At 37.7% G+C, this 116,143-nt stretch overlaps 1 protein-coding gene and 1 long non-coding RNA gene across 2 annotated transcripts; one reads left to right on the top strand and one right to left on the bottom strand.

Moving 5' to 3' along the window:
• Positions 1-12,060: 12,060 nt before the first annotated feature.
• LOC149798935 (uncharacterized) lies at positions 12,061-53,471 on the bottom strand. The gene is made up of 3 exons (XR_016421043.1): positions 53,337-53,471; positions 15,300-15,506; positions 12,061-12,452 (listed from the first exon to the last, which is right to left on the bottom strand). It is a non-coding gene; the product is annotated as an uncharacterized LOC149798935 (long non-coding RNA).
• LOC149798934 (uncharacterized) lies at positions 48,613-81,157 on the top strand. Its single transcript, XM_089957847.1, has 4 exons — positions 48,613-48,798; positions 74,405-74,532; positions 75,974-76,023; positions 76,952-81,157. Exons 1-4 carry the CDS (start codon positions 48,719-48,721, stop codon positions 77,093-77,095), a joined length of 402 nt encoding a protein of 133 aa, XP_089813973.1. The 5' UTR covers positions 48,613-48,718; the 3' UTR covers positions 77,096-81,157.
• Positions 81,158-116,143: the final 34,986 nt, after the last annotated feature.

Here is a 116,143-nt window from a genome sequence, read left to right as displayed (position 1 = left end):
AAAGAACAACCCTGACGGAGGAAAATAAATCACACATGAATTCCGAAATTGGGATGACGGGCGATACATAAATCACAAACCATGATCTTTAGAAACGAAAAACAGGGCGACACCTCCAACTCTTTACCAGCATCTGCTGGAACGGAGTCATAGGGTGCCAACATAACTAAAACGAAAGTTGCATTTAAAATGGATTACTCTAAGAACAATGATTTTATCCAGAGTTTACAAAGCAAATATACAAAAGAAATTTAAAACGTTTACAGCCACTCCCAGTTACTTTTCTCTGTCACCAGACACATCTAAATTAGCCAAATAATATGGGATGCCTCTGAACCGAAGACTTCATGATTAGGTCATTCATGAAAAAAAAAAACTGTCGATTACGGTTAAGACAAAGATGGCCATATTAACAATAGTGTTTTCTTCTTATAGCACATTCCGAGATTTCATTGGCACACTCATTGGCTGTATAATTCAAATTATCTATGTGTGCGTGCGTGTATGTAGTACACTCGGAGATCTCATATCTCATCTTTTTCAACACTTGGTTTAGGTGTGAACTGGGTAATAAATCTTAAAAATGGCTCAAGCCCATGGACGCCTTAGGGTCGCACCTTGTCCATTTGTCTGAAAAACATAATACAATAATAACCAACAGCTGCAGTTCCTATTAGCTTAAGTTGATTGGAAGAATATTTTTTTTTTGGTATCTTTTTGATGACGGTCCTCCAGTGGACTGCACATACTGCTTAATATTATCTCTTGAAAGAAGGCCAAACGAATCAAAATAGTTGTCATTGTAAAGTGCTACCCAATGTGTACCTGAACCATCATTAAAGTTTTAAATATTAAAAACACAACTTATAGGATTGGATGTTTTATATCCCATGTCTTCATCGGACACGCTAGCTCATCTGTAGAATAAAAACTCGAATAAATCCATTTAGTCAGTTCAACCGATCGGCAATCTCAAAGTTACTAAGAGGCAGCATCAGACTGCTCGCGGTCTGGCGAGATGCTGGTAGCGTTTTGTCCTTGGAAGCATCATCCTTCTTCCCTGGGACACTCGTATCCCTCTTGTTCCTGGAAGTTGCAGACTTCCAGCTACTCCTGCTGGCAGTGATCCTTTGAATCAACCCTGTTTCTCGTGTCAAGTCGATTTCGACTTTGGTGATCTCTTTTGTGTGCGTGTGTGTTGGGGGGTCTTTGAAAAAAACAAAAAAAAAACAACAACTAACCAGTAGCTTTCTTTTATGGTATTATAGATAAAATTACGTTGCTTGTTTGATACCACCACCCACCGCTTTCTTTGTCGCACCTGAAACAGTACCGGATGATGCAGCAAGACCCAGTGTTCCAAGTACCGGAAGTATCTTTGGTACTAATGTTCTTGCGACAGTTGCTAGTGGAGGTCCTAGAAATTCACCACAGATCGCTTGCGATCTGGACATCGCAGTAACTTATGCTGCTGATAAATTTAACATGAAAAAGTTTGCCTTTTGACAATTTGTTAATCTGAGTTTGCGTAATGTTGATGAGATACACGTATTTCGCGATGCCCCAAAATCAATCTTAATTGAAACTGCTCGTCGTTTAAAAACAGCTTGCGCAAGCTTCTTAACCTGTCCTTGTCATAAACTTAATTCATTTTAAATATACTTCATTCTTTATCTTGTTTCGTTAGACAAAATTTGTGACTCCACTGACACTTAAATGCTCATTCTACCTTGTACAGCATCACGTGTTACAAATCTATCAGATGTTATTAGTGCATACACATCATATCGTTGGTTGTCACCAACGCCCGGAGCTGCTTCTAATAGCCATGTGACTTCTATATCAGCTGTTGACTAAATAGCTCGTTCGGAATGTTTTGATACATCAAAGTGAAAGATTGAATAGAGTGTTCTAAACTCTTCGACTGAAATCTCAGATCCATTATCAGCGTCTTGGTACTTTTGCATTGCCTCCATCAGCATCATATACCCACGAGATATGTCCTGATTGGGGCCAACTGTATAATTGCATTCAATAGCTCGTCCTGGACACTGTTAAAAATTTATTCCAATGAATATTCGCCTGACGCCCAGGTTATCAAAGACAGCATTATTTTGCAGTTGATTATTTTGTCTGTTCTGTCGCTGAAACACAATAAATATGTGATATGGTAGCTGTTCGCTTGGCACTGTTTTTACTCACCAAGTGTTTTCGATTGAATTCAGAACTGTAGTCTGATAAATGTTATTTAGTTTGAAGTATATTTTTGGATTGTAAGCTGCATAGATTGTTTCGAGTGCAACTGATTTAGTAACCGACACTACAACTCGTGGTATCCACAATGCAATCCGTGAAATTACAAACTGTTCATCAGCAACACCAGCAGCTCTCATCAGACAATCGTTCTGATCTGCTCGGTCAAGAATAACAATGTGTTTGATACCACGAAATACCTTATTATAGTCTCTACAAAATCTAAATATTGTACTTAACGGAAACATCATTGTAACTTGGTTTGAACTATTTGTAAAAGATCGTCGTTTAGCGTAACCTTCGTTGTATGATCGAGTGCTGATTATTGGAACAATAGACTGAGCGCTTGTGGGCATAGTATCTGTGTCAGCTGCAGCACCTGGTGGGGTAATTCCAATCGCATTACGAAGAGCTATTGGCACTTCCTTCTGCAGTATCAGCTGAGGAAACTGTTCCATAATGAGCACGAAGAGATGCTAAAAATGCATTAATATTAGCACGAGTTGCGCCAGTGTCAGCACCATCAGCTTGTACTGTAGCAATTCTGTAAATAGTTTAGGGCAACCCAGTTACACCAAAAAAGATTTACAGCACATGAATTGCGGGAGCGTTCCAATATGCATATTTGTCGAGTAGAAACGAGGCTGAATTAATGTGACGTCACATGATCTTTTGCAGTTATCGTCCATTGCTCAGCATCCTGTTGATTCATTGTGCTTGAGAGTAGGCGGCTTATTAATGCTTGCATTCGAGTTTCTTTTCCAAGAATTCCCAAAATGCCCCACTGTATGGATGCAACAATAACTCGATACATTTTTTTCCGATTTCCGAAAGACAAAATCCGACGAAAGGCTTGGATCCATTACTGTCTCTGTGAGAACTTTGAGCCGGCAACTAATTTACTTTGCAGCCTGCATTTTTCAAGTGAATAGTATGAAGCTGATCCAGAAACGCGTGAAGAATTTGGATATTTAAATGCCAGGGCAAGACTAAAGCTGACAGCAGTACCAGACATTCTTCTACCTCTCGGCCTGGGGGAAGATCTACCGATAGATCAGAGTGCCAGTAGCACCACCATTGTCAAACGACAACGAGTAAGAGGAGCCTTTCAAATATGGTGGAATGAAGAGATAAATAAATATGTTGTATACACTCTAATTTCCACCAATGTAGTGTCCATAATGTAACTGAGGTATTTAAACAATAATATCTGCATAAAATAGAGCTTGGTTCAACACAGATTCTCATGCATCTCCAGTAATCACCACACCCCCACCCTACGTACTGCGGAGATTGAATTGTTGTGTACACTGTATATTCCTGGAACATATTTATCCCGGAAAGTGTTGTTTATGATGCTAACATTAGAGTAACAGTATTATATATTTAAAATAGAGTGGAATGCATAATTTCAAGTGTTTTTCACTATCACCTGAGAAATATGAGCTTTTGGCTACGACACGTGATAAACATCCTTGTGTCCCCCCCCCATGTCCTTTTCCCCTTATGAGTGGCCATAAATGTAATAAATCAGTTGTTGCCATGTGACTGCTCAACTGTTTCAAAGATGCTACATAGATATTACAAATGCTTTTTTCTTGTCAGTAATACTCTTTTTTTTTCTTCTTCAAGTTTTGCATCAAGCAATGCAAAGTTACAGTGCAAATTATGTGCTTAATACATCTGCAAGTGCATGTGATGTGGTAGAGGTATATGATGAGGAACTCAGCATACCAGTTTTCGCACCAGTCCTCAGGCCCAACCACAAGAAATAAACCGGGGCGTGCAAGTTCAGGCTAAATTAGACCCCACAAGGAGGACTCGCAGAATTCAGGTTCGAGTTGCAACAAGATCAACAGCAATTCAATGTGAGCTTGTAAAACCAACAGAGGGTTCAGATAATGAAACTGAACCAAACAACGAGGACCCTGATACATATCATGATTCAGAATATGAACCACATTCAGATAATGATGATGAAGAGGATTTTGATGATAACAGTGACTTTGAAGATAGGCACATGACCTAAAAGCTTGATAAAGATGCAAAACCAGAAGATCATCAACACTTTCTGGTGTCTGAGTCTGCTTTGGCACAATTAATGAGTGTATGTAGGTCATGTTGTTTGCCCTCCCAGACTTTTGTGAAATTTTCTCGAGGAACAATGGTAAAAACAAATTGAGTTTGTGTCAATGGGCACGTTTCAGAATGGAAAAGTCATCCCTGTTTATGGAAGAATGCCATGGAGTAATATGTTTACAGCAGGAGCAATATTAATCTCGGGTATCAATTGTGCAAAAGCTTTGCTCCTATTTGAGGGAATGAATCTGCAAAATTTCAGCAAACGTACAGTTACAATATTACAAACATCTTATATTGTACCTGCAGTTGAAGTGGTATGGGAGAAACAACAAGCTTTCATAATTCAAGAGCGCACTGGAAAGCAAATAATATGTGGAGGGGATGCTCGTTGCGATTCACCTGGGTTTTCAGCCAACTATGGGGCTTATACTTTGATGGATTTGGAGGCCAAGAAAGTACTTGGCATCCAGCTAGTACAATATATGGTAGTCGTTAGAGCGTATATGGATGTAATGTATACAACTTTTAAATTGGCACATGAAAGAGGGAGGCAGAAAGACAGCATTCAACTTTGAGTAGATTTTCTGAATTGTCAAGGTCATTTTAACACTGGTTACTTAAGTAGCATACGAAATTTCAATTGTGTATAGATAGCACAAAATGTGGATTGGGGTTGGTGGGTAATGTTTTACCAGTATATTATACTTTTGTATTATAGTCTGTACTTTGATAACATAGCTGTATCCCATTTTATCAAGTTGAAAAACTACCTCAAGATGATGCATTAGATCAATTAAATGTTAGCACAAGTGATTGTTGGTTGGCATCCGTTAGTCTCGAGAGACGATAGAAGTGCGCCCATGAGAGATGTCCCATTTGGTGGTTGTTCAGCAGCTGATGTGGCCATGTAGCCCAACACGGAAGTGGCAATCCTTGCTGCATTTTCTACACTTGAAGACTGAGTTTTGTATGGGTTTGAGATGCCTCTTCTTCCTCTGCAATTGCTTATCATCAGCTAGCAAATATAGCTTGTCCTCGCCAGCTTTCAGACCAGTGACCAGAGCATGTCGCCAGCTGAACCAGTACAGAGCTAGCTCTTCCCAGATGTTGACATCAATGTCAAGGGATTTCATGTCTTACTTGCAGACATCCAGCGAAGAAGATGCCAAAAAGCGTGGGGGTGGGGGGTGGGGGCAAGGACTCAGCCTAGTTTCACTCCGCTGCGGATGTCAAATGGGTCGGACGTTGAGCCGTCGTACTGCACTGTGCCCTTCAAGTCATCGTGGAAGGACTGGATCATGCTTAGCAGCTTTAGAGGGCATCCAATCTTCGCCAGGATTGTGAAGAGTCTGCTGACCAGATCGAACACCTTGGTAAGGTCTATAAAGGAAGAGGGGTCTTTGTTGTTCTCTACATTTCTCCTGCAGATGCATGACGGCGAAGATCATGTCAATTGTGGACTTCTCTGCGTGGAACCCGCACTGCGACTCTGGAAACACTCTGTCAGCAAGTGTCTGCAGTCTGTTCAGGATGACGCGTGCGAAGAATTTACCCTTGATGCTTAGAAGTGATATGCCCCTGTAGTTGTTGCAGTCGCTTCTGTTGCCCTTGTTCTTGTACAGGATTATGATGTTGGTGTCTTTCATGTCCTGAGGCACTGCACCCTCATCCCAGCAATGGCAAAATAGGTCGCTCAGGTGTGTGAGCAACACGCTTCAGCCGCACGTGATGACTTCTGCTGCGATGCCATCCTTCCCTGGCGCTTTAATTAAGGACAGGTTCTCTAAGGCTATCTTTAAATCGGCTACAGTAGGTTTCTCGCCCGGTTCTGCCATGAGAGGGAGATTTTCAATGGAGTTGACGGCATCGTTGGTCACGTGGTTCGCTCTGGAGTACACTTTAGATTTGTACTCCACCCAATGCTCCGTTTGCTTGCCTGCGATAGACTTCAATGGTTATATAATTTTCTTCGTGGGACGCATTGCTTTCTTTATGCTATCGTACATGCCTCAGATGTTTCCGATATCTGCTGCTGACTGGGTGCTCTGACAGAGCTGAAGCCACTATTCACTGGCGCACTGCCGTGATAACCTCTGCACTTCGCTTCTGGTAGACCTGTATGCCTGTAGTGTCTTCTGGCAAGGGGATCATTTGTATTCTAGATGAGCACTGCTGGGCTCTTCTATGGCTGGCATGAGTGTGACGGATTTAGCCTCAAACCAGTCGTTGTTCTTTGACTGCTTCTTACCAAAGATCCGCGTGGCATTGCTGTACACAGTCTACCTGATATGATCCCATCTCTCTTTGACACTGCCGTTGGGAGGTTCTGAATCAAACGTCTTGGAGAGGGCATAGGCGAATTCTTCAGCTTTGTCTGGATAAGACATTTTTCTCACATCAATGCGTGGTTTACCCTCTTGCTTAGAGAGGTGGAATTTCTTTGGCTGAAGCTTTATTTTTCAGCACACCAGCAAGTGGTTGGTGTCTTAGTCAGCGCTGTGGAAGGTACGGGTAAGAAGCACACCCTTCATGCCAGTGTTTTGACTGGGGATGCCTCCAAGACACTGTGTGATGTGTCTTTGTCTGAAAAAATGAATTGGTGATGCTGAGGTCGTGGATTGAGCACATCCCTAGGAGACGCTCACCGTTCTCATTCATCTTCTCAACGCCAAACTTGCCAAGACAGGAAGGCCAAGAGTAATGGTCGGCACCCACTCTAGCATTGAAGTCGCCCAGTAATATCAAGTTCTCTTCCTTGGGAAGTGTGTCAATGAGCGAGTCTAACTTGTCGTAGAACTCATCCTTGGTATCTGCAGTGGCGTTTAGTGTGGGAGCGCAAATGCTGATCAGGTTGACATACCTGGTTGTGGTGTGGAGGCTGAGGGGTAGGAGTCTTCCGTTTCCTTGTTGGCAGGGTTCTATCATCCCCAGCTGAGTATTCCTGATGGCGAATCCAACACCAGACTCTCTGGCTTTGTCTGCCCTCTTTCCTTGCCAGAAGAACATGTAGTTCTTTTCTCTGATGCCGGAATCTTATAGCCGTGTGTCCTGTAGTGAGGCGATGTCAACCTAGAGTCTTGCAAGTTTGTCGTTTATGAATGAAGTCTTTAAAACATCGCTGATTGTCTGGATATCATCTGAGAGCCCAGTCAGCATGGTTCGGACATTCCAGGTACCTAGCGTGAGGATTGAAGGTTTTCTTGTTGGTTTTCTTTTGTTATTTGTTGGTGCAGTAGCTGAAGTCCGCTTGTCAGATACTCGCGTACCTTAAGCCTTACGTACCCAGGAAGGTAGGTGAATTGTGGCAGGATGGCACCTTATTGTCTGGTGGCTGCCCAGCTTGAGGCAGGCGCTAGCTGTCCAGTGAGATATGTTGGTCTCTCCCACCTTCAGAAGCAACCTCTGGCGATTTTCTGTTAGGGTTTACTCCCTTAGCCTTTCCCATGAGAGGGTATAGTCGCAAGGCAGCGAAGGTTTGACATCGGAGTTTGCCTACTCATAGATGGCCGACCACCCAAGGTTAACGAACCCCATCTGCCCGAAGCATCTGGTTCTAAGGCACCAGAAACTCGCCTGTCATCCCTTCTCCAGTAAGTTTTAACAGGTTCCGCCGCTCGTAAAGGCCTGGAGCTGGATTTGGTTGTCAGAGACTCTATCAGACGCAAGCCATTGTGGGATTTCCAAGAGAAGTAGGTGCTTATCTTCCACATCCGCCCTCGGCGATAACAACCCTTGGAACCCAAGTGATTGTTAGGTTACTGAGAACTAGTCTTGTTGTTTTGAAATTGTCGGCGATAGATATTTAGACTGCTCAGCAAATTTTAATACCTGAAACGGCTAGCCAATGCCACCTGCCTTTTGTGTCCTTGAAAGTGCTGTTAAAACAATTAATCAACTATGCAACTTGTGTATTTTCTTTCCATTTAATGATCATGGTTTGACCATTAAAGCCCTAGTTACAGATCAGCATAGAATGGTGCAGAAATACGAGAGAGGAGCGAGAGGAAATGAAACACTATTTTGATGTATGGCACTTGGCGTAAGGTACACATATAGATATTTGTTGTAAAAATAAAAATGAATTTAATTGAAAACATTGTCATTTTCTTATGGATGTTATTCTCATGTAATATTATGCCTTTATTTGAACGCATGCTTTTTCATTTTTCAGGCATCTCCATTAAGCTGGAGGAAGCTGCAAAAAAGAAGGATGGTGAGTTGATCCGGCCGTGGATCAAGTATACAGTGAACCATGCCTACTAGGTTGGAGCTTCTTGCGAGGACCATTATACCATCTTCTGCAACCGTGAACATGGTCCCATTTTGGAAGAAAGACAGTGGTTGAAGGAGCGTATGTTTACAACTAGAATGTGTATTGAAAGGTTTACATATGCTTACATTGCTCTATTTCAATATCCAGTAACTGATACTAGCTGTGTATGCACACGTGAGATTTATAACCTAACAGAGAACGAGATTTGGCCATAATTTTATCAAGTTAAGATTTTTTCTAATCAGTACGCTTTTGATTTAACCAGACATGTTCCTCTTCTCTAACCACAGACTGAAACACTTGATCATTTCTCTTTATTAGACTCCAGGGCAAACAAACTTATGGATAAAGTCATTTGCAGTCCTAACATACTCCGAGACATCCAGAAGCTATCACCTATACATCAAACTTATGGCTTAGAAGTCTTCCACAATGTTGTGAATCACTATGTACCAAACAGCACACACTTCATTTATGGATCCATGCTTGCAAGGTAACTAAAATGCAATTAGTTTAGGCAAAAATGCGAACATGATTCCGGTTGGCTAGTCCTAGCATTTTATTCTGCCATAAAAGGTGTAGGAGCATTTCTGATGTGAAATCATGGATGACATGTAACAACAGATGAATGATGATAAAACAGGCATTCTGATCACAACACAAATACTTTTTGATTCGCATCCTTTACTTCAAACAATAAATATCAGCAACACCAACATTAAATTCACACAGTACGACACCTAGGTGTTACTCTGGACAGTACTCTCACATTGCACCATGTCATGAACATATGCAAGGCTGCATATCTTGAGCTGAGACGCATCAGCTCCATTCGCAAATATCTTTCAGTTGATGCCACTAAAACACGTGTGTTCATTAGTACTTTCAAGACTACTGTAACTCAGTTCTGTCTGGTTCATCTCAATATCTGCTCCAGAAACTTCAAAATGTTCAAAACACAGCTGCTCGGATCATATTTAGAGTACCACGATCAGAGCACACCTCCCCGCTGCTCTGTACCCTACACTGGCTGTCCATTCGATCCAGAATCAAACACAAAATTTGTTCTCTGTGCTACGTTTCACTGACCGACTCTAGTCCAACATACCTATCTGACTTCACCCATGTATATATACCGGCAAGATACTTGCGCTCTTCTTCTGACAATCGTATACTCATTATTCCCACTATGAAAACAAAGTCATATGGACAACGTTCTTTTGCATACCAGCAATGTGGAATGAATTGCCCACTGAACTTAGACACAAAGCCACAGTAATCCCATTAAAGAGTGCTCTTAAAACTCACCTATTTCGACTGCAAGAACAAGCTTAGAGACCTAAAAATGTTTCTTACCATAATATTTTCAGCATGTTTTTATGTTTTCTAGTTTCATGGTGTTTGATTTTGGTAATCATATCATTATATATCTTTTTATGTTATATGTGTTGTCTAATGTAAAGCGCTTAGAGCTTCTAAAGATTAGGCGCTATACAAAGTCCTCATTATTATCAATATTATTATTATTATTATTATTATTATTATTATTATTCCCCCATGGTGAAACAAATATTTTTGCAGAAATTGATTATTGCATGAAATTGAGTCATTTTTACCCAGTACTTCGAAAAGCTTAATATAATGGATATTACTCATTCTATTCTATAAACAGTATAACGCATAAAAAATCAACTGAAAAAAAATCCTACCTGCCTACCCTAATTGTAAAACCATCTCAGTAAGTAGCAAAAATCACTGACCATTTTATTCTGATTGTTTTTTGGTTTTATTTCTTCAGGTTGCATCTAGCTGCCCTGCACTATAATGAAAATTCAAACAATGCACATGCAGTGACCCAGACTGGCCAAGAGCGATGGAGAGTTGTTTATCCAAAATGCATACAAAGGATGGAGGCTGTTGTAAAGCCCTGCAAAGTAGACCCAACCTTTGGTAAGATTTTGACTTGTTACGTGTTTAGGCTTTATTAAACAGTAACAAGAAAAGTGTGAAGACAACAATCTTTGTAAAATTTAACAAATAATTTATTTCACTAGAAAAACAAGGTAAAAATGAAGAAAAGAAAAAAACAACTTACAATTTTAAGAATCAAATCCAAAAATAATCCAATAATCCAAGAATTATAAATTATTAGTCCTGCTAATAAAATGTTCTAATGAATTTGAGTTCGAGTCCCGACGAAAATCCGAAATGGAAGGCGATGACATATGCTATAGCTAGTGTCGTACTGATGTGTCTACAGTTCTTTGTTGTACCACGGAAAATAATATTCCGGAGATTATATTCCGAATAAAATTCCAATAGCTGCCTTTGTCCAAGAATTCTGTATGAGCACTCAAATATTTCCAGGAGAAAGAATGAATAATTCCATAAAATAGGATTTTAAATCAAACTGGTCAAAACAAAACACCTTTCAGTGTCAAAGGTAAAATGCCTAACTGACTAAATTCTCTAAAGACAAAGGTTATACATTAACTTGAGATGCAAAACAGATTCCCGGATGAAGATCAACCCTCCAGTAAAACCAGAATTTCTAGAACATCGTAGAAGCTATTTATGTCTAAAGTGACTTAGTCCCAGTCAGCCTTGATTCCACCCTATAAATCACACATTAAGGTTAAAAAAGAAGTTGTTTACTCGAACTGTTACTAATTTTGAATCAAGGTCAGGAACTAGGTCAGCATTAGGTGTTTACAAATAAACGGTCAGGTCAAACTAATTTCTGGAAAATGTCGAATTCCAGCAAGGCAAGCAAAATTACATCACTTTAACATGTAATGAAATAAATACAAAATTTAAAACTTACAAATAGATAAGTAATATAAAATAAATATCATTTAAGTCATATATACATAACAGACCAAATATGTTGGTGGCATATCCTTTATGTGCTTTATCCTATTTTTCTACAGCAAAGTCATTGTGTATAAGCTGCTGTCAAAATTTCTCGGGGATGATTTATTATGTCAATTGTAGATCGACAATAGCCATTTTTAATGTATTAATGTAATGTCCAATGTAAACAAGTAATCATTGCTGAATTAAGGCCTTGTAGGGCTATATGCAGTGAAAATATTATGGTACCCCCCACCTACAAAATGTGAAACTAAACAACACTATTAAAAGCTAAAAAGAAAAATAAATTAAAATACACGCAGATCGAAATGGTCATATATAATTCATTAATTTCATCATCAACACTTAATTTGAATTTTTTCTGGTGCCCCTATTAGGCTGGTGACTTAAGCATGTACTTAGTGTGCTTAATGGGTAATCCGGCCCTGCAAGTAATTAGAAGAAATAAAGTAATCTATAGTAAAATCTGAAATATAAATAAAATAAGTACAGTTATAGTTTACGGAATAAATTTTATTAAAGTTCATGATGTTGGGACACAGGATACTCTATTATTATGAAAATGTAATAGTTCAATATTAAAAAGGTTTATTGATTTCATATCTTGGTGCATTTTTATTCTTTAAGGTTACATTGTACCCCTGAAGCAGGCATTGCTGGATTTGAGGCAGAACTTGCCTACATGCACAGAAGCATCCATGTTCATGAAAGGGGCATCTCAGTATCCACCACCACTCACAGCATCATATAAAGTTTTCAAAAGATGACCTCATCAAAAAGTGCAAATAACGTTTTTTGAAATCCTAGAATTTTGATGGTGTAGCATATTCGAAGCCAACATATTCCTCTGTGGGAAACGATTCACTGATTTTTGAAACCATAAGGGATGGAAGAACTTTGCGGCTGTGTCTGCCTAGACGATGCCAAATCCGTGTGACAAAAACGCCGATATGCTATATGTCTGTATGTTCTGAAAATAAGTATAGAATGCATGTAAGTGTAAATCCATACAAGAGTTAGATAGTTCTTCTTTGGTAAATCTTGCTAAATTGTACTTTTAGTACTTAGGGTGAATTACTTTTGATATTTTTTATTTTTATAAAATTATTAATCTTCATTTAATACATATAGATTTGATACAAGGCATACATGTGAAATAACCCGTATCATTATAAAATTGTTCTAATTATTTCAGGTACATGTACATTGTGTTTGTGAAGACTCATTAAAGCTAGTTGATAAGCAAAACACGTTTTTTGGGGTCATGATTGCAACTTCATAGTAATCATTACAATTTATGACAAACCTGGTATTCCTTTCTCAAAATTATATTGTAAGGTGTCAAGAGTCAAAGTCAGATAAAATGGAATAGATGGACAGCTCACGCCTTTTTCAGTTACTAGATCTCTCCAGTGTATTGTAGTGTCAAGAAATGGTGTGTTCACCACTAAAGGTCTTATTTAGATCATAAAAGCACAAAACAAAACAAATATAAATAGTCAACACAGTTTATTGTATGACTAACAGGCTTATATGTGTTTTCTCAAAAAAATTAGTGCTCAAAGTGGTGAAATATGACATTTGCAAATATGCAGAACAGATGCTTGATAAAGCATGTTGAAATAGCAACAATAGTTGCAGTGGTAAATTGCATGTGAATATCAGCATAAATGTTCCATTTGTTCTAATTCAAATAATCTCTAACTCAGATAATCCCAATTTCCAAACTAATCTTGCACAGAAAAATAAGTTAATAGTTCTCAAAATTTGTTCATATGACGTACCGAAGTGGTAACAATTTTGTGCATCCAATCAAGTTTCGGAACCAGACCCGGGTTTGTGTTTTATTGTCCAAAGGTGAATATGGTAGAGTGTCAGGACTCAGGTCACAATTAGTACTTCCAGTTCAGTACCCACGAATGTAGTTCTAGTTTATTTTTAGAACATTTGTTCCTCTCTCATTTTGATGGTGATAGAAGAGTTATATTTATGCATCTTTTGTAGGGATTTAAAGGTAATTGTTTATTCTTGAGAATATGAGCTCAGGGTGTGGTTTTCCATATGTGTTTCGGCGACAGTGAACAGTGAATAATAAGGCCTTGGTGATGATAGGGAAGTGAAATCTGTGTTCTTTACATGTTGCTCTGTTGACAATTCAGCCTCTCAAAATAATGCAGGTCAATCTTTGACAAGAACTTCACCGTGAAGTCATCTTTGAAGGTAATTTAGATTAACATATGATTTGTATTGATTGCCACACAGTGGAAAGGTCAGTATTGAGAAACAAATGTCGAGAACATATAGTAAAAATAATTGTGTTATATGTCCGTTTGTTGGCTGAGACTCAGTTCGTCGTTTTGAGCGACACAGTCTTGAACTGGATGTCAATAGTGTGTCGCTCGAGTTGAATGCGACACTATGTGTCGTTTTGTAACAGTAAAGTGTGTCGTTGTGTCGGGTATATTATTTCGACATCTAAATGACACAACCGCTACAAAATGGATGGAAATTTGTGATTTCAAAATGATACATGAAATTGTGTAGGAAATTCGATAATGCCAATACTAAATTTCCAATTGATAGCAGACGGCTATGTTGATGACGACACAGTGACATTGTCGTCAGCTAAATACCTATGTGGGAAATTGTATGTGATATAACGAGGAAATAAACGTTGAAACAATTTCAGAGAAACATTATAGTAGTCATTATGAGTACTAAATTTAATATGTCGGTAGTAACTAGTCTACCTTGCTTGAAATTATCTGCTGTAATGACTAGAGGCTTTTGTTCTGTTTGCTTGGTCTTGAGACCTTTACAGGAGTCCAGTAGAACCACAACTGCCAAAACGGCGGCTCACACCCCTATTTATAGGTTAAGGGAACACAATCGGGAAATTCATAACAAAGTATGGAAGAATTCGGAAAGATTAATACGAGCGCCTCCTAGTGGAAAGTCGAGCGCCCAATACACACAGTAGTAAAAATGGCTCTCGATTTCAAACGACAAAAATAGCAATTATTAATCAATAAATTATATAAAGATTTAACACTGATGATGAACAGTTTCATCACACTGGTGACAAAAAATTATGAACTTACCTGAGTATCATCTTAATACTGGAGAACAATGAATACAATTGCCTATTTCTCTCTCAAAATAGGTGAGTGATAACAATTTACAATCCTATCATGTACACACTGGGCTTCAAAAATCTTTGTCCAGATGATAAATATTTAAACAAATCATTTTTATATGATTTACATATTATATCAAATTACTTTTCCTTTGTGCAAGGGTCATATATCAAAAACAGTTACTATTATTTGCATTGGAAACAGAGGTACATCTTTCCAACATGAAGATAATATTAACAATGAAAGAAGATTATAAATTATCTCAGACAATAGTGATATGTGTAAATTCACTTTATAAGAATATAAGTTGATAGGTAGTCAGGATTGTTTCAATATATATATGGCACATGAGCACAATCCAGGCTATATAGTGTAAAATAAGTTTAGATATCAACCCAAAGAAAAGACAAGAAAGGTAAAGTGTTTAAAAGAGAAAGCTAAATTTTGTTCTTAACAACTGCATTCTTTTCATAAGTTCAAGACCATCACAGCTTGAACATCATAATGGAATGCATTCCTCTGCAATAAATGTTGCCTCCATGAGTTGTAAGCTGACAACACTGAAGTATGAAAATCTTGCATATAGTTTGTTTTGTAAAATGTGTCCCAAACATCACCACAAGTGCAGGAAAAATCTGACTAATATCAACAGGAATTTTCATTAGAAACAAAATAATTACTTCTGTATTGGCTCATCATCATCCATGGGTCCATGATGTTCCAGGTTTTCATACAGGGATAATTGTCTGTTTAAACAGTTTGCAATGAAACTTTCATGGAGGGTTATACATGTCAGGTCACCCTTCTTTTTCTCAATTACCTCCACCTCTTCACAGCCTAAGCACTCAACTGCCGAGTTCATCATTTGGCAATATCCACAATCACACCTGTACAGAAAATGCGCAACATAATTTGTACGATACATGAATGTTTAAAAATCACGTTTAACATTTGTTATGCATTGAAAAGGAAAGATGGGGATTAGAAATAGCATGTTGATTCTGCAAATGAAATAAAGTTTGACAAAATAACATTAGTTCTCAGTATGTTGCCTTTCTTAGTTTAGAGTAAGCATTATCCAGTCAATGTGATATTTTGAGTAGAATTGTATTTAATAGGTTAATATTCCGTGGAACTTACGATAACGTTTGACCTGTGATTTTTGCCTTTATAAATTACAGGAGTTAATCTTTGGTGTGCACTTTCATTCATTATCATAGTCTTTTATTCTTAGTGGGCTTTTATTCTTTATTTGAAAAAGAAAACATATACTTCACTGTGTAAAGGAGTAAATGTAGTTGAATTTTAAAATAATGAACAACAATATTTGTGATGACAGTGTACATAATATCATTATTTCCACTAGGATCAGTGCTCTGAAACAATGCAGCAATTTTAAATTTACAAAATGTGCATGTGGCTTTCATTGCTTTTAAAAATTATGAAAACTTTGCTACTTAATATCGAAAATGTTTTATTTAGCAAGATATAAACGCTAGAATAGAGCTTTACAAACACCTACTTTGATAACGCTCACTATCAGTATATTTTAAAAGTTTCAGGCAATTATCGAAATTTGGATCCACCAAAACTTGCAGATTATACACAGGAGTTGACAAAGTTCCAGTTTCTTTTAATGAAATGCAACATGCGTGTTGCTCATTTTTTATATGAATGCATACTATAAATTGATACAAACCATTGTGTGTTCTTAAGTCATTCTTCTTCATTCAGGTCTCACTGGATAGTTTCATATTTTGACACCTCCCTAATTTTTAAGGTAGAAGGCACGAACCTAATTATGATAAGCCTAGCATTTATAAATTTACACAGAAGCTAAAATCTGTAACGTGGTTTAAATTTACTTTGAGTTAGGCTTGAAAATGGGTTGGCTTGTTTGTTGACTGCCTGTCAAAGTTAAACTAGCACTGGAGATCAAATGCGTAACCTGGGCTGCAAAAGAACCGCCGACTTGGCGTACGTATTTACATATGTCTGATACAGATGTAAATATCTAAAAATCGAGATGGTTAAGGGCTGATGAAAAGTATGCTAATTTGTGGTAGTACTAGTGAAGGTTATTCAAGCATAAGGCACATACTGATTCTTTTAGCTGCCTTGTCACAGGAAAATATTCAAAATAGCTCTTTGCTGTCACAAATGAATGTAAAAATAGAGGGGATGAGAGCAGTATAAAAGCCAACAGTTGTATAAAGAATTGTTGTTGTTGTTGTTGGGTTTGACGCCATTTTTCAGCACACGATAGGCTATGCATGGCGGCCAGTATTAATGATGGAGGAAGAACCCGGGAAAACCATGGGAAGAACCACCGACCCACGAGAAGCTACTGGCAAGCTTTCTCACATACCCACATTGACCGAATCCTAGACTCGAACCCACGCAGACAGAGGTGAGATGACAGTGATCCGTAACGAGAGCGCTTTAGACCACTCGGCGTATAAGGAATTAACCTGATTGCCGAGGTCAAACTCCCACACGAATGCTTTATACAAAAATCATTAATTTGTTTTTATTTGTATCTTCAGTGTAAAAATATTCTCATCGTCATTGCTGGATGAAAATTCAACATATAAAATGTCCAGTGAGACCTTAAGGACCGTTGTCATTTTTTTTTCATTCTTGTCAAATGCGATTCACTGTGCCATACATCATTTCCTTATTACCTCCATGTCTTGAATCTGACATAGTTAGGTATTCCAAACATACACTTCCTATAGATTTGATAGCACTTAATCATAGTAGAAAAAGGGAGTTAACTCAACACTGTTTGAGTTACCAGGTATTGCTTATGATCCATTCTGCTAATGCACAACAACAGCCTTATAAGTTTCATGCAAGGTGATTTAACTGAAGTATTTCACATACTTATTCAGTTTATCAATATTTTTAGTACATACTTAGTATATTTTCCTAATTGAATAATGAGTGCCTTAATTTAATGCTTTTACATGCATATCTACTCTTGATGTAATGTTTCAATACATATATTTAATCTTATTTACATAAATTTACGTCATATTGACCTATATAAGAAGCTAAAGGTTTTATTTTCTTGTAAGACTGAATGTATGGGAGCACACCTACCGAAGTGATATGGCTAGCCAGGACAACATCAAAGATTTCCTTGAGAGTCAGCTGCACCATTTGTGCATCTTTCACAGGAACAGATGTATATATATCAGCTTCATTGGAGTTTATGTGCTGGCCAGTGTGAAAGTGACGCAAAGGTGACCTTCTTAGTGTTCGTAAAATACATTATCCATACATACTGTTTTATCAACAGACGGGATGAATCTGGGCATAGAATTTCATTGTTTAAGTTTCCCAAGTGATGTGGTTCAGTTTACAAAGATTGGTCCATGGATACATTTTATGTTACCTGATGAGTTGCCTCCCTTACAGTCTACAGTGTACTTCAGATTTCTGTTCTAGTATAGAATTGGCCTTCTTCATGAAATCAGTGAGAGAGTTCTGGTCAGTTTATGTATGTTGTGCATCGTTCATATTTTGTTACGTACTAATAATCATGCACATTTTGCAGTTATTTTACAAGAAAATCAGCTTGGATTCTTTTACATCTTTTTTTCACTACATTTTTTGATTTCATAAATAGTATTGTTTGTTGCTGTGAGATATCACTGATATCACCAGTCACTAACATAACATGATATATTAGCTATGAAAAATGATGACATTGACTTGTTATAAGGAAATTGTATGTTTAAGTGTGGAAAGTAAAATGAAAGTATGAAGGGCATGGTTCCCACACTTTTATAAATATAAATTTCCAGGTCTTTTCCATGTTTTTTCCAGGATGAAAATAATTTTTTCAAGGTTAACATATCAGCATTACTGAATGGAATTAAAGAACATTTTGGATTATAAAACATGCATTTTCCAAATCTGAAGATGTTTCTTTTTCAAGACTCCAAAACATATATTTCAGAAAAGATGATCATGTACAAGACCACAAAATGAGACACACGAAACAAATCTGGCTATATTCCTATAAATTACTATTTAATGCCATTTCAACGTACAGAATACAAATTCTAACTTTGCTTTGCTGACCTGCATTATGTTGCTATGTGGAAACAACATAATGAGCATAAATTATTTTGTTTCCTTTCAAACCTTTGATTCTAACGAATTCTAGAGCAATATGTGTGCATGTTATACAAAGTAAATATTTCCTATCACGGTATGAACCCAGCCCCAATAAATGCAAAGTATTAGAATCTTATCTTGTTACGAAAAAAGTTTATCCCTGAATTTATGTGTTCCAGTAAAATCTCAAACAAGATTTTTCAATCAACCGAAACTCCTTAGGTCGATTTGGTTAAAACTTCCATCATTTAAAGACATTTACAAAACAAAAAAGTTGATTTAAATTTTGACAAAAGACTTTCAAAATTATATATTGTTATATAAACAAGGACTGAATTTTCTGTAAAATCAACCTGTCTTCTTGTAGTTCAATACACCAATCCCGAAACCTGTACTGATACATGGGCTCTTATCATTTCTTAATATATAATAATTGGGATGACAACTTCCCATTTCTCCTGCATTCTATTTAAGATCTGAAACCAATACTTCAAGCCACATGTGACTGAGTAATAATTTCGCACCTAAATTAATCTCAGAGATTCAAAAAATTTCTAATCAGGGTTTCCTCCGAATATTCGAATCCCATTTTTCACATCTGGACATTTAGGATGGAGTGTGGGTTCAGAGCAATTACATATAAAAACATTAGAATCTGACGCCACTGTAAGATAGCTTATCAGCGGGCCTAGCACATTTTAACTATGTTATATAGACTTATACCTGCATGAAATCGATAGGAACATTATTTATTTTCTCAAACATGGAAAGCATCATAATCGTTATATTTTTAATCTGCTGACAGACTAGACGAAACTCTGCATAGATGAAGCCTGACCCGATACTCGCCATTTGCGTTAATAGTCACATGACTTCACAAATCTCAAACAATGACATCAGAAGTTCAATAGTCACATGATACCAACAACAAACTCCGTTTTAATGTTGTTGTATAAAATTTCAATTATATTAAGTGGAAGTCTGATACCTCTTGTAAAAACCAGAAAGAACATAATTCTCAACATATTTATTTCGAGAACAACTACAAGAAATTTGGCCAGTCTGATTCATCAAGCAGAGTAGTCTGGTTTCTTCGCCATGTTATATATAGTTCTGGTGATACTTGCCAGATCTTTTTTCCTCCAGTATTTGATGTAGATGAATATGTTGTATTGTTGTTGTCATCTGCTGTATGTTTATATATCTGTTTTGACTGGCCTCTATAGGTCAAATTTCCCCAATTTTGCAAAGAATGGTCCTTAAAGACTTTAGTACTTGGTAAAGGGGAACACATGTAAAGCGAGGTGAAGGTGAAGCTTACTGGTTTACGACCGATATAGTTGGGCTGTCTCCCAGACCACCAGCTTCCCTAATGGGATGATTTTCACCTCCATCCGTATCGCAGAGGTCGTCCACCACTTCCCTCAAAGCATTTGAGCAAGGTCTGTTTTATCATGTGTTTTATTTGTAGAAATTCTATGTTTGCGTGGTATATGAGAGATAAAGTGTATATTTTTGTTTTGTTTGGTATGCATGTGTATCGTGCATATCATTTAGGATTTCTCTCAGTTGTTAGTGTTGTGCATCTGTTTCATCCCTTTGTGCTCATGTTTTGTTTTGCTCTTGCGAGTTATAATCTCACACACACACACACACACACACACACATATATATATATATATATATATATATATATATATATATATATATATATATATATATATATATATATATATATATATATATATATATATATATCTGTTTCGGCTATATTTGAACAGTCGATGAGTTGAGCCAAGGGCCCTTTCATCTTCTGTTGTTTATCGAAATATACTTCTGTTTGTTTTTCCCCTCTATTGTAAAAGTTGGGTTGCTATTGAAATTGGAACTTCAAACAAAACAAATGCGGTAATGTAAGCATTAATTGTGAAACTCTGTTGAAATGCTGAACAGTAGATCCTCGATCACAAATACAAAACGTAAGATGCACATCGTATCAAAAGTGCAAAACTATAAAATGACAAATGGAAAAAAAAATTGGAAAAAGAAACAAATGAAACTTGTTTTATCGTTAATTGAAAGGAAAAATATTGAATAACATTTTTTTACCTCCTTTAGCACGGTATAGTTGAGACAGAGGGGGTCATGGGCGGGGTTGTGGTAGTCATAATGAAACTAGGTAGACTATACATATTATTTGCTTGTTAATATTATAAGCAGTTTAATGTTTAAACAAATTTATAACGGTTACAGAGTACCAAATTTTACTGCAAACTAGTAGACTAATAATGAGGGATTTACAAACTAGAGCTAGTTTTCTCCATTTCCTTTGAAATAAGGTGTTTGAAGTTTCCTGTGATTTTCATGTCAGTGCTCATTGTTGATTAAACTTTTTTTCTTTTCAGTTTTTGGTTGTAAATCCAAAAGATTCCAAAGGTATAGTCACTACGACTTTGCTATTTGCCTATAAAGCCCCAATTTTTGTTTTGCTCCAGATAAGTTGCAATACGTTTGCGACCAGTATATGTATTTTTCGATAAATTTGTAAGTGTAACAAAAACCTGTGCTATCGTCCGCGAACAAGGAGATTTTAGAGGTATCTGCTGAACCTGGAGTTTGTATGCCTATTATTTTCCGTTCCTGTGCGTATTTATTCCTGCGAATGGTTCCTATATATAGACACATATGGACTAATTTCTTGACGCAACCCGCCTCCCCATTACAATTGGGAAGGATTTTGATATAAAATTGTTCATTAAGTCCGTGGAGGGTATATCGGTAAATAGGTATAAAAAAAAGAAATTCATTTTACTCTTTATGAAGGGTCATCTCGTCTATATAATCACATATATTTGTGATTAAATGGACATTGTTGTGCGTGCATGTACTCCACAAATCTAATCGTTATGTATGACCTTTAATACGACTTTGCTTAACCGATTTTATAATGGTTTTAGACAATATTTTGTAATCTAAATTTAGTACTGAGATGGGTCGCTAATTTTTTCATGTTTTTCGAATCGTGAAAATATTTTTGTCAAAGCGTGATATACGAAAATGTAAATTAGTAAATCAAGCTATATAGTTTATTTAGTGATTCGCCGAATTCTTTGGTAAGTCCGACTGATCCCGGGGACTTGTTATGTTGTTATTTCGTATTTGGGCCAATTAGTAGTTTATTGTCTTCATCAGATAATCGAGGTGGGTCTTTTAAAAAGGTGCCCATTACCTTTTCGTCAATTGGGGCACTCGTATCAGCTCTGAATAAAACCTTTTGAAACATTCTAAAGTTTCAGTGCTTGACCGAAGCGATGTGGATAGAGAGGAATCAGGTGAAGGTGAAGGAAATGAGAGTTAACACGAAGGCAAAATCTTCTTAGTTCCAAAAGGAGACACTTCCTGACCAAGAGGAGTAACTGGATAGAATTATTAATGGTAGCAAGACTTATTTCCCTTGAAGAACAACTACCGCGTCCTCCGATGACGACAATTACGTTCACAAAGTTTCTCGCAGGGAACAAATCATGTTCCCTACGGAAAAGTTTGTGATCGAAGTCAATATCCACTCAAGCATATGGATATAGTCATTCCAAAATTCACGTGTTAAGTACAGTGAAAGATATTACATAGATGGCATGGCCAAACACCCTCGAGACAGTTAGACAGACTACATGATCATTAAGTAATATATCTCAAATAGATTCGATATGTAACTATTAGTGCATTATCTGTTGGGGGGGGGGGGGGCGCGTGAGATACTTGAGAACTGTGAATCTGCATTCTATAAATGCAGTTCTCTACATTAAGCTTTGACATAATAAGCAAATAATATGTATAGTTTACCTAGTTTCATTATGACTTCCACAACCCAGCCCATGACCCCCAAGTTTCGTTTCTTTTTGCAATTATTTTCCATTTGTCATTTTATAGTTTTCCACTTTTGATACTTTGCGCATTTTATTTTTGGTATTTTTGATCAGTGATCTACTGTTCAGCATTTCAATAGAGTTTCACCATTAATGCTTGCATTACCGCATTAGTTTTGTTGAAGTTCCAATTTCAACTTTTAAAATAGAGGAGAAAAAAAAAACAAACAGAAGATGAAAGGGTCCTTGGCTCAACTCATCGACTGTTCCAAAAAATATCGCCGAAACATATATATATATATATCTCAGATGATAACTCGCAAGAGCATAACAAAACATGAACGCAAATGGATGAAACAGATGCACAACACTAACAATGGCGAGAAATCCTAAATGATACGCACAATACACATGCATACCAAACAAAACAAAAAATATACACTTTATCTCTCATACACCACGCAAACATTGAAATTTCTATAAATAAAACGCAAGGTAAAACAGATCTTGCTCAAATGCTTTGAGGGAAGTGGTGGACGAACTGTGCGATACGGATGGAGGTGAAAATCATCCCATTAGGGAAGCTGGTGGTCTGGGAGACAGCCCAACTATATCGGTATACCAATAAGCTTCACCTTCACCTCGCTTTACATTTGTTCGCCTTTATCAAGTACTAAAGTCTTTAAGGACCATTCTTTGCAAAATTGGGGAAATTTGACCTATAGAGGCCAGTCAAAACAGATACATAAACATACAGCAGACGACAAAAACAATGCAACATATTCATCTATATCAAACACTGGAGGAAAAAAGATTTGGCAAGTATCACCAAAACTATATATAACATGGCGAAGAAACCAGTCTAAAGGTAAAACACCTTGAGTAATTAAGTGCAAGCCATAATACATAAAATCTTTAGGACCTGATGCAGAATAAATAAAACCATTAGGACCTGAGGCAGAATAAATAAAACCTATAGGACATGAGGCAGAATAAATAAAACCTTTCGAACTTGAGGCAGAATAAATAAAACATTTCGGACCTGAGGCAGAATAAAAACGGGAACACGAATAACTATGCCTCTATTAAAAGGAAATAAGAATAACCTAATCTAAATTACTACATACTTTCTTTCTTCAAAATTTACAAATACCCAAAGCAAAAGACTATGACTAAAAACGTACAGATTAAAAAATCCTTTAAAATGTTGGGCACTAAATGGGGTCACCACAATGGCCACTAGCTTTCATAGCTAGAGAACGGAGTGTCCACAAATAAGGCGCTGTGTTAAATAGTAGAAGCAAAATAATACCACAACCACTTTCTTTATATTGAGCATATGTGATCTTTATCAGGTCATTTATCATACAGAAATATAGTTGTAGTGAAAGGTCCAGAACTATAAGTATCATTACAACATGAACAGATAAGGAATGGGATGTAATATAACTGATATTGGAACAGTTAAAGAGAAACTAAATACATAATTAATTAAATTATTTAACAGAAAACATAATCTTATCAATTCGATCTCTTCTTTACATTTATTGCGCAACTAAAGGTTTGGTTTTTACTACGATAAATGATACCCGACTCCCTCCATCAATACCTATATATTCAATGTATCATGCCTTAAACCTTCGTCGTTCATTATTGATCATATTTAATGTGTTTTCTCCAAGTTCTTGCTAAGGGACAGAATAATAAATTCAAATCAATCTATCAAATACAGACAGTACTTTTATATCTTGCAAAGCTACCTTATCATAGTGACTGGTATTTACAGCAACACGCTGCATCACAATATTGATTTCGCACGGAATTGCCTGAGAAAACATCATCGGTGTCCTCAATAAGTGCATGATTTAATGTCCCCTGGTCCATGAAGTTGTTGGTATGCAACCACTGACAAATCGATGCGGCCACATTAATAATTTCTTGTGCGTTGTTGCCCGTGCGAACCAGTCCCACGAGCATTTCCAACCTGTCAACTAGTTCATTGCTTGCTTTGACGCAATTAACAATTAACAATTGGCAAACGGATACCTCCAATAGCTTATTCTCCTTCCGATTGTTATTCCTCAAAGGATTCTACCAAATATCACCGACTTTGGCGTCCTTTATATTCTCTATCATTATCTGAAGACTCCTTCCATTCATAGTCTAATGCCTCATTCTTTGCAAACTTTTCCCGAGATACCCAAGGATCCCACATTGCGGATGCAACCCTCTTGGAGCGTTTCTTATATGATTCGTTTACTTTATCTTTCCAGTCACTATGGAAAGAAGCGGTAGGCTCTACTTCATCCGCCTCCGTTTCTTTGTGGTCTAGCTCGTTAAGTATATCAGGCCGTGGTAACCGTAACTTGCGCTTGGGTAGCGTTGTTGCATCGGCTTTTTCTGGGCATACAGGGCACGCAGACAACTGCTCAGTATCTTAGGCTGTCCTGGCAACCAGACACACTAATGTCACGGTGGTTTCTACGTCTATCTTTACTTGCGCCTCGGATTCACGTTTGGGTTTAATAAGCGGTGCAAATATTTGTCCAAAGGCCTCCGTGAGATCTTCTAATGGAGTTTGCCACGACTATCATATCTTTGACACGGTTGCGACCGGACAAAACGTTATGCATCATTTCCATGTGTACGCAGACAGCTTTACTGCGTCTCTCCCTAAACTCTGCTATGGTATCACTGGCAGGTTTTAGCATTATATTTATCATAATTGCTTCAATAACAACGTCCAGACCAGTGCTATACTAGCGTGTCGCACCAGTGAAGTCAATAGTAAAGAAACCATACGTTTCCTTGGTGACCTCCTCAAACATATTCCGAAACTCATCAATCTATAAATACATTGGCGCAGTCACTCTTGCCTACTGAGCAACGGGTGGTACGTTATCAAAGATAAAGTAGAGACGAAAGTGATAGGACAGTCAAAAGAGTAATGATAGGAAATACAGAAATAAGTACAAGAGTCAGTGTACGTTTTCGTCCCTTCGTACTCGGACCAATCCGGCTGCCGTAGCGGCGATGAGATAATGAACCTCAACCGACATATCCCCGAGAATCACCATGTCTTACTTGTAGCTGATGAACACCAGGAATAAGATGGGACCCAAAACACAGCCCGTGAGGTACCATACTAAGACCTGGGTCTGGTTCTGATATTGCTCCATCTACTTTTACTCTTTGCGATCTGTCTGTCAGGAAATCTCTTATCCATTTCTGGGTATTACCGCTGATGCCATAGTGGTCCAACTTACAGAGGAGTCTTTCATTGGGGACACGATCGAAAGCCTTATTTAAGTCAAGGACAGCAAGGTTGTACTGCTTCCCTCTGTCTAAGGATTTGGCCAGCTCATCCACTAGGGTCATGAGCTGTGTTTCCACAGCTTCTTCTGGCAAGGAAACCATGCTCGCAGTCTTTTAGAATGTTGCAGTGATCTAGATGTTGCACCATGTTGCTGACTATCACATGTTCAATCATTTTTCAGCAGATACATGTAAGGGAGACATGACTATAATTGCTGGCCTTGAATCTTTCTCAATTTTTGAAGATAGCTGTAACGTTTGCTGTTTTCCACACATCAGGGACATAACCTGTTGAGAGGCACTTCTGTTAAATATAACTCAAGTATGGTGCACACTCTTCTGCTAGATCTTTCAGGATCCTTGCTGGAATCATGTCTGGTTCAGTGACCTTCTGTGGGTTAATTTTCCGCAACAAGCTGGTACACCTTCTTCAGTAAATTGGTGGGTAACAATTTCCATGTAGGCTTGGTAGATAACTTTTATCCTCTTTTGTGAGGACTCACTGGTATTGACGATTCAGTAAGTCATCCCATGAATCGTCGGCGGCACACCAAGTCCAATGAATGTTTGCACGTCAATGTTACGAAATATCATCAGCATATTACATTTGTCTCGGATAACTTTAGGCACGTGTACGCATCGTTGCATGACATAGGTCACGTCTGTGTTTTTGTGTTAGCCTCAGGAAAATATTCTCTGGGTATTGTCTTGGTGTTCAAGCATCACATCATCGTATACAACAAAATTATCACCACTCGTTATCAACGTCGTCTATGGCATGAGCTTCATCGGCTATGGAAAAGCAATCATTGGTGGAAGATATGCTTCTTATCTATTACTGAAGCACTACCATAAAATTATCGAGTACGTCATAACAAGATTGATAGTCCGATCACGGCGCAATTATTTTCAGCCGAGTGCACTTTAAACCACCTCAAAATCAGATTTAACAACAATTAGGTTTCCAGTTATCCACCTGAATCATGATTCAAACGGGAACTGATTTTAGAAACATGTCACCGTGCTTGGGGATTTTAGTCATTGCTTGCGCAAGAAAGTCAGAGACGGTAAAAACGGAACAGTTTATGTTTTCATGTCGTATGCGATGCCGCACAAAAAAGCATGTACTGCAAATCCAACGTGGGTTCAAGCACGCACAGATAGAGCTTCGAAAATCACAACATGCGCTCGATGTGGAACAAGAAGTTCAGGTTTGTGGGCGGACGGCCCAGGTGGACAAAGAAACACGAACACAGTTTTAAATAAAACTTGGCGGCGGTAATGTCACTGATGCGTTAAGAAAGCTACCAGGAACATCGTGGAGCAAATGCCCTGCTGAAAAGCACTTTGTAGATACAATTAATATGGACCACGTACAGGACTGAATATACGACTTGATTCTAGCAGCCAACGAAATTGTGTCGTGGCAACATTTTGACAACATGATCTAGCGTACCACACATCAAGGGATGTCCGTGCACGTCAATGTTCTGACATAGGTCTCATGCAGAACTTGATTGCCATCAATCCTACAGTCGGAGTAAAAATTGCCAGGTGAATCATCAAAGGATGTATAAAGGCGAAGACTGCACTCTGAAGTAAAGAATAATAATACAATACACATGGATAAGATCTACTATGTTTCTTGAGATTATTGGAAAGGTGAATATGCTGTGAAACGATAGCGCGTGTGGCAGTCAACTACTGTGTTTTTCGAGCATGGTTGACTAGACAAGCGTTGTGGAAAGTTTATTTAACAGCATCAAGAATGATCTCATGTGGAAGGTTTTATGCGATGACACCTAACAAAATTCATCAGTGTGATCTTTTGTTTTATTCAGATACAAAAAGCGTGGTCTTTGACGTCTTACGATGCATTAAGTATCGCTGGCACGCATAAACGTATTTACATACGTTTACTGCTAACATGACCTTGGCTGTTACAGGTGGATCAGAGCAAAGGATTTCTAGGAGCCGCGTTGTTAACAAAACATAATGTGCTAGTTCGAGTTGGATATGCTAAAATACACTTTCACCAGGCTATGAATTAAAGCTACACTTGTGGAACGATTATTCAGTACGCGCAGGAATTTTCGATGAGGCCTAAGGTAACACGACTTCCATCAGTCATACAAGCACTAAATTGTGAAAACACACGAACAATTAGGTTAAAATATGATGAGGCGATTAGACAGAAGGCAGACACCATTATACACAAAAAAAGAAATTTGTTTTTGTTTGGTGTCTGTATGCATTGGAGAATTATAAGGCGGGAAGTGTCGTGCTACTGATCCGGTAAGGTCCATTGATTTATTTACAGTCTCGAACAGGATTGCTACTCATATGCAACAGATATGTTACCATTTAGTACTATGACAACCAAAGCCTCGTAGAAGAGCATTTGTACGAGAGAACTGCAAGTCGTTTTGCGGACCCTGAACTACCGCCAAGGTTAATTTTGGAACCTGCTTGTGCTCGTACGCGTTAATAGTGATGCCGTCTGGAAATATCTAATGTTTGATGTGAAGCAGGGGCAAACTTACTTTAGTGCAACAATGCACATCCATCCTATGTTTTTTCTTGCTGACAGAACCAGATTTGATGTGATTGCTAATTCACATCGTTGCTACGAGCATTCCACGTGCTTCTTGTACCGAAGATTTTCTGCACAAGCACGCGTGAAACTCCTATCACCTTCATGATGCTTTTGCCGGATCCAACCATATTTGAGAAATTTTGGGGTGCACTCCCTTTATTTCTCGATAGGTTTACCTGAGAACTGTCCTTTCGATTTACGAACAAATGTCGTACGTTCGTTAATTGACAGTGGATGATTCTTAGGATACTGGCTGGTGTCAAACTCATTTATCAGCGATACGTTTACCCAAATCTGCGTCCACATCTTTGTTAGTAATATGCATCAACGGCGAGTCTGTGTCAGTGTACGGCATCGTAATGTTGTCACCGTACCACGGTTTGATTGTATCGTAAAAAATACTCGTTCATGAGCACTTTGGATAAGTCCAACACAGACGCGCCAACGCAGATAGGCTTCGTCAGCTTCACTTTCGACTTTTTACTGTGTATGGCAATGAGTCCACCATCAAAGATCTTCCGATGCTAAAACACAGGATCAGTAATAGGTCTGCGAAGTATGTCTTTTTCACTATCTTAGGAAATGTCGACAATGATCCGTTTCTGAGGTATCTCCTTAGTCATGCCGAAAACAGCATTGTTCTTGAGTCTGAAAATATCTTTCTCAAACTCGTTTCTTGCTGCGGTACGCGGGTTTGTATTTTTTTTTTTTTGAATGTACGTGGTCATTTATGCCCTCTAGTAAGATTTGAGCATTTGATGGATCTGTGACAGTCGCATACCCAATCGCAGACATAATTCCAAATTAGTTATGTGAACTACGCAGTTGTTTTTAGTTCACATGTTAGGTATCATGTTAGGACATTATGCATAATTACGTCCATAATCATTTATAACTTCGCACATGATGGGTTGCATCATTACAGACCAATACAGTTTTTTTTGCTTAATGATACAGTTTGGAATGGTGGGCTGATATCGGTTCATACTTGAGTTCCTGGCGCGCGCGTATTGGCTCCTCGAAATGGGGATACCGAAATGGATTATACGCTCAATAAACAAATTCTAATGAAGAACATTGAGAAGCTCGAGTTCTACTTTTGTCTACGATCGACGTGCACACCAAGCCACACCAGACGACGAAAAGTACTTCGCGCAGTCGAGCTTGTATGCACGTATCGCTGCATCATGAAACGTTTCAAATGCATCCACGAGCAGAAGCACGTCTGTTTACAAATACAGACCATGGATGTCACCTAGGTTATGACAACCAAACTTGGTCAAGACTTTTGAGTGTTTGTTGTCGAGAGACAACGGTGTATGGAATGCCTCTGTTGGTGGCAATTCAGTGTCGGTAAACTTGTCCCAGTCGCTAATGTACTTGTAGAGATATACTCCTATACGGATGGGTAAACCAATGTTCCAGATTGCATGCAGTGTGTCCTGCTCGCTATACATACCAGTAATGTGACAGTATCGTGTACATATTGGCATCAGTGGGGCTCAATGTTCTTTCTCAAATCTTGCAATGAGTGATCACAGAAAACTCGCGAATGTTATCATTAGTTATAATCATACCTGCGGGGAAGAGAACTGTTTTGGGACCCATTTCGCTGTAACAACAAATGATTTAAGAAGCAGCTCAGCTGAGTCCTGACACTGATATATCATTGGTAGCAAAGTCAGCCCATCACACTACAGTGTAACAAAACCCGCACATGAGGCTTGTTTAGCGAATTGTGTTGTATTTTGCTGAACATCTGGGTACGACCTGGGAATGTTCAAGTATTCCAAATTTGCATACATATATACAGTACTTTTATTTTTCGTTGCACCGAAATAAATTCCAAAATGTGTTTGCCAGGCTCTAACAGGATAGTGCGCTGAGACTATTCACTGATTCCACCGCAGTATAGGTTATGCAAGTCAAGTAGCTCTTGGGCAGAGGTAGGCAAACTTTCCAGTGCAAGTGCCGCATACACAAATTTACACCTTGTCGAGGGCCGCATAGTTCATTAAGTAAAATAATTAATATTTGAAATAGCAAAAACAAAAGGTTTTTCTAAATAACATCTAATTAATTTTCAGTTGTTAATATGTTGTTAATATTTGAAAACTTAAACTTCAAAAGAAGCACATTTATTTGATAAACAGAGTAACATAAACAGAGTCAGTGCGAATGATGACTTGTTCCTAGGCCGCATGAAAGCCCTCGGCGGGCCGCATGCGGCACGCGGGCCGTAGTTTGCCCACCCCTGCTCTTGGGTGCTATATACATGCATGCAACGTCTAAATGGAAATTTCTCACCTTCGTCCTTACTTTGTCCGTATATTATTCGTGAAAGACTTTTGAACCACGAGTAATGGTATAGATGTGTATATAATCTGCCTGCATGCATATATTAATCGCCGAATTGGCTGCTTTCCTTTATCAAACAAATATGTTAAATGTGATGTTAAGATTTTGTCCTTCACACCTACTGATGTTAGTAACTTTTACTGGAATTAAATGTTAATAAACTTAAGTTTACCCAGGAATTGTATTTTTGGATGCTAGTCTGTATATTCGCTCTCGGGATGCTGCGCGGATGAGAGCGCCCATTAAAAATTACAATTGCTATCAACATTTTTATTAAGTGATATAATAAATTACTCATGGAGAGTAAGTTCCATCTTATTTGCAGAGGTACACGTATGCTGTAAAGTCGATACGATTCCTGGACGCATCTTTGAAAGAAGGTTTACTACATCTTTACCTGTCTCTAATTCGACTGTGCTAATTGCCCAATTATCTACTAACTCCAAACTGGGGATTTTTAACTGTCGTACTTTTGCGGCATCTTCAGCAGAAATGGTAGGAGCGATACAGTGATGACGCTATTGTTCATCACCAATTACATGTACTAGTTCAGCCCCATTGTCTCCTGTATGAATCTTGATATAACACTGCGATTCCATTGCATGAGGTCCATTCGCAGTCAAAATGGCGCCTCTGGAGAAAGTTCTAATGGACATAGGACACAATTAATTTTTCTATATGTTATCTACATTGGTTTCTCAGTACTGACCTTTCCACTGTGTGACAATCAATACAAATCATATGCTAATCTAAACTACCTTCAAAGATGACTTCACGGTGAAGTTCTCGTCAAAGGTTGACCTGCTCTTTTTTTAGATGCTGAACTGTCAACACATCACCATGTAAACAGAACACAGATTTCACTTCCGGAGCATCACCAAGGCCTTATTACTCACTGTGCACTGTCGCCGAAATACACACATACAACAACACCCTGAGCTCATATTATGAAGAATAAACAGTTACCTTTAAATCCCTACCAAAAATGCATAAATAAAACTCTTCTATCACCACCAAAATGAGAGAGGAAAAAATGTTCTAAAAATAGACTAGAACTACATTCGTGGGTACTGAACTGGAAGTATTAATTGTGAACTGATTCCTGACAGGGTAGACAATTTCACCTCCATGGATAAAACTTCCATCCATGATCAAATCAATGTCTCTTAAATGCTGCTGCAAAGTTTTAAGGACTTTCATCCATGAATAGGACAGATACAGGCTTTTAGCTGACACCACTGTAACACAGACACAACTCAATTCCAAATGGCCGAATTTCAAAAATGCACAAAACTTAAAGTTTAATTGTGATTTTGCTAATCAAGATAAACACTTCAAATAAACTGTAATTAGTTTTTAGTTCTAACACCAATCTGGAAATTACTAGAAATTAAACTAGACTGTTTAACTTTCTTAGAAAATTCAATTTTAAAAAATCATACATATTTTGATATGAAAATTTAAATTTAACTTAAATTTTAATGAAATTTTAAAACCTGAAGTTGACAAATTTTGTTCTATGGCAAAGTCTCTCCAATCCTTTGTCATAAACATCAATGGTTTTCCTTATCAGGTGTGAAGCAATTAAACCAAAGCTTGTCAATGAAAGGTAACACCTGAAATCTGGTAGCATCTAAATACGCAAGCTAGGTCTAACCAAGTACATGACATCATTTTCACCCATGAAGGGGAGGAGTCTTCAGATGTCAGGCTTCCAGTAGTATTGAAGAGTTGGTGAAGTTCTCTGAAACCAAGCTAGCATGCCTTCTCCTAACTATATAAGTGAGAGAGAGAGGATGATTCTTGTATTTTACATGCAGTTATCGTAACTGAAACCATGAAAGGGTACAAGAAGAGGAAGACAACTTTTTTTAAACCTGGATATATTCCACATAACAAAGGAGTCACATATCTGACTGATAATACTCTACCAAGTTCCAGTGCTGCATCTGTTCCAGTGACAAGAAGAATGGATGCAGACAAGTTCTCTGTCACAGCAGTGACAAAGCCGACAAATGGGGGTCTCAAGTCAGTTCAGGCACCAGACTGTAATGGCACACCTGGGACTGCAAACATTCTACAACCATCATCCAAAGCAAAACTGGACCTGAAAGAGACAAATTTGAATGAGCATGATGGGACACGTATGATCTGTATGAAAAAAAATGTTGAAATGTGGAATGATATCATTCATCGCCATGGCAATCAAGTCAACATATGTGGTAGACCAGAGTTCCAAATTGCTAATGAAATAAAATGGGGACTTGCTTGGAAGCATACTATGATGTGTAAAAACTGCAGCTTTAAGTCACCAGAGTATAAGTTGTATGATGAGATAAAAACAAATAAACCTGGGCCAAATCCTGCTGCTGTAAATATGATGTTTCAAGCTGGATTACAAGATACACCAATGGGCAACACCAGGGCTAGATACTTGCTTGCAGCCACTGACATTCCGCCACCTAGCAGAACATCTATGCAAAGGGCCTCCAACCTTGTAGGCAAAGCAACTGTGGAGATGAATGAAATGGACATGACAGAGAAGCTGAAACTAGTCAGACAAGTTAATGTTATGCGTGGTGTTCAGCATCCTGAGCAAATAAATGTTGCTTTTGATGCGAGATACAATGCCATTAGCTTTGGACATGAAAAGAAACCTGGTCAAAGTTCATCACAAGCTGTTGGAATTGCCTGCGAAACTGTTACAGAGAAGCGATACATTGTGGGAACTACAATAGAAAACAAGCTGTGTTGGACTGGAGCATGGCTGAAGGGAAAAGGTTTTGATGTGAAATGTCCAGGAGGCCATGTTGACTGCACAGCAAATCTGTCACCAGTTGCACCACATTCAGAGTATGAAATGGCAAGAGAAATGGGACAAAAATTTGTTCTGCAAGAGATTCTCATCAGACATGCAACAACAGATGGAGATGCACAGGCTGCTGCTGGCTTCCAAAATGCTTATACCATTCTGCATCCAATGTGGAAAGTAGAAAGACTGTCGGATCCCATCCATTTGGGTCGTTTACAGTTCAAACGGTGTAATTCTGCAATATTTAGTGAAAACATGTTTCCAGGAATAAGAACAAGAGAAGGAAAAAGGCTCAAACAGAAAATTTTCAGCTAAGACATTAAAGCACGTTGCGGTTTAATCTTCAAACAAATGATGGAGGACAATAGTGGTGATGTTAAAAAAATTAAATGTCAACTTCCCCAAGTATTGGATGCCACTCTGCGCTGTTATTCAGGGGACTGCTCCAAATGCCGGCAGTATTCAAAGGTCTGTGGGGGAGGAAGTACTAACAGCTGGTGGATGCGATCAGCATACCTGGGCCCTCATCAAATGACTCATCTCAACATGACAGAAAATGATAAGAACATCCTGCTAGAAGTTCTGAAAATGAAACTCTCCTGTGATGTTGTAGAAAGATTGCGACTGAACACAAACACACAGAAATGTGAGGCAGTGAACAGATCAATCAGTGTTTCATTACCTAAGAATGTGAACTATTCCACAAACTTTGAAGCAAGAGTGCATTCAACAATACACAGACTCAATAACAGCCTGGGATCATCACTGAAAAAAAAAGTAACACACTTGGGAGGTAAACTTTCAACAAGGACTCTGAGATCACTGGAGACAATGGATAAAGACTGCACTTACCATCAGTTGTATCAAAAGCATCCCAAAACCAGGAAACGTATTCTAGCAAGACGAGGAAATATGATACAGGCCCATCTGAGGTACAGGACACAGCAAGGCAATAGGAAGTCTGACTACTGCAAAGGACTGCTAGATACCAAGGGCGATCACTCCTATGCAAAGGTTTAGCAGGAGCCAATGGACACTGCAGACAGAAAAAGTTATCTTAATTCCATGTGCAAAATGAAAGCGCTCAAATACACCATGAATAACACATTGTACAGAAGGGAAAACTGTAGTGGGGAAATCCGTAGGTAACACAACGCATGTTATGTGCAGTTGTGTTACTTACTACCACCTGATGAGACCTATGGAGAGGTCGAAACAGTTTTCTCTGAATATGAAGACACAAATAAAGAAATTAAAAAGCAAAATAAATAAAGATTAAAAAAATCAAAATTAAAATAACATGACATGACAAGACATGACTTACTAGACTAGCTGAATGAATGAATGAATGAATGAATGAATGAATAAAAGGAAGGAAAGAAGGAAGGAAGGAAGGAATGTATTTAAGAAAGCACTGTCATACCAGCATGGTCTACTAAAATAAAGACCACACTCTTTCCTTTCTCCTTGTTACTCAACACATACATACATCCATCCATTCATCCATCCTTCCTTCCTTCCTTCCATGCCAGACATACATTGATATGGATGTGGGTGGGTGTAAAGGATATATCATGATACCTGAATTTATTCCATATTACAATTTCAACTTCAACATGCAGTCAGGATAGTCACCATGGCCAATGCAATGACCATAACCTTTGCAATACTGTCTATTATTATTAATGGAATGACACTCTAGAACCAGATGATCCACATTCACACACAGACTTTTATGGCATAAATGGGATGCATCTAGCTCCTTTGGTATAGTCAGACTTCTCAACTTCACCATCAGTGCCAGTCTGTGAACATGTTTTTTCTTCCACGTGTTTGTTGTGGGATCCTTATATGACAATAGGCCATATAATCCATTGGCTGTTACATTTCCTGTCCATATTTTACAAACACTATTATGTGCTATTACAGAATTCAATGAAATTTTTGCTGACAGGCTTTCAAAAAAATCCTCCATTGCAACTTCAATATGGTGTAGGAATACATTGCTGCTAATAATAATGAGTGTCATCTCCAACAGATACCATTTCTTTGAATTTATAGGGAATTTTTTTTTTCTTAATTTTTAAATTTTTTAAAATTAACTTTAAAAAAAAATTAATTAATTTTTTAAAATTTTAATTATATTTTCGGATTGCTACAGTCAATATACACAAGGTGTGAAAATCTCATGTGTCTATCATTAATAATAAAAATATTATAGCAATTTAAAGTTGAATCAATGCTTCCCTGACAGGACATAGGACACAATTAATTTTACTATATGTTATCTACATTGGTTTCTCAGTACTGACCTTTCCACTGTGTGACAATCAATACAAATCATATGCTAATCTAAACTACCTTCAAAGATGACTTCACGGTGAAGTTCTCGTCAAAGGTTGACCTGCTCTTTTTTTAGATGCTGAACTGTCAACACATCACCATGTAAGCAGAACACAGATTTCACTTCCGGAGCATCACCAAGGCCTTATTACTCACTGTGCACTGTCGCCGAAATACACACATACAACAACACCCTGAGCTCATATTATGAAGAATAAACAGTTACCTTTAAATCCCTACCAAAAATGCATAAATAAAACTCTTCTATCACCACCAAAATGAGAGAGGAAAAAATGTTCTAAAAATAGACTAGAACTACATTCGTGGGTACTGAACTGGAAGTATTAATTGTGAACTGATTCCTAATAGTACAAGTATGTCAGCTTTTTTTATACCGCATATTCGTATCCCATGCTCTCGCACGAGTTGCCCTATTTGAATCACATTTGGCTTGCTTATATGTAAGGAAATCATTGTCTAATTTAGAACTTTCTGTATTATTGCTTTTCCTTTACCAGGGATATAAACCGTAATCGCGTCAATCCTGGCTATTATTTCATTGACGTCTGTATAATGTTCAACGGCGTTCACTTCGTCAGGTCTTTCTACAATCATAGGTTCGGTGAGCCTTTGCGAACAGGTTTAGAAGGCCGACCTAAATTGATTACGTGACTTCACACTAATACAACATCTTAGACTTTGCAGAGCACCCAGACCAACACGTAGATGTGCAGATGTGATTTACAGTATTAGTAAAGGCATGTTCTGCCACATAGTTTCCGTTAACACAGGCATACATCTTTACAGTGATGCTTTCTGATGTCATTGAACTTTTTACGCATATGCAAAGGTTTACCTAGTTGGGCAAATACATAGGACCGTGTTTTCATTTATCGTGACCTGAAAGACTGCAATATGATCTTGTAAATAAACAGGCACGCAGTCTGAATAGTCAGTAACAAACACATAAACTCACGAAAAATGTGCCTGAAGTCAGTGTCGGCTCAGCCTACGTGCGTAGTCATTATCAGTTATGGAGGTTTAAATTTTCAACCCCATATGGGCCCCTAGCGTGCCAAATAACAAACTAGAAGACTTAGAGGTTCTTTGAAACCAACATTCAGATTGTTTTTCATATTTCACTTCCAACAACTCTAAACTTCGATGTTTCCTCGTTTATGAGGAAAATACTTTTGCGCGAGTCAAACCTGCAATGCCCCGATGAGCAGTGAATGACGTTAACTGATTAGATGACCGAAACGGTTTAACAAGTAAAAGATAGAACTTATACTTGAAGTTAAGAGGCTAATGGAGAAATATGCGTACGCACCAAGATCAATGTGGAAAACTACGCCATTTTAATTTACTATTCCATGGTTTATTATATACATATATCCATACACGGCTCCGTGTAATGGTAAGCATACATTGTTTTGATTTAATAATTCTAGGTCTCTCAAAGTATAGCTAGCACATCGACCAAGTGATTAGTTTTCACATTGATGATGATCAATTCTACTGACTTTTTTTATAAAGACATACATTGTATTTTACGCTTTGAGATAACAGGCTTGCCAAAATAATGCATTTTTTTTATTAAGTCTATTTTCCTTTTGAGATCTGAACGGACAGTGGACCTGTCTTATCTTAATTGAAAGTATTCTTATACAAGAGCCTTCACTAAGTCTGTATGCACGGCTGCAATGATAACTGAAGGCTACACTCATATTCAAAGATTGTCCGTAATACAATTCCAGTATTTATATTTGTATGGAGGACTACACTTACGTGCAAAGGTTGTGTCTGTAAGTAACATGAAAACAGCGTTTGTGTTGGTTATTGATTTACTTTCCTCTTGCGTGTGCGTTTGCTGGTAGCTTTCCGGCGTGGACGTGTGCGCGTAATTTGGGGAAAATGGCATGGAGGTGAAAGATCAGTAGCAAAAATCTAAAACTGCTATTATCATTATATTCATGAGAAAATGGGGCAAAATATGTGTATTTTACTTTGTGACGTAATTAGCATTCCTTTACAACAATGTGATGTCATTCAAATTAAGCAAGACCATAACATGTTACACAATTAACAAGATGAAACAACTGTTTAATAATTTAGTATAACATAATTGTTTCAAATTTTACTCAAATTTAAACTTCATAATCCTATTACTAGGAATGAGTGATGACGTCCTCTATACATACGAATATATTTTAATTCCATTTATCCAAGTGTAATTGTAGGTAAAGAAAGGTATTCCATTTATCGCACCACTTGATAATGTTTATGAAAAAAATGTTTTATTTATCAAGACGTAGCTTGCAACAACTTAATAAACTTCTGAAAGGTTAAGACTCTCAGTTTCATTGGTTATGGTTATTGTTAATGAAATCACAGAACACCTTGGTTAGTGTGTCCCCAAATAAAAACAAGGACACGAGTTATATTCACCCCATAGCAGGAATATCAATGCTATCGAATACGGTTTGCAATAACCTGACTGTTCTATTTTCTAACTTATAAATATCTCTTTAGTGCTTGGTGGGAAAAATATTACGAGAAAAAGTACACGCTTTTCATTTGCATTGTCAAAACAAAACAAAAGCTAGGCAAAACTTACTTTATCACATATTTGGTACACTTTAGATACAGCATCTGCTTTTTAATATTTCTGATTTGTAAACACGGCAATATATCCCTTTATGTAAGCCTGATTGGTCCAAAATAACGCCACGAAATTCCTGCACAGTATATACATTACTGTTTGCGCCTATATTTGGACTATTCCTTGCCCCGATTTCTGGACTATTGAGCACTTTGTAATTCCAGTGAATAATAATTTCAATAAATAATTTCAACCAAATTGAAAACTTAACATTACGATAAGACTTCTGATATTAAGGCAAGAATGAATAATCCTAATGTAAGCAAGATGATATACTCCTCAACTTGACCTAGGTCACAATTACCATTCTCTGGAAATACTCTGTCAACTTAGTGGGAAATTTTCCTTTATCGAAGTTTCTAAGGTCAAAATCAAGACTATCTTTAATTACAATTAATAATGATCTTAATATGTAATCTATATTCACAGAGAAACATTTAGGTATGTATTATGTTGTTTACAAAATGAGTGTTACTGATCAGGAACATTTACTTGATTCTGGTCAAAGGTCAACTACACAATTATAGATATACATACCATATACTCATCGGGGGAAACCAAGAAACAATACAAATTAAATATTCATAACTATATATATATATATATATATATATATATATATATATATATATATATATATATATATATATATATATATATATATATATATATATATATATATATTTTTTGGACTGGATCAACAGGACAAGAAAGTAGCTTTGCTATCATTTCCATGTATGTTTATGTCAAGGAGTGGACTTACATGATAACTGAGGAGCTTTGCATTCATATCCATGCTAAAGAGTGGTTTGCTTTAAATGATAAGTGATTAGCATTGCAATCACTTCTATGCATGCCTGTGCTGAGGAGTGGATTTCAGTGATAAGCGAGTAACTTTGCAATTATGTCCAAGAATGCCTTTGGAGTTTATTTAAATGATTAGCAGATAACTTTGCAATCATTTCTATGTATTTCTGTATTAAAGATTTACCTGACAAGCGAGTAACTTGGCAATCATTTCTATGTATTTCTATATTAAAGATTTACCTGACAAGCTAGTAACTTGGCAATCATTTCTATGTATTTCTATATTAAAGATTTACCTGACAAGCGAGTAGCTTGGCAATCATTTCTATGTATTTCTATATTAAAGATTTACCTGACAAGCTAGTAACTTGGCAATCATTTATATGTATTTCTATATTAAAGATTTACCTGACAAGCGCGTAACTTGGCAATCATTTCTATGTATTTCTGTATTAAAGATTTACCTGACAAGCTAGTAACTTGGCAATCATTTCTATGTATTTTTATATTAAAGATTTACCTGACAAGCTAGTAACTTGGCAATCATTTATATGTATTTCTATATTAAAGATTTACCTGACAAGCGCGTAACTTGGCAATCATTTCTATGTATTTCTGTATTAAAGATTTACCTGACAAGCTAGTAACTTGGCAATCATTTCTATGTATTTTTATATTAAAGATTTACCTGACAAGCTAGTAACTTGGCAATCATTTCTATGTATTTCTATATTAAAGATTTACCTGACAAGCGAGTAACTTGGCAATCATTTCTATGTATTCCTGTATTAAAGATTTACCTGACAAGCTAGTAACCTGGCAATCATTTCTATGTATTTCTATATTAAAGATTTACCTGACAAGCTAGTAGCTTATAAACATTTTAGAGATATATGTTTTCGCAATGTTTTATTTTGTCCATGTTTAAATTATTGTATGCCATCAATGTTATCCATGCGATTGGCAATCAGAATTCGGCATTAGCCCATTTGAAGGTGTAGTTGATTCAGTACTCATTGCAGTGATCTCTCGAATCTATATAGTAATTGTAATCTTATAGGGAGACTTTTTTTTTGGGGGGGGGGAGAATTTATTGTCATAATAAAATCCCGATTTTAGCTGCATCTAGCCACAAACACAACACTGACGCAACATATCAACCGATATGTTGACATATCGCCTATCACGTGATGTCAGATCAAGCAAACGAACAGAAATTATAAAATAATGTACAATTAGTATGTGTTTTATAAATAATTCGATATGTTTTACGTTCTGCTACCGGTCTATATCCAGTGTGTTATTTCCATAACATAACAGAATGGATGATATGCGTGTCATTAAGTATATAATAAAAAGGTTACTGAGTGAGCATTAAAAAGTAATGGGTCCCTGGGACATTCGGCTCTTTGGCCCAGTATTTTTTTCAATACTGATTACCCTACACTTAACAAGCCTTTTGTTGAAGCGAATATGAAGCTTAATGTACCAGTAAACACTGTAATGGCCGATACGAAAAGGAGGTCAATATTTTAGGTTGACTTGTTTATTTTAATCTAATCTTTATGAGAATAAAGATATATAAAAAATCTTCAAAACTGTGTAAAATACCATTGCAAATGCATGACATTAATAACTTAATGTTATGATTCTATGTAATCTTTGACATCACGGCCATGCGACATGAAGAAATATCACGCGATTTACCCATTCAATGAAAATCCATTTCATACGGGAATCATGCACTAAAATAGAAAATAGTTCGGACACTCCATCTTTCCACATAGGGTACTAGAATTCATCCATATCGACCAATTTTCCACATACCTAGTTTTAGTTTTTACCATTATTAAGCAAACAGTACGCTATAATGAAGAAATCAAATAACCGTGTCGGGGCCCTGTAGAGGCAATGAAAAAAATCAAATAACCTTGTCGTGGCCCTGTAGAGGCAATGCAACATACATGACATTTTACTCAGTTTCATTGTACCCAAGTTACTAAGAATAGAAGAATTAAACTGGACATATTCAAGATCAGAATTTAACTTCTTCATATGAAAACTTGAGAATAGTCTATTCAATGCATTAACATTGCTAATTTCCGGATTAAACATCGCTAAAAGCGGAACTTTAACTCTGTGGCGTATATAAGGATTCTGCCACAAAGTTTATAACACGTTTACTGAAACTCTGATGCGATGTGCGTGGTGTTTTGTTGACTGCAAGTTCAGATGGAATGATCCCCGAATAGAATATATGAAAGAGCTAAGCGGCTACTTAGTGCCTCCATAGCATGGCGCTGTTTGGCTTATCAAATTTAATTTAATAGCATTGCACTTTTAAAATTTTTATTGCTGGATGACCTACTCTCGAGAGCCTGATTACAGCTTTGGTCAGAAATCTATAAGAAACAAACGATTTTATTCAGACTTTGATATTTCCAACAAAACTGAAACCGACTACTAGTACACTTTTGTGAACTTCGCACATTACTACTAGTACACTTTTGTGAGCTTCGCACATTACTACTAATACACTTTTGTGAACTTCGCACATTACTACTAGTACACTTTTGTGAACTTCGCACATTACTAGTACACTTTTGTGAACTTCGCACTTTTCTTGTTAATCTCTGTATGAAGAAAACAGTCATAATGGATACCGAGCATCGCAAAGTGTATAAGTTTATTATGTGTGTCTCTGTGTGTGTGTGTGTGTGTGTGTGTGTGTGTGTACAGTGCATAACCATGAATATTTATCGTATCCAAGAAAAGTGATAATATTTTAATTAGAATAGGGACTCTGTATCATCCTACTGGTAAAAACCAAACGATAACAGTCAATGTCATTTTTTGAACGAATAAGTCTGATAGCGTTTTTCTTTTATTTTTTGCAGTCAAAAGTCGATATTAAATAATGTATTGTTTAATTAGATGATTTTCGATCATGTCCTGTTAGAGCATTCGTATGACTAAAGTGAATACATCCGATGCTACAAATCCAAATTAAGATTGTGTTTCTTTTCTGACAAAAGATAATTGTCTTGTATATTTTATAATATTGCAATCACAACGGTTCTGGACGCATTAACTGAAAACATTTGCAAAACAACCGATCGATAGGAAATGCATTAGCTGTTTGCGATAAGCGGCAGAGTAAATTCAACAGGTTGAGTATCATTAATAAAGATTTCACAACTGTGGGTCGAAAAAAAAATACGTGTAAAGAACAAGTAATCACTATCGAAAAATCATTATCAAAGTAGAAATCCATACTACAGTGTTTCAGGAAACAGGTTTACTAAAATGCCAGTTGCATTACCACTTGTGTTGTAAAAGATCAAAGTCGCAAACGTGCACAATTTTTTACTCCCTTTTTTGTCTCTCTATACTATCTCCATAGTGTTATTGGGCCTATATATCATGGTGAGGTCAACGTTTACAGCCTACCATGTGCACATCCGTATGCATAAAGTTTTCTGCTTCGATGCATGAAATGTGTTTCTAAATACACACGTGTTTGAGTTGAATACCTCTAAATACACACGCGTTTGAGTCGAATACCTCTAAATACACACGTGTTTGAGTCGATTGCCTCTAAATACACACGTGTTTGAGTCGATGACCTCTAAATACACACGTGTTTGAGTCGATGACCTCTAAATACACACGTGTTTGAGTCGATTACCTCTAAATACACACGTGTTTGAGTCGAATACCTCTAAATACACATGTATTTGAGTCTAATACCTCTAAATACACACGTGTTTGAGTCGATTACCTCTAAATACACACGTGTTTGAGTCGAATACCTCTAAATACACACATGTTTCAGTCGATTACCTCTAAATACACAAGTGTTTCAGTCGAATACCTCTAAATACGCACGTGTTTGAGTCGATTAACTCTAAATACACACGTGTTTGAGTTGATTACCTCACTCAGCCTTGCTTATATGAAGCTAGAATAAATATGACTGTTAGTAGAAAATGTTTTAAAACCTACATACACCTAAATGAAAAAAGACGAACACTTCGTCTGATTTTTTACTTCGTTGCATCATGGTCGAAATGTAGGTCAACCAAACAAAACAAAACTAAACCCTACCAAACAAAACAAAACTAAACCCTATCAAACAAGCAAGCAGATAAAGGATTATCGTAAGACACGGACAAAAACAAGTTTGGGATTTTTTTAAAGATGGCTTTCGGCGACAAGATTTCTTCGATTTTCATGAATATAGATAAACAAAACATACGTCATCAACGAGCCAGTGAAGTAACCTCTTTTGCATGAACGGATGCGACGTCTTACTTACCACAATTTGCTGGAAGAAAAAATCAGATAAGCTCACTTATTCTATATGAAATGTCATGCTGGATGAACTTTCCGACCAAATTTTACTTGTAGTTCAATGATTTCTTCATAAGAAAAGAGGAAATCTGGTCGCAAGCAAACTATGGGTGAGAAGAGTGTTTTGTTTCGACGGTTATGAAACAAAAGCAAAGAAGTGTACAGCTAGGCATACAAAATGATTCACAACTGCATTCCTGTAAAAGAACTAAGATAATGTCACGACTAGTGCCCTCTCAATGAAGAAAATAGACAAGCAAACAGATAAAGCAATCAGGCAAGCATTATGAAAAATACAGCTTTAAGTCTGCATTGCGAAAAGAAAGGGTTAAATAATGAAACTACACATATTTGTGCTTTCCAGAATTATTAAGAACAATTTTGCATAAATGTTAACCAGATTCCAGACTTTAATTATGCTGGTGTAATCATTCAAACAAAAAGGTCAGTGAGTGTGGTACGTGCAAAATGAATTCATCCACTCATACTTAACACAAGGGTTGCCATAACAAAGTGTAAAGAATCCGATCTCACTGCCCCAGAGGACTGCCAAAATAAATGTAAATAACAAGCTCTCACAATCCCAGAGGACTGCCAAAATAAATGTAAAGAACCTGCTCTCACTATCCCAGAGGATTGCCAAAATAAATGCAAATTACATGCTCTCACTGTCACAGGGTCTGCAATAACAACATGTAAAGAACATGTTTGCACTGTCCCAGGGTCTGCAATTACAACATGTAAAGAACATGTTTGTACTGTCCCAGAGTCTGCAAGAACAACATGTAAAGAACATGTTTGCACTTTCCCAGGGTCTGCAAGAACAACACGTAAAGAACATGCTCTTACTGCCACAGAAAGCTGCCAAATCAAAATGTCAATCACATGCTATCACTGTCGCAGAGTGTTGATAAGCAGAGAACTTGCGCCCAACCTAAAACCTGTCCTACCTCTTTTTTAACATACGGTAACATGAAATAAACGATGAAGATTTTTTTAACTTGTAATCAGTTTCTACTATCCGAGCGTTTTTGTTTAAAGTAGTAAATCAGTACTGTCCAAGTTAGCGCCGGACTTCATTCTCAGATTTACTTCTTTATGAATAAAAGAGTGAATTCCAGTAAAGAATAGTCTTAGGATACAATCAGGAGCGGATTAAGGCTCACTGGTGCCCTAAGCACTGACCAATCTTGGTGCCCCACCCCCCTCCTTTCCACGTACACCTGGGAAGATAACCCTAGGGTGCACCATGATCAAGAAACAGAACATTATGATCAATTTGCACTAGTTTTATCAATTTTTTTTTACAAATCTTCATTCGTTTTTTTTTTCTTTTCACCCTTTTCTCAACTTTGTGGTGCCCCTTTGGCCCTGGTGCCCTAAGCACGTGCTTAGTCTGCTTAATGGTTAATACGCCCCTGAATACAATGTAATAAGTATGTATGTTGATATTGCTTGAATTATATTTGGCTTAACGTCTAAACAAATCATGAAAATGGAGTTGCGTGGATTCTCTGTGATAAAATCAGATCATCACTTAGGTGTGTGTGTGATTTGGATTTTTAAGTAGCTTTAACAATTTTTTAGTCATATCGCTACGATGTCTGCAGTGTGGTAGTTCATGGTGATGTCTACCACTGGGATAGAACCCACGACCTCCTGCATCCGAGGCGGACTCTCTAACTACTAGGCCACCGAAGCGGTTCGTCACTTATGGGATCATTAAATTATTTATTGTGCTGATTGCATGGATAAATAACCATTGCCCCTGAAAATGTGGAAATATTCCAAGTGATTATTGATGGAATTCCATTTATTCCCTTTGCCTGTCTATCCTGACTGATTTTCTGTTCAATATATATATTCAAAGCTAAAGTGATGAATAAGCACAATTAATAGCGACTTTAATATTTATCCTACTTCTATGGATTTCGTACTTGATTTCCATTATATGTAGATTTCAAAATGCGGCTAAAAGTAAGGACTTTTGTTTCTGAAATTGAAAATATTTTCTCCTATAATGAGTCTCTCTCTCTCTGTCTCTCTGTCTCTCTCTCTCTGTTTGGAAAGCTGGAGGTAAATTGAACAGGGCTTGATCGTACGCTTTTGAGCCAAGACAAAGCAAAGGTCGGCACGAGCTTCATATTGTAGAATAAGCACGTGTCAATACTCAAATAAACACATAATTTTATTACATTGCTTTATTAAGGAAATAGTTTTTAAACAATTTTTTAAGTTTGCAAAACATTTTTAAGGCATGTTTATATGCCAAAATTTAATCAGATCGTCATGGATAACAAATTTTAGTTTTTTGTTACCCCACTGTTGAGAACAAAAATAGTTTTGATGACAGTTCATGAATTGAATTTTTTTTAAAACTCTAACGTACCTATTGTCTCGAAAATTAACTTTTTTAAAATCTATTTGAGGACTTTTCAAGCGTTGGGAATTCTTAATGTTCACCTTCTAAGAGGATGATCATTTATTTTGTTATTAAGTCTGACCGTAATAAGAATCTAAAAGTGGAGGCGAATTGCAAGATGGGGATAACTCGCATGATATACTTCCCGGTATCCGACCAAATAAGAATTTGGCATAATAAAAAAATATTGCTATCTGAAAAGGTCAATATTCGGAAGTATCTCACCTCAAGAAAATGCATTTTGGGGGAGACATTTCTGAATGTACATCATCTTCTAAGAAAGCTGTTGGAGGGCCTTGCAAGATTATCAGAATTCGTCTTCGATGAGCATATTGATATTAAAAAAACAAACGCTTCAAAATAAAATTTATTGGAGTGCATTCCGTTGCTTCTTTTTCCCTTTGGAATAAAACGAAAACAAAAGCGATATGCAAATTGATATCTCGACTTCCTTTATTTTTCGCGGTCGATATTGGGTATTGGTATTGAAAAATCGACCGTCTTAACCAAATTACATATGTTGCTTTTACCTCAACATATTTCTTTCACAGTGACAAAATCTGTTTGCGAAATTTCCTAATCAAATTTATTTACTTTTGCCACGAATAAATTTCTCCCGGAAGAAGGTTAAGAAGAAGAAAGATAAACGTGTCTTATTTCAGCCATGGTAAATACCAATGGCGATATGGAATAGCCGTGCAGCAAAAAGAAACAAGCGAACCAAAATAAAATGATCGTTATACAACTTTTCTCGAACATGACTTGTTAACCCAATTACACGTACTGGAAACTTACCTGTATCACTGCAACTGTAATCACTAAACACAACGGTAGAAGTCATTTTCCCTTATCTCTTTGCATCAGCTATAAATAATTTCACTAGAATTATTGTGTTTTGCACGCTCATTGGGGCATAAAAATCAAATGCTTTTAAAACCAATTCCAGTATCGGAAACTCTTAAAGATACACAATTTCTAGTCCATTAGTGAATGAGTGAGTGACTGGGTGGGTGGTATAGTTTAATGAATGGTTTGGTTAATGGTATATTTGAATGAATGGGTGGGTGGATGGTATAGTAGAATAATTTGATTACGAACATGTAACAGTTAAAGGGAAATGAACGAAAAATTAAGAAGTTACAGTTTCCAAGCAACTGGTTTTCTTGTACTATATGCGCTTCTCTCTCTCTCTCTCTCTCTCTCTCTCTCTCTCTCTCTATATATATATATATATATATATATATATATATATATATATATATATATATATATATAGAGAGAGAGAGAGAGAGAGAGAGAGAGATCAATTGCTAGCTTATAAAAATGTTAAAGTGTTTTAAGATATCCTGTATGTAATTCCTAGATATGAAAAGCAATTACGATTTAGACATTAGTATTAGTATTCTTCTGCTTAGCTCCAAAGATGTCGGTCATACTCACGGCTTGTCTGCTTAGCTCCAAAGATGTCGGTCATACTCACGGCTTGTCGGAATTCTAAACAACGGGCAATAGAGAAAGCTCTCTGAAGAAGCGAGCAGAGAAAGTGTCAGTAATACTGTGTGCACAAATATTTCCCCAAAATTGATATGTATTTACCTTTCACTATTAGTATTTTTGCTTGAAGGGGAGATTCTCAATTAATTTATATTTCTTTACCTTATAATATTTATATGGCTAGCAGCTTTGTATAATTCATATATAGCTTTGGGAGTCCAATCTACTATATATATATATATATATATATATATATATATATATATATATATATATATATATATATATATATATATATATATATATATATATATATATTTAGTCTGAGTAATATAAGATCCCCTAAACTGATCTTTTTTGTTTGCAAAAGCAACATAAGCTATAAACATGTGTTGATTATAATATAAGAAGGAAACACTTATATGCACAGTATGGTATCATGAATTGTTGACCATAGTGTGTGTCTGCTATATATTTAGATATACGTCCTGCAAGTACGAATTTCGGCCTTGAATGGCAATTTTTTGAATATATCTTAAAAAGTGAAAAATATATTTTAATACAGCCTTTGTGGAAATCCGCATGCCTTCCAAAATGTTATTTGAACTATTTTCTTGAGCAAATGTTAAATCTCTTGCAGCCATAAGCTGATCGATAGTGGACTCCATGTATGGATTTTAGACGGGTTTTCTTAGTATAATTATGTAGTAAATTATCCATGATCCAAATCCAGCAGTAGCACGGTCTATTGATCGAAATGGCAGCTTCTGTGTCGTTGCCAGGTGATATATGGGTTGCTGCAGAGGGCTCTGGTACCTTTCCTATATATTCATTGACTTGCTGTATATGAATTATACCCGAACGATCTCTTTCAGGACGAACGTTTAAATCGATTTGCTATAAACCTCCATAGCTCCGCTTATTCTTCTGCTTAGCTCCAAAGATGTCGGTCATACTCACGGCTTGTCGGAATTCTAAACAACGGGCGATAGAGAAAGCTTTGAAGAAGCGAGCAGAGAAAGTGTAAGTAATACTGTGTGCACAAATATTTCCCCAAAATTGATATGTATTTACCTTTCACTATTAGTATTTTTGCCTGAAGGGGAGATTCTCATTTAATTTATATTTCTTTACCTTATAATATTTATATGGCTAGCAGCTTTGTATAATTCATATATAGCTTTGGGAGTCCAATCTACAACGGAGCACACCAGATTGCAGTAAATAATTACAAAATGGTAATAACTGAAACTGTTTCAATAACTGGGATTTCAAGCATGAAATTACTTCAGAATAATTATTTCACGCCTATAATTTTACGGTTATTATTGCTGAGAATTTATAATGCATCCCCGCCAATGGGAGGCAAACAGTCAAGCTTGATACACGATGAGACCTAAGGACATAAAAAAAATGGTCAGCGAGTAAAGTATACATTGTGAAAAAGAACGGCTTTATTTGACATATTAGTCTCTAGTTAAATTTGTATTTGAGTTTGTTGGCGAAATAAAATTACAAAAAGCTATTAAGACCTACAGCAATGTTTTTTCATTTTTATTATAGCATTGTCTCATTATAATAAAGCATTTAGGTTTGCCATCGATACATTATCCTACCCAGGTGGGTGTTTGGGGTATCTAAGGCGCTCGCCGTTATAGATCACTCACACATCTCACCTATGTCCGCGTGACTTCTCGGCTCAACGGGTACGTGAGAAAGCTTCCAAGTAGCTTTCCTTGGGTCTACAGTTCATCCTGAGATCTTTAATTTTTCCTCCGCCAAATATACCGACCGCCATGTATGATGTACTGAAATCCCCACAAAACCAAACAAAAAATATTGATGTGTCTGATATTTAAATTCCCACCAATAAACTGTTCAAGAAATTACAAGTCATAAGAATTAATATTCATTCATTCATTCGTTCCTTCCTTCCTTCCTTCATTCCCAAGGTCGTGCAGTATTACTCAGAAAAATAAACTCTTTCCTATTTTCCAATACAAATGCAGTAATATATAATTACCGAATGAGTCTCGGGCTCGGCCAATGTGGATACGTGAGAAATCTTGCCAGTAGCTTCTCGTGGGTCGGTGGTTGTTTTCGGGGTTCACCCGGGTTCATCCTCCACCAATTATACTGGCCTATCGTGTGCTGAAAATATGGCGTTAAACCCTACAACAACAACATTACTTAATGCACAAATCTGAGAATACTGATGTATATACCGTCATATCTGTTCTATTAATTCCTGGGTTCTTCAGCAACCATTTATACTAACCTATTTTGTGCTGATAAATGGGGTTAAACTCTACAACAACAACATTACGTAACGCACAAATTAGAGAATACTGATGTATATGCCGTCATATCTGATAGTTCAGTCTCAAATTTTTTCTGTCACATGTGTGATATAGTCATCCCTTCCTGTGTAAGCTGTGATACTAAGAACATCCTGATGTATGAAAAATCGAAATCAGTGTTTTTAAATTTTAATTATAATTATTTACTTAAAATAACAAGTTATTTGATATACACGTTGATGTTTCGGAAGGCAGATGACACAAACATTAGTTCGAAAAAATTATAGATAGCAGTTTCACTTCTTAAAAGTAACAATTTAACTTGCAATGATAGTTTTTCAAACAAGTAATATAACTAGCAATGATAGTTTTGCAAACTAGCAATATGACTTGCAACGACAGTTTTTCAAACCAGCAATATAACTTGCAATGATAGTTTTTCAAACTAGCAATATAACTTCCAATGACAGTTTTTCAAACCAGCAATACAACTTGCAATCACAGTTTTTCAAACTGGCAATATAACTTGCAATTACAGTTTTTCAAACCAGCAATATAACTTGCATTGACAGTTTTTCAAACTTGCAATATAGCTTGCAATGATAGTTTACAACATTTGCTCTGTGTGTGCGCGCGTGCGTGCGTGTGTGTGTGTGTGTGTGTGTGATTTGGATTTTAACGTAGCTTTAACAATTTTGCGATGTCTGCAGTGTGGCAGTTTATAGTGATGTCTAGCATTGGGGCATCATGCCGCAGACATATAGCATCATGTCCCACCCAGTCACATTATCATAACATCAAGCCGACCAGTCATAACACTAGCCTCTTAATGTTGAGCGCCTAGCGAGGCATTGCTATTATCATTTTTATAAGTTTTTGATTAAGCCGATAAACCAGCCCTTCACCCGTGATGATAATGACTTTCGGATGAGGGGCTGATACACACATATTCATTAAAAGCTGCAATTATCTGCATCGAAATTTAGTTGCACACATCGATGCATATTTTATACATTTTTCGGTATTTCTCGTGGCTGTGCAGCTACCGTCGGCTGAAGGATTATTTTGGTGACACGTAGATTATATTTCCTGAGCAAATCATGTTTGGTGACTAAATCCACATGGAATAGCACAACCATATGTATTGTGGCCATTTTGAATTTCGCGCTTGATATGGCTGTTACCAATTACTGGTATGTGTCTAAAGTGTACGCGGGTTTGTGCCGGAATGATTTGTATGCAGCAAAATTTTATATTTTAATGAACAGCTGACATCAGACCCACAACATCGCTCATCAGTATCAAAAAAGATTTGTGGGGTTGATTTATCGGACTAGTCTTTGATATGACTCGGCCGGGGTTCGAAGCCGCGACCTCCCGCATCCGAGGCAGACGCTCTCACCACTAGGCCACCGGAGCGGTCAGTTGCTATGTGAATAGTACAATATTTGACAAACATTCTACATAATATTTGCATGTATTTTTGACACTTACCGTTTGTGTTCTGGTTCACAATTAATTGTACATATCATTTTATTTTTAAAAAGTTAAAATTTAATTTTGCAGGAAAATAAATTGAGACCAACATGGAACAAAATGGACCTCGTTATTTAAATCAGTGCATATATGGAACCAAGTAATCAGAAGTTTTATTGGTTTTTATTGAAGTGTACGGTATTTTATTATTGGAATCAGTGTATACATGGAACCAAGTAATCAGAAGTTTTATTGGTTTTTATTGAAGTGTACGATATTTTATCATTGGAATATTTGCATACTCCTAATACATTTCACGAAACAAATTCCTAATACATTTCACGAAACAAATTTGAATTATTCAAAATAATCAGAGATAATGATTCTTTCAACTTTGCTAAACTTTATTTGCCAAAAAGAAATATGTAATGAGCGAAAATCTCAACTGGCGATGTTCTCATTTGGAAATATACTCACCGTGCTGTTATCAACAACAACAATAATTGCTTTAATATGTATCTTTCTGTTGGACATCTCATGTACAGAACAAATTCATAGCATTTTTGCATTCACTTCACCAGTTTTTCAGAGGGGCCCCGAGTGGCTGAGTGGTCTAAAGCGCTCGCCGTTACGGATCACTGCCATCTCACCTCCGCGTGAGTTCGAGTCTCAGCCTCGGTTAACGTTGGTACGTGAGAAAGCCTGCCAGTAGCTTCTCGTTGGTTGGTGGTTCTTCCCGGGGTTTTCCAGGGTTCTTCTTCCACCAGTTATACTGGTCGCCATGTATAGCCTATCTTGTGCTGAAAAATGGCGTTAAACCCTACAACGACAACAACCAGTTTTTCAGTAGATGATTCTCAATAATCTGAATTTATACAATGGTATTTTTTCTACGCAAGAATGTGTTACCATGCTTGGCAATGAATTGAGATCACACGACTAATTAACCTAGTTATTTACAGATACAGATTCAGATACGGAGACAGTCGTAGTTTACAATGGCGCAACATTTTGCTAATATATATTTAAATTGCATATAAATATTATGTGATATGAATTCTTGAAAGTTTAAGTTTTATTTCCACTCACATTTTAAGTATAATATCCTAGAATAAACAGAACTCTTTCAAAGGAAGAGCAGATATATAATTATTATGTGTGGTGTAGTGGCCTGCCGAGGCAATTGGAGTAATGTGCCTTGCCGGTTGATCCATTGTTAGGATCTGAAACCGTAACCCGAGGCGAATTCACGGATCTTTCCTTTTTTGTAATAGGTTACATTTACTTCTCGTGCATAAAACGAAAAAGTACACAGTACACATGCATAAATTTCATGTCGAACTTTTCGAACCGCTCACATCTCCCTTATGTATAAACGAATACAACCCCTTGGTAGTCATGTGATATGGATTGGTATTAGACTAAATATTTACACCATGTCCTTTCTTTGTGAATGAAATGTAAGGCACGTATTTGATGTTTCAGCTGTATTATACATACTCTATTGACCTGTCGTGAAACGCCACATTGTCTTTGGCGGAAATGCGTCATTTTTTTATTGAAATTGTTTCTTTCGGTCCATCAATTAATTATTAAATTTCGTTTCAATAATAGATTTTATTTGTTATGCAAATAAGCCGACTAACCTTACGTCACATACTGTAAATTGGGAGACAAATACGTATTGAGGCAAGTAAATATAATAAATGAAATTCACTAGACCTTCTTTGGGTAAATCAAAATGATTTTGTACTATGCAACTTGCTTTCACGTTATTCTACTTACTTAACATTGCAATCTTTGAATGATGCTCCTGTTCCATGATCGAAGTTATCGCATTATTTTTGTCATATCTCAGTTGTTTACAGTTCTTTAGGATGAGGCTTGTTTCTCTCTTCTCACAAATTGCGAGTCACAAGCTCGGTGGTGCCCAGTTGTTTGTCAGATATTGTTGATTTAGACACTAAATTTCTTGAGCGCATTTCTCGTGCCTTTACTCCAACTATTATAATTAGTCCATAATCGGTCAATAACAATTCGTATCATTACTCCGACTAACATAAATAGACCATAACAATTAGTGTCGTACTATAATTAGCATAAGCAGTCTAGAACAATTTGTGGCATTGCTGCGACTTACACACAGCCTATGGGGGCGCTCACCAGTTAATATGTACTTTAGAGAGAGTGACGTATGTAAGGCGAAGCACCTCGCATTTAAAACATGTACAGTGGAGAGAATGTTGGCATACCTCTATGCTACATTAATGTAATGTGGATGATATTTCTTTGGATATTGTACTTTTGGACGTTTTACATGATTTAAGTACACTAATAACTAAAATGACTGCTCCCTTGTGTTAAAAAAATCAGCCCGAATTAGTCTAAAGTACATTATTCATAGCAGCTATTAAAATAGGGAAAGTGAATTTTGCCAGACTAGACAATACCAGCTTATGAAAGTGCAATGAATGAATTACCAAATATATAAAATGTAAAAAAAAAAAAAAGTTATCGGCTCTTTTTTATACAATTTACCTCTGAAGTTCAGGAAGTTAAAATGACCAAGTAGAGCTAGCACTTTTGTGAAAGATGCACATCTGAAGTAAGGCCAAGCTGTATACTCTATAACCCATAGTACACCCATCAATCATACACTAAAATAAAGGGAATTGAAGGTTCTTTGAATTATACCTAAGATATACAAGGTCTTTTTTAAATAGCCAGTATAACCAGTGATGAAAGCCGGGGAAATTCTTTTTCTTTAAAATCCTAACTATGCAAAATACGAAACTGTAGAGCGCCACCTATAGCAATTCGTGCCATATTCCGACTCGCATAAAATATCAATTTGTGGCATTACTCCAAGTTTATATAAACAGTCCATATAATTTCGTGACATTACCCGTCTTATATAAACAGTCCATAGCAACTCCTGGCATTACCCGACTTACAGAAACATTCCATAGCAATTCGTGTCATTACCCGACTTACATAAGCATTCCATAGCAATTCGTGTCATTATCCGACTTACATAAACATTCCATAGCAATTCGTGTAATTACCCGACTTACATAAACATTCCATAGCAGTTCGTGTCATTACCCGACTTACATAAACATTCCATAGCAACTCGTGTGATTACCCCACTTTCATACACTGTCCATAGCGATTCGTGTCATTATCCGACTTACATAAACCGTCCATAGAAATTTGTGTCATTACCCGACTTACGCAAACATTCTATAGCAATGAAGATTTCGAACTCTTCTGGTTCTCTTGCAAAAGCGGCTCTGATATTTCTCCAGCACATCGACTAATTATTACAGTTGGCTGTCACATTTAGCCTTAGACAATTCGCTCTAAGTATCCCGCATGTAAAGTAGGACTGTTATACTGATTATAGCTTCCGTCCTACATGTTTTCCATTATAATGCCGCTGTATATTATGCAAATGTCACCAGATAAATCGAAGTGTTTCCAGTTACATTTTGAAAAGAAAAAAATGTTTGATATATATTTTCGCATACACACTGCTGCTAACCGGTTACACATGTTACTTTACAAGCTCAGCGCAGTGGGAACAACACCGTCTCTTTCCGATCGCAATCAAATAACTTCGATTCACTGAAAGAGACTCAGAAGGAATCGTAATGATATTTTCCAAAGTGATAAGTTTGTGGACGAATATCCGGCCAAATATAGACACAAAAACCTGAATAAAAAAGAGATCCCATGATAAAAAACAGGCATTGACAACAACATTCGACAACGTTTAGCCAATCAGTGAAAAAAGCTTTAATCTTTAATATCAATTTTCATCTTCTAAAACCATTGCTAAAGTTGCTATTACTGATGAAGCGTCATCGATTTATTATAATGGCGAAAGAACAATCACGAGAATGCGGGCTTTCATCACTATGCAATGGATATTGAAATGAGAGTCTGTGGAGAAAGCAAACTGAAAATGCAAACGTGTGTCCCAGATTTCGGGTCGCCAGGTCACGCTGGTTGTTTTGGAATAAAATTGAAAATGAAAATAACTGATTCTAAGTCACAAAATTAACGCAAAGAATGTAAACGTTGTGTCATTGCGAAATTTTTTCAAAAAACATTTCAGTCATGTACAAGTCTAGAGTCGTTTTACGTCATGTAAATTTTGACGTCATAATCAGAAAGTATCCACTTTATAAAAAAAGGCAAGGGTGCGTAGTTTAAGCTTTACTTCTCTTCCTCAAGGTTGATTACTGGGCGGTAAAACAGCTCTAACGAGCAAATATTTCTTATTATGTGATACAATTTGGATTCTAAACACGATTTTTCCGTGTCTAATTAGAACTTTTATTATATCAATTTATGCAAATATCCGGTCAAAACTACATTACAGTAACTCTGGAATTTCTGCATCCAGTAACCATCCCTTCACATTAAAACACAACCATTGGATTGCTTAGTAGTGAAATTAGGACATTTTAAGTGGAAATTTTGTAAACATTCTCATCGTAATCAATATGCTTAATCCGTAGTAGTTTGTATGTACTTCTTGTTGACATGTGGGTGGGTGAGTGGGGGACTGTCATGTCATGTGGTCTAATAAATGAAAATTACTAAATGACTTCCTTTTCAAACATACTGTATTTTCTGTAACATTTGTTTGCTGCTATCCTGCGCAACGACAGCATTATATCCCCTATTGAATATACTGAATCGGAACAGTTATATTGTAAATCAAACTGCCATTTGGTAGTCCTTTCCTGGGGATCATGTTTTAACCGACGATCCAGGGTAACCGGATGCCTATGGTCTGGTTCCCTTCACGTTAAGTTCTTGATAGAGTTTCACTACATTCTTAGGGAACAATAGTAGCAACCAATCACGTTTGTCCTGTACTAATCCGCAAAGATAATGAAATATGGCTAAGATGAATGTCTTGTGAAAGTGTACAAGATAAGAATAGCGTGATATCCATAAACCGCATAGTTGTACAAAATATTCCGCAATTGATGATACAGTGTTAGAAAGGCCAGTGCTAATGATGACACGGTGTTAGAATGGTCAGTGTTATTCACCTATAAGAATGAAGCGATTTCCTTTCTTTTGTTACGTGTTTAGGCTCGAATAAACAGTCACAAAAGAAAGAGTGAAAACAACAAGCTTTGAAAAATGTAACAGACAATTTATTTCCCTGGACATTTTTTGTAAGAAATGAAATAATAAGAACTTAGGTTTTAAGAATCAAATCCAAAAACAATCGAAGAATAATCCACGAATTAAATGTAAGAAGTCCTAATAATGAAATGTTCTAATGAAATCAAGAAGGATGGCGATGACGTATACTGTATCCTTTTTGGTGTTGGAATGTCTACAGTTCTGTGTTATTCACAAATAATAAATCCGGTGTTTGGATTAATGAAATATCTTTGTTCAAGAATTCTGTATGAGCACTCATATATTTCCAGGAAAAAGAATTAATCCTTTTGAATCCAAAAAATTCGAATAAACATTAAAATAACTCCAAACTGATACAACAAAAGAACACATTTAGGTCCCAGTGTTTTTAAGCCCGACTGATAAACGATGATTATTCAGTAACTCGAAACGCAAAACAAATTCCCGGATGAGGGTAAAGTATTTACATATAAACGCACGTAGTTCCAGTATGACCTTGACAAAGACCATTTTGCTCTAAGAATAGGATAAAAATGAAACGTTGTTTACTTCTCTCACTAATTTGTGAATTAAGATCGGGAGCTAGATCAACTTTAATTGTTTACAACTGAAGAATCAAGGTCAAACTATTTTCTTGACATATAATACAATTTTAAAAAAATGTTTTGAAACTTACAAACAATTCAAATAAATCAAATATGAATTAAATCAAATATACTGAACACGTTGAAAACTTAAAATGCTGATTTGTTTGTATCAGATAGCAACACTACGAGAATGCTTAAGTTACGCAAATATCAATAGCCCGATGTCGTTACCGTGAAAATCTATTGTCCTAAGGTGTGTTTTGCGCAATCTTGACCCTTTAAAAAGAGTGCCAACAGAGCCAATATGTGCTATTGACTTGCAAAAGATATATTTATTACAATGATCGATTGGCATATTGTTGATATTCCTACGTAAGTAGGTTCCATATCCACCGAATAGACTGAAAACGGCTAAATATTTTTTTTAAATTTAAAAATCAGATATTTAAAACAAAAACTTGCATAGTGCTTCTGATCTTCCAAGACGTTACTACAAGGACCTATGAGAGCGATCTGTAGGGAGCAAAACCATATGAATCCAACACTGTTATATTCTAAAGCTTGTAGTAACGTGTTGGAAGATCAGAAGCACTATGCAATTTTTTGTTTTAAATATCTGATTTTTAAAATTTAAAAAAAAAATTATATTGCTGTATAATATGAATAAACTGGCACCATATTTTAAGAGGACAGGTTATGCAGTTCTATACATGTGTGTGTTTTGATAAGGAGGAAATACAATTCTTGATAATTTTCATATGCGATGTCATTAGAATTACTGTTTATACAAACGTTGGATTGTGACATCCCGTACTCAGATATATTTATTCGACAAGATTCCTGCCTGATACAATATTCTCTGAAATAACGGCTGCCCAATTGCTATAATACGTTAACTTTGCAGATCTGAAAACAAGTCAATAATTCATGTCACGTTCAATTAATTGACTGGTTTATAACAGGTACAGCCTCATGCATGTAGACAATGTAAGTAAATAAATGGCATGGCACCTAGCCAGAGTTTATATTAAAAACTGCATAACTTACTTTTGTCAACCATGGAAAGTTTTAATTGGAAATTTATGAAAGGACCCAAAGGTTTGTAAATTATGGATTATGTTCTAGGTGTTATTGCGCAGTGAACTAGCATTAGCAAATATAAAAAAATAGGAAACATGTACAGTAATGGGCAATCTATGCTTCAATTCAATCAATAAATTAAAATATAGAATCCATAAAATTTATAAAGCCTATAAAATTTGTAATGTTGAAAAGGGGATATACAATACTTCATACATACATACATGCATACATACATACATACATACATACATACGAGTGCAAATTTATAAACATTGACAAAGACCATCAATTCGAGACGTGTATGAACTTTGAAGAAAAGTTTCTGTTTACGAACTTGTTTTGAAAATTGTATGCCAAAGCTTCAATTTTGCTCATTTAACATTTCTATCAGCATGGAGTTTCTTAGAAAAAAGCTATATTTATGTGAAATTTTATACCACCCTCTGATGACAATATATAGAGTAAAGCATATGAATTTATATAGCATGTATTTGCAGGTAAATTTGAAAGACATGATGAAGTTTAGAAACGTGCAGCCTTTAAACAAAAGGTTTCTGACAAATAGTCTGACATCAGTCTCTTGTAAACTCAGTAAAAATGCCCAGTGAAGGATACACAATACATGTTTCAATTAATGTACATTTTTCTGTTTTAATTTGTATATAAATGCAGCAATTTTACAATGAAGTCAATAGTAATAACAAAGCGAGTTCAAACGATGCATGGAATATATTACTTTGATACAGTCGTCGTTGTAAAAAAACTGAATGTGGAAACATTTTTGACGAAGTTTATTTGGACCTACATTGTGATACACGATTTAACAATTACATCATGGCTGTAAATTGTATGCTACCTTGGATACTAATCTTATCTTTATAATCTGTCATTTAACAAACAGGGAAAGCACGTAAGTATAGTGTGTAATCTTAATCTTTTAAATAAATCACTTAGTCTAGTTATTTGCACCACAAAAAGTATAAATGGTAATTACGTTTCTGCATTGATTATATTACTACAAGTAGAATCGGAGTAAGACTTTGTAGCTGTTTATAAAACAAAACCTTGAAACTATAATATTATAAAATAGTTGTTATCCTTTATAGTATTCAAACTCTTGCATTTTTCACAGTACTTGCAACGTCTTGAAGGTGAAACAGATATGGGTAAGTTAAAGTATTAAACCAGTACGAAGACGAAACATTTTGATTATTAGTAATCAAGAACGTTAAATAATCAGCACGAAACGGTACACTTCTGTTGGGTCAGAGGCACGAAACGGTACGCTTCTGTTGGGTTAGAGGCACGAAACGGTACGCTTCTGTTGGGTTAGAGGCAGCCAAACGTACGCTTCTGTTGTGTTAAAGGCAGCCAAACGATGCGCTTCGCTTGAAGTAGAGGCAACGAAATACTCAAGAGTGGTCATAGGCGGTACAATGAGCAAGTAAGATTGAAAACCGGCAAGAGAAAGTACAAAAACAGGGACAGTGTGATTGAAGGAACGAAACGGTACTATGCGGTATGCGAACATATTATGTAAACCGTACACTGTTGGTAGTGTAAGACGTTACAAGTACTGTTGCACTATTGTTTGTTCAGTTAAGATCGTTTTGGAGTTATCTGCTTCTTGTTCACAAAATGTCGTGTTTGGGTTAGTACACGCCACCGCTTCAGCTGAAGGTAGCACGCACTCTTATCATCCACCATATCGCACTAGAAACATTGACTGAACACTTTTCATTTTTCCCATTTATTGTTTGTCCTACTTATAATTTCAGGTAAATTTATAAACGTTCAGACGTACCTTTTATATAACGTTTACAAATAATCGTTACAGTATTGTAAAAAAAGTTGCATTAAAAACTATTGAATATCTGAGAGGAATTTAACTTTTTCTATCGATCACTCAAGTACTACTGTAGCACTATACAACTGGCTTTCGTAAACTTGTATCAATTTTGTACTATGCTTTAATTTATAGATGGAGTCTGAATATGTTTTTCTTGTCATGTAATATTTTGTATAAATTTAATTTGTATTTATATAGAAAACAGTTATAAAAGAAATTTATTTGGATGGTTCCTGAATTGTAACAAATATTTTAAGAAGTGCACTTTCAAATTTTATCACCTACCGCTTGTCTTCATTAGTGTCTTAATGTCATCTTAAAACGCTCGTTGCCACACTGTAACCATGCACTTAATAGCATCACATACCAACGTCATTGTGTCATGCAACGTAATACGTTACATTTAATTAATTTAGTCTTAATTAATTAGTTTTCTTTTGCATGTAATTGATGAAATTGATTGAATAATACCATATATCAATAACCTCAGTTTACAATATGCCTCTCATTGGAAGAAACTCATGACATATAATATATTATTCACTGCAAGAACCTCATGAATACAATATGACATTCACTGCAAGCAAATCCTGGCGTACAGTATGTTACTTCAAGGATCTGATGGTATGTAATATGACATTGCAAGCAACACCTGAAATACAATATTGTACTCACTGCAAGCATTTCATGGCATGTAATATGACGTTCACTGCAAGCAATATATGACATACAATATGACACTCACTGCAATCAACACATGGCATGTAATATGACACATGACATATAATGCGACATTCACTAAAAGCAATATATGACATACAATATGACTCTTGCTGCAGGCAACACATGACGTAATATGACACTGCAAACAACACATGACATACAGTGTGACTCTCTGCAAGCAAAACGATATCATGTAATATGACACTGCAAGCAATACATGTCATGTAATATGACAATGCAAGTAATACATGACATGTAATATGACACTGCAAACAACACATGACATAATGTGACACTCACTAAAAGCAATATATGACATACGATATGACTAGCTGCAGGCAACACATGACATGTAATATGAATCTGCAAGCAACACATGACATACAGTGTGACGCTCTGCAAGCAAAATGATGGCATGTAATATGACACTACAAGCAATACATGTCATGTATTATGACAATGCAAGCAATACATGGCATGTAATATGCCACTGCAAGCAATACATGGCATGTAATACATGACATGTAATATGACACTGCAAGCAATACATGTCATGTAATATGACACTGCAAGCAATACATGGTATTACACATGGCATTACTATGACATGCAAGCTGTTAAATGGCATGTAATAAGACACTGCAAGCAATACATGGTATGTAATATGACACTGCAAGCAATACAATGTCATGTAATTTGACACTGCAAGCAATACATGGCATGTAATATGACACTGAAAGCAATACGTGGCATGTAATATGACACAGCAAGCAATACATGGTATGTAATATGACACTGCAAGCAATACAGTGTCATGTAATATGACACTGCAAGCAATACATAGCATGTACTATGATACTGCAACCAATGAATAACGTACAATGTAACACTCACTGCAAGCAACACTTGACTTACAATATGACTGCCATTGCAATCAATACAATGACATATACTATGATAATGCAAGCACTACACGGCATGTAAGATTGTAAGATGACACTGCAAGCAATACGTGACACGTAATATGAAACTGCAAGCAATACATGGCATATAATATGACACTGCAAGTAATAAATGGCATGTAATATGACACTGCAAACAATGCATAACATACAATGTGACAACTCAATGCAAGCAAAACATGATATACAATGTGACTCTCACTGCAAGCAAAACAATGTCATGTAATATGACACTGCAAGCAATACATGTCATGTAATATGACACGGCAAGCAATACATTACATCTAATATGACACTGCAAGCAACACATGACGTACAATAGGACTCACCGCAAGTAAAACAATATCATGTAATATGACACTGCAAGCAATACATGGCATGTAATATGACACTGCAAGCAACACATAACATACAGTACAACTCTCACTGCAAACAAAACAATTGCATGTAATATGGCACTGCAAGCAATACATGGCATATACTTTGACACTGCAAGCAATGCATAACATACAGTGTGATTCTCACTGCAAGGAAAACAATGGCATGTTATATGACACTGCAGGCAATAATGGCATGATGTATGACACTGCATGCAATACATGGTATATAAAATGACACTGCAAGCAATGCATAACATACAATGTGACACTCACTGCAAGCAACACATGGTATACAGTATGCCGCTCACTGCAAGTACCATATGACAAACAATATGACACACCGGAAGCAGCTCATGACATAATATATTTCAGCTCATTTCATACAATTCATATCAAAGCAATAAACATGTGAGATTCTATATCTTTTGGTTTTCTACTGAAATTAAAATTTTGGAAGTGTTACAAAATGTGTAATGTGACGCAATATTTTTCATTGTGTTATATGTTAGTTTCTTTCTAAATAAAGCCATTATTTGTGCACACATACCTAATTCGACACCTCAAATTAACCTCTCCTCATTCAAGTAAACTTTAGACTTACGATACAATCATCGACATTTGGAATGGAAATAAAAGAAATCTGAAGACAGTGTACAATGTAACATTTCCAAGCAACATTATTAGCATCACTTGGAGTTTTAAATAACTATTTAAACGTTTCTTTTCAGCTTTAATCGTGTATAATTTTAGCAGTTTTACTTTTCTTAACAATAAATTAGTGACGTTGTAGAACTGGTAAATGTTATTAGACATAGTTTTCGTAAATTATTATGTTTTCAAAAACACTTTTGGATTATAGCTGACTCGTATTATCAGATTATTACCCCTGCATTTAGTCAATAACAGGATTATAAACCGTTATATTTTGTCTTTGGTTTATTGAAAATACTGAAAGTAAATAATTTCTCTACGATTCCAAATATACTTTACAGCTGCTTTTCTCTCATGGTTAGATATTGATATTTCAATTCAGTGTGACTGCATATTAACTAAAATAAAAACATGACCGCGAATCTGCATTTTATGAAGTTCCATAATCACCCGAAGGCCATCCTTAAACTTAGAAGGGCGAAGTTATTATATCATGCAAGTACAATACATAAATCAGTATGTTAATACACTTTAGACACAATAATATCCTAAAAATTCCAACGTCAGTATGTTAAAACACTTTAGACACAACAATATCCTAAGTATTTCAACGTCAGTATATTAATAGACTTTAGAAACAACAATATCCTAAAAATTCCAACGTCAGTATGTTAGTAGACTTTAGACACAACAATATCCTAAAAATTCCAACGTAAGTATGTTAATAGACTTTAGACACAAAAATATCCTAAAAATTCCAACGTAAGTATGTTAATTGACTTTAGACACAACAGTACCCTAAAAATTTCCAACGTCAGTATGTTAATAGACTTTAGACACAACAATATCATAAAAATTCCAACTTAAGTATGCTAATTGACTTTAGACACAACAGTACCCTAAAAATTTCCAAGTCAGCATGTTAATAGACTTAAGACACGACAATATCATTAAAATTCCAACGTAAGTATGTTAGTAGACTTTAGACACAACCATATCCTAAAAATTCCAACGTCAGTATGTTAATAGACTTTCGACACAAAAATATCCTAAAAATTCCAACGTAAGTATGTTAATTGACTTTAGACACAACAGTACCTAAAAATTTCCAACGCCAGTATGTTAATAGACTTTAGACACAACAATATCCTAAAAATTCCAACGTAAGTATGTTAATTGACTTTAGACACAACAGTACCCTAAAAATTTTCAACGTCAGTATGTTAATAAACTTGAGACACAACAGTACCCTAAAAATTCCAACAAAAGCAGCAGCTTATATTAACCATTAATGCTGTTTGTACGACCTGCATTTTCTCTTTCTACACAAAGGCATAATTTTGAAGAAGGTTAATTTTTTGCGAAAACATGGCTTTTGGAGTATCGAAACGTACGAATCTGTATATAACAGTTGTATCAAATTACTATCTATACATAACAAAACCGATGAGAGAAATATGCTTTAAAAAAGCTCTGAATAATTTGTTTGATTTGAAATAATTGGAGATTTTCTTTAATTTTATTATATATAGGTTTCAAATATTTCTGACTGTTTGTCTTTTTATTGAAAACATAAAGTTTGTTTATTTTACTAAATGTAAACACAAATGCATATACGATAGGAATTAGATATTTGGCGAGGAGGGAATTATTTTCGAGGATGGTCGAAAGTAATTTCGAAACCAAGTGTCGCATAACTTGTCAAAGTTTCTATGAAGAAAGAAATAAAGGGCATGAAAAGGGCATGATACTCGAGTGATCCTGAGATATTGGGTAAAATCTCAAGTAAAGTGGAGCAAAACTGAATGATTTTGAAGTCGGGGTGCATTCCAAAAAAAACGGACGAGTCTTGTTCATTTCTAGGCATCACTACAGAGTTCCTTAAATACTGTCCTCATATTTTCGCTGTTTTTGATGAAATCAAGTGTATTACCGAGAGTTCCTAGATTTCTTGTATATTTTTATGTATAATACTTATCAGAGACAAGGCATACACATAGGTTACACATGGCCATAAGAATGCGTGTCAAAGCATCCACATAGGTTACACATTTGCGTAAGAATGGGTGCCAAGGTACACACATAGGTCACACATGACCACAAGAATGCGCGTCAAGGCATACACATAGGTTATACATGCCCATCAGAATGCGTGTCGCACTCAGATATGGCGACTCAACTACGCTACAAATGAATTTGAAATCTGATGCATGCAGTGCCGGATTACTAAATTGGCAGGGTATGCACCTGCCTGTGGGCCCCACGCCTTTTAGCTGCCACGCGACAATACAACTGTGTAATAAAATTGGTTTATTAAAATTATTGGTTGGTACAATTTAAAACGTATTAGGAGAAAATTTGCGGGGGGGGGGGGGGGGGGCAAGATTTTGGCTGCCTAAGAGCTTTCACAGGATTTAAACCAGATACTTAAAATGGGAAAGATTTTTTAAAATCTGATTCAAAACAAAACAAACACACCACGTTTATGCCTATGCTTGGGACTAACTTTGTCCAGACGTAGGTCGAAGACTTGTTCGAACAGGGATAAAACACTATGCTTGGATATCAGCAAGAAAGATTGATCGGGTACACATTCGATTTGCATCTCAGCACTTCGAGATAAGAGGTCGCTACACAAATACTTGTTTTCTTCCATACTGCCACTTCTCAACAAAATCGATCTTCAACAGCCTAAATACTAACATGAAAAATCCATTCCAATATGTCACTGACCTAGCTTTGCGTTAATAATTCCTTTAATAACCAGACCGCAGAATGCCATATGAGCCGACTCCCGGGTCGGAATATTTAAGATAAACATTTAGCCTGAATATATCAATAAATCATTTATTTTTGCAAACAGATATCAGTAACTTAGCACTTCCGCGAACTGGAAAATAGACCAGACAACGTGAAAAAAGTTGTTTCTGTGCTGAAATACCTGACACCTGTAATAACGTACCCTTATGATAAGTTCAGAAAAATAATGCCGTTCAGAAGACTAAGTTAAGGTATTAAATTAAGTATTCTAGTGCAATTTATTTTAAGATTCTGAACCTAAAACATATGTTACATTTATGGTTTTAATATTTTATTAATGAGAACTACACGAAAGATTGGTTTATTGATTCAGAATCAAATATATTTTCCTCAGAATATAAAGTTTATTATTATTATTATTATTATTATTATTATTATTATTATTATTCGTATTATTATTATTATTAAAACTATTCTTTTTATTATTATTATCTTCAACCAAGTCTACATCTACTGTTTTTGCCTCCATACACACTCGTATGTCAAGGTGGGTCATAATACACGTATCATTATCAAGCTACACTTGACCATATATAATGTCACCTACAACTACTTCTGTTCCCTTTTAAGAGGATAATACAATTGATTTTTATACGATTCCCATAAAAGAAGTCTTTTCTTGGGATGACACAAATCCAAGCGATTTATGATGTTTCTTCATAACTCATGATCATTCTTTCTACAGCATGGTCATGATGCCAATATAGGCTACTGCATTTGCATGGGAAAATTTGAACGAGTTTTTCGGATGGAATAATACTGTACGACCTTGGGAATACAGTATATCCATCCGACAAAACGAGTTTATATTTTCCCATGCAAATACAGTAACCTTTTTATTATATGCACATTTTCTTATTCTACCTAAGGCTTAATTATATAAACAGAATACATTGCAAGAAACAAAGTATGCCGTATTCCAAACTAAATACACAAGCTCAGATTCGTCATTACACAAAAACAACATTATTAATGCGCACATAACTCGGCCAGGATAAATTTGAACTTGTCGCGCGCTAGACACAAGTTTCGATAGAAAATGGCGTTTATGTCTACTTAAAATTGAAAATTGGAGTCATATTGTGAATTAATGCGCATTGCAACAAGTTTTCCATTTGATCTGGAATGAATAGACTTTGGTATTTTTTTCGGTGCTACGAAATTTCGTGATTATGGACTGGGTTCATCTGTGCATCTGTACATGAGATATATCGGATTGAAGCAGCGCTGTAGAAGCGTGTTGACATCTGCAAGTCTGTTTGTTCTGTCATTGACTATTTTAAATCATACTGTGGAAAAAAATATAAAGTCTTTCAGTTGCAATTCAAAAAGACGCTATTGAATTTAATGTTCATTTCATTTTGAGTGCAGTAAGGAGGATGTAATTGCACTTGGAATACAGTACAATTTCAAAATGTGTAATCAAGCTTGAGAACTCGTGTAATTCGGATTTGCAGAACTAACAAAGTACATTTTGAGAAAATTCAGGATGTAAAACCAAGTATATTTTTAGCCATTCTTATTACCAGCTAAAGAAGACAGTTTATACCTTGTCACTTATATGTTATTTGTAAGGACCATGTCTGGCGTCCACTGTTTAGCTAGCCTAAATCCGAAACATTGTATCAAAAAGTTAACGCGGAATGTACCAGAGCAGCTGGTATTGGCAGTCCACGAAACATCTGCTTTAGTCCATTCACAAACAAATTTCATCAACCAAATCGTAAAGCGCCTACTACGCGAGTTTACAATAGAAAGTAGTTCTTTTATGCACTTGAATGTAATATGAAGGTGTGCAATATCGTAAAATACTAAACGATTCTGACAATGTAAAGTTAACGGAGAAAAAAATGAGCATATACTAATTAACTTTACGTGACATCATACCATTAATTCTTAGCGTCATGCAGTTAAAATGGCATTTATCCACTTCTAAACCAAATTCAAATGGAAATGTAAAAAATGCACTTAAAGACCTTTGCTTCCATCAATATGAAGCTTAATGAACAATTAAACCTATCATATTTTTGAGGCCGTTAGTGTACTGTTTATTTGTTCATGAAATTCATGTTGACCTCATTGAAAGGCCCATAATCTAAAAATGTAATTCATTTTCGAACTACTAATGGAAACGTCTATGTTTACTGACGAAAGAGCAAAGTATTTGCAAATTATTTTACTTAGAAAATCGACTCCAACAAAAGCGCCGATAGACAGAGTATAGTACACGGTATGTGTACTCTACTTTTAGTTTTGCAAAAAAAAGGTCTACCCATTGATCTTTTTTTTGAACACATAAAACATCATACACGAAACCCACACAGTAAATACTACCGTTCCTAAGATTTACATGTTAGTCTATCCATGTTCACATGATGGTTGTAATTATTCTTACCACCCCATTACCAAATGCTTAACAATAAATTCAATGTTGACAGATTCTGTACGTGCTTTTGCTTTAAAAATGACATAATAAAGGAAATGCATCTGAATGCATGTTCAAGTATATGTCGACATTTTATGAGCATCACATTATTCATCTTGACTGGTAAGCACTACATTATTCATCTTGACTGGTAAGCACTACATTATTCATCTTGACTGGTAAGCACTACATTATTCATCTTGACTGGTAAGCACTACATTATTCATCTTGACTGGTAAGCACTACATTATTCATCTTGACTGGTAAGCACTACATTATTCATCTTGACTGGTAAGCACTACATTATTATTCTTGACTGGTAAGCACTACATTATTCATCTTGACTGGTAAGCACTACATTATTCATCTTGACTGGTAAGCACTACATTATTCATCTTGACTGGTAAGCACTACATTATTCATCTTGACTGGTAAGCACTACATTATTCATATTGACTGGTAAGCACTACATTATTCATCTTGACTGGTAAGCACTACATTATTCATCTTGACTGGTAAGCACTACATTATTCATATTGACTGGTAAGCACTACATTATTCATCTTGACTGGTAAGCACTACATTATTCATATTGACTGGTAAGCACTACATTATTCATCTTGACTGGTAAGCACTATATTATTCATCTTGACTGGTAAGCACTGCATTATTCATATTGACTGGCAAGCACTACATTATTCATCTTGACTGGTAAGCACTACATTATTCATCTTGACTGGTAAGCACTACATTATTCATATTGACTGGTAAGCACTACATTATTCATCTTGACTGGTAAGCACTGCATTATTCATCTTGACTGGTAAGCACTACATTATTCATCTTGACTGGTAAGCACTGCATTATTCATCTTGACTGGTAAGCATCACATTATTCATCTTGACTGGTAAGCACTGCATTATTCATCTTGACTGGTAAGCACTACATTATTCATCTTGACTGGTAAGCACTACATTATTCATCTTGACTGGTAAGCACTACATTATTCATCTTGACTGGTAAGCACTACATTATTCATCTTGACTGGTAAGCACTACATTATTCATCTTGACTGGTAAGCACTACATTATTCATCTTGACTGGTAAGCACTACATTATTCATCTTGACTGGTAAGCACTACATTATTCATATTGACTGGTAAGCACTACATTATTCATCTTGACTGGTAAGCACTACATTATTCATCTTGACTGGTAAGCACTACATTATTCATCTTGACTGGTAAGCACTACATTATTCATATTGACTGGTAAGCACTACATTATTCATATTGACTGGTAAGCACTGCATTATTCATCTTGACTGGTAAGCATCACATTATTCATCTTGACTGGTAAGCACTGCATTATTCATCTTGACTGGTAAGCACTACATTATTCATATTGACTGGTAAGCACTACATTATTCATCTTGACTGGTAAGCACTACATTATTCATCTTGACTGGTAAGCACTACATTATTCATCTTGACTGGTAAGCACTACATTATTCATCTTGACTGGTAAGCACTACATTATTCATCTTGACTGGTAAGCACTACATTATTCATATTGACTGGTAAGCACTACATTATTCATCTTGACTGGTAAGCACTACATTATTCATCTTGACTGGTAAGCACTGCATTATTCATCTTGACTGGTAAGCACTACATTATTCATCTTGACTGGTAAGCACTGCATTATTCATCTTGACTGGTAAGCACTACATTATTCATCTTGACTGGTAAGCACTACATTATTCATATTGACTGGTAAGCACTACATTATTCATCTTGACTGGTAAGCACTACATTATTCATCTTGACTGGTAAGCACTACATTATTCATATTGACTGGTAAGCACTACATTATTCATCTTGACTGGTAAGCACTACATTATTCATCTTGACTGGTAAGCACTACATTATTCATCTTGACTGGTAAGCACTACATTATTCATATTGACTGGTAAGCACTGCATTATTCATCTTGACTGGTAAGCACTACATTATTCATCTTGACTGGTAAGCACTGCATTATTCATCTTGACTGGTAAGCACTACATTATCCATCTTGACTGGTAAGCACTACAGTATTCATATTGACTGGTAAGCACTACATTATTCATCTTGACTGGTAAGCACTACATTGTTCATCTTGACTGGCAAGCACTACATTATTCATCTTGACTGGTAAGCACTACATTATTCATATTGACTGGTAAGCACTACATTATTCATCTTGACTGGTAAGCACTACATTATTCATCTAAATTGGTAAATATTACATTATTCATCGAAATTGGTAAAATCACATTATGCAGCGAAATTGGTAAACATTATATTATTTATCTTAACTGGTAAACATTACATTATTCATCTAAATCGGTAAATATTACATTATTCATCTAAATTGGTAAATATTACATTATTCATCGAAATTGGTAAGTATGACATTATTCATCGAAATTGGTAAAATCACATTATGCATCTAAATTGGTAAGCATCATATTATTTATCTTAACTGGTAAACATTACATTATTCATCTAAACTGGTAAATATTAAATAATTCATCGAAATTGGTAAATATTACATTATTCATTGAAATTGGTAAATATTACATTATTCATCGAAATTGGTAAGTATGACATTATTCATCAAAATTGGTAAAATCACATTATGTATATAAATTGATAAACATCATATTATTTACCTTAACTGGTAAACATTACATTATTCATCTAAATTGGTAAATATTACATAATTCATCGAAATTGGTAAATATTACATAATTCGTCGAAATTGGTAAATATTACATTATTCATCTAAATTTGTAACATAACATTATTCATCTAAACTGGCAAACCTCACATCATTTATCTGAATAGATAACATCACATCATCGTATCTAAATTGATAAACATCCCATTATTCATCTAAACTGGTAAACATCACATTATCCATTTAAAATGGTAAACATGACAGTTTTCATCTAAATTGGTTAACAACCCATTACTTATCTAAACTGATAGCATGACATCATTCTTCTGTTTTTAACATCACAATATTCATCTAAATTGTCTAACATCATGTTATTCTCCTAAATTGGTAACATCACAGTAGTCATCTAAATTGGTAACATCGCATTATTCATCTAAAATGGTAACATATTCATCTAATTTCACAAGCATCACTATATTCATAAAAACTGGTAAACATTGCACTGTCATCTAAATTGATAAACATCCCATTATCCATCTAAATTGATAAACACCTCATTGTTCATCTAAACTGATAATGTCAAATTATTCTTCTAAATTATTCAACATCACATTATCCTCCTAAATTGATAACATCACTTTATTCATCTAAATTGGTTACATCACATTGATAAACATCTCATTATTCATCTAGGTTTGTAAACATCACATTTATCTGAATTGCTAAACATTTACATTATTCCTCTAATTTGATAATGCCACAGTATTTATCTAAATTAATAAACATCACATTTTTCATTAAAATTGGTGAACATCAACACTATTCATCTAAATTAGTAAACATCACATTATTAATCTAAATTGACGATTATGGCATTATCATCTAAGTTGGTAAACATCACGTTATTCATCTTCCAGCTTTGTACACCTCGGCATCTATGACATCAGATCCTATGGCTTTTCCACAAGACAGATAATTGTAGACACTGTGCACACTGGGTGGAATGTGTCCAGCTCAGCATTAGTTTCCCCTCGAAGCAAGCTTTATGAGCTTCATCGTTGTTGGAGGATTGACGGTTGAGGAAAACAATGAAGTGCTCGACCTATCGGTCCAGATCCGAACCTTGTCAGTAAGAAGTGTTGTTCCATCTGCACTGAGGTAGAGAGAGGACCCGAAAGACTGTGGGTTGTAGATAGCTTTCATGGCGTCGTGGTAGCACTTTGAGTCGTTTCTATCTACATAGGTCTGAATCTCATATACTTTACTGCGGGGTCTTAAGTCCTGCGCATCGAGCCTGAAATGCACTGTGCATTCTGATGAAGGCTGCCATCTTTGACGCTGAGGAAGGGTCATTCAGAAGGACTCCGTGTATGCGGTGTTTTTCTGCGAGTAGTGAATTTATCTCCTGATCGTTCTCATCGAACCAGTCCTGGTCTTTGCGTACCGCCTGTCCCAGATGTAAAAGGGCGGTGGAATAGACCTTGTCTCAAAAAGAGACACATTCCTCTTTCACCGTAGCCTGGTCGCTATCCAGGATCCTCAAGAGGCTTTCAGCGACTGGACTATTTTTCAGCTTGGAGACGTTTAGTCTCTTTACAGTCGTTTTCCCTTGGGGACATCTCTTGGGCTAGATGTGAGGGCTGAATTTGGAGACAAGCAGCCTGTGGTGTGTCCAACAGTGAGCAACACATATGGCAGTCGTCACTCGTAAGTCCTGTTCAGCCTTCATCCTGGTGATGACTTAGTCGATGAGATGCCATTACTTTGAGCGGGTGTATATTCATGACGTCTTGTGTCGGGTAGGTTTGCGGAATAAGGTGTTGGTCATAACGAGATCATATGCTAGCATCTTGAACAGCAAGGTCCGTTATTGTTGCATTTGCCGATGCCATGCATTTGGGCAACCTTTTCCAAAGTTTGATGGTCAGTCTCCACTCTAGCGTTAAAGTCTCCAAGAATGACGAGCTTTTCCGTTTTCGGGGTGGCTGAAATGAGAGAATCCAGTTCTTCAAAGAACTTTTCTTTCACATTATCTGGGCTTGGCATTGATCGAACGTAGGTGCAGATCAACATGGCACTCTTCTTTTCCCCAAAGGGAGTTGTAAAGTCATTGGGCGATCACGTAGGTCCTTGGGAATGCTAGTAAGGTTGCGCACTAGGTGAGACTTAACCTGAATCCTACACGTGCCTAAAGACGTTCTTCACTGCCACAGCCACTCCAGAAGAACTATAGCCGCCTACTTCTGACAGCTGACCCTCGTCCGCTAGGTGAGTCTCACTCAAAGCTCCATGTCCATATTTTATCGTGCCAGTTCCCTAGCAACCAATGCACTCCATTTCTCTGGTTTATCTGCCTTGTCATTGTCCGCAAGAGTTCGTACATTCCATGTGCCGAAGGTGAGCACCATCATCTTTTTCTTATTTGTTGATATTCGACAACAAGGACGGAATCTCCGCCAGCCGTGGTACACTGACCAGGGTGAAATAAAATAGGTTATGTTTAGGGCATCTTTTCCAGCCCCTTTCTTATGCAATGGAGGCGAGCAGAACGATCCTACTGTTTCTGTCCAATCGAAAGCGATCCTATGCATTGACCCGCATATGTGTAAGTTTGTGGCTACAGCTTATGTGTTGTCCTCATTTGCTGTTCCGTCACACCGTAAGACTTAGAGTTCTGTGGTATGGGTTGAAGCTGTGACTTGCGCTTGACTTGGGGTCTAGATGCACTAGATGATCATAGCGTCCTAAATGTCTCGCCGTGCTCTTCACGTTCTTTGACGCGTTCTGGGTTCGTTTTTCTGTTTGTTGAACCAACTGGTAGTTTCTTCCGCAAAGTCCGCCGAGTCCATTCTTCACATGCTTAGGTAGACAAGCCCTAACTCGCCGAGGGTTCAAGACCCGTAGGCTAAACACACCTGATTTAGCCCGCCTGTCCAAGCAGTTTGCCAAAGTTTGGCTGCTGTAGCAAACTGAAAGCTTCTTGGAGGCACAGGTGAGAGATTTGCGCCAATCAGGGTCCAAAATTGAATGAACTCTCTCCTGACCAGAGGTGATAAACCTCCCTGACGCACACGCACATATGTGCATACATACATACATACATACATACATACATACATACATACATACATACATGCCGTAAGTTGTTTGGTAGGTCAATCAGGCATACGTTAGATGATTAGAAACATATTTGAATTCATTCCAACTTTATCAAAGCAAGTAGTTATCTCATACAGAATTGCCCATTAGAGTGTTGCTAGATAACATAGATACGTATTCGATCAATAAACAGCGTGACCCTCAAGTAACGATAGAGTAAAGAACTGTATGTATGTATATATGTATGTATGTATGTATGCATGCATGCATGCATGCATGCATGGATGGATGGATGGATGTATGTATCAATGTATGTATGTGTGTGTGTGCTAAAGGGTTGGGCTGTATATTATCATTATTATTATTATTATTATTATTCAGTCGCTTAAAAAGAGAGGCACAGCTGCAGCAATTGGAGAACCAAGCTTTCCTTCCTTCATCCACAGATGCAGCTGTCAGCAAAGCATGGTCCTTTACCATAGATAGTGAGATGTACAACATTGTCTACTGTAAGTTATCACAACAGAATAGAGCTTAACGTTTTTAAACCTCAAGTAACTATCTGACCAAGGTTCGAATAGGGGACGAATTAAAAAAAAGTATCTGCAATATATGCTCATATTCTTTGTCCATATAATTCAACCTTTTAGTATCACTCCTTGTCTAGTGACAGTACTTTCCGTTGTTTCTTGCGTATATGTGTACCATGTCCACTGACTTGTATGTAACTTTATATGTCTGAGGAATCCGGAGTGAATTTGTATGAAGTGGAGAGTTAATTACAGGGGTCGCCATGCTAGGTATGAATGCCTATATCCTTCCCTATGTATGAAGTGGAGAGTTAACTACAGGGGTCGCCATGCTAGGTATGAAGGCCTATATCCTACCGTCGTATGAAGTGGATAGTTAATTACAGGGGTCGCCATACTAGGTATGAATGCCTATATCCTTCCCTATGTATGAAGTGGAGAGTTAATTACAGGGGTCGCCATGCTATATATGAATGCCTCTATCCTTCCCTATGTTCCATGTGTGCCATGTCGAAAGGGTTTGAGGGTTGTGCTTGAGGGCAACGCGATGGACAACTCGCAGACCCGGGTTAAAATTTCAGTATGCGATGAAATTAAAAATTATATAAGTTGCATACTATTTTTACGCACATAATTTTGTTTTATATTATCATGCATTTCCCTGTATGATCGGCTATATATCTATCTATATGTATGTATTTCTGTCTCTCTGTCTGTCAGTGCGTCCCTCCGTCCATCCATCCACATATCTACCTACCCACCAACCTATCTATCTATGTCTTTCTGTCTGTTTGTTTGTCTTTCTGCCTGTGTGTCAGTTCGTCCGTCCACCCATCTACCTATTTACCTACCCACAACCTATTTATTTATCTATCTATATATATTAATTTTTTAAAAATTTATTTATTTATTTGATCACACTTTACTCTCAATCCTGTTTCTCGCTTTTAACTTCTGTGTCCGCTACCTGTACTTAAAGGAAATTTGCAGACAAAATAAAGTACTAATTTAAATGTGGAAATGTTAAAAATAAATATGACTTTTTATATATAACAAAGCTAGCAAAAGATACGATTCATCAATATTGTTTCATAAATGTCACTTAAAATGAGCATCTCGTGTTCAATGCGCTATGTTAGTAACAATATTGCAAACGCTATATGTGGAAGGTTCATACTTACAGGCATGGATTATTATTTGCCATTTTCATATCTCTAAGAGCTCGAGAAACAGCAGCTAAAAGAATCAAGGGGTCAATATCCGCAATGCAAGTGTTGGCACGTTTAAAATTCTTCAGTGTGGCTAAAGCTGTTCATTTCTTTGAATTGTGAAATTCGGTGTACAATAATACAGAATTTTCATTATTCATAAATATTATATTTCATATATTTATAATTATATAAGATTTATTTATTTTCAGTTATGGACACCTGCGAAGTGATATGCAATGACAGCGTGGTTGATATAATGGTAAGTAAATACGAAATCACTTTCGTTTGCTTGAATCCTTGAAGATGAAAAGATAGGTCAAATAATATTCATTTATTTATTTAGTAAGAATAATTTAACCAATCGGAAGACCTCATGGATTTCATGGATTTTCTGCACAAAACCACATCGGATATGCCTATACTTGCTTTAAAATGGCGGGGAACTCTGTCACAAGCTAAACTTTGCGAGGCAAATACAACCAGTTAAAATCATTGTGATACTTTCACGGAATTTTTTTGTGCACATATTGAGAACATTAGGCTACTTTCAATCTTGCAAATTGAATTTAAATGGAAATTAAATCATAAAATGTTACAATGTTACAATTACTAACGAATCTCTCATTGAAGCATATCCTATATGTGAAAGGGAATTTTCTTTTTATTTTATGCTCAAACGTAATGGCTAGCCATGAACAACAACATATCGAGTAGCAGATTTCTAACTTTATCAGCGGCTTACCGTTTATGTTCTAATGTCTTTTATGAATATTCACACAGAAAATATAAACAGTAACATAATTCTCCTTTCCAAGTCGAAGAAAATTAATATAAGATATAATAAAATATGCATCAACTCGGTACGTTTTCAACGGGAAGAGGCCACACCTGCTGCACAAAAATGCGTCAAACGAATATTATGCAATATCGTGGTCATGATGATATGTGTCCATTCACGTGCAATGAGAAAATCTGTCTCAGAAAATTCATATATATATATATATATATATATATATATATATATATATATATATATATATATATATATATATATATATATATATATATATATATATATATATAATTACATCCGCACGTGTGTGTGTGTGTGCGCGCGTGAGTGTGTGTCACACCGATAAATATGCCCAATTAAGCAATAATGGCTAGAACAATATACTTTATTTCAGTCCAACTTTGATGATCAATCCGCCACCCACGACTTCGTTCTCGGCAGCTCTTTCAAAGCCAGGATTAAAAGCACGTACAACCCCCTCCAGGGTGGTCCTGTTACCCATACTCTTACCATTGATGGCAATCCGGTTCCCGAATAAAGAAGATTGGAGAGATTACACGCTTGGGAATTCTGGCAAAGATATTCATATGATCACTGTGATCTAAAAAGGAGCTGACTTTTTTCTTGTGATATGTTCCATTTACTAAAAGTTACTCTGTGTATGACATATGAAAATGTTTTGCATCTTTCATTACAGCAAAATTCTCTGAATGTTCTGCAACGCGAATTTTAGTGAACAGAAGTTTCACATTTGTCTTACCTGATATTATTGATATAAAAACTGCGTCAAGCTATAGCATAGTTTAGTCATATAATATCAAGAAATATAATGCTTAACTTCATACTTTGTTTTTTAAAGTTTCTTTTTTTACAGTTAACAGACACTTGTTTGTATTTTTTTATTTTTTATTGTTGCTTTTTTGTTATTGCTGCGTTTTAAAACCTTTATAACTTCGTTCACGTTTTGTTGGGGAGTTTTCGTCTGTTGACTATTTCTTGCTTTCTTTTAAAATGTTTTACACTGTGTAGATGAAATTTCTGGCAAACCAGGACGTTTTTCACCGACCAATATCTCTCTTTCGTCCCAACAAAATTATATTTTGTAATCGCAAGAAATGCAATTAATGTAAAATATTGATAGAATGGAGAGATTACGACGATCCTTATTCATTACAATACGGGAATATACATAACAATTTTGGACATTGTTCGAGCCAAGCTGTGAACGGCAAGTAAATCTTCTGCAGTAATTATATACATGGCTTTCTAATCTGACATGGAATATCTTGTCAGCATATGACCAGCAATGGTCAATTATCACCACAGATACGGAATATGACCAGCAATGGTCAAGTATCACCACAGATACGGAATATGACCAGCAATGGTCAGTTATCACTACATGTACGGAATATGACCCACCCTGGCCAATTATCGCTAGAGATACGGATTGTTGTACTACTGCGACTAAGTACCTTCCATAATGATAAATGAAACATTTTTTAACAAATCTGTTCTAACTGGATCAAATTCATAACATTTTTTGGTGCTTGCTGCATTAACAAACACAAGAAAGATAACTTCAAAAATTTGATTTAAATATACATAAATAAATTCTGCGCTATTAATTTTGACGTTTAGCATATATCATCTATAAGTTAATATAGTTTGTGGGACTTAGCAAAACTGTGGCTCCATAACGTGGCTTGTCTTATATAATTCGATAGGTAACAAATGGTAGCCCAGCTGTTGGTTGTAGCTAATGAGATACGGTGGCAGTGACTACTCTTGATTGATATGGTGGAACTCAATTATACGGAGGTTGCAAATTTTGCAAGCTTAACCAGGGTTGCCAGATGAACTTTCAAAATATTGGCATATAGTGGCGTAAAGCTTAATCGACTTCATATATTGCAGCGTCTGCACCTAAAACGTTTTTCTTTTAGCGAATAATACACTAAATCTGGTTCTGATTTACCTTAAACTGAGACTGATTCCGGCTACGCTATGTACATGACATTTGCTTTTACTTCTAGTATTCTTAAAGTTAAAAATGTTTCCACAACAGTGAGACATAAATTTATTAGGGCCTGAATGACAAATAGGTTTACGTGTATTTTATAGGACCCCAGATTAGTATAAACAACTTGGATTATGTGTTGTGGCGTTCAAATGGTTGATATGTTTAACAGTAATTCATATTTTAAAAAAATATATATATGATATACAATAAATGTACTCAATAGTATTAGCGTGGACTTGTATTGGATCTAGATCCATACAAGATACCAGCGATTAAGTAAGCACTCGTTATGTAAATTAGTTTTATCCACGGAAATGTTAGCATTGGCACAAGTTCAACTTAAGAATCGATACATATCAGTAGTCTAAGACCCTGCAAAGTCATTGTTAAGTTCACAGTTGAAAATTATACACTTTTAATCAATGTGTTAAAGATAATTAATTATATGCTATTGTAATGTTTTGAAGCGGTCGAGACTTACAATAAATTTTTGCAAACTATTTCACGAAAATAGTTAATAATTTTTTTTAAATAAGATTTTTTGTCAATAACGATACAATTATAAACGGTACAAATTATCAGCCTACCTTGCGTGTCAAAAAAACTGACGTAATTCCACATTCCATTAACCAAGTAAATATCTTGAACAAATATAAATTATATTATGACAATATACCTGTAATACGTTAAAAAAGTGTTGTAAGAGTTATCGATCCTACAAAGTTATATATATATATATATATATATATATATATATATATATATATATATATATATATATATATATATATATTCGAATGCTGAACCATTCCATCTAAGAATTGCATTGATATTCTTTTGCTTAAAACCTTTATATTTATTTTTAACATTTTTATATTTCGCTGGGCATATGATATTATTACTCCAATATTTCTAACACAAAAGGAAACATTTTAAATTTAACTAAGTGTAATTTATTAGATGAAAAGTTTGAACTGTAATTTCACGATTAGTTGTGTATTAACACATTAAGTGTCTATATTTTTTAAGAGATTTGCAGTCTTATATAAAATATTTTGGGGTAATTTTTAAAGCACTTTTTACTTCAAATGCGAAAATAGTGGATTCAAAACTTCATCACGAAATAAAGATAATGGAACTATAGTAACATAACCAGCTACAAGAAAAATATTTTCCTTGGCATGAAGTTTAACATGACTAGACATACTGCAGTGCTGTCGAAGAATAATTCAATTATGGCACATTTGAGATACATATATTAATCCGAAAAGAATGTTATCTTGGAAACAGCGCGTATCATTCAGACTAGTATGTATTCTCATCGAGGTTTCGTTGGTGGTTCGGTCTTTGCATTTATTAAAACTATATTTTTTTTTTTAATAGGAATTATGATGTACATATTTGTATGCGGTTGTTATTCATATTGATTGTTAACATCACATAAATGTAGATTCAGCCACAAGATGTTCATTTTTTCTACGTGTATTTATGCTCAGATACTATACATGTAAATTAATGAAAACTACTTGTGATACCTGCATCTCACAGTAAAAAGTAATACAAAAAGTACTGTCGATAAGCGAACAATTATGGACATCTTGTATAGTGTGAAACATGTTTGCTTTAATTTTTAAATTTCTTGGTCAATGCAACCGCCATCAACATAAGACTCGGCTTGCATAGTACCGTAACTGTCTCTCCCAAAAAGAAAATTCCTGATTTCATAATGACACTGATGGTTATCATCAAGACATTTATTGATTTCAGTTTCATTCACGAACAAGAAAAGGTATTCAACCAATGTCATTATGAGAATCAGTTTTAACATTACAAGCAACTATAACTTCCAGAGGTACAAACGATGACAGCCTTAGCAATGACAGGAGAAATATGGTCTGGAATTTTTAAGTTACTTAAGACTTTGATAATTTTCATCCAAGTTTTAGAAGTATTGTGCTATGAGTTTTTCCATCGTTTATAAAGTACCATGGGGACAGGAGATAAAACCGATACCTGCTTCTAAGCTTGACATGGATCCGCTGTCAAGTACGTAAATATCTTCTAAGAATTATGGATACAATAGAATTTACCAAAATCAAAGTTTTTCTAGCTTCAGACCAAAATAAACAACACGTCCTGAAAATAAATAAAGGTCATATAATTCTTCATTTTTAATTTTGTAAAAGTTACATTTTTTATTTTGTGTATGTCACTCTTGAAACTTTTGACAACCGCTTACCCAATTTCCACATTCCCGTACTGATAGGGTTTACATTGTTTGGGAAAACATCAAATCAAACCACAGTATAGCAGGCTTGATATATTTGTTTTAATGAATAGGATGTGTCCTTTTCTGATTGTATTTTACATTATTATTCAAGAACAGAAGGAAATCGGTAATATGTGTTTTGTCACCATAAATTTGAAAGCCGTATATTTGTTATAGATAGTTTTGTCCACTAGTTATTCAGAACAGTTTTAAAGACAATTTTAACATAAGAACAACGTGTCTTTTAGGTTATATGTTTGTTGTTTTTTGTTATACTTGGATCCCAATAAATATCTGTTTTTAAGGTTTGACGATTTTTCTTTGTCGTTTGTTATGACCTACTGTCACAGATGTTCCTTGAAGCCAGTAAGATGTTTGATTGCAGTTTTTAAAAAATATTAGCGCGCGCGAGTGTGTGTGTGTGTGCGCGCGCGCTCGCGTGTGTGTGTGTCTATTCCCCATCTTCTTCCTCTGTCAATTTATATTCCCAACAATCCATAGCTCAAGTCCATAGTGTAGAGGCTCATTAGTACATTCATGTATCTTTACATATATGGAGTTGTCATGACGACCTCTATCTCGCTGATATATTTACAACGTTGTGTTCAAAGTTTAAACCAAGATATAATTAAGTGATATGCAGTAATTAAAACTAATAAATCAGTTAATTATCCCTTGTGATGGCTGTAAAAAAAATCTTAAGGACTGGCTGACTTCTGTTAGAATTTTTCAAGTAGATCTATTTTATTTCAACACAAGCGGTTTCTGTACAATCGCACAACTTCAATTGTTCAAACATGGCCATGCAGAGATCTCATATCAAACGATATCAATGAGTTAATGGTGTGAATTACATAATTTCAGTATTGTGCTTGCCATGGCTAACAAAACACCTAAAAGTTATTCAACTCGTGTACTGGATATATATATATACATACAATTTATTAACAAATAGAGATAAACAGTTTTAGTAATATTTGTATTATGTATAATACACGCTTATTAGAAGTAAAGAAAATAAATTAAAAACAAACAAAAAAAAAAAAATTACAAATACAAAATAAAAAATAAAAAGATAAATGTATACAACATATATACCAGTATAATCTTTATAGCTGTTGAAGTGGTTATCAGAACTCAATTTATTTAATAAAAATATAATAAAAAAATATGGTGTGCATTACGGTTACTATCAAGTATTTTATAAATAATTAATCATATTATATTGATAATTAATTACAAATTCAATTTCATTTTTAAAGAATTAGTAAACTTATTTTTATGTTATTAGATTATACTTTTACCAATTAAGATTTTCTGCAAAGTAAAATAATATGAAATATTCATATCTAATTGTAAACAGGGGACATAATTCAGAAAAAAATTACGAAATGTCATATAGTGTTTTTGAATTTAGACCTTTTGGATATACCGTATTAAGACGGTGAATCCAATAGGTTTCCTTTAAAACCTATTAAAGGTTTTAATCATATATATATATATATGTATGTATGTATGTATGTATGTATGTATGTATGTATGTATGTATGTATGTATGTATGTATGTATGTATGCAAAGCTCAAAACACACTCAATATATTTATTATTATTATTATTATTATTATTATTATTATTATTGTTAGCACTTTTATGAAAAAAATCTGATGTTGCTTCTGGCTAACCATTCACAAATCTCTAAAATTGCACCACACAGTCGTCACGTTAAATATTTAACATTGTTTATATGTGCTTCTTGTGTAAAAACAAAATCCAGATGCAATTTGTTCATATTGCTTTACATGTAAGATCTTTTCTTTCTCGAGAAATTACTCATGCATTCGTAAGCAGCTCCTACTCATTGGGAATAAATAATGAACACTGGTAAACTGCTGATATTTACTGGATAGTAATCATTCACACTAGAGCAGCTGCCATACACTAATAATTGGAACATGAGTATCTGCTTTTTGCCGAACATTAATCGTGCACATTTGAGTAGCATCAATTCATTGGACACTACTCATTCACACCTGAGTAGCTTCTATTCATTAGACACTAATCATTCACACTCGAGTAGCTTCTATTCATTGGACACTAATCATTCACACTTGAGTAGCTTTTATTCATTGGACACTAATCATTCACACTTGAGTAGCTTTTATTCATTGGACACTAATCATTCACACTTGAGTAGCTTCTATTCATTGGACACTAATCATTCACACTTGAGTAGCTTCTATTCATTGGATACTAATAATTCACTCATTCACACTTGAGCAGCTTCTATTCATTGGACACTAATGATTCACACTTGAGTAGCTTCTATTCATTGGACACTAATGATTCACACCTGACTAGCTTCTATTCATTGGACATTAATGATGTACACTTGACTAGCTTTTATTCATTGGGCACTAATCATTCACACTTGAGTAGCTGCAATTTATCGGATAATAATCATTCATATCTGAGTAGTGTTATTCATTGGAACCCATTTGTTCACACTTAAATAGCTGTTATTCATTGAACACTGGCCCATCACACTTGAGTGACTGTTATTTATTGGCCACTAATCATTCGCAACTTAGAAGCTGTTTTTCATTGGACATTAATCTTTAACAGGTTTATCTGCTATTCGTCGGACATTAGCAATGCACACTCTTAGTAGGTGCTATTCATTGTATATTAATTGTTCTAAGCTGAGCAGCTGATCTTTGTTCGAGTTAGATCACTCTCACTCATGTCAAGTTGCTCTTCAATGGACATTAATGGTGCATAAATGATTCCATTAGAAAAAAATCATTCGCATTTGAGATGCTTTTCACTGAAAACTTATCATTCACACATGAGTAGCTCCTATTCTTTACACACTAACCATTCACACTTTAGTAGTTGTTATTCACTGGACAATAATTATTCACACTTGAGTAGTTGCTATTCATTAGATTCTAACCATTCACACTTGAGCAGCTGCTATTAGTTAGACTCTAACCATGCACACCTGAGCAGCTGCTTATCATCAGACAATAAGCATTCACACACGAGTAGCTGTTATTCATCAGACAATAACCATTCACACTTGAGTATCTGCTATTCATTAGACTCTAACCATGCACACCTGAGCAGCTGCTTATCATCAGACAATAAGCATTCACACACGAATAACTGTTATTCACCAGACAACAACCATTCACACACCAGTAGCTGCTATTCATCATACAATAGCCTTTCACACGTGAGTAGTTGTTCTTCATTGGACGGTAATCATTCACACTTGAGTAGCTGTTATTCATTAGACTCTAACCATTCACACTTGAGCAGCTGCTTATCATCAGACAATAACCATTCACACACGAATAACTGTTATTCATCAGACAACAACCATTCACACTACAGTAGCTGCTATCCATCAGACAATAACTATTTAAACTTGAGTAGCTGCTATTCATAAGACAATAACCATTCACACTTGAGTAGCTGTTATTCATAAGACAATAACCATTCGCACTTGAGTAGCTGCTATTCATGAGACAATTATCCTTCACACTTGAATAGCTGTTATTCGTCAGACAATAACCATTCACACTTGAGTATCTGCTATTCATTAGACTCTAACCATTCACACATGAGCAGCTGCTAATCATCAGACAATAACCATTTACACATGAGTAGCTGTTATTCATCAGACAATAACCTTTCACACTTGAGTAGTTGTTCTTCATTGGGAGGTAATCATTCACACTTGAGCAGATGTTATTCATCAGACAATAACTATTCACACTTGAGTATCTGCTATTCATCAGACAATAACCATTCACACTTGAGTAGCTGCTATTCATCAGACAATAACCATTCACACTTGAGTAGCTGATATTCATCAGACAATAACCATTCACACTTGATTGGCTGCCGTTCATTAGACACTAACCATTCACACCTGAGTAGCTGCTATTTATTAGACTCTAACCATTCACACTTGAGTTGCTGCTATTCATCAGACAATAATGATTCACACTTGAGTAGCTGCTATTCATTAGACACTAACCATTCACACGATGTGTATCTGCTATTCATCAGACAATAACCAGTCACACGTGAGTAGCTGCTATTCATTAAACTCTAACCATTCACACTTGAGTTGCTGCTATTCATCAGACAATAAGGATTCACACTTGAGTAGCTGCTGTTCATGAGACAATAACCATTCACACTTGAGTAGCTGCTGTTCATGAGACAATAACCATTCACACTTGAGTAGCTGCTGTTCATGAGACAATAACTATTCACACTTGAGTAGCTGCTGTTCATGAGACAATAACCATTCACACTTGAGTAGCTGCTGTTCATGAGACAATAACCATTCATACCTGAGCAGTTGCTAGTATCAGACAATAATGATTCACACTTGAGCAGCTGCTGTTCATGAGACAATAACCATTCACATTTGAGTAGCTGCTGTTCATGAGACAATAACCAATTCACACTTGAGTAGCTGCTGTTCATGAGACAATAACCATTCATACCTGAGCAGTTGCTAGTATCAGACAATAACCATTCACACTTGAGTAGCTGTTATTCATCAGACAATAATCATTCTCAATTGAGTAGCTGCTATTCATCAGAAACTACCCATTCAAATATGAGTAGCTGCTAGTCATCAGACACTACCCATTCAAATTTGAGTAGCTGCTATTCATTGGACACTAACCATTCACACTTGAGTAGATGCTATTCATCAGACACTAGCCATTCACACCTGAATTGCTGCTATTCATCAGACACTAACCATTCACACTTGAGTAGCTGCTATTCATTAGACACTAACCATTCGTACTTGAGTAGCTGCTGTTCATGAGACAATAACCATTCATACTTGAGTAGCTGCTATTCATCAGACACTAGCCATTCACACTTGAGTAGCTGCTATTCAATAGACACTAACCATTCACACTTGAGTAGCTGCTGTTCATGAGACAATAACCATTCACACTTGAGTAGCTGCTATTCATTAAACAATAACCATTCACGCTTCAGTAGTTGTTATTGATCAGACACTAACCATTCACACTTGAGTAGCTGATATTCATTAGACACTAGCAATTCACACTTGAGTAGCTGCTTTTCATTAGACTCTAATAATTCCATTTAATATGCTTGTCTACATTATACCTAACAGCACTATTCATAAGTGCCTTTGATGTGTTTAAAATAACTCAGTTGCAAAAAGGCATTTATCATGGATATTCTTAACTTTTATGCGGGTTTTCTAGTTTTTTATTTTTATTTGTTTCTATCCGTGTTGCATCAGATTTGTTAATCTTCTTGCTTTCCTGGTGATGAATTCAATTATCCTTCCTCTAAATCATTCGAAATAGACGCATACATGTGTGTTATGTATTTGTCTTTGTGATCAGTACTCTTTGATTTGACCGTCAACGTACTTTATCCCTTGTAAATAATATCCTTATACTTCGTATCTATTGCATAATGATATATTACGCTTGGTTTGGTCGACCACAAAACTAGCTTATTTCGACTTCCAAATTGGTCATCCCAAGGAAGTGTAATAATATAGAGGATCTCCTAGTGTACAAAATCAATAAGTGCCTCTTATGTTAATATGTCGTTCCTATTTTGTTTCCATATACAACGGACTTAGTGGTATAACTGGAGTGTAGGAACTCATTAATTTATTAGGCATGAACTCCTATAATTGGAAACATTAAAATTTAAATGCTGAAGCTTTAAAACTCACTGGTCTATTATGCGAGAAACTATTCACTGTAAAACCGTATAACTAGAATCCGATAATACATTATGCGAGAAACCTTTCAGTGTAAACCTCAATGAAGAGAATCGGAGGCTTTAATTTCTGAGACCTCTATCATTCTTTTCTCGATATTGTTTTATTTAAAGTGTAACCATATTAAAAACAGTTATGTTTTTCATTACAAATGCTAATTAAATCCCTGTTATACTGTCCCTTTGCGCATGATTTACGTCTATCATGACCGAAATTTCTCTCTTTTTTCCGTTTAGTTTGCAAACGTCATCAAATCACTCTATGTCAAATATAATTTGATGAACTTTAAGATTTAACCTTGTTTATCATTATAACCATCTGATGTTTATTTTGACTGCAATTCTTTTCTTAAAATAACTTTGTCTACTCCGCTTAGGCACTAGATTTCATCGAACTTCCAGACATTCTCTTCTTGTGATAGAGAAATATTTTCTGCATATACCTAGAACTTAGTTTATAGTTTTCTATATTCGCAATCAAAAACATTATTTCATCCCTGTGTCCTGAAATTTCTATTCCATTCAGCATTTGGTTCAATTGCGCATGTACGTTTCCATTTTAAGTATACATCATTTCATTTCTCAAAATTTGTTTGCATACTTCATTATATTGCACATTGTACAAGTCCCGTTTAAATATTTTATGCAACGGCTTCTCACGGTTTGTATATACGACCGTTTTTAAATGAAAGGTTTATATTGGCAGCAATTCTTCAATAAGGAACTTTGAAACACCAGATTAGTAACATTGGGTGACATTCAGTTAGATACTTTTAGTTAAACTGAAGGACATAATTTTGCGAATGTTAAAACTTGTGGACCGGATGTCTAACTTGCGTTACGTGATTTTGTATCTCTTAACTGGCTTCACGGGTAGGTCGGATACCTCGTCACGCGCCAAGCTCGAGTGAAGACACCTGGATCCAGGCGGAGTGTTTGTGTGTGTGTGTGTGTGTGTGTGTGTGTGTGTGTGTGTGTGTGTGAGCGCGCGCGTGTGTGTGTGTGCGTGTGATTTGGATTTGTAGCTAGCGATGCAGCTGTTAGTACCATTTTTATGTTTTTGGTATGACTCGGCCGGGGTTCGAAGCCGCGACCTCCCACATCTGAGGTGGACGCTCTAACTACTAGGCCACCGGAGTGATTGGAAATGAAAGTTATGAAAATAGACACTCCACGTGTAGGACACCTGATCATAAAGAAATGAATGCTCCCTTTTCAATTTGTTGCCGTGCGTTTTTTTGACGCAAAGGATTTTCATAATATGATCAGGATTTATTTAATACCCAATGCATTGGACTATGGATGACATCGTATATACTTCGAGTATAGGCATTGACTGGTTCCCCGCTTTGCTTGCTCCCTGCCTTGCGCTCCTCTATTCGTATAGCAAAGTGGAATGCAGGGAACATAAAAACAATGAACCAGACTAGCATAGGCAATGTTATGACGGAGTAGCTTCCCCTAATCTCGCGAGCTTCTCACGATTTCCATCGAGCTCAGCAAGCTGTCGTCTAGATGTTTAACCCCAAGGCTTGTTACACTTGAAAATGATCCCCAGACTAAAACGTCATGCACTAAAAAGCATTAGCGAAGAAAGTGAAAGAAGCAGAACACAAAAAAGTAACTGTGGATCTAACTTTAATGAAAAATGGAGAAAATAATTCCTTTGACTGGAATACGGCACGTTCATTATGATTACCGGTGTGACTTCTGATCGCGTAATTGCAAAGACAGCAAAAGTGAATATTGCTTTCGTGACAAGATTTTGGAATTCTTAAAAATCTGCCCTCGTTCGCCATAAGATATCTGGAGAACACATTATAACCTAAGACATTATTACACAACAAAGAAATCAGTAAACTTGCATAGACAAATGCGTTATTTGGATTACAAAGTCAGCGGGTCATTGCAGATTTTGTTGGTTTTTAACTTTGCTGCAATAAAAGAAAGATCTTAAAGTTCAAGTTAACTTATTAGAAAGAAGATGAAAGTAGTAAATGGGGCCAACCTAGCGACAAGGGACTTTACCATGCAAAAACGGTCCATGCACTCTGGCGACAATGGGAATTTAACATGGGGCATTTTAACATGGATGGGACTGTAGAGCGTCAAGGGGAATTGAACATGGAAATTGAACATGGGAATGTCACCTTGGGATCAATGGGAATTAAACATTGGTAACGTCATAGGTTTATAGGGTCAAAACCTTTTATAGGGTGAAATGTATTTGTACGGACAAAGGGTTGATAGGCACAAACATAGACATACAGAAACAAACAAATACACATTCAAACACACAGAAAAGAGGACAGAAATATTCTAAAGAAAGACTCACAGATAGAATAGAGACTCGATAAAGAAAAGTTTGTTGTATGGGTTCAAAACATTTATTCAAGTACATATATACATGGGCTCTCTGGCCTGTGCTTTGGTCTAAGCACTATCCATTAAATACATAAACATTGGAACATAAAAGAAACATATTTACGAGTTGTTTAGTTATTGACTCTAGTAAACTAATGTTTAAAATTAACGTTCACTCCTTTCTAAAATCACTTCATATGCAACGAATTTACATTAAATGTTCGTTTATAAGAAAAAGCTAAAACAAAACAAGTAACAAACAATCAAATAAGAGAAAGTTCGTGTTTGTCTCTCTATCCGTCACACACGTTGTTTAAAATCTGGTCAGCTACCACTTGTGTCCCAGCATAGATGTTTCCCATCTCCTATTCCCTATCAGTCGTAAATCTGCTGTTACGTCCATCGTGCTAGGTACACTTATCGGTAAGCAGATCAAGAGCAGTGATCGTCTTCTTCCCATGGAGGTACAACATATGCCATATGAATAGTCACTTTTCCATCGGTGATGTCAAATTTTTCTCTCACCGACCGCACGTCTTCAATAGCCCTCAAAAGTTTGGAAGAAGTTATTTCTGCAGGTGTGCTAAATCCGAGACATACAGGCGAGTTCAAACTGTCGTGATACATAGATAGGCTCAAACGACCTTCATCTTTGACTTGGCAATGACATTTGAGTTCCTCTAACAGTGAGTCAAGTAGATCCGTAATAAAACCTGATACTTCCTCGGCTGGAACGTCAGACGCGAAGTCTTTAAATTTCACCGTGCAGGTGTAAGTTGTCGTTCTAAATTTTCTCGAGGTCGCTGTCTGGGTCATTTGGATGCTAAAATACTCCTTTAGGTCTATTGAATCCTTCCCTTCTTGAACGCACTTTGCTGTGACGGTATGGTGGTGAAAGAGGTCAATGATGTTTGTTCCTTCTCTTTTTTCTTTTGCGTAGAGTTATTCATCTTTCTCGTCGCTTGTCCTCGCAATGAAGTGTCGTTCTTGGAAGTCGTCCCTTTTTATACTGGGTGATATCAGCATGTCCATAAGGTAAAGTTTTGTGGTCTGGAAGTTTTACTGGTTGCACGTAGTTTGTCATGGCATTAGTACATAACAACTAAGATGTGGTATTGCATTGGTGATGTGATCGTGAGGCATAGAATCACACCCGAGTTTCTCGTTGGACTTGAGTCTTACGCTCTATACTTGCTGTTTGAAAGGATTCATTTTTGTCGATTGGTCTTGGTAGTGACAATGAACTATTGGTCTTGGACGTTGTCCCTTTTTATATGCTGACCAATATCGATGTGACTGTACGGCAACGTAAAGTGATTGGGAAGTCTCACTCGCTTCTGGTACACGATTTGATAGATTTTTCCAGGGGTCGACTGACGATGTGGTGAGTGGGTAAACGTACAATCTTGTTCGGTTGGTGAGTGGTCACTTTAAAGTTTTCATCCTCTCCCGATTGCAAGGCTTCTTTCAATACCCCAAAGTTGACCACTCGACTGGTACGATAATTCAGAGTCAGTCCTTTCACTTTGCACTCCGTGTGCACTTCTCCTTGTTTGTCCCGGTATTGGTAGCCGTAATTTTTAGGACCGCCACTCGCGAAACTTAGAATCTTGTCGTCGGGGTGTTCGTCTGTCCAGGCTCCTAAACGGTCTTCTTCGATGTTAGGGTGTTGCTGACCCGGTCGATCGATGTAGATGCAACTGTCCGTGTCAAAGTACAGGACACGATCCCCTAACAGTTCTAAAGCTTCGTACAATTTTAAGCGAGCATGGGTTGTCACATAAGCCGCAATGATGACATTTCCAAATTCGTCGTCTTGTACAAAGTCCAGATCTTCTTCGTAATTGACCAAGATCAAATCCTCACGAACGACGTCCACGTGTTTCATGTATTTGGTTTTGTCGTGAATCATCTGGAAGTAGCGGGAAGGTTCTGTCAAATATTCCGTCTTGGGTAAACACGGTCGTTGTGCCATTTTACCCCACAAGCAATTTAACATCACTTTGGCAAACGATCGCCTGCCTTCGTTTTTCTCGATGTGGTCTAAAGGAATACCTTCTTGTTCATAGTATTTCTCTTTGAATGTCTTTTCGTCTTCGGAAGTGTGACACCAGGAAGGATAGCCGCTGGCTTCTTGTTTCAGTTTCAAAAAGGCATCCACGTAGTCGGCGAAAATGCCTTTCTGACTGGGGTCACCCTTGTGGTATTGTTGTCTCTTGGGAAAGTAGCAAATTTCGTACACTTCTAACAGTTGGTATCCCATGTCCAGAGCTTTGAACAATTCCACGCTAACCCACGTCCCCGTCAAGGCACGTTCTTCCTGGGTGTGCTGACAAGGCTGATCTTGGTTGCACGTTTCGGCACAAGTACGGCACAAAGGAAACATCAGTTTGCTTTGGCAATGGTGAGGTAGCACGGGATGATACAAGTCCGTCGGAGGCAAGACTTTGCACTTGATCAGACCTTCGTATTGTCGAATGTTTTTCAGGTCGATGTGTTCCGTCAGCAATTGCGGGTGCCCTGCAGGAAAGTGACAATATTTGCACACGTAAGGATACAGCGAACACACGTCCAAGTATTTGATTTCTTCTCCTTTCCCTTCGTCGGCTTGGTACAGCAAACAGGTGGCATTGGTTCTACCTCCGTACAAACTATTCCTTGGGTTCAGGGGGTCCACCCACTGGTAACTTTCTACGATGCGTTTAAATTCGGGATCGATTTTCAAACGGTGATCCCACATTTCCACCACTTGGTATCCTTGCTGTTCTAACTTTAGGCGTCGCTGACAAGTGTCCTGGTACAAGTCTTCCATGGTTCGTTGTAAAAACTGATTTTTAGTGCCACGATCAGGGTAACAGACGGGACATCCGTGAAATAAGCAACCGTTAAACTCGTACACGATCTTGGGGTTTTCTAAGTCCCAGCCATCTACCGAATACGTTCCGATGGTCTTTTCACCCCCTCCGTTGCGGGCATGCTGAATCCATTTGTTTTCCTTGTCGCACAAGTAATGTAACCAACGTAGGGCTTTGACCGAGTATTGACGTTTGACAAAGTTGGTCGTTTGAGGGCTGATGACAGCCACGGTGTTTTCAGGCATGAATCGTTGCCGATACACTAAGGAACACGCTTTGGCAATGGTGCAAGCTTCTTTCAAAGGATCGACCCCTCCGTGTTCCATGAACAGTTCTCGAAATTTTCCACAGCAACGCCGTAAAATGTCCACGTCGGAACGACAATACTTTAGCATTTCTTCCTGAAAGTCGAAAGGGTCGGAGGCGTGAGCCTGGTACCAAGCGTAGAAAGCTTCTCGTTGTTCGGTACGCATGTTGTCGGGGTCGTAATAGTGAGCCTCAGGTAAATGGGGTAGAACGGCGTGTTGATTGGCTTCCGTATTGAAAAAGTGTGGAAAGTACCCTTTAGCCATTTCTGTCATTCCAAACGTTTTAGGCATTCGACTCAAAGGCATGGCCAAATAGCTCATCAAATCTTTAAACTGTACTTGTCCCACTTGCATGAAAATGATTTTGGCTCCGTTCAAAGTCACTTTAGGACGTTCGGTGCCATGTTCCGTATAGTATCTGAGAAGAAACTGTCCATCGTATCCGGAGAAATTGTGAGCCATCACCGTGGCATGACGATGACAATCTCAATAATAACAATAATGACAATAACGTTCGATGTCCTCTTGGCTCCACGTCTTGAACCCATGTTTTGGCTTTAGAATTCAGAGTTAACCATAGGCAGGGTTATACAGTGCAATGTCACTTGCTTCATTCTTGAAAAAGCCGTGTGATTGTCTTTTTTTCTGAAAAACTGTAAATCTAATGTTAGAAGAAGAAAAATTCTGTGACATATTGCAGTTCCAAAATAGGATAAAGTTAAGATACCAGAATTGTGCAAACTAAAAGTACAGTGAACCTCAAGGATGATAACCCAAGCTGTCTATCCATTGATGTATGTATTTACATCAGAAGAAATATGATCCTAAAACAAAAAGATATAAGGCAAGCATGATTAGAACGAACACAAAGACAGCAAATTGTAGTAACAAAGGTATGTTTTCCTTCACGTCCGCGTAACTTAAAGTTTCAATCCCCTTGCAAGACAAACTTGGTACCTTTTGTAGAGCTTGAAATAAAAAACTGAACAAACTTAAACACTTTGCTATAGATACATGCATTTTCTTTTTTGCAGCAACAGACTAAACAACATAAATAAATTAAATCTTCTAGCAAAAAAGAAATACATCATAAAAATAGAATTAAAGATTAACGATGACTAACCAACAAAACCGAATTTAACAAAGGCAATGACATGTGTAGAAATGCCTCTCAGTTTGAGAAAGTATTTGGATGTCATATGCCATGTACCAACAACTTGAAAAAAATGTATAAACAGAGAGAAACCTTAATTCAAAATTTAATTTTGTTCCAAATTGTTTGTGTCTTTAGGGAATATACCTAAGCACTAATAAAGGGTGGAACAGGGAAGATACACATAAAAGCTTTGATATTTCTGAAAAAAAATGAGGTGATATTCCTACAGTTCTTAACCAGCTATATATGCTGGGACGGGTCTGTTGGATATCCACAAATAAAGAAGTACAGATTCTGGTCACGTTGCAAGTGTGTGCGTGTTTTGGAAAATGGTAAAACTTGGATGCACAATTTTCTCGTGACACTTATAAAGTGAAGAGTCTGTACAACTGTCAGAAGCCAAAGTCATATAACTTTTGTACGGTTTGTAAAGATTTCCACTTTAGAAAATGTGAAGTATCACAGGTTATTATCACAAACAGAAATGGAACATAGGGGCTTGACAGTTGTTGTTTAGACACCTCCGCTCAACTTCACAACTTACTTGCTCTGTCTCATATTTTGATCTTAAGGAAAGATCATCTTTGTGCAGCAACAGTGGTAACAGCAGGAGGAGACGCCGTCACTGCTGTCGAGAAAGGGTAGTTCTTTTAAAAATGCGTTTAGTATATTTTTTAAAAATATCAGATGAAGAAAACGTGTGTTAAAACAGGGTTGGTAGAATGTATTCAGCGACAAAGTAGAAGTGACTGAGAGAAGGAGACAACGTTGTCGAGTGGCGTAGTTTTCTGGAGTACGTACGTGTCCCAGCGACACAGTGCCGGCGTCTCTAGCTCTCTTGAAGACACCAACTGTCTGGGTTTTTTTTCTTGCAACTTTTTTCTTTCGTGATAGGGTTTGAATCGAAGGGTCGTCAAGATGCATGAGGTGTTTAAGACGCATCGCTGTCGTTGGGCTCCTATATGCTTGGCTTTCACTTGCCCTTGTGAAATATACCAAGTCATTGTGACAACAAGAGGTAGAGAGGGTATATATGGAGAGAATGAACTTGGTTAAATCATTTCTGAATCAGCAATCGAGATGAAACGATCGCACGATTTCAGTGAGAGAGAAGAAGAACGTAAGAGGCAGCGAAGTGACGTATCGCCTCACACACGAAAAGAAGTGTTCGCTCAAATAGAAGACATGAGCAAACCTGAACCAACACCTTCCACGTCTGCGACCAGACATAGAGAGCCCACTCCAAACCAAAGTCCACCAGTTAACCCTGAAAAGTACTATCACATTCGAGAGACGGAAAAGCGACCCTCTAGAAAATTTAGAACCACGACTTACACCTACACGGTGAAGTTTAAAGATTTCAAGTCCGACGTACCATTGGAGAAAGCAGAAGGGTTTATCACCGAGATGTGGGATTCTTTGCTCACCACACTAAAGCGACAATGTCAACCCAAAGAAGACGATTTCTTGACACTATCCATAGATCACGACAGCTTGAAATCCCCTGTTTGGATCGAGTTTAGCAGACCCGCAGAACTAACCCCTTCCAAAGTCATGGACAAGATTCAACACGTACAACAATCTAATGATCAGTTTGACATCACCGATGGTAAAGCCACACTGAAAATGGCCCACGTCTCTCCTCCTCAAGGGACTGGACGCAAAAATGTCTTATTGGTGGACGACCTTCGCAACACCAAAACAAGTCTCGTCCGAATTAACAACCCTCAAGACCAGATGTGTTTAGCCCGTGCCATCGTGGTGGGACGAACCTATGCCAACAAGAACGACACGGTAGAATGGAAAAGAACCTGGAAAATTATTCAACGATCCGACCGAGCCAAACAACGAAATGAAGCGGAACTCCTGTTACAACAAGCCGGACTGTCCAAAGACACACCCTGTGGCATTCCTGAGATGCAAAAATTGCAAGATGCCCTAGCTCCACGATACACCATGAAAGTGCACCCTCAAGAAGTGCGCGGACCTCTGTTGTTTCGAGGCCAAGACTTTAAGGACGGAAAATACATTCATGTCTATTATCACGATGAACATTTCGATACCATTACCGCCATCCCCGGATTCCTGGGATACAGATATTACTGTGAGAAATGTGACCGTGGTTATAATAATCGAGAGCAACACAAGCATTGTGGATCGAAATGCTCAGGATGTTTGGCCTCTCAACCCTGTCTGAGCGAAGAGCAAGAACCAATGCATTGTCCTGCTTGTCTGCGCACGTTTGTCAGCCCTGCCTGTTACCAACAACATCTGAAGACGCAAGGTTCACAGCAGAAATGTGCTTGTCAACTCCTGAGATTGTGCCCTACGTGTGGACAAGGCATACGTACCAATAGTACCAAGGCACACGTATGTTCAGGAAAAAAAATGTCACATTTGTCATCACATCGTGGACTTGGAACACCAATGCTACATGCAAAAATACCAACCCCAACCAGAGAAAGAGGATGGTCACAAGAAGAAAAGCAATTTCATCTTTTTCGATTTCGAATGCATGCAAGAGACTGGCATTCACATTCCTAATTTCTGCGTGGCTCATCGAGCGTGCGAGAAGTGCATTCAAGAACCTATCTTCAGTCATTGCCCTCACTGCAGCAAGATTCCTGGAGGACGCGAAAAAATCTTTCGGGGACCGAACACGCTAGCCGATTTCGCTCGATGGGTCTTAGACCCCATCGACAAGACGTGGAGCCAAGAGGACATCGAACGTTACGGAGATTGTCATCGTCATGCCACGGTGATGGCTCACAATTTCTCCGGATACGATGGACAATTTCTTCTCAGATACTATACGGAACATGGCACCGAACGTCCTAAAGTGACTTTGAACGGAGCCAAAATCATTTTCATGCAAGTGGGACAAGTACAGTTTAAAGATTTGATGAGCTATTTGGCCATGCCTTTGAGTCGAATGCCTAAAACGTTTGGAATGACAGAAATGGCTAAAGGGTACTTTCCACACTTTTTCAATACGGAAGCCAATCAACACGCCGTTCTACCCCATTTACCTGAGGCTCACTATTACGACCCCGACAACATGCGTACCGAACAACGAGAAGCTTTCTACGCTTGGTACCAGGCTCACGCCTCCGACCCTTTCGACTTTCAGGAAGAAATGCTAAAGTATTGTCGTTCCGACGTGGACATTTTACGGCGTTGCTGTGGAAAATTTCGAGAACTGTTCATGGAACACGGAGGGGTCGATCCTTTGAAAGAAGCTTGCACCATTGCCAAAGCGTGTTCCTTAGTGTATCGACAACGATTCATGCCTGAAAACACCGTGGCTGTCATCAGCCCTCAAACGACCAACTTTGTCAAACGTCAATACTCGGTCAAAGCCCTACGTTGGTTACATTACTTGTGCGACAAGGAAGACAAGTGGATTCAGCATGCCCGCAACGGAGGGGGTGAAAAGACCATCGGAACGTATTCGGTAGATGGCTGGGACTTAGAAAACCCCAAGATCGTGTACGAGTTTAACGGTTGCTTATTTCACGGATGTCCCGTCTGTTACCCTGATCGTGGCACTAAAAATCAGTTTTTACAACGAACCATGGAAGACTTGTACCAGGACACTTGTCAGCGACGCCTAAAGTTAGAACAGCAAGGATACCAAGTGGTGGAAATGTGGGATCACCGTTTGAAAATCGATCCCGAATTTAAACGCATCGTAGAAAGTTACCAGTGGGTGGACCCCCTGAACCCAAGGAATAGTTTGTACGGAGGTAGAACCAATGCCACCTGTTTGCTGTACCAAGCCGACGAAGGGAAAGGAGAAGAAATCAAATACTTGGACGTGTGTTCGCTGTATCCTTACGTGTGCAAATATTGTCACTTTCCTGCAGGGCACCCGCAATTGCTGACGGAACACATCGACCTGAAAAACATTCGACAATACGAAGGTCTGATCAAGTGCAAAGTCTTGCCTCCGACGGACTTGTATCATCCCGTGCTACCTCACCATTGCCAAAGCAAACTGATGTTTCCTTTGTGCCGTACTTGTGCCGAAACGTGCAACCAAGATCAGCCTTGTCAGCACACCCAGGAAGAACGTGCCTTGACGGGGACGTGGGTTAGCGTGGAATTGTTCAAAGCTCTGGACATGGGATACCAACTGTTAGAAGTGTACGAAATTTGCTACTTTCCCAAGAGACAACAATACCACAAGGGTGACCCCAGTCAGAAAGGCATTTTCGCCGACTACGTGGATGCCTTTTTGAAACTGAAACAAGAAGCCAGCGGCTATCCTTCCTGGTGTCACACTTCCGAAGACGAAAAGACATTCAAAGAGAAATACTATGAACAAGAAGGTATTCCTTTAGACCACATCGAGAAAAACGAAGGCAGGCGATCGTTTGCCAAAGTGATGTTAAATTGCTTGTGGAGCAAAATGGCACAACGACCGTGTTTACCCAAGACGGAATATTTGACAGAACCTTTCCGCTACTTCCAGATGATTCACGACAAAACCAAATACATGAAACACGTGGACGTCGTTCGTGAGGATTTGATCTTGGTCAATTACGAAGAAGATCTGGACTTTGTACAAGACGACGAATTTGGAAATGTCATCATTGCGGCTTATGTGACAACCCATGCTCGCTTAAAATTGTACGAAGCTTTAGAACTGTTAGGGGATCGTGTCCTGTACTTTGACACGGACAGTTGCATCTACATCGATCGACCGGGTCAGCAACACCCTAACATCGAAGAAGACCGTTTAGGAGCCTGGACAGACGAACACCCCGACGACAAGATTCTAAGTTTCGCGAGTGGCGGTCCTAAAAATTACGGCTACCAATACCGGGACAAACAAGGAGAAGTGCACACGGAGTGCAAAGTGAAAGGACTGACTCTGAATTATCGTACCAGTCGAGTGGTCAACTTCGGGGTATTGAAAGAAGCCTTGCAATCGGGAGAGGATGAAAACTTTAAAGTGACCACTCACCAACCGAACAAGATTGTACGTTTACCCACTCACCACATCGTCAGTCGACCCCTGGAAAAATCTATCAAATCGTGTACCAGAAGCGAGTGAGACATCCCAATCACTTTACGTTGCCGTACAGTCACATCGATATTGGTCAGCATATAAAAAGGGACAACGTCCAAGACCAATAGTTCATTGTCACTACCAAGACCAATCGACAAAAATGAATCCTTTCAAACAGCAAGTATAGAGCGTAAGACTCAAGTCCAACGAGAAACTCGGGTGTGATTCTATGCCTCACGATCACATCACCAATGCAATACCACATCTTAGTTGTTATGTACTAATGCCATGACAAACTACGTGCAACCAGTAAAACTTCCAGACCACAAAACTTTACCTTATGGACATGCTGATATCACCCAGTATAAAAAGGGACGACTTCCAAGAACGACACTTCATTGCGAGGACAAGCGACGAGAAAGATGAATAACTCTACGCAAAAGAAAAAAGAGAAGGAACAAACATCATTGACCTCTTTCACCACCATACCGTCACAGCAAAGTGCGTTCAAGAAGGGAAGGATTCAATAGACCTAAAGGAGTAATTTAGCATCCAAATGACCCAGACAGCGACCTCGAGAAAATTTAGAACGACAACTTACACCTGCACGGTGAAATTTAAAGACTTCGCGTCTGACGTTCCAGCCGAGGAAGTATCAGGTTTTATTACGGATCTACTTGACTCACTGTTAGAGGAACTCAAATGTCATTGCCAAGTCAAAGATGAAGGTCGTTTGAGCCTATCTATGTATCACGACAGTTTGAACTCGCCTGTATGTCTCGGATTTAGCACACCTGCAGAAATAACTTCTTCCAAACTTTTGAGGGCTATTGAAGACGTGCGGTCGGTGAGAGAAAAATTTGACATCACCGATGGAAAAGTGACTATTCATATGGCATATGTTGTACCTCCATGGGAAGAAGACGATCACTGCTCTTGATCTGCTTACCGATAAGTGTACCTAGCACGATGGACGTAACAGCAGATTTACGACTGATAGGGAATAGGAGATGGGAAACATCTATGCTGGGACACAAGTGGTAGCTGACCAGATTTTAAACAACGTGTGTGACGGATAGAGAGACAAACACGAACTTTCTCTTATTTGATTGTTTGTTACTTGTTTTGTTTTAGCTTTTTCTTATAAACGAACATTTAATGTAAATTCGTTGCATATGAAGTGATTTTAGAAAGGAGTGAACGTTAATTTTAAATATTAGTTTACTAGAGTCAATAACTAAACAACTCGTAAATATGTTTCTTTTATGTTCCAATGTTTATGTATTTAATGGATAGTGCTTAGACCAAAGCACAGGCCAGAGAGCCCATGTATATATGTACTTGAATAAATGTTTTGAACCCATACAACAAACTTTTCTTTATCGAGTCTCTATTCTATCTGTGAGTCTTTCTTTAGAATATTTCTGTCCTCTTTTCTGTGTGTTTGAATGTGTATTTGTTTGTTTCTGTATGTCTATGTTTGTGCCTATCAACCCTTTGTCCGTACAAATACATTTCACCCTATAAAAGGTTTTGACCCTATAAACCTATGACGTTACCAATGTTTAATTCCCATTGATCCCAAGGTGACATTCCCATGTTCAATTTCCATGTTCAATTCCCCTTGACGCTCTACAGTCCCATCCATGTTAAAATGCCCCATGTTAAATTCCTATTGTCGCCAGAGTGTATGGACCGTTTTTGCATTGTAAAGTCCCTTGTCGCTAGGGTGGCCCCATTTACTACTGATGAATCATTATCCTCCTTGATATTTGGATAAATGTGTTCTAGGACGAAGTACAATGAAACCTTTGATAGTACACATTTTATGAAAGGCAGTAAATTAACTCACATTTGGTTAAAAAAAATTATTTGTCTTTTTGTATTGGCTTATATGTAATGTGTTCAAGAGGGCTCTCAAAACTCACTTATTTCGACAGCAAGAACAAACTTAAAGACCTAATAATGTTTCCTACTTGAAATATTCTCAGCATGTCTTTTATTTCATTTTTTTAAATGTTTTTCTAATTTCATGTTGTTTGTTTTTGTAATAATATTATTATGTTTCTTATCTTATAGGTGTTGTCTAAAGTTTAAAGCGCTTAGAGCTTCTAAAGATTAGGCGCTATACAAAGTCCTCATTATTATTATTATTATTATTATTATGCTATAATATTGCTTGAGTAGTGGGCGTCCGTTTTACACAACAGGAATGATGTAGTATATAGTGTTCTGTAAGCTTTGGATAATTATGTACATGTCTATTTTGTAGTGATGTAAGGGTACATTTATTTACCCAGTTTTTGAGGGGTGGGAGGGCAAATATTATAATTAGACTAGAGGCCGACCGAAATTCGGTTTCGGTTTCGCAAATTGCCTCTTTCGGCATAGTTTCTGTTTCGGCCGAAGCCCAAAAATTAGCTTTCGGTCTTGCTTTCGGTTTCGGCCGAATCTGATGTTGACTTTTGGTCATCAGCCGAAGATCTATTTTAACTTTCAGAATGCAACGTTAGTGCTGCGTCTATTACTCTGCTTGTCGGCCGGTCAGTCGGCGCTAGGCAATTCTAGGCACTTTTGCATTTCAGTCTACTCGCGTGTTGAATACAGAGATTTCGAAGTCTGACAATTAATCTGTGTGAAGTAGAAAATTGAAGTTAATAATAAACGGATTAGTTAATCACAGCAAAGAATGTCGAAAAATGCAGTGTGGGATTACTTCACAAAAACTGATTCTGATGCAAGCAAAGCGCAGTGCAAAGAATGCAACAAACTGTTATCACTAGGCAGCGATAAACCAAGACTTCAGACAGTTTCAGGCTTGAAAGGTCATCTGGCCAGCTGCCACAAGGAGCTCCATGGTTCGTATCTCAAGAGGTCCATGAACGACGGAGCAGAGCGTGCCTCGAAAAAGATGGTGATGGAAGAGAAAGCGACTAAACATGCATTACCGAATTTGTGCAGACGTCCTTGACATCAATGGTCGAGAGCAGAATAGTAGTGAATGGGGTCACTTTAGCCTCAATGGGAATTAGCATTACAGACCCCCTTGGGTCGTTTTAGCCTTAATGGAAATTTAACATGGAGAGAAATCGTGGGTCGTTTTAGCCTCAAGGGGAATTTAACATGGGAAATAGTCTTGGGTCACTTTAGCCTCAAGGGGAATTGAACATGAAGAAAACAAACCCTGGGTCACTTTAGCCTCAAGGGAATTGAACATGGGGGAATAAAGTGTGGGTCTATTTAGGGACAAGGGGGAATTGAACATGGGATTTTTTTTTTTTTAAATTTTTAAAAAAAAGGGGTAGGCAATTGAAAAGTCATTCTCTTTTCGAGAAATATGGGTGGCCCTGAAAAGGGCCTTTGGGTTTTTTTCTTCTTCTTCTAATTCCTTAACTTCTTCCACCATCCTCTTGTTTTTCCATCATTCCTTTCTTCTTCTTCTTTTCTGTTTCCGGCATCCAGTCCGGGTGACTCATGGCTCGGAACTTCTCTTGGATTTTCATCCAGTTTGCGTTTAGTTTCTCTAGTTCTTCCTTTTTCTTTCTATTTTCTTCTTCTTTTCTTTCCTTTGACCACTTTTCTTTGATCTTCTTGACCTCTTCGGTCAGCACATTCCTCATTACTTCTTCCGCTTTCTTAAGCTTTTCTAAGCCCCACTTCACAAAAGACCAATCTGTCCATTCTACAATGTCTTCTAAAAAACACCTTACACTCGTCACATAAACTATCGCTTCGTTCAACTTACCCACTTTCACATACGGTGGGTTAATTAAACCTCTGATTCTCTTCTCCTCATCCTCTATCATTTCTTTTACAATATTTATGGCTAAGTGGAGGCTGGTTACTTGTCTTGAGACGAAGTCTTTTGTCACTGCATGCCTCCATTCCTGTTCAAGCCTTTCTGCTACATTCAATCCATCCACCATCCAATACCAACTTCCCATAAGGTTGTTGTACAAAGCTGAAGCTGCTGGCATCTTCTTGTTTGCTTATTCCGTAGAATGGGCTCCAATGGCAAACAAAGTTAGTTTTATACTTAAAGCGCGGACGTGATGGAAAACATCCCCAAGACATAAAATTGATATTACCTAGATCATGACCAAACAACGCGCGGACGCGAAGGAAAACATCCCCCCTACTTTTTCATTTCATATAATAAAACCCTAACTATACTTTCTTATTTCATATAATAAAACCCAAACTATACTCTTCACATACGCTAAGAGACAATAAACAAACCCATAATCTACTATTCACACAAACATACCTGAGCTCTTACAAACACTAACACACAAACACATACCCTCACATTTTTTAAAAAAAGAGTTAGTGTTTATATTCACACTACTCTACCTACACACATTGGCAAATTGATGGATATTTCTTTTCTAGAGTATTGAGGTAGCCCTGAAAAGGGCTGTTTGTTTTTAACTTCAGTGGCCCCTGGTTAATGGTGGCACCTTCCGGGTCTGGCACCACAGACACAACGTCTACTCCAATCATTAGTCCAATTCACATGACTCGTTTGAAGAGCAGACGGGGGGTGAGTGGCATCACTATCCCACTCCTCCGTTTGCGGAATAGCGAACACTTCTTCTTCCCTCTGTCTTCTTTGTCTTTGTCTTCGTTGTGATTGTGGTTCAGCTACAGGCTGGCGAGATGTCCTTGCCTCAGGTGTCACCTTGCACACAGGGTTCATCATAGGGTGACACCTGATCTCTCTCTTTCTTTCATTCTCTTCTTTCATTTTTCTCTCCTCCATCCTCCTGTTCTATTCTCACTTCTTCCACAAGGGCCTCCGCAGTCAGCTCGTTCAGTAGGTATCTGGCATACTCCAGATGCATCTGAAGTTCCAACAATTTAGTCAGTCTGCTGCTCATTTTTTTTACTGTTGATCAATCAACAAGGGTAGCTAGAGTGTCCAGCGAGTTTCAATTTATAGTGAAAGTGCGGACGTGAACGAAAACATACCCCCTAAAAACATAAAATTGATCTTACCTAGATCATGACCAAAAAAAAACAACGCGCGGACCTAAAAGAAACACTCACTCACTTTTTTATACTACCCATTCCTATTCTAAAAAATTTTTGTTATTAATCACTTCAATAGACTATCCACATACGCAAAGCAATCCAATCTAACCCCAAATCTACACCTCAAACACCAAAAAAAGACATCATTTTAATCTACTATTCACACCAACTTACGTGAGCACTTACAAACACACAAACACATACTACTCTACCTACACACATTGGCAAATGGATTGTTATTTCTTTTCTAGAGTATTGGGTAGCCCTGAAAAGGGCTGTTTTTTTTTTTTTTTTTTTTTTGTTTGCTATGGCAATCTTTTTTAGTTTCTAAGAATGCGATGTCCTCTGAGGATAGACTTTCTGGCGATAGGTCTGCTTCTTCGGAAAGAGAAGAAGAACTCTTTGGTGTCGATACGACAATCGACAAAGCCTCTGTCAGCTTCAGGTTGCTGCTGTTGTTGTTGTTGCTGCTGTTGCTGCTGCTGTCTCTGAAGTCTGTACTTCTCTGTCCATTCTTCTTTCTCCCTGTTCACTTCTTCTCTGAAGAGCTCTTCTATCAGGTCTTCAGTGACTTTTAACATTCTCACATTCTCTATTTCTTCTGGCTTCGGTATCAGACTGTGTCTGACCCTATGCAAATTCACGTAGGCTTCGTTTAGCTTAGCTAGTTTGGAGCACATCTTCATAGGAGGATGAGTCGACAATGGATGGTTAGACTGGAAACAACCCCCTTTCTTAAAGTCAAAGCCCGGACGTGAAGGAAAACATCCCCCACACGGATTTCGAGCCGCAACGTTCAATGAGTGTCATGAGAGGGATAGTAAGAAATTAAAGAGCATGAATCAAACATTCTTATAGCCAAACAAAAGACAAAGGCATTTTTTTCAAAACACAACATTTTTTTATTCAAAAATCACTTAACACTAACCAACAACTCTAACATTTTTTAACAATAATCCAACAATATAACATCAAACATTTTTTCAAATCACAAACATTTTTTCTCAATTCACACTCTACTTTAAACAGGGCTGACAACGTTGTGAATGAAATTGTGATTTCCACTGTTGGAAATCATTAGGCCATTGATGGACACTACGTTTCCTAGCTTGAGACAAAAGATAAGCATAATGGTCACAAAACCATCGATCTACTTTCACATCATTTCTTGAAGAAGAACGAGGATCAAAATGAGTCACTAAATGTTCTAAGGAATAGCCCAGGCTGCGATGATGCAGAAAATACACGCAATATTGTCCACACACCAAGGAATCTGTGCCTTGTAATTTCACATTATTGAATCGGGTGGTCTGAGCATTTCCTCTCATAAAGTCGATGATATCGTCTTCCAAAGGGGGCAATCCGTACGAATCGAAATATTCCACACATCCTTCTTGAGGAAAGTAGACGGCTACCCAGTGGGTTCCTGGGAGATGACTGTCGTCCGTGTTGATCGCGTAAGCTTGATGGTCTTGAGGTTTGCGATGAGGGAGTTCATCTTTAGCACAGACGACAGGATTCCAAGAAGCCGTATACGAACTGTGGTTCAAAAGGTAATAAAGTTCCCAGGTATCCATTTGTGTGTTTTTTTCTTCACAGGTAATAATAAGTCGTCAATTCGATCCTGACTTTTTGCTTGAAAATGTCTGACAAATAACCGTTTCTTCGTTTCGTCTCCTCACTCTGATTCAGGAGAGCTTCGATACGATGGATCTCTTGAGTGGTTAATGGTGGACAAGAATGTTCACGCAAGTCTTTATACCACTGATGCAACACGTCTTCGTCCGAGATGAGACTCCAAGCTTCGTCCAGATACTCGTCCAATTTTTCTTCTTGACTCAACATCAGGCATTTATCGTGTTGAATTTGACTGGGATGATCGTTTTGACATCCATAGCAATTTTTCTTGATCAATTCCGTCCTTTTTTCCACCAAGTGTTTGGCAAAACAGGAGACTAAATGGGCTTCTTGTTCTGGCCATCTTGACTTCATCATGATATCTTCTTCATCTTTGTCTTGGGATTCTTCTTCCACAGTTTCCTCACATTTCATCTTCAAAGTTTCTCCACTAGGTAAAGAGGGATAACAGTCTTCCATGGTTTCTAGTAATCTAGGATGACTTCTCTCAAACTGTTGATTTCTATCGTATTATCGAATTCTGCATACAGGATGACGTACACTGTGTTCCCTGCATCCAGTGGACTCGCAAACTGAATTTCCACACGAATTTGGCCGGATTTTATAGGGTGGAAATGTCCCTCGTCGCTGCCTTGGTCTGGAGTGAAATCGAAAGCCCACAAAGCGTAGCCTCCTGCATAATCGTCGTACGTAATGTCGTGACTGGTGTTGGTTCCTAACTGTCCGATAGCTTTGTACAGGGACAAGTACGATCTCAAATAATTCTTCGCGGCACCAAAGTTAGTCTCAAAGGGTCGGGTACACAAGGTCTTGCCATCGCGACTGACTTCAATCTTGGACACATTGTAATGATTAAAGTAGAAAGGATTTTCATTGTAGGCTCCATTGAAAGCTGAATTCTTGACGATACCAACAATCAAACGCTTGGGTACCTGTCCTTGGAACAGATGATCTTCGATCATGGATCGCTGTCCAGCAGGAATGGTGAAGGTTTTCACTTCCACGCGACGTATCGGATACTTGGCGGTCGTTCTGCTCAACGTCTGACTGATGTCGTTTCCCACTTTAGGTAACACTTCCACACGACGCACGTAGAGTCTGGCTTCTTCGATTTTGGTTTTGTAAGTGGCATCATTAGCAGCCATCAAATGGAAAGCGGCACTGCTGCGATTCAGTCTCATGCGGATATCCACCCCGTTCAGCAACCACATGTCCAAATGCAAGCGATCCATTAGTTCTAAACTACGATTTCCAGCAATTTTCTTTTGTCGTTCTACAAATCCCGTTGGATTTGAAGCATCCGCAGCAAGTGTAATGCCGTTGAACTTATTCGCTTGGTCAGGTTTCCATACCACGCAAGCATCTAGATGAGTATTCTTGGCTTCTTTTCCGTACGTCAAGAGATTTTCCAGGTACGCTCGATAAGGGTAAGTATCCATGCTGCTGCTGACCAGTTTGTTATTCAAGTACAAGTCCACTTCGCTGAACAAGGAATGCATGAAATTATTGACGGGAGCTACTGCTTCATCAGCGGCTATGTTATCGTTATGTGGTTCGATCACTTTCACTTTCAAGTATAGGTAACTGCTATTCAGATCGATGTAATCTTCGGGCTGTCCTTTGATTTCAAACTCGATGGGAGCGGAATCGGTCAATGAGGAGACCGGGTGAAATTCCACCCACTGGGATTCTTGCATCGTCATCATGGTGGGGGGGGGGGCGCATGGCAAACAGATCCAGTTCCGTCTTGGAACAAGCGCAAGACTCTCGGTGCATCCTTTTTTGTCTCTTTTCTCAATAATCGAAAACGTCTAAGTCTCGAACGGTTCTTCTTTTCTTGGCCTTTCTAGCTTGAAGTCTGGTGAAAGGGTGTTTTCTTCGTCGTCTCTTTCTGCCTTGTCCTTGCTGAATGCCTGACTCGGTAGCGTGCAGGGCATTTATAGGTGTCTCGTCGGCCTAAAATGTCTTTGCCCGTTTGTAGCAAGACATTTTTGCCTGCCCTCATGAAGGCTTCTTTAGGGTTTTGTTTGTCGATGATGACATTTTGGAGAAATTCTTTGCCTTGCGTCAGTGCCGCATCTTTCAAGGCGTGCAATCCGCGTGTCACCATCGGTTTCAACACCGGGGCCACCGAACGAAAGGCCGATTTTAACATATCTCCTAAACCATGTCCTCGCTGTCGAGCAACCCCTCGGTACACTGGATACATGACTTACGAGTCGTGAGAGAACCGTTTTCGAAAATGGAGTTTCACCGTGACTTTTCCTTTGGTGAATGGAATATTTTGTCCCAAATCTCCTTTTATAGTAATGTTGACCGTGTCCAAATACGACTTGCTGACCGGCAAATAGTGAAGATGTACAAATTCGCGGTGGACGTGGTAAGTGTTTCCACCTTCCTCGTCAGCGTTCGTGGCAGAATCCACTTTGAAAGGAATGACACGGAGTAACGGTACGGAGGTGTGTCCCACCACGTTGTATTCCACCACATCGGAATACACGAACATCAAATTCAGTCCTTGATTCAGTTCTACTGGGGTACGGAAGAACTTGCTAAAAGACTCGTTGTTGGAAATCACTGCTTGCTCACCTTTTTGCTCAACTTTCTTTCTCATCTCCATGTCTCCGCCCAACATGTCAAACAATTCAGGACAAAATAAGAAAGACATGATTTTACGCCCCTCAGGAAATTTCATCAGGAAGCGACGAGCTGTTTTGTGGTACTCCAGGGTGATGACATTTTAATGGACAGTTTCCAAAGCTCTCAGAAACACGCCATTAAACCTGGTGGCTATGGTGCTGACCAAATGTTGACCACTAAAATAATAGCCTGGGAGAATGAACAAGTGATAGGTGGTGTACTTTTGATTTTTTGTGCCAGGGGTTTTCTTGTCATATTTGACGTTCTCATCCAAGTAGCGTTGCACTTGCTCGTCATGAACTTCCACATCAAATTTATTTTGATTGGGAAGGACATTGAGGACGTGGGTCGGGTGAATCATTTCTAGTAAAGCCACTTCCCAATGGGCTTCGTGATCTAAGGGGATGGCCTGAGGTAATTTGGCCGTGTAACAGCACAACGTATTGTTGGGAAACACTTCCATGGAACTGTCACTGGGTAAGGTTAAGTAAAATTGGTTTTGGTGACTCATAATTCCAGAGTTCTGTGGCTGTCCGAGTGGTTAGTGGACGTCAGAGGCGTGTCTCCGTCTAAAATGGGGTTCTGGTTGTGGTTGGAGTGGTGACTGACACTGGCACTGGACACAAGGTTCCCGTTGGAAGAGAATTTCAGGGAGGGATTGGGAAGCAGGTAACCGATGCAACTGCTCAATAAAATGGTCCACAATTGTTTGTCTCCTTGTTGCAAACTCAAATTGGCAATGGCTGCCCCGATGACACAATACACCACGAAGATTTGGCAGAAAAAGACGATTTGCGTTTTAGGCACACGTTCTCCACACCACACCCACAAGGGTTGTTTTTGTAAATCTTGCACAGAAGAACTAGGTGAAGAAGGAGTGGTCGACGTAGCTGCGTCTGTGTGAAAGGGCATGATGGTCACTTCTTTTTATAGTCGATGACTTGCGAAGCGTCGATCCAAGAATCAAAACTGGGTGGATATCCTTTCCAACGTACTTTGACTTCTTTGACACGTCGTTTGCCCACTTTACGGGTTCTGCGTTCGAGAATGCTTTCGATGTCGTACACGTCGTCTTCTTTTTTGGTGACACGTTGTAACTCGGGCAAATAAAACTTTCCTTTGAGCACTTCTCCGTTCATGTCTTCCAATTTATAGACGGTAGGAAGACGGCCATGCACTCGTCCAGTGACGCGAAACAATTCGGTCGTCCAGTGAGGTAAGTAGCCTTTGTCGAAAGTGCGTTTGGTTTTGCCAATGCGCACCCAATCTCCTACGGCCAACATTCCACTTTTCTTCGGGACAGCCCTCGTCGGGGACGTACCAAACAGACGCTCAAACACCAGCACTTCGTTCTCGGGAGTCACGTCTTGCGGGGCACGTCCGATGCTTCGATGGTAAGATTGGTTGTACGCTTTCACCAGGTGCGGTAAGATGTCGATGTACTTCAGAGTGTGGTGATGCGTAAAATATTTCCACATGCGTTCTTTCAAAGTGCGTTGAAAACGTTCCACGATGCTGGCTTTGGTTTCGGGATTCTCGGTGGTAAAAAAATGAATGTCACGTTTCTTTAATTCTTTTTGGAAAGCTTGGTTCAGAAATTCGGTGCCTTTGTCCGTTTGCCATCGAAGAGGGTGACGACCGCTTTGTTTCAACACCCGTTGCAGGGCTCGCACTAACTCGCTGCTCGATTTGGAAGTCAAGGGTACGACCCAGGCAAATTTGGAAAAGAAGTCGATGACACAAAACAAATATTTGTAGCCACGATTGTAGCTGGCCAAATGAGAGACATCGGCTAAATCGGCTTGCCATTGATGATCGATGCCTTCCACTCGGGTGCGACTTCTGGCAAACTTGCGTCGAATGGGTTTGTGTAAAGTGTAGGTAGCTTGTTCTTGTAACCATCGTTGCACTTGAGGTAAACGGAGACTTTTCAGTCGCGTTTTGGCAGCACGATACAATTTTTGAACTCCTGCGTAACCTGCATGATGGGAGGGATCGTAGTAAATGCTGGCTAAGACTTTTTCCATTTTTTGTGTTGGTTGGTGTGTTAATAAGTCACCCACTCTTCGATGATGCTACTTTGGGTGGGTCGAAAGGGTGGTTTAGAAACGGATTTACGTGTCCGATGAGCTACGGGAGTAGAAGTCGAAGGTAGTGGTGGTGGTGGTGGAGGTGGCAATGGAATGGCTTTGGTTTTCTTTTCTTTTTTCACTTCTGGTTTCCCTTCTTTCTTTTTCACTTCTGTCGAAGGAGGAGTGGACATCATCTTTTTAACCCAAGCTTTCATTTCTTCTCGTTGGGGTGTGGGGGACGGGGTCAACAAGGATGCTGCAATCTTACTCGAAATGGGAGCTGCTGACGGTGTTTGAAACACTTCTCGCATCTCTTCTTCCTCAGGCCTTCGTGGGGTAGCATCTCTGGTGACCCCTGGGGATGGTAGTAGTGGTGGTGGTGGTGGTGGTGGTGGTAGTGATGATGGTGCTGAACTTTTCATCAAGGTCTTAAAATCTTTCAGAGTGGGTAGAGCTGTTTCGTCTAAAGCTTTCTGGTGAAAGAGTTGCAGTCGTTGCAAGAGTTGACCGTACTTTTGCGATTTTTCTGTTTCGGACAAATCTTGGCGATCCATCAAGGACTGCAATTCGTGTTGTAACTGGGACATCTCGCTCAAATTGGGATTGGGAAGTAAATGCGGGGTGCGTTGTTCTTGCCACCGATGGTATTCCATCCATCGTTTGTAAGGTACTAAAGCTTGTTTTCGTCCTTCCATGGGGTTGTCGGGGGTCGATTCTGAGGTCTTGGGACTTCCGAGGCCTTTTTATCTTGCTCCCACCAGTCCTCCCAACATGGTTCCCAAAACTCCTTTCAGTATGGGGCCTAACAAGAGGGGTAAAATACCTCCACGTTGGACCAACATCTCCTTTTTTTGATGAATGAGAATTTTCTTTTGAACCATTTGGCGAAGAACGTGACGATGTTTGCCTAAGCATTGTTTCTGGTGTTTGGACAAAGGGATCGTGCCTTTCAAGACGTTCAAACAACGTTCGCACACGGTATCGATGACCTCTTTGGAGGCCGATTGAATGAGTTTTTTTCGTAGGGGTGGAGAAGCTTTGGACAGGACAGATAACATGTCCCCATGTTTGACTAAACGTGGTGGCAGTCCTTTCCTTTTCTTTCCTTGGGGTTTTCTGGAGGGTGACATCTTTGAGTCTTCAGGAGCACCAAACAACACTGACACCCTACTTGGTCACACACCTTTTTTATACTGGAACGCGTCGCCACTGATTGTCTTTACGTCGTATCAGTTTGAGGACAGGCATGACACGTTGTGAAGGGGTACGTAACGGACTAAATCGAGCCAGTTCTTGCTTGGACAAATCCAGTAAACTTTGTAACATGCCCGATCTTTCTTGGACTTTGATTTGGGAGAAGGTCCTTTGTGAGCAGCAGCCACTGCCACTAAATTGGAGGGTCCTGCCACTGGGGAAGTTCTTTTTGGGGTCATCAACGGAGAAGTTCTTGGTGTGATCAACGTCTCCAAGTACTCTTGAGTTCTTGGTGTCATCAACGGAGAAGTGGATGAACGTGAGGCTGCCGGAGACGTAGTCACCGCCATGGCAGGTCGTGGTTTGCGAGTGTAAGGTTGCGTCCTGGCCGAAGAAGAAGTGCCTCTCTTGCGACTAGTTTTCTTCTGTGGACTTTTCTTTTTCTGGGGGCTTCTTTTCTTTTTCCGGGGTGGTGGTGTCTGGTAAGAGGAGGGTCCCGCCACTGGAGAAGTTCTTCTTCTTGGGGACCTGGTCTTTTTCTTTTTCTTCTTGGGGCTTCGTTGGACTTTTTTCTTGGGGAGAAGTTTGGGGGCATTAGGATCCCATCTTAAGAGAGAGCGAATGATGACCCCTCCTAGAGTACCGCTCCCTCCAGGTTTCAAAATGATTTGTTTTTTGGTTTGAGTGTCGATGCGGCGATCGGCCAGTTGGACCAAAGCGACTTTGTTTCGATCGAAAAAGCGTTTGTTTTGATGAGGAATCTGAATGATTCCTTGGAGTATTTGACGTGCCGTCACCGTGAACCATCGTAAGACTTCTTTGAGACTAGCTTCTAGACACGAGCTCGTATTTGTGGATTTTTTTCTCGACTGATGCCATACAAGGCACGAATCAATTTGACTAGAAGATGCGACTGAAGGGACGTCATGTTCACACTGTGTGAGACAGACGAAAAGGGTCTGAGGTTTTTATAGATTTTTTTATGTGGAGTGAAATTAAGTCGAGGACGGAGACGTGTACAGGACAGGCCCTCCGTCTTGGCACCAGTGGTGAAACAAGTGGGTACGAAATCGCAAATCCTCGGGGGTCGTAGGTTTCAAATCGACGAGTAAATAGGCGTGTGGCGTTTGAGTGGCATCGTCGTACGCCTGAGTCAACCAAGGCGTTCCTAACTGTTTGGCTAAGACTTGCACTTGCGATTTATCTCGAGGGCTTTTAAACAAGACCACGTAATGCGCATTGAGACTGATGGTGCCATGGGCTTTACTTTGTTGAAACAAATTTTGGGTGATGTAAACGACACTGGCATTACGGTGATGCCCTTTGCGCGTGAACCACAGTTTAATTTCTTCTTCGTCTTCTCCTAACATGTCGTCGAAAATGACCAGATGGGTTTGACGGGAGTCAGAGACGATGCTGTCGTCTTCTTTAGGAATGCCTTCCACAAACACGATGGAATCGCCTTGACTTTCTCGCAAGAGGCTGTACGCCGATTGCCACTCTTTGTAACACCATACGATCCGCTGAGGTGGTCGATCGAACAAATGATGTTTATGTTCGATCAAACGTTTGACGAATTCGGTTTTGCCTGAACCGCTAGGTCCAGCAATGAGCATGTTAAAGGGATGGCGAAGATACAAAGCCTCCCAACTGGCACGATCTAAGTGTTCGTCGATGACTTTGACAGTAGAGGAAGAGGGAGCAGAGACAGCAGAGGTAGCCATAGTGTCAGAAATGTCACTTGTGACACGAAAACAAACAAGACAAGAGTTTATATACTTTTTTCAGATCACGTTTATTGAGTGTTTTTTCAAACATGAATACGAAAGACAAAAATACATAAAAGCCAAAGGCTTAAGTACAAGGATAAAAGGCACATGATAACCATTAACGTGGAATAAACACAAGTGTCTGTACAACAACATGTTTTGGGTAATGTTCTAACCAGTTCTATAGTAGTGGGTAAGGTCACACAAGTGTCCTCCCGAAAGGGTCTTTCAGGCCTGTCCACGACAGTCCCGTCCTGGGTGACGGGTTCTTCTGGCACCGTCACTAACACGGGTTGAAAAGTAACTTTTTTCCTTGAACAAATCTCGTGCATACTGTGCCACTTCTTGGGTCCAAGCCTCAAAACCCCATTCTTTCCAGGCACGGACATCTGTCCAATGGGGATGTAAGTCACAAGCTACACATACATCGTCATACACGTCTTGGGTAGGTAAAAGTTGACGAATCTTTTTTTCCTGTTGAGGTCGAGAAGTATCCAGATGAAACCGCAAGGCTTTGAGCAAAAGGAGTTTTTCGTGACCATTTAAGGCTATTGAGGTGGTAAGTACTGATCGTAAAGAGTCCACAAAGAATCGGCTGGTAAACGAAATCCCAGAAAACAAGTCACTAAGACACACACCACTTGTCGTCCCAAATTGAGTGGATACAGTTCTTGTAATAATCGATGGTAATGATCCACGGTTTGAATATGGTCATTGAGTTCCTTCCACTGAATCTGTTCAATGACATGTGACATAATCCGTGGCATGGCAACTTGATTTTATAGTGTCTTTGTTTCGGAAGCAATAAAGGTAATTTCTAAGTAAACATGTTCGTTCTCCAGTAGGGAATTTAAATGTTACATACTGTAACTGAAACGTCAGAGTTTGTCTAGATGTTTCGTCTTTTTCTAAGCAGACTCCATGTAACAAATGTCGGTAATCCTTTAACTCGTCTTCCTCAATACGTTGCAATAAGTGAATCTCGAAGTAACCAAAATTACGAACGTCTAGTTCATCATCATTCACAAACTGAAAGTGTTCAACAAGGTCTGACCACTGAAAAAATTTCTGACGAATCAGTCCTCTTATACCATTCAGGTACCAGTGGTTAAAGATCTGATGACGTAACGGATGCAATTGTTCTTTACGTTTGACTTGTATTTTCACCAGCTCTCGGTAAATCCTTTCTCTCAACTCCTTAGGCAAGCCCAAAATGTTCTCTTGTAAAGTATCCATAAGTATATACACTGTTTTTGGAATCGTTGGGTGGTGGCCAATAGCCTCGTTTAACTTTGTGCCTAATGTAATATCCACTCATAATCAGTCTTCTTGTACTTTGGAACAGAGCATAATTTAAAAACGGTTGAATAACTTTGCGTTTGCATTTCACTTGTATTTTGATCAGTTCTCGGTAAATGCGTTCTCTCAACTCCACAGGCAAAGCACGAATGTTCTCTAGCAAAGTATCCATGAATAGGTCATACTAAATCCTCTTTGGTCTGACACAAGAAATGTACTCTTTGCACAAACATGGTTTTACTTCAGTGTCGAATTTAAATCGTTTAGTCACTAATCTACACATTACAATTCGTTCAGAAGTTTCCTCTTTCACTAAGTTGACATTGTGTTCAAGATGTTGGTAATTCGTTAACTCTTCCTCTGGAATTCGATGCAGTAAATTTACAATGATGTAGTAGATAGAATCGTCCATAACAAACCAATCCTTTTTAAAACCACGGGATCGTTGATCAATGTCTGTCCAATGGAACACTTTCAATTGAATCAGTCCTTGTATAGCCTTCAGGTACCAGTGGTTCAAACACCGGTGACGTAACGGATGCAATTGTTCTTTACGTTTCACTTGTATTTTGACCAGCTCTCGGTAAATGCGTTCTCTCAACTCCACAGGCAAAGCACGAATGTTCTCTTGTAAAGTATCCATGAACAGATTATGGTAAGTTACTTCAATGTCTCGGTCCCACTAAGGGTAAGTAATGACAATTCGGTGACCATCGAGCATGTTCTACGTAGGCCGAATCTTGCGGTTCCCAGTGGTGAAGTGACACACCGCAACTGAAGCACTTGACTTTATCTCCTTCGCCCAAGTAGAAAAATCCGGCTCTGGCTAATTCTTCGGGGGTCGGTCCTCCAAGATACTTAGGCCATTTTCCTTTGAACGATTGAAGACGATTTTCAAAGTCGCAGTATTCCGACAAACGCACAGGGAACGAATATTCATCTTTCACAGGTTCGTTTCGATGAGGGTTGGGTGACATGGGCAGGAGTTTGCTCAGGGCTGGATGACATCCGTAGGGGGGTAGACGTAAAGGTGAACATTCCCCTTTAAAACGAAACCCAGTAAAATGTCCAAGAGGACGAGCGGCATCACTTTCGCATCCCTCAGGTTTGACACGCACAGCATCACTTTCCATGATAGGGGTCGTGAGAACCAAGTTCCCATGATGCTTTGCGGCATCGCTCAGGTCACAACGTACAACATCGTACCCATCGCAAGGTTCACAATCGCATTCCACTTCAGAAGCCTCACACTTGAATTCTGCCTTTCTGAACAACTTGTTTTGTGTTTCTCTGAAAGTATTCATCTTGTTCGCTCGGTCTTGGTAGTCACAATGAACTATCGATCTTGCCTAGGGTTCCTTTTTATATACAGACCAATACCAACGTGTCCATACGGTAAGGAGAAATGATTGGGAAGTCGAACTCGCTTCTGGTACACGATTTGATAGACTTTTTCCAAGGGTCGACTGACGATGTGGTGAGTGGGTAAACGTACAATCTTGTTCGGTTGATAGGTGGTCACTTTAAAGTTTCCATCCTCTCCCGATTGCAAGGCTTCTTTCAATACCCCAAAGTTCACCACTCGACTGGTACGATAATTCAGAGTCAGTCCTTTCACTTTGCACGTCGTGTGCACTTCTCCTTGTTTGTCCCGGTATTCGTAGCCGTAATTTTTGGGACCGCCACTGACGAAACTTAGAATCTTGTCGTCGGGATGCTCGTCTGTCCAGGCTCCTAAACGGTCTCCTTCGATGTCAGGGTGCTGTTGACTCGGGTGATGGATGTAAATGCAACTGTCCGTGTCAAAGTACAGGACGTGTTCCCCTAACAGTTCTAAAGCTTCGTACAATTTTAAGCGAGCATGAGCTGTCACGTAAGCCGCAATGATGACATTTCCAAAAGGGTCGTCTTGTACAAAGTCCAGATCTTCTTCGTAATTGACCAAGATCAAATCCTCACGAACGACGTCCACGTGTTTCATGTATTTGGTTTTGTCGTGAATCATCTGGAAATAGCGGGAAGGTTCTGTCAAATATTCCGTCTTGGGTAAACACGGTCGTTGTGCCATTTTACCCCACAAGCAATTTAACATCACTTTGGCAAACGATCGCCTGCCTTCGTTTTTCTCGATGTGGTCTAAAGAGATGCC

This window comes from Sinohyriopsis cumingii, chromosome 5 (assembly GCF_028554795.1).
Source record: "Sinohyriopsis cumingii isolate HCF-2022 chromosome 5, ASM2855479v2, whole genome shotgun sequence".
NCBI lineage: Eukaryota > Metazoa > Mollusca > Bivalvia > Unionida > Unionidae > Sinohyriopsis > Sinohyriopsis cumingii.
The sequence above is the reverse complement of the archived record's forward strand: the minus strand, read 5'-3'. Positions and strand labels throughout refer to the sequence as shown.

Coding starts and splice junctions, on each gene's coding strand:
- LOC149798934 (XM_089957847.1), top strand. CDS start 48,719: ATGTCGGTCATACTCACGGCTTGTCGGAATTCTAAACAACGGGCGATA. Junction 48,799..74,404: donor AAGAAGCGAGCAGAGAAAGT/GTAAGTAATACT, acceptor ATTATTATTCAG/TCGCTTAAAAAGAGAGGCAC. Junction 74,533..75,973: donor GATGTACAACATTGTCTACT/GTAAGTTATCAC, acceptor ATTTATTTTCAG/TTATGGACACCTGCGAAGTG.